Genomic DNA, 144,179 nt, shown 5'->3' with positions numbered 1-144,179 from the left:
ATTAGGTTAAGGGTAGGGTGTATATTTCATATTCAAAGCTCCAAATTGAGACATCTGGTCAAGGGCGGAAGGTATCTAACATTATGTTTGTGTTAGGATGTTCTCAAATAAAGACTTGTAATGTAAAGAAATGGTCATGTTATTAACATAGTTTAAGCCTATGTTGATCAGACTCTTCAAAATTAATATTATCGAGTACGAATAGGATACTCTAAAGATGGCACATTTCTGAAGGATTCAATATAATACTATAATTTTTGAAGAATTCGAGTAACATATATGTATCCTTTATTGTCTTAAAGTTATTACACAAATATATAAGCAATACAAATGTGTTTGAGCACTCGAAGAAGTTCTATTTAATTGCTGAAAATCATATGCCTCAAGAGATAAACATACAAACACTAGAAACTTTGGGTAATTGGACTGTTAATGGAGCTTGGAGTCAATCATTCACAGCCCATCTAAAGGTAATAACTCATCACAAAACTTATATTGGGTCCTAAAAAATATAGTGTTTATGAAGGATTTGACATGTGCGCATCTGTCAGCATTTTTGAAAAGTCTGAACAATAAATCTTTTAGAACGAATATTTTATTGCAAAAATTCTTAGAGTGTGTGATTGTTTAATCTAGAAAGTTTAGACTATTAGAAAAGATATATTTTTTGTTACTTAATTACATTGTACATTATGTATTTAATGTATGGTATACCCAATCGGAACATTTTGTACGTATTTTATAAATTAGTTGACCGAAATGTTTAGAGTCGTAATTAATAATTATCCCTTCTTTTTGTAGATCAAATGAATGATTTTTTTTTAATGTTTTTTTCTTTGAATTTGAACAAAATTTAATTATATTATGTGTCAACAGAGAATATCAGATACGGGTGAACTTGTTATAATAGGAATTAATCCATTAAAGCCTTATCTTGAGCTAGGAATCATTTCAGGTATGTTATTTTCCATTTTGAAAGTTTATTTAGTTTCCTAATTTATTTTTAAATTCACTTAATACCTATTTTCAGCTGATGGAAAACAAATGCTTCAAAAGGTGGATGTCAAATTTAATAGGTGTATTATTTGCCATGAAATTGGAGTTACAAAGAGGTAATTATTATGCATTTAAGTTTTATGTACTGACTAATAATATATGTCAAATAAAATGGACTACACTAATAGGTAATTTTTTCTATAAAAGTTTATATGATAGCTTGAAAAATAAAGTGAAAATTCGTTATAACCAATTACATTGTACTGATAGTGTAAATATTTATAGTTTAGTATATATGTATGAACTTAAATCCAATTATTATATATATATGCTAATGTTATTCTAATATTTTACAATTAATTATGTGTAGGTACAATGTGATTTTGGATTTTCCGCTAACTATTGACCTAAGTAGACTTATTATTGGAGAGCAGTAAGTATTTCAAACAAGTTATATTATGAAAAAAAATATTTGTGATAACTAAATTTAATGAAATACTTTTTTTATTAAATCCTTAATTAATGCATATTTATACTTCTGATTTTTGCAGATTAATAAAATATGATAAAGATGGATATGCAAGAATTGGAATAATGCCTCATTTTGGTGATGCTAATTCCATTAAATGGTTTGAAATTGAACCATGCTGTGTATTTCACATTATAAATTGTTTTGAAGATAATGATGAGGTATTTTAACATGTTTTTAAAAAACCTGATTTAATTTCAAATTTATATGATCATGAAACTAGTAAAATTGTTTAATTAATTTGATTCCTTTTTTTTTGTGTGTGTGTAAAAGGTGGTGGTGAGGGCATGTAGAGCTCGTAGATCGATTATATCAAGACCGGATCTCATAGTAGTTGAATTTGGGTGACGGATTAAACGATAAATATTTATTATTTAGCAATAAAATAAATATTTTCATGTTACTAACTAGACCTCATGACCTTGTATTTAGCAAAGAATTTATCAGGAGGATTTGCTAAATTTGGAGGGCTAGCCAAACTTCATTTTGAAGAAAGAAGAGTTGAAATTTCTAAGGTAATTGCTACTTATAAATTTGTGACAATAATATTATGTTGAATTTTTCTAAAAGTGTAATATTTATTTATCTAATTAATATTCATTTTAAATTTTGATTAAATTATTAGGATAACAAAGAAGATGAAGATGATTTAATTAAGGTTGAGTATCACATTTTCCCAAAAAACATTTTTTGTAGTGGATAGGGCTGTACAGGGCAAACCGATAAACCGCACCAAACCGACAAACCGAACCAAACCGAAAAAAAACCCGACTAGTGGTTTGGTTTGATTTGGTTTGGTGTTCGGAAAAAAAACCCGACCATTATAGGGTTGGTTTGGTTTTAACTAAAAAAAGTCAAACCGAACCCAAACCGACCCGAGTATAGATATATTATTTTTAAATTATATTATACATAAAAATATTTATTAAAATATAATTTATAAATATTATTTTTAAGTTTCTTTCATAATTTCTGTCTAGATTTGGACTTGAGCCCAACTAATTAATATGTAAAACAGGCCCAAAAAAAAAGGTGAAGCCCAAAATATTTTCAAAAGACCAAAAGGTCCAAAAACCAAAACAATCAGATAAGTCATAAGAGAGGAGAGGCTCCTCTTTCACAAATCAGAACCCTAGCTTCCTTTCCATTTTTCTTTCCTCTCTCAACAATTTTCGCCGCCGACCCTCTCTTGCTTTCCTCTCAAGAGATCTTGTTGTCTCTTTTATGAATGTAGCCTGTAGGTATATATCTCTTCATCTTTTGTCTGCTAAGTTCTTTTGGTTCTTCGTTTAATCGGTCGAATTTATTTCCTTTTTTGTGCATCTTCTGTATGTTTTCATATTTGAGTGAACTGAATTTGGATGATTTTTGGTTCTTTGGAGGCGCTTATTTATTGGGGCCTAAAGCCACTGCTGATTGGAAGCTAGGGTTGTAGATCGTTCAGTCTCAAATCTCAGAAGCAAAAATGTTTTATGGAATATTCATGCATAAGCCTCTTTTTTCAGTTTATCTCGATGAATGGAAGAGGAGCAAATACTTCTTGCTTGTCCTTTCATTACCATATATGTCCGTGCTTTGAAATTTGTTGACATATATTTGGAGAATGGTCCCTTGTTGTTTGAGATGAAACTCACAGTTACTGTGGTGTTGTTATTGCTAAGTTGTTTGCAATCTGGCATGATGAAACCTGCAGCATTCCTTCTATACGTTACACAACATTTTTTATATCAACATTGTAAATTGTATTGCAGCATGATATTGGTTTATAGCCACTCATTGTGTCAGCGACTCAGCGTGTGTGCTCTTTGGGATAAAAATAATGATTGTTGAGTTCACTCCCTTCACCATTTTCCCTGTTCTAAAGAATTCTAGTACCCCTGCCACTAGGTCAGTGTTAATCGTGTCCCAAGCATCCTTAAAGAACTGGCTATTATACCTATCTGGACCTAGTGACTTATTCCCTTCAATATTCCAGTGCTTGTTTCACCTCGTGTATAGTAAATTCCTGGACTAATATTTTTCTATTCTCTACATTTACCAATATTCCCATGTTGATAATGTGACTATTTACAGGTGTTCTTCCTTTTGTTTTTCTCCAAGCAGGCTTGTATAATACTTGGTAAAATTTGTTTCTATTCGCTGCATGTCAGTTTGTTGCTGGCCTGAGGTATCTTTGATCAAAAAATCCAATTGAAATTCCTCCGGGCCCTCATCACACTATGAAAAAACTTCGTGTGTAAATCTCCATCCCTCAGCCATTTAGTTTTGCATTTTTGTCTTAAAAACACTTCACTTGTTTTCTTTTTTTGATAGTCTTCTGCTAGCACTTTTTCAGCCTCGACCAGCATAGTATTATGAGGATCTACCTGAATTTGATTTTGACATTGAATAAGTAAATCCCATGCTTTCTGTGTTTGGACTTCCACATCCAGGTTGCGTTGTTTAACACTCTGTCTGCACCCATTTTTTTATTGTTCCATGTGTAGAATGCCCCTAAATACTTCAAGTCCTTCATCCCACAAGTTTTCTTACACACTTTGAAATCTCTTATTTCAGTCATTTTTACTTTACTGCCAATCCTTTCAGTGGTGTGAAACATACAGTTAAAGTCTTCTATAATTGCCCATGTTTCATTCAGCTCAAGTATGATGTGTTGCCTTATTATCTGTTGTAATATCTTAGAAATAGTTCCATTCACCTATGTTAGTTGTATCTTAAACATCTATTACAAATTATAACCTTTTTTTGTTATATACAGAAATTGTCTTTCTCGATGGAAGGTACAACTTCTGGAACTAAATCAGTAGTGATTGACAACCACCATCCAATTGTGCCAACAAAATCTCAACAGCAAGAAGGTAAGAACATTCCTCATCTACGCACTCCTAAAAAGCAAAAAAGAATCACAACTGAAGAACCTTCTAAATCTGGGAATAGTGGTAGAGAGACTTCCGAGATTTGGGATCACTTTTCCAAGTTTAAAGATAAAGAAGGTAAAATTAGGGCAAAATGCAATTACTGTCCAAAAACATTTGCTGCCGAAAGCAAGAATGGGACTACTACATTATGGTCACATCTAACAGTTAAATGTAACAAATCTCCCTTTAGAATCGTTGATAAGAGACAAACAATGTTAAAACCTATTAAAGAAGGGTGGACAGAAGGTCTTTTGGATTCTAATAAAAGGGTAGTGTATAATGTGGATGAAATTAGAAGGGCCATTGCTGAATTTGTAATTATTGATGAGCAGCCATTTAGAGTTGTAGAGGGAGAAGGCTTTAGGAAATTAATGACTAAAGCCTTACCAAATTTTGAACTACCTTCTTGTGTTACTGTTGCAAGACATTGCTTGAGGATTTATCAAGAAGAAAAAGATAAGCTTAAATGTCTTATCAAGGACCAACGTATTTGCCTTACTAGTGACACGTGGACATCACTCCAAAATTTGAGTTATATGGTTGTCACTGCACATTGGATTGATGACCAATGGAATTTACAAAAGAAAATTCTGAATTTCTTTACAACACCAGATCACAAAGGGGAGACTATTGCTAAGGGAATTGAGGAATGCTTATTGGGTTGGGGCATTGATAACTTGTTTACAGTAACCTTAGACAATGCGACTGCCAATGATGCTGCCATTAAGCATTTGAAGGTGCTAATGGATGATTGGAATGGGGTAGTACTTGGAAATGAATTTTTACATGTTAGGTGTAGTGCTCACATTTTGAACTTGATTGTAAAAGAAGGGTTAGATGAACAAATTGAACCCATTTCTCGTGTAAGAAATGCGGTAAAATATGTTAGATCTTCTCCTTCAAGGTTTGCTTCTTTTAAGTCATTTGTTGAAAAAACTAAGATAGATACTCATGGTCTTGTGAGTCTTGATGTTGAAACTAGATGGAACTCGACATATACAATGTTAGATACAGCTTTAAAATTTGAAAAAGCCTTTACAAGAATGTATCTGGATGACCATAAATACCAAAAGTATTGTCGGGAAATAAGTGCATTAAGAGGAAATCCATCAGCAACTGACTGGAAGAATGTGAGAGTTTTTGTCAAGTTTCTTGATCTTTTCTACCAAACCACTTAAAAATTTTCAAGGACTTCGTATGTTACTTCCAACTGTTTCTTTCGTGAATTTTTTAGTCTTCGAAGTTCTATTAAAAAGTATTCTAAATGTGAAGATCTTATTTTGGTTGATATGGCCGATAGGATGAAAAGTAAATTTGAGAAGTATTGGGGAAATTTTGAGAATATGAATATGTTATTGCTTGTTGCTGTTGTGTTAGACCCCAGATTTAAGATGAAGTATGTAAACTTCACTCTTTCCAAAGCATATGGTCCTTTGTTAGGAAGATTAAAGTCGGAAGATGTGGCAAGTGTTTTAACGCGTTTGTATGATTCTTACAAAAACTCTACCGTTGATGCTTCTTTTAATGACAATATTGGAGGTGATACTAGCATGCATGAAACCGATGATTTATTGGAATCTGAGTGGGAGAAACATTTGGCAAACGAGGGAAATATTTCCAACAAATCTGATCTTCAGATATACTTGATGGATGATGTGGTGAAGAATAAAGATTTTGATATCTTGTCTTGGTGGAAAGTTTCGTCTAGTAAATATCCAGTTGTTTCAAAAATTGCGAGAGATGTTCTTGCTATTCCTGTTTCTACTGTTGCATCTGAGTCGGCATTTAGCACAAGTGGTCGAATTCTTGATTCTTACCGGAGTTCTTTACTGCCAAAAACAGTAGAAGCTCTAATTTGTACTCAACAATGGCTACGATCACCTTCTAAAGAATACAATTTTCACGACAGTTTAGAAGAAGTCCAGAACATCGAGCAAGTTGATGAAGGTATTGTTAATTGGTTTATTGTTTATTCTATAACTTTGACATTGCTTAGTATTTATTGATTTATTCAAATCATAGTTTATTTGCATCTCTTGTACATAGATGCATCATAAGGAAAGCAGACAAATAGTTCCATACTGGTATAACTTTGCTACTGCCTTAGTGCTACTGCAGATAATTCCATACTTTGCTACTGCCTTAGTGCTACTGCAAATAGTTCCATACTGACACTACTTCATGATATTAGACTCTTGTTTTTCTGCACAATGACCAAACCTTGTTATTATTCTGAAGCTAAATTCATCAAATAATCAGCAGATTACTAAATAGGCTCCTACATGCTGCAGGCACCATACAGTTTTTGATAAGTAAATTGCTTTTTCCCTGTAAGTTGGTCCTTTTAAACTTGAGAAATTTTGACAAAATATTGCACTGTCTACAATATATTCCTGTACCTAGTCAATCAATTAACTAATAAGAATTTTCAGTTTGCCTTGTACTTTAGACCTTAATGTGTTATTAAAGTGTTACAGATTTGTTTTTTTTCTTCTTATTTTTGTTATTAATTTATTCATTTTTCTTGCAGAGTATCGAGACTCACCTAATTAATTAGCCAATTTCATTCACGATGCACCATCTGTGTGAGAATTGGTATGTTAATTGATTACACTATTCTTTTACAAAAGTTAAAGACTTCTTCTACAAAAAGTTGTTTTGTAAAGCTCATTTTTTTTTAGTTATGAATTGGCTGGCATTTATTCATGATGCACCTTTGGAAACCTTTATATCTCCTCTAGAGCTATATTTGACTTAACTTTTTATTTTGCAGATAAGAAAATAGAACCAGATATGCAGATTGCTTCCAATATTATGTTTGTTGAGTTTAATTGAGAGATGAAGCAACTTCAGTTGTAATAGTTTAGATGATTTAGAGTATACTCAAACTCTAAGGTGAATTTTTGTTTTTGTGACATCTAACATATCATTTTGTCTAAAGCTGTAGTTGCTTAATTTTATGGAAGAAACTATATTAGTTTTTATTTATGTGTGATTAAGTTAATTGGCAGAAGTGGTGAACATTTGGGTTCATTATGGCTATTTGACATTTTAGTTATATTATAAAGTTAAAATTTTGTTTTGCCTCCGTCTATAAAAAAACCCGAAAAACCCGAAAAATCCGAGAAAAATTAATATTGAAAAACCCGACTTGTATTGGTTTGGTTTGGTTTATAGATTTAATAATCCGACACAAATGGTTTGGTTTGGTTTGTAATAAATCCGAACCAACCCGGTATATGTACACCCCTAGTAGTGGAGCTACATTTGTTCCAAAACTTAATGGTGTTGATGAAGATGATGGTTGGATAGTAGCAATCATACACAATAAAAATACAAATCAATCTCAAGTAAGTTCATCGTAGTATAACTATCATTTTTTTCTCGATTTGTGTGTCATCTTAATCTTTTATATGTATTTGTTATAATTATATGAGATGCTTACAAAGGCCGTACAATGAACCCCATAATAGACTTTCTACATAAAACATGAATTTAAATTAGTCAAGCAAGTGAGTTTTGAAATAATACTTTTTTTTGTTATGTCGATTTTAAAATTTGAGGGTTGATTGATTAATTTGGAATTTAAGTTTATTCTGATATGCATAAAATTTCAATCTTGCAGGTTTATATAGTTGATACAAAAAAATTTGAAAGTGAGGCTGTTGCTATAATTATTTTACCAAGTAGAGTGCCATATGGATTTCATGGAGCATTTATGTGATTCAATTAATTATAAATACACTACTAAAAAAACGCTGAAGACCAAAAAAAAGAAGGAAAAGTTATTTGGGTGAGTAATTTTTAATAAATAATTATTGATTATCATTTATAGCAATATATAACAATACTATGATAAATCTTTTATGTATTAAAAGTGAATTATATATGTTGACATCCAATTTTGACCCTCCACAACGCAAATTAACTATCGAGTTTCTTTAAATTTCGAACATTTTTTAAATAACTAGCTTTTATAAAAACAAATATATTTTCATGTTATTCTTAACTATTTTTATCTTTTATAAATTTTAATATAATATACATATTTCTATACAACTATATCTTTGATTACTATTTATGTGGTTATTCAAAAATCATCAAAAAATTTTATTTTTTACTAAATACAATGTTAGTTAGGTTAGTTTAATTATAATTTGTATTTTTAAAATTTTTAGTTTTTTCTAAAAAACAAACAAACTCCCATATCGAAAATTGATGAAGAATTTGGGGTTTTTGGAGCCTATATAAAGGCTCATATTCTCATTACGAAGAAAAAAGAAGTGGGAGGTTTTTTAGCCACCCAAAGTTAGAAATTTTCTTAATTTGACTAGGATTTTGGACTTCTGTCCCCAGCCTAAGAGTTGTGAAAATTTATAGCGCTTTCAATATATATTTTTCTTCAAGGAAAATAAGAGTTGAAGTCGAAATTTAGGCTAAGAACAGTGTTCTTATAACATCGAACCCACGAAGGTTCGAGTCTAAATTTTTAATTTTTCTTTTTGTAGATTGGAGTTTCATCAAGCTCTTGGGTGGTAGTGAAGTTGTCTTCCGCTCGTCGTCTTCAGTCTCGCTGCTCGAAAAAAGGTAAAATCTTTTCTCAGCTTTATTTTATTTAATTATTTCATGTTTTATATTTAGTTGATTCGTAGTCTTGTTTTTTTTAGTTAGCATGTATTAAGAATAATTAGATTAATGATAGAAATTTCTTATAGTTAACATGTGTTAGGATTAATTAGTTATCATGTGTTAGGATTATTTTATGAAAGCTCTTAGTTTTGTTCATTATTTTTCCAAGTAGTTTTCTTTGACAATATAGATTTTCATGTTTTCAATTTCTTCTTTTAACATGATTTAGATAACAAAAATATGCTTAAAGTTATTATTTAATTAGAACTTTCATGGCCGAATTGATTTAATTCTTTCTTTAAAATTTGAGCTAGTATAACATATATATTAAATCTGTGTTCTTTAGTTACTTGAATATATTTCTTCTTTCATTTCCTTTGTCTACATATATGCATGTTGTTAGTCACTTCTAGGATGCCCATCAATTTGATAACTTAAAATATCATGATATATTCCTTGGTTTAGCTTAAAATAAGTAAATACTTATCTAATTTTATTTTGGTGCATGTGATATCAATTTGAGTCCATCTTTGGACTTCATCCTTGTATATCATTGAGTTTTGAGTCTCCCATCATCTTGCTCGAATTGCTGAAAAGTTGATACATGGAAAGGAAGTTAATATACATGGTTTGAATATTGATATTGGGTTGTATACACGGAATAGAGGTGGAAAACAGTGTCGTATACACTGATGTACAATATCTATACAGTCCGATATGTAAGAAAATAATATTGTATACACTGATATACATTGTATATATAGTCTGATATATAGTAGATACATGGAACAAACAGGTGGTATACTGCGTGTGTACAGTTTGATATACAGAAATAATGTTGTATACACTGTATACATCATATATACAGTGTATATACAGCTGCGATATATAGTGGAATTTTGCTTAAGGCCCAAAACGCAGATAGCCCAACAATTTAGTCCAGACGTACAAAAATTAAGTGTCGGGCCATATTTTCATGTGTTATTTATTGTTTATTTATATTGATTTGGGATGTAATAATTTATTTACTTATGTTATTTATGTTTGCTTATATATTAATTTTTAAATTTGTTTTAACTTAATTAGATTCCCCTAAAGATAAACCAATTCATGTTAGTTTACTTTTTAAATGATTTTCTATCTTTACTTAGTCATTTGATAAACTTTTACTTTTTTTTATACACCTGTATATTATTTTCAATGTTTAAGTTTGATCATTTTTTCTAAAAAAATAATAATTTTAAAGTCTTCGTTCCTTTTAAATTAATATTTTCAAAAGTTAGTCAAATAATTTTTCAAATAGTCGGATAACCACGCGTTAGCGGCCACTTTGAATGCTTAACACCTTCTCAAAGTGGAAATAAGAACCTCGTACCTTTTTTTCTTTTCTAAAATTGATTTTTTTCCTCTAAAAAGTTGAATTAATTTTAAACCGTCTTTTTCCGACATAACAGTATAAATGTATTATAAATGTTTTAAAATATATTATGAATGTTTAGTAAGAAATTGACAAGATGTATTATATGCATGTTTGGTAAGAAATTGACACGATGTATTATGAGTGTGTTAAAGTGTGTGATAAATATATTATTAATGAAAAACAAACTTGTATTATATGTGTTTTATAAATTATTCTCGGTATTATAAGAAAATATTTACTATTTATAGCAATAATATTTTTTTACTGAACCTTTAAACTTTGGTATTCAGATGATCAGTTTGGTCCTCGATTTTTGATTCCGAGTTCATTAAAGTATCAAAATTTTATTGCTTAAATAGGATATTAATTAGGAGATTAATAACAACCAAAATAGGGTCCAACTAAATAGAGAAAATAAAGGATTGATATATATGGTCATTTATTAAACATTATATTTAAGAAAAAATATATTGTTATTTAATTATTTAATAAAATATAATCAACTAATTTATAAATTAAAATTGATCTATTAATACTTGTAATTTAAACTTTATAAGTAGTAATTTTTTTAAAAAAAAATTACAAATATATGTTGTAATATTAACCCTTAAATAGATGTGTGGGGTGATTTTTCCTATAAAGAAATACACCTTATTGGACATCCTAGGAACCCAAACAGAGCAGACCAATTTAATACATGAATAATTGGGTTATTCATGTATTAATTTTATATATTGATTTGGTTTAATATATTAATTTTATACAATGTTTGGTTGGTAAGTTTTAAATATTGTATAAAAGTTATTTATGTATTAATTTATACGGTATTTGGTTTAGCAATTCTACATAATTAATACACATATAATTTATGAGAAAATTTATATATAATTTTATATGGGGTAGAAGGTGAAAATATTAATTATACATGGATTAAAATAATAAAATTACATATTTACCCTTATCAATGCACTTTCAAAATTATTTTTTTATCATGTGTACTTTAAGAAAATAATTATACTATTAATTTATAAAAAGACCACGAGTTCACATGCACCATAATTGTCTACCAAAGTTGCCCTAATTTGTGTCATATTAGCTTTTGTTGCCTTTCTATGGGCGATTATACAACAACAACGCATCCAAGAAATATGCAATTATATAACGCATAACAATTAGCAGCAAGTCTATAACATCTAATTCTGACAAAGGAAGTTTACTTATTTCCTAGAACTTCTTTAAATTCAAATAAATATATTATGGGAATTTATCATAAATAGATAAAAGGGAAAAGGTTCAACTTTGTTATTTAGAGCTGATATACCCGTTATAAAAGTGACTCATATATACCCCTACTGCTACACAAATGACTCACACATACCCCCACTGTTATAAAAATTGTTCACATATGCCTCCACCATTATAAAAATAGCTCACATATACCATTTTCAACTTAAGGAAGTGAAAAAAATAATTTTTAAATTTTTTATTTAAAAAAAAAATCATGTATGGAGATTTTTTTTTGAGTAATTAAAAAAATATATATCCATACATGTGAATTTTTTTTAGCAAATTTTAGGGGTATATATAATCTTTTTCACGCATGAATTATTTTTTGACTTCTTTGATTATCATTATTTGAGTTTCTAATTCATATGTTATTTTTATTTTTTCATTCTTTAGTGTAAATATATGAGAAATAAAAAAAGTGTGAACCCTAGACCACTACCATGTAGTTAGGTAGGGACAATAAGTCCGTAGTGACGGGAATGACGGAATGAATAAAAAATAAGAAAAAAATTTAAAACTATTTTTTGCAGCTATATTGTAATTTAGTTTTTTTAGCTATAACTAAATTCAGGTTCTAGGTTTTAAGGAAAAATACAACACAATTACAATAAAGATAAATCAGGTTCAGATAATTTTAAAATTTTTTAAAGGAAAAGAATTTACAAAAACGCAAAGTGAAGTAAGCAAAAATAAAAAGCTTATGATGGAAAAGAATTAGAGCCCGTTTGGATAGGCTTAAAAAAGTAACTTTTATGTATAAAGTGCTTTTAGAACTTTGAAGTGCTGAAAGTTATTTTTATAAATAAGCAGTTGAGTGTTTGGATAAAAGTGCTTATGATGTGAATTTTAGGGTTAAAAGAATAAAAAAAGGTAGTTTGAGAATTTAGTTAAAATATAAATGATATAAAAGTAATTTCCATGGTCAAAGAAAATGACTTTAAGCACTTTGGAAAAAAAAGTTAGAAATCCTAACTTTTCATTTCTGACTGACTTTAAGAACTTTATGGCTTAAAGTCAGCATTAGGCAAACACGTCCAAAAACTAAAAAGGGGTTTTAAGTTGGTTTTGACCAACTTAAAGCCAATCCAAACGGGCTCTAACTTACATCTGTTGGAGAGCCATTCATTTTAATCATAACATGTATTCCCAATCGGCCCCCTTATTATGATGGGAATTTGAGCAATATTTGGCCAGTATTCCCCCTTTTCATATTCTAGTAGTGGTTTGAGCAATGGGCAGTTGTGAATACATATTTTAGAGAGGGAAGAGGGCATCCCTTTTACTGGAACGGATTGGAGATTAGGGAAACCATGGATGGTCAGCTAAGAGAGGGAAGAGGGCAGTGTTGATTCAGAAAGTGATTGGAGATTAGGGCAACCATAGATGGTCAGCTGAGAGAGGGAGAAGGGCAGTGCTGATTCGAAAAGTGATTGGAGATTAGGGCAATCCCCAATGGTCAGCTGAGAGAGGGACGAAGGCAGTGCTAATTCGGAAAGTGACTGGAAACTTTGAAGCAAAGTGAGGTGCGGGGAATGAATACATAGATATTCAAGAGAGGTGAGGCTTTTGAGAACTTGGATGCTAAATGTTTTCAGATTGCGTATGGTAAGTCTTTGAATAGAGGAAGGCAACTCCCAATTCTCACCAGCAAGAATCTCTTCGTCACTGCCATCATGTGCGAGCCATAACTCTCTGAGACAGGGGAGTCTCTGTAAACGCCACTCCTTTCGTCTGTTCACCAGTTTCTTGCATTTGTCGATTATAAGAAATTTTAAATTGCAGGGCAATCCTCCTTCAGGAAAGGACTCTATTTCTGGACAATCCAACAGCTACAATGTTTTAAGAGATGGGAGGAGTTCCTGCATACGTTCTGGCAGCCACTTCAGCTTTGAACAATCCTTAATAATCAAAGACGTCATCTGGGTCCCCCCACATGCCACCGAAAGTATTTCAACATTCTTACAATCGACAATACTCAGAGTTTCAGTCGCAGTAGGAATCAAAAACCTAGTAAGGCTCTAGCAACAATCTACACTCAATTCGCGTGCTCTTGGGAGCAACTCAGGTGATATATCATCTGTTAGTAAACTGTATTGTAAATATTAAAATCAGTAACAACAAGTAAAGGTAATAAAACACAGAATCTAAAAAATTAATGCAGAAACAGAATCGAGCCCACTGAATGCACAGTGTGTCCTTAAGGAAATTATTCCCCTCAAAGTACCCGTGATTTTAGAATTTTTCCTCCCAGGATAGAACGATTTACTCACCAAAGTAGAGGTACTGCAAATCTTTGATGACAGCGAACCACTTGAAGGATGTATATCACACGATTTTAGGAAGTGCAGAAAGAAGAAGAAGAAGATGGTATGTTCAGAATTTCGTATGGAACATTCTGAAGATTTACAGATATATATATAGACTGTTTACACCTTTTCAGAAAAGGCACTTGTTGGGAAAAGGTTTGCCTGTTGAGAAGGTTTGCAACTTTTCGGACAAGGTTGCAACCATTCAAAAATCCGTTGGAAAAAATGGAGGGAAATTTTAAATTAATCCGGAAAGAAATGGGTCGCGGGTCGCGGGTCAGGATTTTTTCCACTTAATTAATTAATTAAATAAATAATATTAATTAATTAAAAATTTAAAGAAAATTTGGTCCAAAAAGATTATCAATCAATCATATCAATTGACCAAATCCAAATCCAAATCCAAATCCAAATCCGTAGCCGTAGCCATAGCTGAAGCCGAAGCCGAGCCGAGCCGAGCGAGCGACGACGACGACGGCGCGAGGGGAGACCCTCTTCTTGACCCTTTAGCAACATGAAGGAGTGCTTCTACTTTTAAGTAGGAGACTTTTCATTTCCACCACCTATGTGGGACCAAAGCTTATTTAATAAATCAAGAGAGAACATATCATTTCCTCTCCACTTCTTTTTCCCTCAATTTCCCATTCAACCTATCAATTAAACCCAACAATCCCCCACATGAATGGGGAATGTCTACAAGATAAAGGAATGCACGGATAAGTGTGTGATATACAAGCGAAGATTAATTGCATCTGGATAAGTATGTTTCCCTTTGAACTTTCCATAGTGAACTTATATAGGATATACTCGATCAATCGGTAGATGCGATATCTTTGAACCGTCGAAATTTGTTGTATAACTAGACAACATAAGTCACACAATCAATCATCAACCATCTATGGTTCTCACGGTTGTGTTCGTTTCAGCCATGAACACCGCCTGGTTTCGTGAATGCATAGAGAATGGGCCTTTACTGTCATTCCCCTTAAAGCGGCTTATACTTCACATTCACATAGGTGATTTCTAAACGTGTAGTCCTATAGACACACACTATCTAGTTATTTTCCGTCAGATTTAGATAATCATTAAAAAACCTTTAAAGCTTTATTAACTCATTAAAAGCCTTAAGGTTTTATCCTTTGTTTCTGAACATTGTCATCATCACGAGAATGGGTTGAGTTATTTGACAATGTTGAACCGTCAATCATAACTTTGTTTGATCTCTTTGAACCTAGTTCTTGGGATCTCCAGTCTACTAGGTAGAGTTACCGCCATGTTGACTTGTCCTAGGCCTTAACCCCATTCCCCTCGATGATCTTTCAACAGCCTCTCTAGATAAGCCTTTTGTTAGTGGATCCGATATATTATCTCTTGACTTTACATAGTCAATAGTGATAACACCACTAGAGAGTAGTTGTCTAACAGTATTGTGTCGCCGTCGAATGTGACGCGATTTTCCATTATACATAACATTTCCTGCCCTCCCTATTGCTGCTTGGCTATCACAATGTATACATATGGGTGCCAAAGGTTTGGGCCAAAATGGAATATCTTCCAAAAAATTTCGAAGCCATTCAGCTTCTTCACCAGCCTTGTCTAAAGCTATAAATTCAGACTCCATGTAGAGCGGGCGATGCATGTCTGTTTTGATGATTTCCAAGACACTGCTCCTCCACCAACGGTGAAAACATATCCACTTGTGGATTTAACTTCAGATGATCCGGTGATCCAGTTTGCATCACTATATCCCTTAATTACTGCGGGATATTTATTATAATGCAAAGCATAGTTTTGGGTGTGTTTCAAATACCCCAAGACTCGTTTCATTGCCATCCAATGAGTTTGATTAGGATTATTCGTGAATCGACTCAACTTGCTAATAGCACATGCTATATCTGGTCGTGTACAATTCATAATATACATCAAACTTCCCAAAACTCGTGCATAGTCCAATTGTGAGTCACTTTTACCTTCATTCTTTTGAAGTGCAAAACTTACATCAATTGGAGTGTTTGCAACATTGAAATTTAAATATTTAAACTTATCAAGTATATTTTCAATATAATGTGATTGTGATAATGCTTGACCTTGTGGAGTTTTATGGATCCTAATTCCTAAGATTAAGTCAGCAACCCCTAAGTCTTTCATGCCAAATTTGCTAGCAAGCATATGCTTCGTAGCATTTACATCGGCAATGTCTTTACTCATTATCAACATGTCATCAACATATAAACAAACAATGACTTCATCATCATCAAACTTTGAGAAAATGATCATTTATGTCATCCGTTAAAAGTTTGGCTCACCTATCAATTTCGACTACTATCACTACTACATAACTACATAATACATCAAATAAACCACTATCACTACTGCATAACTATATAACATCTGATCCATCATCATCATATATTACTAAAAGTGGGAACAAAAAAAGTTGAAAGTTGAAATACTAAAATAACCCTATAAAGTTGAGTTACTATAATAATACCATTAATTAATTAATGTATATATACATATGATTATTATTATTATATTGTTAAATAGTAAATTTAAGCTGTTGTCTATATTTTAATATGTATAATAAAAGTAAAATAATTGTTAATCCAAAACTCTTGATATGACTATATAGTGAATCTGCGTCTAACATAATGACAAAAAATGAATAATGAATTGATCATATTCCTATTTAATATTTAACCGTTTTATGATAAAAACAAAATACCTATATTCATGATACGAATCTCTTTCTATTCCCCACTAATTGCCATTAAATATTTTTATTTATGATGGAAAGATTAAGAGAGCTTAGCTTTATAAGTTTGAGATCCACCGTGAGTGAGCAAACAAAAATTGTACATGAATGTATTTTCTTGGCTTCCCTTTTCCCCTTTCATATGTACTTAGATCGGGTGTCACGTTCCATGTCACACCCCGGGAGGGTACCCTAGACGTAACCGGCACCCGAAGGCCATTTCTGACCTCCGAGCGAACCACCTGGTCCAGTCACTCATTCGTTCATTCATATTCTCTTAGCGGAACTCAATTAATGAAATACTTTTCATACTATAAGGGCCGAAGGCTAAACATTTACAACCCAACAAGAATAGTAAGTTAAGACTCCTCAGGATAACAGTTTAATCCTCCCCACACTCCAGTCTACGAAGCCTCTATTCAAGTCAAAAAGGTGCCAATGACAAGCCCATGGCTACCAACAATCTAAATAAAAGAAGAGACAACAAAACTGTACGAGAAGGCCCAATATCCTCCGGGAACTAGGAGGACTCACCGACTGGCTGGAAGTGTATGTGGATCTTCAACGGAGCGCCGGTTGATGATCTCTAGTACCTGTTTCTGCATCATGAAACGATGTAGGCCAAATGGCGTCAGTACATGAAATGTACGAGTATGTAAAATGGCCGGATGAAACCACATTAAGAAAACATCAATATCAACTCAGGACCTCAACTCATACATGTATACATCATAACTCACTCAATGTCCTAAGTCCAACAAGAATAGTTTAGACGGGACTAACTCATAAGCCACTTAACTCAACTGACTCGGAGCACTAACAAGGCCTAAATGGGAGTTTCTCTTAACCGACAATCATCACCTATGAGCCGGTGATAGTACAATAATCTGACGTTGTTGCCACGTCCGTCCATACCTTGCCAGGGTATGAACGCCTCTCTAATCATGAGCACCATCGATTAGTCAAGTCCTATCATTTCAGGACAATACAAATGGGAAACATCCGACTTTAACGGTTCGATCCCACGGGAAGCATCCGACATTAACAGTTCCAATCCCTCGGGAAGCATCCGACTTTAACGGTTCCATCCCTACCTACGTTGGCGGCATAGTTTCTGGGGTTCGAGTATGGACTATACTCTCACCCGCTTCGGTGCTCGATACTCCTCCCATGACTCTATGCTCATAAGACTCCTCGAATCATCTCAAACAAGCCCTCACGGCCAGTTTCATGTGGTACAATACCACCTCATCAAGCCTCCTCTATATGAACATTTATGACATCTCCTCAAGATTTAACACAACTCTATGACTTCAACTCAACCATTCAAATAGAATAGCGCATTTAAGGAAATTGACTTAAACAACATATTTACATGGCTAAAGAGGTCAACAAAACATAACAACAATTCATCTCCATCAATTCATACTAATCATGAAGGAATTTAAGGACTTCTTGGCTCAACAACATCAACACATATAGCATTATATAAATAGCAGAGAAAGTTCATATAGACATACACCATACCAAGAACTCTATTTTTCATGAATATCTAACCTCAAGCAAGAATAGGGCACATGGGTGAACTTAACCCATGTTTTGGATAGCCTTACATACCTTGTTTGAAGACTTTGAAGAAACCTTGATGTTGGTCTTTAATGGGGGACTCAAATCTTGAAGTTCTTGGACTCTTTTTGTTGGAAATGGAGAAGATGAAGAAGAGAGAGAGAGAAGCTCCTAGGGCTTTTTAGAGAGAGAGTGGGGGCTGTCAAATGGGTTCCCAAAAGACCAAGGGTTACATATATATAATTTGGGTAAGTTCCCAAATTGCCCCTCCTCAGAAGTTCCGAAAATAGGCTAAAACGCCCTTGGCGCGATAGTGGCGCGTCGCGCCCTTACAGCGCCAAGGCCAATTACGCCTAAAACCTGCACAACTTTTAGTGGCGCATTGCGCCAAGGACCAAACTACTGAGGCATGTTTCTAGCGCGATAGTGGCGCATCGCGCCCTTACAGCGCCAAACCCATTGTTCTGAATTCTGGGAATTTAGCCTGAAAAACCCTGCACAACTTTTAGTGGCGCGTCGCGCCAGGGACTAAACTACTGAGGCATGTTTCTGGCGCGATAGTGGCGCGTCGCGCCCTTACAGCGCCAAGGCCATTTTCCCAGCAATTGCAATCCAGGCCAAAAAATGAAATTCCTATCGTGCTAGTTCATCTTTGGATCGTCATATCTTTTGACTCCGAACTTCAAAATTTACGTTTTTGGTGGCGTTGGAAAGAAGAATCGACGACCTTTAATTTGATAGGTTGCGGGCCACCCGGATTGACGTCTTTCAAAAGATAGGGTCGTTAAAAGTCGACCCTTACATACTCGTCCTAAACTTAACCACGACGGATCTTTTGGACTTAGCTCGGTCCTAGGGGTCCTCAATGACCCCACATCACCTCCAACGCTCTTAAACTCCTCAGGGACTCACCTTAACTCAAGCACATACTTCGAAATAAATACGATGGGCCCCATACATATACAAAGAAGGCCCGAATCTTAGGGAAAATTTTTGAGGGGTGTTACATTATCTCCCCCTTGGGATCATTCGTCCTCGAATGACGAGCAACCAAGAATGGACTCGGGGTACAAATCACAATCAAAACTCAATCATTCAATCAATCAAATTCTCAATCAAATATCAATCAAAACTCAAAAAGGCACAAATGAATTCGAGTCAAGGAAATGGTCATTACCTTCAATATTCTCCTCGGTAGGCACGAATAGATGTGGATATTTAGATTTCATGGCTTCCTCCGCTTCCCACGTAGCTTCCTCAACAAGTTGATTCCTCCACAGAACTTTGACTGAGACGACTTCCTTGTTCCTCAATTTGCGAATTTGGCGATCAAGAATTTGGACTGGGACCTCTTCATAAGACAAGCTATCCTTAATTCCAACGCTGTCAATAGGGACTACCAACGAGGGATCGCTCAAGCACTTTTTCAACATGGAAACGTGGAATACCGGATGAATAGAAGCTAGCTCTGAGGGTAAGTCCAACTCATAAGCAACACTCCCGATCCGCCTCGAAATTTAGTACGGACCAATGTATCGGGGACTAAGTTTCCCCTTCTTTCCAAACCTCATGACCCCCTTCATGGGTGACACTTTGAAATACACCCAATCATCCACCTCAAACTCTAAGTCTCTTCTCCTCACATCGGTGTAAGATTTTTGGCAACTTTGGGCTGTCTTTAGCCTCTCTCGGATAACTCGTACCTTTTCCATGGCTTGATGAACGAGGTCAGGCCCAATCAACTCGGCTTCACCAACTTCAAACCACCCAATGGGCGATCTACACCTCCTCCCATACAAGGCTTCATAAGGAGCCATTTGAATGCTTGCCTGATAGCTATTGTTATATGCAAACTCTATGAGAGGCAAGTGATCATCCCAATTTCCCTTGAAGTTAAGCACACACACCCTCAACATATCTTCCAATGTCTGAATTGTGCGCTCTGCTTGGCCATCTGTCTGGGGATGGAAGGTTGTACTCAAGTTCACCCTCGAACCTAATCCCTTCTGAAAGGATTTCCAAAATTGGGAAGTGAATTGAGCTCTTCTATCTTAGATAATAGACAAAGGAACCCCATGCAATCTGACGATCTCTTGGATGTACAACTTTGCATAATCTTCTGCGGTATCAGTAGTTTTAACCGCCAAGAAGTGAGCTGATTTCGTCATTCTATCCACAATCACCCAAATGGAATCATGTTGCTTTCGGGACTTCGGCAAGCCTGTAATAAAGTCCATGTTGATCATCTCCCAATTCCATTCTAGAATTTCTATGTTTTGGGCTAAACCACATGGCCTTTGATGCTCAACCTTCACCTGTTGGCAATTCGGTCACTTGGAAACAATTTCCGCAATATCCTTCTTCATCCCACTCCACCAATAGATTTCCTTCAAATCATGATATATTTTCGTGGAGCCTAGATGAATGGAGTACCTGGAATTATGCACTTCGGCCCTAATCCTCTCTCGAACATCATCGATATCAGGTACACACAATCTACCTTGGTACCTTAACACACCATCTCCCCCTTTGATAAAAACCATCACCCCTTGTTTGTGAACCACTTCTTTCAATCGAAAGAGGACGAGGTCCTGATCTTGTTTCTCCTTTACCTCTGCTACAAGTGAGAACGTAGCCCCATCTCGAAAATTTACTCCACCTTCATTGTTCTCTTCCAGATGAACTCCCAATCGGGCTAATCTGTGTACCTCTTTCGCCAATTCTCCCCTTCCTTCCTCCACGTGGGCCGTGCTACCCATAGACAACCTGCTAAGAGCATCAGCAACAACATTAGCTTTACCTAGATGGTAGAGGATGCTCATATCATAGTCCTTGAGTAGCTCAAGCCATCTCTTTTGCCTTAGGTTGAGTTCCTTCTGGCCAAAGACGTATTGCAAGCTCTTGTGATTGGTGAATACATCGATATGCACTCCATACAGGTAGTGGCACCAGATTTTAAGCGCAAACACCACAGCCGCCAGCTCAAGGTCATGAGTTGGGTAATTCCTCTCGTGAACCTTAAACTGTCTTGAAGCATAGGCTATCACCTTCCCCATTTGCATCAACACACAACCCAAACCAATTCTGGATGCATCACAATAGATCATAAAACCTTCTGTAACATCGGGCAAGGTTAGAATAGGAGCAATAGTTAGCTTGGTCTTCAATTTCTGAAAACTCTCCTCACAAGTATCGGACTATTGGAACTTAGCCTTTTTTGAGTCAGCTTAGTCAGTGGTGATGATATGGATGAGAATCCCTCTACAAACCTTCGATAATAGCCAGCCAAACCCAAGAAGATCCTTATCTCTGTTGGGGATGTGGGTCTAGGCCAATTCTTCACAGCCTCAATTTTCTGAGCATCAACCTGAATACCATATCCAGATATAATGTGGCCTAAGAAAACCACTGATGCAAGCCAAAATTTGCATTTAGAGAACTTTGCATACAGTACCCGGTCCCTCAAAGTTTGTAGAACAACTCTAAGATGATAGGCGTGCTCCTCTTCATTCTTGGAGTAAACCAGAATATCATCTATGAATACAATCACAAGCATATCAAGATACGGTTTGAATACTCGGTTCATGAGATCCATAAAAGCGGCGGGGGCATTAGTCAACCCAAAGGACATGACCAAAAATTCAAAGTGGCCATAACGAGTCCGGAAAGCAGTCTTCGGAATATCACACTCTCTCACCTTCAACTGATGGTAGCTGGATCTCAAGTCTATCTTTGAGAAACAAGCGGCACCTTGAAATTAATTGAATAAATCATCTATTCTGGGGAGAGGGTATTTGTTCTTTATAGTGACTCTATTCAGCTGCCTGTAGTTGATGCACATTCTAAGGGACCCATCCTTCTTCCGCACAAATAGGACCGGAGCACCCCATGGTGAGACACTCGGCCTAATGAATCCCTTATCTAATAAGTCTTTCAGCTGCTCCTTCAACTCCTTCAACTCAGCCGGAGCCATTCTATATGGAGGAATTGAGATAGGTTGGGTATCAGGAAGGACATCAATCCTGAAGTCGATCTCCCTGTCAGGAGGGACTCCAGGTAGATCTTCAGGAAAGACATCCGGAAACTCATTGACAATCGGCACTGACTCAAGGGATGAAGACTCAATGCTGTCATCTCTCACTCGGACAATGTGATAAACACACCCTTTTGAGATTAGATTCTTGGCCCTAAGGTATGAAATAAACTTACCCTTAGGCGCAATAGGACTACCCTTCCACTCTATGACAGCCTTATTCGGGAATTTGAATGTGACAATTTGAGTCCTACAATCAATAGAGGCATAACAGAAATAAAGCCAGTCCATGCCAAAGATCACGTCGAAATCAATCATGTCTAACTCAACCAAGTCAGCCAAGGTATCCCTGTGATGAATTGACACAGTGCAATCTCTATAGACTCTCTCAGCTACGACAGAATCACCGACAGGAGTGGCCACACTAAAAGGCTTAAGAAGACGTTCAGGGATTTTATTGAATTTACTAGCCACATAAGGAGTCACAAAGGATAGGGTGGCACCTGGATCCACCAATACATAACAATCAAAAGAAGAAACTCGAATCATACCCGTCACGACGTTTGGAGAGTTCTCCTGATCTTGGCGACTACCCATGGCATATAGGTGGTTGGTACCTCCGCTGGTGCCTGAAGTAGTGCCCCTCTGATTACCTCTAGCCGGCGGTGCAGTGGCAGAATACTGGACTCTATTTCCCCCTGTTGGACACTCCCTCTGAAAATAGCCCATTTGGCCGCATTTATAACAACCAACCCTTCCCGCTCGACATTCTCCAAAGTGGAGCCTACCACACTTACTGCACGATGGCTTCTCCCTCGCACCTTGACTTGCACTGACCTGGGATTGAGAACCCTGGGGTCTGAAATTCTGACGACTCTGTCCCTGCCTATCATACCTGTTCTGCGGCATCGGTGCACTGGCGGTAGATGAGGTATAGTTGGAAGGCCTCTTCTGGAAGAAGGACCTGCTGCTTTTTCTTTGCCTCTGCTCATTCTCATGCCCAGATGACCTTGCCTTTTTGCTCAGGTGCTCTTCTCTGTCCTTTCTTTTCTCCTCCTCTACCTGTTGAGCATACACCATTAATCTGGAAAGATCCATATCCGAGATCAACAATGCTGCCTTGTACTCCTTTTTCACACGTCTCCCTAATCCGGAGACGAACTTTCTCATCTTTGTTCTCATATCAGGAATCATTTCTGGAGCATACCTGGATAGATGGATGAACTTTAGGCTATACTCCTTAACCGACATACCTTCATATTTCAGATTAACAAATTCCTCCACCTTCGCTTCCCTCAATTCTCGGGGAAAGAAGTGGTCAAGAAAAGCTCCCTCAAATTCATCCCACCTAGCAGGTTCAGCATCCTCACCCCTACCTTATTCCCATTGATTATACCAAATGTTTGCCACATCTTTGAGTTGATAAGACACCAACTCGACCCCCTCAATTTCTGTAGCATGCAGAGCTTTTAGAATCTTCCATATTTCATCAATGAAGTTCTAGGGATCTTCATCAACCTTAGAACCCGTAAATGCCGGTGGATTCATCCTCAGAAAGTCTCTAATTCTAATGGCAGTAGATGGCTCCTGGGAACTAGAGCTGAGAGTCGGCGAACTCTGATTACCGTTTCGGGCAGCCATTAGTTGAGTGAGCATTGCAATTGCCCCTCGAAATTCAGCTTCTGATGTGGGTGCAGGTGGGGTAAATGGCACTTGAGGTGCCTCCGCATACCTCGCGGGTCGGCCTCTAGCCCTTGCTGGGCGTGCCTCTGACTGTGGCATCCCCGCATTATCAATATTCCTTTGGCTAGCGGTACGTTTAGGAGGCATTATCTGTAACGTATAAATGCACGAATTAGAAAGGAAGTTTTCATGGAGTTTAACTCCATCGCACAAATTCAGAGTATGAAAGAAGTGAAACAATTCCTAATGTCCTATAGCCTCCTGCTCATAAGTGTGGTGCACAACACACCCATAAGCAAGACTCTAATACACACGGCTTCATAGACTCCCTAGGACACTTGAACTCTGGGCTCTGATACCATGTTTGTCATGCCCCGGAAGGGTACCTTAGACGTAACCGGCACCCAAAGGCCATTTCTGACCTCCGAGCGAACCACCTGGTCCAGTCACTCATTCGTTCATTCACATTCTCTTAGCGGAACTCAATTAATGAAATACTTTTCATACTATAAGGGCCGAAGGCTAAACATTTACAACCCAACAAGAATAGTAAGTTAAGACTCCTCAAGATAACAGTTTAATCCTTCCCACACTTCAGTCTACGAAGCCTCTATTCAAGTCAAAAAGGTGCCAATGACAAGCCCATGGCTACCAACAATCTAAATAAAAGAAGAGACAACAAAATTGTACGAGAAGGCCCAATATCCTCTGGGAACTAGGAGGACTCACCGACTGGCTGGAAGTGTATGTGGATCTTCAACGGAGCGCCGGTTGATGATCTCTAGTACCTGTCTCTGCATCATGAAACGATGCAGGCCAAATGGCGTCAGTACATGGAATGTACGAGTATGTAAAATGGCCGGATGAAACCACATTAAGAAAACATCAATATCAACTCAGGACCTCAACTCATACATGTATACATCACAACTCACTCAATGTCCTAAGTCCAACAAGAATAGTTTAGACGGGACTAACTCATAAGCCACTTAACTCAACTGACTCGGAGCACTAACAAGGCCTAAATGGGAGTTTCTCTTAACCGACAACCATCACCTATGAGCCGGTGATAGTATAATAATCCGATGTTGTTGCCCATTTCAGGACAATACAAATAGGAAACATCCGACTTTAACGGTTCGATCCCATGGGAAACATCTGACTTTAACGGTTTCAATCCCTCGGGAATCATCCGACTTTAATGGTTCCATACCTACCTACGTTGGCGGCGTAGTTTCTGGGGTTCGAGTACGGACTATACTCTCACCCACTTCGGTGCTCGATACTCCTCCCATGACTCTATGCTCATAAGACTCCTCGAATCATCTCAAACAAGCCCTCACGGCTAGTTTCATGTGGTACAATACCACCTCATCAACTCGGTTCTCATTTGCAATTCAATTGAGGCACAATGACAAGTCTCATTTAGGACCTTGTCCACTTGCCAATTCCTTCATCATATCAACTCAATCAAGCTTCCTCTATATGAACATTTATGACATCTCCTCAAGATTTAACACAACTTTATGACTTCAACTCAACAATTCAAATAGAATAACGCATTTAAGGAAATTGACTTAAACAACATATTCACATGGCTAAAGAGGTCAACAAAACATAACAACAATTCATCTCCATCAATTCATACTAATCATGAAGGAATTTAAGGACTTATTGGCTCAACAACATCAACACATATAGCATTATATAAATAGGAGACAAAGTTTATATAGACATACACCATACCAAGAACTCTATTTTTCATGAATATCTAACCTCAAGCAAGAATAGGGCACATGGGTGAACTTAGCCCATGTTTTGGATAGCCTTACATACCTTGTTTGAAGACTTTGAAGAAACCTTGATGTTGGTCTTCAATGGGGGACTCAAATCTTGAAGCTCTTGAACTCTTTTTGTTGGAAATGGAGAAGATGAAGAAGAGAGAGAAGCTCCTAGGGCTTTTTAGAGAGAAAGTGGGGGCTGCCAAATGGGTTCCCAAAAGACCAAGTGTTACATATATATAATTTGGGTAAGTTCCCAAATTGCCCCTCCTCAAAAGTTCCGAAAATAGGCTAAAACGCCCTTGGCATGATAGTGGCGCGTCGCGCCCTTACAGCGCCAAGGCCAATTACGCCTAAAACCTGCACAACTTTTAGTGGCACATTGCGCCAAGGACCAAACTATTGAGGCATGTTTCTGGCCCGATAGTGGCGCATCGCGCCCTTACAGCGCCAAGCCCATTGTTCTGAATTCTGGGAATTTGGCCTGAAAAACCCTGCACAACTTTTAGTGACGCGTCGCGCTAGGGACCAAACTACTGAGGCATGTTTCTGGCGCGATAGTGGCGCGTCGCGCCCTTACAGCGCCAAGGCCATTTCCCCAGCAGTTGCAATCCAGGCCAAAAAATGAAATTCCTATCGTGCTAGTTCATCTTTGGATCGTCATATCTTTTGACTCCGAACTCCAAAATTTATGTTCTTGGTGGCGTTGGAAAGAAGACTCGACGACCTTTAATTTGATAGGTCGTGGGCCACCCAGATTGACGTCTTTCAAAAGATAGGGTCGTTAAAAGTCGACCCTTACATACTCGTCCTAAACTTAACCACGACGGATCTTTTGGACTTAGCTCGGTCCTAGGGGTCCTCAATGACCCCACATCACCTCCAATGCTCTTAAACTCCTCAAGGACTCACCTTAACTCAAGCACATACTTCGAAATAAATACGATGAGCCCTACACGTATACAAAAAAGGCCCGAATCTTAGGGAAAATTTTTGAGGGGTGTTATATTCCAACACAAGTTAAGTGGTTGTAGGTTCCATGAAAGGACCTTTATGTGAAGTTATATGATTTTGAGATTGTTGAACTGTGATCTTGGTGAACATTGTTTGAGATGACACTAGTTAAGTTATTCTATATACATGTGCTTATTATGTCGAGTTTACTTGTCCATGGTCCGCTTACTGTCTAGCCGCGTGATCCTACCAATACACGATTGATTTTGTGTACTAATACTACACTTGCTCTGTTTTTGTTGAGTGCAGGGTACATTCAGCCGGCTGCGGAGAGACCTCGCCTAGAGGAGTAATCTTGTTCGAGTCCAAGGGTGAGCCATTCTTTCACGTTGTCGTGGACTCTCTCATTTATCATAGTCCTTCGTTCGGGAATTGGGAATTCAAACATTTGTTAACTTTTAATAATTTCTTTGAGGATTGCACTCCATTTTCTAGACTTATTAGTTTTAGAGTTTTGGTACGGTGACTTTCAGTTCCTAGGATATTTCCGTATGTTAAGTTTGATGACTAGATTATTTTTCTGAGTTTATGGGAACTCAAAACTTTTATTTAACATGCTTCTGCATCTTCTTAAGTTTTTCCAAAACCTTTTCACATTCTTCACTGATCTATATAAATGTCTCCAATAGCATGTCTTTATCCCATTAATCTATTTTCATTCCCTCTGCCTCCGACAAAGACATCGTTGACAGGTTATTTTGTTTCCTTCTGTTTATCATGATTCGCTCTGTTTTTCATATTTGTTTTCTTCTCTTTATCAGGAGTGGCTCTGTTTTTCATGTTTATATTTTTGTTATCTTCTGGTTACTTAGTCAAGCAAATATGTGCCTATATATATATATTTGAATACCTTATTGATTGCATACTTAGGAAGTGTTTGAAGCTAAACATGGGCTATTCAGTTGTGCTCTTACTTGTCTTTCTCTATGATGCAGTATTTACTGTTTCTTCAATATCAATATTACCTCACCTCTCTCAGGAACATCATACCATTTCCCTTCTGAAATTCAAGCAGACCTTTACTATAGATCCGTCATGCTTATATTATTGTAAGGCGCCTTATCCAAAAATGAGTTCATGGAACATGGGCAGAGATTACTTCTAATGGGATGGAGTCGTATGCGATGACATGACTGGTCATGTCATTGAACTTGACCTCGGCTGCAGCGGCCTTGTAGGAAAGATTGATTCCAATAGCAGCGTTTTCCAACTCTCTCATCTCCAAAGGCTTGATCTTTCTGTAAAGAGCTTCTCCAATTCTCATATCTCCCCTGCATCAAACTCCTTTCCGCTAATTCATCCCTATAGATATGCCCAACTCTCGCTTCCCCTGTATTCAATTCCTTAAATGGAGTTAATCAAGTTGGCTGTAATTGTTGGAGAGGAAGCACCACAATTAAAGTTTGATATGATAATAAATAATAAAAATAAATTGGACACGAGAATTTTACGTGAAAACCCCTCAAACAGATAGAGGGGAAAAACCACGGGTAGAAGGATTTTACTATTCAAATATGGGAGTATGCTGCTCTCAAATACAAGGAGAAAATAACAATTAACACTCCTCTCTTGTAAAAGAAACAACTACTAAAGAGGACACTGAAGAATACAATATTTATCTTGGTGTATAACTCTCTTTGTATTCTTACTCTTTTTTTTCTGAATGAATAAAATAAAGGCAAGAGGCCCTCTATTTATAGGAAGATGAAAACGCGTAAAAGGATAGTATACGCGTTTTCAACGCGTAAACACACCTACCATACCTACCAAAACGCGTTTTTCCTTTTTTACTTTTTCCTTGAAGACTTTTTTTTGCAGCCTTTTATGACTTTTCTTTCAGTAATGACGAGAGACTATTTGCCAGCTTTCGTGCACCTTTGGTTGTTATGTTTCCCAATTCATGATGAATTGAACCACTCAAACCATTCGCTCCAATGCTTAACCACACGAAATTACACAACTTACTGATTACAAAAGGAATTTGACATGTTCTGCCGTTTACAGAGGCTTGCGAATTGTAGTTGTTTATTTGCAAAGTTTCATTACAAAATAATAAATACAATCAATTTCGTTTAGGAATTATAAGTTTTGTCTATTTGTTTTTCGTTTATATGCTACTGAAGTACTTGCACTTTATTATTCCAAAGTGATAGTTTCTAGATCTATTATTGAGGTATTTTAAAGATGTTACCCTTGGCATTTTGTTGACATATTCAAAAATGCCAAAAAGAATGCATTCTTGAACAAGGTCAGGTAGTTGACATAATATGAAATTATAAAGGAATCACGAGAATTCATACGGCTTGGCATGAAAGTTTTTTACTATATTTGCAACTAATTTCTTGGTCATGAGTTTAAAAATAGTGTATTTGTAAGAAATTGTCAGGGGTTGAGCATCACCCCCAAGCCTTAACATAAAATAAAACAGAAAAATACAAGGAGGGGGACATAAACCTTACCTCCGATCCTATGTTGGTTCATAAGTCGGCTAACCTATTAAGGTCGGCTAACTCATCCCCGTAGCAAAAGGAGTTATCTATAACTAGAAAGCAGTAACCTATGAGAGGACTCCTCCCGATACAAGTCGACTAAGAAAGCATAAATGAGGGAGACTCTCCCCTTCCATGAAAAGACAAGAAAGTAACCTACACTAGTCCTATTCAACTATGCTACGTACCATACATAGCTAAATTGAAGAAGAACAAGTATATGAACCTTCTATCTTGCATGGGGTGAAGAAGCTCTTTTCATCTTTGCCCTTTTTCGTCTTGTCGTACCAAGTAAGTCCAAGGGAAGTATGCAACAGCATCGCAATCATGATTATCAGCTAAGGAGGATAAAACAAGAATTTTGCAACTTCTGATGTTCCAGCAGCCTTGGATATTGGAGGGTTCTTGTGTGCCTGCACAGAATCCAGGAGGGCTGTTGCAGGTGTTGTATCATGGTATCTGTTGGCTGCATCTACAAGTGTACACTTTGTAATCCCTGCATCTGCAAAGAAAAACAACCCTTTTGCCACTGCTGTTGCTGCAGCTGTAGCCCATCTGTTGCAGGTCTGTCTTGATGTTGCTTTATGTTCTAGTGAGTGGTTGTATGCTGAAGTACTTGTTCTTTGGGATTGTAGTTATGTATTGTACCTGCACAAGTAAAAGAACAAGAAGAAAAATACCTCCAATACTTCTGCACAGCAAACACTGTGCTGTGGTTCTGCAGGTCCATTATGGACTTGTAGTTTGTCCTTGTATGCTGCATGTTGTTGGATTTTTTGTGTGTTGTGGCTTGTAAACATGTCCCCAACTGTAACATGCTTTAATGTATCTCCAGATACCTGCAAATGCATAGAGACAAGCCAACAAGACCAAAAACAAATAGACACCAACCTCCTCATTATGCTTACGTTGGTTAACTTGTTCAAGGTCGCTCGACTAACATTTCCAATTATCCATTTGAGGTGGAACTTCTTGAGCCTTGTAGTTACTGTATTTTCTGTGTTCTTGCAACATTTGGAAGCCTTTTGGACAAGCTGGAATCTCCAAGTAGTGAATTGCTCCATTTGAAGACTTAAGTCGGCTAACTTTTTCAAGGTCGCTCGACTAACGTCTCCAATTATCCGTTTGGGATGAAACTTTTTGGGATTTGTAATTACAGTATTTTCTATGTTCTGGCAACATTTGGAGGCCTTTTGGACAAGCTGGAAGCTCCAAGTAGTGAAGTGCTTCATTTGGAGAGTTAAGACGGCTAACTTTTTTAAAGTCGCTCGACTAACGTCTCCAATTATCCGTTTGAGGTAAAACTTCTTGGGCTTTGCAAATACTGTATTTTCTGTGTTCTTGCAACATTTGGAGGCCTTTTGGACAAGCTGGAAGCTCCAAGTAGTGAAGTGTTCCATTTGGAGATTTAATTCGGCTAACCTTTTCAAGGTCGCTCGACTAACGTCTCCAAATTTCCGTTTGAGCTGAAACTTCTTGGGCTTTGCAACTACTGTATTTTCTGTATTCCTGCCTAGTTTGGAGTCAATTTGATGTTGCATGATGCTTTTGTTGGGGGCTGCAGCTGTGGCCTGTGCTGGTTTGATGGCTGTTGCTGCAGCTGTAGTCCATCTATTGTAGGTATGTCTTGATGTTGCTTTATGTTCTAATGATTTGTTGTATGCTGAAGAACTTGTTCTTGGAGGATGCAGTTGTGTATTGTACCTGCACAAGTAAAAGAACAAGAAAAATTCTGCACAGCAAAAACTGTGCTGTAGTTTCTCCTTGTATGCTGCAATTTGTTGGAATTCCAAGCTCAGTTACTGACACTCCAGCACCAGCCCCTTGATGTAAGTTCTGGTTGTATGGAGGAATTCCACAAGCTGCAAGCTCCAAATGGTGAAGTGCTCCATCCTGCCACTGCTGTAATATGCAGCACACATAGCTGGCCCTCCAACTGTGGATTGATATGTTGCATGTGTACAAGTTCCTGCATAGTCAAAAAGTAGAAGGAAAGGAAATAAAAAGAAAAAGGCTACTCTAATCCTAGGTAGGTAAGATGCAGGGGAGACTCTCCCCTTTACAATGGTCCTAACTGTAGAACCTTCAAAGTGGTTATCACTAGTCATATTGATATCCAATTTGAAGAGTAAGTTAGAACATTGAAGATAAAAATAGTTCAAGGAGGTTGTTTGATCCTTTTTAATCTTTTTCTCCTGAAGCTTGCCATCCCTATCTTGTCCAGCTTGATGTAGCCCTTGGTTTCTTGTGGAAGTTGTTGAATATTATAGAATTGTTGAGTATTGTCAAGCTTATGGCTGTGCTTAGAAAGAGTATCTGTAACAAAATTGGCTTCTCTGAATACATGTTTGCAATGAAAGTAGTCTAGTAACTGGACTAAATTCTGAAGTTCTTCCATGTATTTGTGTATGCTCCATGGAGGCTTGATATCTTGCTTCAACCACATAGTCAAAAGTTCTGAGTCCACCTCCAGTACCACTCTACTATAACCATGTTGAAGACACCAAAGGATGCCCATAGTAGCTGCCTGTACCTCAGCTTGATTGTTGGTTCCATGTCCTAATGGAGTTGCAAATGCATATATCAAGTTACCCTTGTGGTCTCTCAATATTCCCCCTGCTCCAATCTTCCCAGGGTTGTCCAATGCACTCCCATCAGTATTCAACTTTACTATTGAAGGTAGAGGTCTGATCCACACAACTTTGATCACTTTAGTGTCATGTTGGCAATTTTCTACCATCAGAACCAGATCATTCCAACTCTTAGGCCACTTAATGTAAGGATAGACAGTGCTTATCAGCATGTACAGGTCCTTAGTAATGGAGAACTTAACTCTAGTAGAACTAGATTTCTTTCCTCCATATTTGCTTGCACATCTATTCTTCCATATATGCCAGCAAACAAAAATAAGAGTTGCCTGCAACATGAGCTTATGGACTGCATTATTGGGCTTAGAAGTCCACCACTTCATTAGGATGTTTCTCAGAGGCCAGTTGTCTTGCAGGATTCCCCAAGATCTGGAAAATTGATGCCAAATATGTTTTGCTAAATTTCCAGAGGCAAATATATGGTCAACAGTATCCAATCCAGGCCTATAGCAATAAGAGCATTCTACTGGTTCAGCTCCAAATTAAACTAGTTTTTCATTGGTTGGAAGTTTCAATCTGAGTGCTCTCCATAGTAAAAAGGACACCTTGAAAGGGATGTTAGTGTGCCAAGTGCAACTATCAGTCAAGCTCTTACATTTGTGCTTTCTAACTTGTTCCCAAGCAGATTTGGAAGTGAAATTACCATGAGATGTTAGTTTCCAGCATGCTTTATCAGCTATGTTGGGATGATAATATACCTTAGTGTTAAGGATCTGAAACACAAGCTGAGGAGGGGCATATTTTCTGATTTTCTGCACATTCTATTCCCCATTCATAAGGTATTAAGAGACTGTAGTATTATTGAGCCTAGGTAGATAGTTATTATGATAAGCAAGGGGTCCAATACCCATCCAATCATCCCACCAAAAGCTGCATGTACCTGAATTGATATGCCAATGTATATGAGGCTCAATATTAATTTTATTTGCCATCATATGCTTCCACATAAGAGATTGACCTGTGTTCCATTTTTTTATCACCGGATGTGCTCTTTGGCAATACTTAGCCTTTAAGAATTCTCCCCATAAAGTCTTCTTGGATCTAAAAGTCCACCACTATTTGTATTGTAAGGCCAGACACACATCTTGTATGTTTTTCATACCAATACCCCCTTCCTCCACAGGGTAGCTGAGTGTCTCCCAAGAAGCCCAGTGGTACTTCCTCTTTTCTTTGTCCCATCCCCAGAAAAAATCTGCCATAAGGGCTTTAATTTGTTTGAGGGTAGTGACTGTAGGGATGATTGCTGAAATCAGGTGAATTGGAAGTGATTGCAACACTGATTTGACAAGAGTAGCTCTTCCCCCATAGCTCAATATTTTAGCCTGCCATCCTCTAATCTTGGAGATCACTTTGGATACCATACTAGTAAAGTAAATGATCCTTTGACGCCCAATATATAAGGGACATCCTAAATATGTAATAGGGCCATGAGTTGATTTGAAACCAGTGATAGAAGTGACCCTCTCATTAGTAGCTGGATCAGTATTCAAAGGGATCATACATTGACTCTTGTCTTTGTTAACAAGCTGTCCTGATGTATGTTCATACAACTGCAGAGTCTTCATGATCAACTTGAGAGAATACTTAGAGGTTGAGGTGAAAATAATTACATCATCAGCAAAGCTCAAGTGATTAATTAGAGGACCCTTCTTTTCCATGTGAAAACCTTTGTACAAATAGTATTGATGAAGGTTGTTGAGAAGTCTTGACAGCACCTCAGCACCTAAAATAAATAGGACTGGAGATAAAGGATCTCCCTGTTTGAGGCCTCTTGTAGAATGAAAGAAACCATGCCTACCTCCATTCACAATAACTGAGTACCAATTGTTAGCCATTAACCTCCAAACCATGTCAATGAATACTTCTCCAAAACCCATTCTTCTCATCACTAGACATATAAATGACCAAGACACCCTGTCATAGGCTTTGGCCATGTCTAACTTGATAACAACATTGTCTCCAATCTTTGGTTGTTTTATTCCATGAATGATCTCTTGTGCCAACATAATATTCTCAGAGATGCTTCTTCCCTTTACAAAACCTGATTGATTTTCAGAGATTACTTGAGAGAGAATTGGGGCTATTCTGAGGCAAAGGACCTTAGAAATGACTTTATTGGTGAAGTTGCTGAGTGATATAGGCCTGAAATCAGATAGTTTATTAGGATGTTCTACTTTTGGGAGTAGAACCAAACAGACATGTGTGATGAACTTGGGAATAGACTGTCCACAACAAAAGTACTTCACTAAGTTTAACAAGTCTTCACTAATAATATCCCAGCAGGTATGGAAGAATTTGCCATTAAATCCATTAGGACCTGCTGCAGACACATCACTAAGAGAAAATACAGCAGCTTTCAACTCCTCATTGGTAGGCATAACATTAAGAATCTGATTTTTCTGATTTGTGATGGAACAGGGAATGCATTTTAGGATATCTTCATTGATCAAATCCTCTTTTCCAGTAAATATCTTCTCAAAGTAATCACAGGCAGCAGTTGCTATGTTCTGATCACCTTGAATAGTGTTTCCTTGGTCATCAGTGATTTTATGAATGAGTAACCTCCTCCTCCTTCCTCTGATGATAGCATGAAAGTATTTGGAGTTGGCATCTCCATCCTTAAACCACTGAATCTGAGTTTTTTGTTTAAGGATAGAATGCTCAATCTTCAAATATCTAATGTACTCTGCATTCACTTGATGAAGCTTGTTTCTATTTTCCTCAGAATTATCAAGGATGGTATCTTCTTCTGCCTGCTGTACTTTCTCTTCAAACTCTTTAACTGTGGTATATATGTCTCCATATTGTTGTCTTGACCACTTGCTAAGAGTGTTAGCTACCCTCTTAAGCTTCTGGTGGAAAATTCTCATAGGATTTCCTTCCATATGCCTATCCCAATAGGTTTTAACAGTATCCAGGAAAGTATCATTCTCTGTCCAGCAGTGAAGAAACTTGAAGTATTTGATGGGATTACTATGATTATCTTGACATTCAACTAAAAAAGGACAGTGATCTGAACCTGTAGAGGCTAGATGAGTCACAGTAGTCATAGGCATTATCTTTAACCACCTATCATTCACCATGGCCCTGTCCAACCTCTTCCATATTCTAGCATCATTGTCCCTGTTGTTGCACCAGGTGAAGTTTTGGCCATGAAAACCCAAGTCTGTAAGGCCACATGCTTCAATGACACTTATGAATTCAAGGCTTTTGTTCATATTGTAAGGCAGCCCTCCAAGCTTTTCCTCCACTTCAGTGATTACATTAAAGTCTCCAACAATACACCAAGGCTTATCTATATCAGCCACCTGCAACATTTTTTCCCAAAGACTTCTTCTCAAGTAATCTTTACACTTGGCATAGACAAATGTAATAGTGTGAGAATTGGGGCTAGACACATGTTTAATATCACAAGTGACCTGTTGTTCATCCTGGTCTCTAATGTGACAGTCCACATCCTGATTCCAGAATAGCCAAATCTTGTTATTAGGATTATGACAGGCATTATTCATTCTAAGCTGATTTTTGTATTGGTTGATCTGTGATTGATGAGCAAATGGTTCAAGAATTGCCAACATAGAGAGACTATGATAATCCTTGAGTTTTTGGAGTCTATCCAAAGCACCTTGAGTATCAATACTCCTTGCATTCCAGCATATTGTATTCATCATCAAGGTTTCATGGATTTGGACCTTGTTTTGATACCACTCTTACAAGTAGCATTATCTGAACTGGTGGAGATGTCTTGTTTCTTTTTCTTCTTGTTCTGATCTTGCTGACCCCTGGGTGATAGACCCTTCTCCTCAGTGACCTGCAGCACCTCCTCCTGTATTGTAGTATCTGTGATATCCTCCAATGCTCTAAATGGAGAGGCACTAGTTTCCTCATCTTGAGATTGTTCTCTTTGGTCCAGATCCTCTTCATCTTCAGATTGAATAGGTCTGTATTCATCCTCATTGTCATATGATATGGCTTTCTTATCAAGAACACACACTTTAGTAGAACTGGATTGAATTTGAAGAGGTGTCACATGAATCCCTGCTTGTTCATCAACCAACACATAGTTCACTCTGTGTTGTGTTTTTCCAGATAGAGATTTTTTTGTTTCTGAGCTAACTTTTTCTTCATTGCATCCCTCTTCTTCTTACTCAGAGATAGAGTATATTTATTATTCAGGAGCTTAGTAACTGCACCCATATTTCCTTCACATCTATTTGGAGATTCTGCACCTTCCTTATCCATTTCAGTGAGCTGTAACCTGTCTTCTGGAACTTGTTGAATATCATCTTGTTGCCAATGCATAGAGTACCTTATTTCTGCTGGAAGAGTGTTGATAGGGGTTCTAGGATCTTTTCTATGTTCAGCCAAATTTTCCTTCCCCTTGGTTTCCTCTTCCTGCAGATTAGTGGTTTTCTCTTGTATTCCCCCATCCTCACCTCCACAGACTTCATCAACCACAACAGTAATACCATTTAAGACATTAAAGTAATTAGGGGAGCCATGGGGGTGTGGGAGCATTGAGTCAATACCTGGGATTTTTCCATAGGCATTGTTGCATTCCACATTGTTCACAGCAGTACTTGGTGTACAAATAGCTGTAATATTTTGCTCTTTTTGTTTGTCTGCAGGTCTGCTACTTCCAGTACCATGTAGAACCTGTTGTATAGGCTTATGGGGGATGGGATCTAATGTTGTATGGGGAGTAGGGAGTAAGATCTGGACTCCAGAGTCTACATTATAAGTTTGGTTAGTACAAGTATTAAATTTAGAGCTATTAACCATACCTGCCTGCTGTGGATTTTTCCCTTCTCTGCTGCTGCTGATATTATGCTGGTGGGGTGCTGAAGTTTCCCCTTTTGTCATGTATACTTGTGTTTTATGTTGTTGTGGTTGTTGTTGGTGGTGTTGTTCTTCTTTTTTACCTTTCCTCCTTTGAATTTGCCAACCTGCATGTTCTTGGTCTCTTTTTTCAGCTGCAGCCCTGCTAGTATTTTGTTGTTCCTTACTTTGTTTGTCTTCTTGGTGCTTTAGCTCATTTTTCTGTTGTTCCTTATTCTTGTCAGTGTTGTCCTTATATTTGTGTCTTGCTTCTTCTTCTTGAACTTGCTTTTTCTGCTTATCCTCATCCCTTTTTTAATAGTACAAACATAAATGGTGTGACCTTGATGTTTGCAGTGTTGACAGTAATCTGGCACCCTTTCATATTGAATAGACTGCCACCTTCCTGCTCCATTTTCATCTTCACCATAGCCCATCCATACATGCTGTGGTCTTTCTTTTGTAAGGTCAATTTGTACTTTGACTTTGGCAACACTACCCCTTGTTTTCTTGTAGGTTGCCAAATCCAAGAACAACACCTTTCCAATTGGGGACAGTAAAGGGGTTACCACTTCAAGACGATAATAGTGCCAAGGTAATTCTGATAATATAGCCCATATAGGAACTAGAGAGGTTTCTTCTTCAGGCTTGAAGGTGGGGGTCCATAGCTAGAGTCTCATAAGCTATCCATTTATGTACATTTTTCCTTTGGACCATACAGTAGAGTGATCATATTCATTGTCCAAGTCTATGTACAGATGCCTAGAGTTAAAATGAGTAATTTTCACTCCTCCTCTGAGCTCTGTTTGCAAGATGAATTCCTTTCTAATGGTTTCTATCTTAGGCATAGTATTAGTGAATTTTCCTATTAGAGTATACTTACAATCACTAGCCAATTTCACCAAGAAATCTTCTTCTGTAAATACTATAGCTGGATAGCCTTGTTTTGTAGCAATTTTGGGGGGTGTAATATCAATAATGGCTGTTTTAATGGCTTCTTGGGCTCTCAACTTAGTAGCCAAGGTCTGATGGATGACAGGATTTGGAGGGGTTGGAATATTAGTATTGGGATAGTTGTTTTGTTTGACATGTAACTGATTAGTAGGGGACACCACATGATTAGTAGAAATAGAAGTATTAAAAGTTGGAGCTCTAAGTTGGTTTGGATATTTGGGACCTAAATTGCTTCCAGTATTCATAGTAGCAGATTTATTATTGGATTTGAAAGCATCAAAGTTATTAGACACTTTCATTGGGTTACTATTAGGAACATAAGGTTTTTGGACATGTTGAAATTTCACATTGAGACCCCTGTTCAACTGGGTAGTTTGTTTGGTTTTTTCAACATTTCCAGGTAATATGTTCCCCTGCTCCTTGTGTTTATCAACAAGATCAACATCAACATTGTGAGTAGAAGTCTTCAGTACTTCATTATTTTTGGACATAACAAGATGCAGATCAGTAGACTTAACAGTAGCTGCATTAGCTACATTTTCTTTTTGAGTATTATTATCAGTTAGACTAACTTCATGAAATTTGATAGTATCAATATGCATTTGATCAACATTGTGATTATGACTAGTATGTTCTATTATATATTGATTGAAATAGTTGAAGGACTTACCTGGAGGAACCACTGTATGGGGCACTGTTCCTTTGCTCAACAAAGAAATTCCCCTTCGAATTTTCTTTGGGGACTTGATCATACTCTTCAATGCCTTCCAATGTTCCTATTCTATTTTTTTGTTGGTCATATGTATCATGATCCACCGCACCAGTTACAAATTCAGATTGAAGAACACTGTCACAGTGTTCTTCATTAAGATGAGTGTCTTTGCGACTTTTTGAGTTTGAGCTTGTTGGTTGTGATTCGAGGCACTCTACATAGCTTGGGAACCTCCTAACACCTTGATGGACCTTTTGGAATTGGTCTTGTGCCAATTGGTTCACCGGAGCTCCGGCACCCCCAAAGTCGTCTTGACGACTTTTTGAATTTGAACTTGTTTGTGGAGATTCGAGACATGTTTTATTGTTAGAATGCCTCTCCACACTGTTACTCACCTTTTGGTATTGGTCTTGGATGAATTCAGTCGCCGGATCTCCGGCGACTCCATTGTTGTCAGAACTCAAATGTGAATTTGAAACAATTGGAGTATATTCAAGTTGTCTCTCATGGTTGGGAAGATGGGCAATAGCTTGAGGATCATTTTGGTATTCATCTTGTTCAGTTTTGTTCGCCGGAGCTCCGCCGCCGACGCTGAATTGTTCGCCGGCGATGATTTCGCCGGAGATTTTTATTCCCTGAGGGGCGCCATATCCTTGAGAACAAAGCCCAGGTGGTGCGATGGCTCGAATATCGCCGGAACTTGGTCGAATTTCAAGGCGCACCTCCGGCGACTGTGCATTTTCCAGCGCACTAATTGCAGGATCAGTGCTCACGATTTGTGTAGTATTTTGATCCAATTTTTGGACTATAGGTAGTCCAAATGATAAGGAATCAGATGATACAGGTCTTGTGACTCGAATCAAACCATTGTTCTTCAAATCAATGATTCTTTGAGCACGGCGCAGCTCCTCCTCAGAAATATCTACAGTGTTCGCAGGTGTATTTTGCAGATTGGAGGAGCTGTGGGTTTGATTTTGTGATGTTGCAACTTGAATCAATCCTGCCTTACTTGAAATTGCGACTGGTTTGTTAGTATTTTTTTGCAGATTCAAAGTACTCTTAGCTGGATTAAAGGTTGATGCTTCTTCAGATATGTTCTTATTATGGTCCGGTGGTATGTGAAGCTCCACCGGCGGTGGTGAAGCCATTCTGGCAGTCTTCTGCCGATGAAGATGATGAACAGTAGTGTTAGTTACCGTTAGTAGATTTCTCATGGACCTACAAACATATGTTAGTGTGTTGGAACGTGACACCCGATTTCAGCATACACAATCAACCACAAATACAGTGAATAATTCAACAGTCATATCTACCAAGAACGGTTCATTGCAAGCCATAGACTATATTTAGTCATTTTGCATGGTCCATTACATGTCTCCCTATTCATATACATACATGCATAGTGTGTAGCAATTAGCAAGCACATATAACACATACGGGAAGACAAAATCATCACCTACCTCAAAATCAAGTGTTTGACAACTCTAATCTGCTGGAGCTTTTCCTTTTCGGGTTCGTTCGGCTTGTTCTTGGTCTAAAACAATCACATACATATGGCCTAATTCATATGAATTATAACAAAATTCCCCACTTAGGCCAAACTCATGATCTTAACCCCCCATCTAGAGCTACTTCCCACCATTAGTTTCAAGCCAAAATCCTCTCCCAATGATCACCAATCAGCATTCTAGGTTCTAGTAATCGAAACACGAATTAGGGGAGTAATAATCTTACCTTTGGAGCGAGAATTCGTGGGAAAATGACCAAAATTGCCCTGGGTCGTCTCCTAACTTCCTAAGAACTATTTTTATGCAGAATACCATTTTTGGGGGTGTTATGCCCTATTTTTATCGAGGTTAAATAAAACACAACATATGAACTCTAAAAGGATTAATTATTGTATAGAGTCGCCACCTAATTTATTAAGGAAAACCTATTTGATGCATGACCTATATGACTCACGTTTCAATCTATGAAAAAACCAATTTAGATTCTAGGAAAGGGTTTACATTATTCCAAAGGAAAGGTATTAGGCACCCTTCATAATTCACAAAATATGATACCCGGCTAAACTTAATTTATCAATAAGGGAGAGATAAAATTATTATTTGCAAGTATAACAAATATATATGTAAAAATATATATTAAAATTATATAAAAACATATGTATAAAAAGAATATGAAATAAGTAAATAATGTATGTTATTGTCAACTATATGTATAAAAATATGAGAAAAATAATGTAAATGTATAGAAGAAAAAAGTAGCTTTTATGTAATATTAAAAGACTTACTCTTTAAAAAAAAGAACTCTTTCACCATATGAAAAGAAAAACACTTTTGAATATTATTTTCGAAAGATATCTCTGAATACTTATACAAACGCTTGACAAAATATTAGTAGAGAATAATTAAAATAATTTAAAAATATATGTGTCTCTATATATACTATAAAAATAGAATTCTATTATATGGTGGGCTTAAATGCGTAACTATAATAAGTGTTATATCCCTATTTTGGCAAATAAGGAGCAACGTCGTGGTGATTCGTAAAAATATTAGTTCAATTGTTCAAAATTATTTTTTAAAAGAAAATAGTTTAATTTAAGGAGTCACCATAATTTAGGATAATTAGAAACCAAATAATTATTTAAAAATGTCTATGAAATCAATGGATCCTAATTAAGGGGTTCAAGTTATTCCGAAGGAAAGGTATTAGCATCCTTCAGAATCCACAACTGTGGTCCTAGCTGAACTCATTTTTTAAATTGAGAAGATGAAAATATTGCACAAATATATAATGAAATATACATAAAGAGTAAATTAAAGCAATAATATAAGGAACGACCTAATATTTGCCTAACGTCAATAATATACACAATAATAAATTAAAAATATTATTCGAACTTAATTCGAATAGCTTCCTCGGGAAGTAGTTCTGAGTACCTGTAAAAGACTTGATAAAAGTGTTAGTAAGGAATAAATATGAATAATGATGATGATAATAATAATAATAATAATAATAATAATAATAATAACAATAATAATAATAATAATAATAATAATAATAATAACTAAAAATAAAATCCGTCTTATAAACATGAAAGACCTTGGAAATCGACGATAATTTCTTCATCGACAATTTAGGTGTAATCTCTATTTAATATGATGAATTACAATAACAATTAAAAAATAATAAAATTATTTCAATAAAATAGCGTGAAAACCATGACAACCAATAATTGATGAAACAATCGACATAATAGAGACAACATATAAGATATTTGAGAAGTGAAACAATAATGGCGTAATTAATAACATAATAAGAAATACACTAGATAAAAGATGTAAAATCCAAACCAACAACAATAATTCAACAAAAATAGTAACATAAACAAAATAACAAAAAAAATAAAAAACTAGTGAACATTTACATCACCAAGCACCAACACCCACAAAAATAAAGGTACAATATGACAAAAAAAACTAAGTGAGAAGATTTTATCAATTAACTTAAACACATGATAATATAAAAAATAAAATAGTAATACTAAAGTTAATGTCAAGTGAATCAACCTAGTTTTAGCATATCCTACATAGTCAAAAAGAGTAAAAATAATAATATCAACATCCATTAACTAAGAAATCATGTATTAAAGAAAATAAATTATTACTAATCATCAATTATAATCCACCAACAAACCAAAGTGATGAATAAATATAATCAAAACAAATGAAGTTAAACTATTAGCAAAAGTAGTCAAACAAAGTTAAAAATAGATACAAGATAACTATAAATAAATAAAGTATACACTAATCATCAATTATAATCCACCAACAAACAAAAATGATGAATAAATATAGCCAAAACAAATGAAGTTAAACTATTAGCAAAAGTAGTCAAACAAAAATAAAGTAATGATTTCCACTCATCATTCATAAACAGTGTAATGTAAAATATAAACTTAAACTAAAATTTCTGTCTTTTTTAAAATGGGGAGGCCTCAAAAACCGACGGAGAGATTTTTTTATCGGCCAATTACAATTTGTACTATATCATATATAAATTTAAAGTAATATTTCATATTATCACTTAAGGCTATACAACAACAACAACAAACAACAACACCTAAGGCTATCAAAACAGTAAATCCGGCCAAAAACGTACCTCATGTTGTACCTAAAATTTGAAACTCCAAACGGCAAACCTGGACTTTATGTCCTTCATGAAAGTTGTAGATATATGTCTTAATCTTGCAAAAAGAAAAGAATCACCACAAAATACATTTTGTACAAAAAGATATAATCAAAACACTAACAGTTGTACATGCGGGAGTTTTAAATAAAAAATCTGGACAAAACTTGTCCTATGTTGCGTCCTATTTTTTGACCTAATAACAGCAGATCTAGGCTCTAATATAAATATAAGAGTTGTAGATATGTGTTTTAATCTTATAAAAAAAAAGAATCACCACAAAATACATTTTGTACAAAAAGATATGGTCAAAAAACTAACAGTTGTACATATGGGAGTTTTAAATAAAAAATCTGGACTGAACTTGTCCTATGTTGCGCTCTCTTTTTTGACCCAATAACAACATATCTAGGCTCCAACATAAACATAAAAGTTGTAGGTACGTGTTTCATCTTTCAAAACATATTTATTTATTAAAATCAAATGTCTACACAATAAAATATGTAAGAATCACTACTGGCTACATAATTCCAAAAACGGATTTGACCACTTACCACAAAAGGGGGCTGCTTTGAGTTCCAATTGAAAGGAGAAGTTTTTCTTGGTGAATTTTGGTGAGGGACTATGCTGGAGAGAGGGATGTGTTTATGAGGGAGAAAAAGAGAAGAGAATGGAGAGAGTAGTTTGTTTATGAGAGAGAAAAAGAGAAGAGAATGGAGAGAGTAGTTTGTTTATGAGGGAGAAAAAGAAAAGAGAATGGAGAGAATGGTTTTGAAAGAATTTTGTTTTAAAATTTTAATTTTTAGCTTGGATGAGATCTTTTATCTTAGACTCCCTAAACAAGTTGTTTGAACAATTAATCAACCAAAAATCAAAAGTTCTTTGGCTGCTTGTATTGATTTTTAAAAAAGCTCTTTGGCTTCTTATGCTAATTAAAAGAAAAGTTAATTGGCTTCTTGTATTAATTAAAAGAAAAGTTATTTGATTTCCTGTGTTAAAAAAAAGAAGTTATTTTGTTTCTTGTGTTGATTAAAGTGTTGAACATGAGTGAGAAATCATTCTCAAAATGACTTAACTAGTCATTACAAAAAAAATTTATGTATCGATATGTAACACAAATAATAAAAAATGTAATCGTTATTTTGGAAGATATATTGTGTTGTAAAGAATAAATTACAGCGTTATGTTGCGTACGTTTGAAGATGACTGTAAAAATAGTGTCTATTAAATTTACAATGACAATAAATTAATAAGAATCTTATTATTTACGAAATTAAGAATGTTTATCCATAAATTATTTAAAGGGGAAAAAATCATGAAAATCCTAAAAATAAGGATAATTATTAATAAAAATAATAATTTAAAACTAAAAAATGTGTAAAATATTATATTTTATGTTCTTTAACAATCAAGACGTCTTAAGACGTTAATTTTGAGTACAGAGAGCCAAAATTGGGTGTGAACAGGGGGTTTTACCCCAATTTAATCTGCGACTGTCCCGCCACAGCGGGACCATCCTGCTCTAGCGGAATATGCGGAGATAAAGATCTTGTAAGGATTCTCCAAGCCTTCCATATCACATCATATCCTCATCTCATGATGTCTTACCATATACCCATCACGACAAGTTCAAATTCAAAAGTTTTCTCGCCTAAATACAATTTCGTAAAGCCGTACAAGCTTCATATCGTTTTGGCTATCAACTAAATCGATGAAAAATAGGTTCAATCCCTCATCCATTTCCAGATCTCCCTAGGCTCAAAATTTTCTAAGTCACTACCCGAAGTTTTCTGGCCCGGATTCCTTCTCCATTGGCTTATCTGTGACAACGGGGACGGGTCGTTACAAGATGAGCTAAACTTTTAACAAATGATATAAATAAGGTTTTTCTCAAAGTTCGGTGACATATTTGAGCCTTTTCAAAAAAAAATTAAAAAAAAGATAGCGACTCACCATAAAATCTTGACCTGATTATTATTATTTTTGTCATTTCTTTTATAATTTTATTAGAAGAGAAAATTTAATAAATGACGTATTTAAGAGTGAATATTACTAGTTCTAACATGACTTTCTAGTTTTCAATATATAACATTAGATTTCTAACAATATCTAACAAATTATAAATTAACTACAAAATGGAAAATGAATTAAAACAATGCTTAATCAATTAATTAACATTATCTTTTCCTTAAAATATTTCAATCCCATGATTTTCTCTTAATTAGTTGGTTGTTATCAATCTCCTAATTAATATTATCAATCTTCTATTTTGGTTCTTCCTTTATCCTTTTATTTGTTAATTCTTTTTTTTTTAAATCATTAGGTAGTTGGGATTCTACAGGGAAAAAATTTATTACTTAAAAACTGATAGCATTTTTAGTTTTTTTTTTAATTCGAAAATTATTTTTTTAAAAAATAAGTATTTTTATTTCTGAAATCTGTTTTGTTTTTGAAATATGTATTTTCTTGTAATATTTTTTAGATGAATGATTTTTTGTATGAATATGCATAAATTGACAATGAATTTCTATTTGAAAATACTACATAATTTACCATTAGCATCTTATATATACAAATTTTATAAATTAAATTCTTTTCAAAATCATTAAAATAAATCAAATTTGCTAGTTTGTATATAATTTTTATACTGAATGAAATGAGTATATCTTGTTTAATATTAATTGACAAGTGTCATGTAATGTATGTAATGTACTATTTTTTAGGACTAACTTTAATTAATACCATTGAAACCTGTTTATATATCAACATTAGATAAAAAAAAAATTAAAATAGATTGACTTCAATTTAGATGACATATCATTAAAATATTTGAAACGCGTAAATAAAGTAGTTGGAAGGATCAAATTAATTTTATATAAACTTACTAATGCATATCAACTTTTATACACTTTCTAAACACTTATTAAAAGTAGAGATAAGTGTCAAAAACACACCTAAACTATCCCATTTTTTTGAGTTTTATACCTAAAATATTGAAAGTGTAAGTTTCATACCTAAACTATCACTTATTAGTTTGATAAAACACACTTCAATGGTGTGTATAATATACTCTCTCTACTCTCTCTATTTTTTGGAAAAACTTTGCCACATGGCATTCCACATGGATAAAATATTACACCTTGACAAAAATTAAATAAACTATTAATATTAATTAAAAGTTAAAGAGTAAAGTATTTTATCTCCAAAAAAAGAAATTATTTAAAAAAAATAAATTTAAAATATTTTTCTCACCCACTCCACCACCTCCACCCTCCCCTTCCCTCCCCACCCCCGACAATTCTCGCCCTTTTATTTTTTAAGATTTCTTATATAAAATATTTTAAAGAAAATTCAAACTTCACCTCTCACCCACTGCTTTCTAAAAAAATGTTATTATTTTTAATTTTTAAAATAATAAAATTATACCACCCCATCTAACCCTCCGCTCTTAATTCATTTTTATTTTTTAAAAATATTTTTCTCATTTTGAGTCAGATATGTACATATATTTTTAGAAAAATATTTTTTTGTACTTGCGTGCCAAATATAACAGAAATACAAATTGTATTTTTAAAAAAGTCTTGCGGCAAGTATAAAATATTTTTCTAAAATCATATGTATATATCTAACACAAAATGAGAAATTTTTTTGGAAGCGGAGGGTTAGGTAGAATGTGATGTGATAAATTCACCTCTCTCTGGTAATTTATTTAATTTTTGTCAAGGTGGAATGATTTGTCTATATGGAGTGTGATATGATAAATTTATAAAATGAAAGAGAGAGTAGTACACACACTATGATGAGAGTGGAATAAAAGAGAGATGTGCGTTTCTCAAACTAATAAGGGATAGTTTATGTATTAAACTCACACTCACAATAATTTAGGTATGAAACTCAAAAAAGGGAATAGTTTAGCAGTGTTTTTGACACTTACATGATAGTTCACAAATTTGTTAGAGAATCAAACTTCATTCCTATTTCATAAACAGTAAAATGTTTATACTTACTAATGGATATCAAATTTAGACACTTTCTAAATACTAATAAAAAATATAACAGACCGCAAGTTTGTTTGGACATCAAATTTTATACCTATTTCACACAATAAAATTCTTATACAAACTAAATTTACTAATTGATACCAACTTTTATACATTTTCTATACACCAATATTATTAAAAATTATCTAGAGTTGACTACTTATCACGATCCCGACCCGCCGTGATTGACACACACATTAACCCTCCAATGGGAGAACCATCATTTCAGCCTAACTAACAAAACTCACAATGTACACAAAAGTTTAAACATGCGGAAGCAGGTTTAAATCAAGAAATAACTACTGAGTTCCCATAAACTCAAAAACCATCTAGTTATCAACCCTAAACATGCGGAAGTAAAAACACCCTAGAATCTGAAAGTTATCGTACCAAAACTCTAAAAGCAAACAGGTCTAGAAAGGGAAATGCAATTCCCAAAAGAAATCATTAAGAGTTAACAAAATGTCTGAACATCTAAGCCCCAAAAGAAGTACTAGAATAGATGAGAGAGTCCATGGCAGTATGACAGAATAACTCACCCTTGGACTCGAACAAGATCACTACTCCTCTAGGCGAGGTCTCTCCACAACCAGCTTAATATGCCATATACTCAACAAAGACATAAAAAGTGTAGTATCAGTACACTAAATCAACAGTGTAATGGTAGGATCACGCGGTTAGTCAATAAGCGGATCATAGACAAGTAAACCCAACACAATAAGCACATGTATACAGAATAAGTTAACCATTTCCATCCAATTCAATACTCAACAAGATCATAGTTCAATAACCTCAACTTATATAATTTCACATAAAGGTCATATCATGGGACCTACAAATATTCCACTTTGTGTCGGAATATGACACCCGATCCAAGGTTTGTGTCGAAATGTGACACCCGATCCCAATATATGTATCGGAACGTGAAATCCAATCCCAATATATATGTCAGAATGTGACACCCGATCCAATATATGTGTCATAATGTGACACCCGATCCCAGCATACAACAACCACAATTTCATTAGTATTCAACATTATGTTACTAAGAACAGGTTCATCACACTGCAAGGCAGCAAGTGATCATTTCACATATAATCTAGCATGTCTCTCTATTCATATACACATATGCATATCATAAAGCAATTTAACAAGTATTGAAACACATAAGGAAAACATAACCATCACTTACCTCGAATTCAAGCTTCAACAACTCTAAGATGCAAGAGCTTTCTATTTCTGGGTTCTTTCTACTAGTTCTTGGTCTAAAAATAAGTCACATATACACAATGATAAAAAAATAGCCTAATTCACAAGAATTATAACTCAATTCTTACATAAGGCCATTGATCCTAACCCCACCCTAGGGCTATTTCCCACTATTAGTTTTAGTTCAAATCCTCCCCAAATGATTACCAACCATAGTTTCTAGGTTCTAGGAATTAAATAATGAGTTTGAGGAGTAAAATACTAACCTTAAGCGTGGAAATCCATGGGAATTTGATGAAAATCGCCCTAGGTCACCTCATGTCATTCTAGAAACAATTTTTGTAGAAAAAGACCATTTCTTGGGGTTTTTCTAACTTAAGTCGCGACTACACCACTCTGGTGGGACCCATTCCTCTCTGGAAGCCTCGCTCTGGCAGGATATACGAAAACAGTGAGCTTGGAGTTTGAGCTCCAAGCTCCCATTTTGGAACACACCCCCTTCCAAAGATGTACTAAAACATACTCTTCATGCCAAATCCAATTTTGGGAGTTTTACTCGCCCGAATGCAATTCCGCGAAGCCGTAAATGCTCCGTATCGTCTTGGATATCAGATTACCCACTCAAATTAGAGATTTTATCCCCCATAATTCACATGATCATCCTAGACCTCACCTGACTCATAATTCGTCCAAGTCTAGAGTAGGCTAAGTTTTTCTAAAGTTACTACCTAAAGTTTTTGGCCCGAAATCCTCCCCCATTGGCCTATTCATAATGATGGAGAATAGGTCATTACAATAGAAACCAATTTACCTATCACTCATCCCCGAGTGACTAACCAAGGAAACATGGCTAAAGTAGAGATAGATTTGTACCTATTTCGTCGAACAATTGAGGATACTTGTCTTGCATGTCCTTCTCAGTCTCCCAAGTAGATTTCTTTGTCGAACTATATTTCCATTTCACTTTAACCATGTTGATCTCTTTAGTCCTCAACCACCAGACATCACGATCAAGAATTACAACTAGCTCTTCCTCATACTGAAGATCCTTGTCTAACAACCCCAAGTACCATTTAATGATGTATTCCCCATCCCCATAGTACTTCTTTAGCATTGATACATGGAAAACCGGGTGTACCCTAGACAAGCTAGGTGGTAAGGCCAATTTGTACGCTACTGGCCCTACACAATCTAGAATCTCAAAAGAGCCAATATAGCGAGGACTGAGTTTGCCCTTCTTACCAAACCTAATTATCCCTTTAATGAGTGTCACTTTTAGAAGTACTTGCTCACTAGCCTCGAATGTCGTATCCCTTATTTTATGGTCAACACCCGTCCTCTAATTTAATTTAAGTTAACATTCTCAAACTTCTTGGTCTTGTTCTCTTCTATGAAAGTGGGCCTTAGATCAACTCCGATCATTATCCCACCTTTCTCTGAGATGCCTACCCTCATGAACCTGGCCTCCAAGGCCTGAATTTCTCTAGCCAGGGGCCGCTTAAGGGCTCCTAAATAAGTTGGACTGTCCATGCTAATCGGTTTTTGGCTCAATGCATCTGCTACCACATTAGCCTTACCTGAATGATACTATATAGTGACATCATAGTCTTTGACCAACTCCATCCACCTGTGCAGTCTCAAGTTTAAGTCTTTCTGGGTGAACATAATGTTATAAGCTACGGTAATCAGTAAACACCTCGCACTTGACGATATACAGATAATGCCTCCATATTTTCAATGTAAATACTATCGCTGCCAACTCTAAATCATGAGTCAGGTAATTCCTCTCATGCACCTTCTAGGATACCTCAAATTTTCTATGCTAAGATTCGGACCATTTTTCGTATGCGTATAGGCTTGAACTCGAAGGCTTCAAATTGTATATATGATCTATGATTGATTCATAAGTATTTAAAGTATATTATATGTGATTTAGGGTCATAAGGGATCCCTAAAATCAAGCCAAGTCCAAAGAATTCGTCTTGGCTAAGTTTTCGAATTAGTTCGTATAAGGGTCAACTTCCAACGACCATATCTTCTAGAATATAACAAACTGGTGTCCCATAACCTATCAAATTAAAGGTCTTTGAGTCTTCTTTCAACGCCACAAAGATTATATTTTTTCGAGTTCGGAGTCAAAAGTTATGCTTGGTCGAATAGAGAGGACCTGCAGCGAATTTTGGCCAGTTTTCCAGATTTTATAGCAATATTTTGGTAAAATTACCTAATATCTATATACACAACTGGATGCATTTTGGATCATAATTTCAGTCTTTTGCCTCTCCAAACAATCCTAATCTTCATCCCCTTCTCTCTCAAATTATCTCCAATAAAATCCTCTCAAACTCAAGGATTCAAGCTTCCCCTTTGAAGACCTAGCATCAAGGTTTCTTTAAAATCTATACTAAGGTATGTAAGGCTACTAAAAATATGGATTGAATCCACCATGTGCCCTACATCTTCTTTGAGATTGAATTTTCATAGGAATTAGGTTTTCTTGATAGATTTATGTCCTAATGAGTTCATACATCTATTAACTTGATTTTGTTATGTTGATATTGATAAGTTGAGAAATTGATAAATACTTCATGTTTGATATGAGTTGATTGATATGAGTTGTTATACATATTTTGTTATGTCTACGAGTTAATTGATATGAATTGTTAAACATATTTTTGTTATATTAGCAATAGAGAATTAGCCTGCATTAACTTGAAATCCGTTGGTACATTACAGTTAACTCAATTATCAAATTATAGAGCATAGAAAGAATACTGAAATGTTGGTTAGGATGTTTTCATTAATTTAACACCTTCACAGATCCAAATTGCTAGAAACAAGATAGGGATAATATTTGATTAAATCTTTTAGTTATACAACATGAACCCAATTTCTGTGAGTTGATGCCTCAATGGAATTCTATTAGCATTATGAAATTAATTTATATTTAAGAAAAAGTTATATTCCTATTAGTATATTCATATAATACTTCCACTTTGATATACTCTAATAATATAGAAAAAGCTAAATTTTATCATTTATTTCCTAATTTCACGTGAAGTGTTTGGTTTGGTTTGGGACAACTTGGATCATTATTAAATAATAATGTTTGGCAAAAGAACTTTATGGAAAGACATTCTTTCTAGTCAAAAATGATGACAGAAAGTAAAGTAAGCAAGCACATGACATATGAATTGACAAGGGTCCAAAAGAGACTGGTCAATATGATTAGATTAAATTAATTGGATAGAGTTTTATGAGCATTGAGTCTTGGGAGTAGTATCGAGCACCAAATTGGGTAAGAGTAAGTAATAACTCGAATCCAATAACTATGCCGCCAAATATAGGAAGGGATTGGACCGTTAAAGTCGGATGTTTCCCAAACTATTGTCCTGATATAATAAGACTTGATTGGTTATGGATCCATAATTTATTGATTCGTTCTTACCCTGGAAAGGTATGAAGGGATGTGGCAACAACGTCGGCTTGTTATACTATCACTGGTTCATAAGTGATGGTTGTCGGATAAGAGAAACTCTCATATAGGTCTTGATAGTATTCTGAGTCGGATTGGGATGGATTGGGTTGGATTGTTTGTAATTGGTCTTGTCTAAATCATATTTTGTTTAGACTCAGGACATCTTGATTGAGTTATACCTTCTTCTGAGTTGAGATTCTGAGTTGATTCGATCCTACCTTGATGCATGTTTCATTTGGCCATTTCCATACTTGTATATTCTACGTACTGACGCCATTTGGCCTGCATCATTTCATGAAACAGAGACAGGTACTAAAGGTCATCAACAGGCGCACCGTTGAAGATCCATTCACTTCCAGCTAGTTGGTGAGTCCTCCTTGTTTTCGGAGGATACCGTAGTCATTTTTTTAGCTTCGAGTTAATTTTACTTTATTTTGATTTGTGGTAGTCATGAACCTGTCATGGGCCCATCTTATATTGTTGATAGAGGCTTTATAGACTAGAGTGTGGATGATGCTGAATTATTTCGTTGTGACTAGTTTTATTTTTACTAGTTGTTGAATGGAGATGTGGTTGGCCTTTGGCCTTATTATGAATAGTATTCTTATGATTTGAGTCTTCCGCTGATAGAATGTGACTGAATGAAAGTGTGATTGGACTAAGTGGTTCGCTTGAAAGCCAGAAATCGTTTTTGAGTGCCACCCACGTCTAGGGTACCCTCCCAGGGCGTGACACCTTCAACTGCCCCAAAGCATAAGCTACAATGTTCTTATCCTGCATCATCACAGCACCCAAACCTGAATGTGAAGCATCACAATAAATAATGAAGTCTTTACCTTCTACCGGTGAGGTCAAAATTGGTGTTGTGGTCAGAAGAGTCATTAGCTTTTGGAAGCTCTCTTTGCACTTTTCAGTCCACTCGAATGACACATCCTTTTTAGTTAGCCTGGTCAAGTGAGTATCAATAGTAGAAAAGTTCTTCACGAACCGGCGATAATAGCTTGCCAGTCCCACAAAACTTCTAACCTTTAATATTTTACGGGTCGACCATTACTCTTTCCTTCGAAACTACATGGCCTAAGAAGGAAACTGGAGGCAACCAGAATTCATACTTAGATAATTTTGCATACAACTTTTGTCTTTCCAAAATACCTAAAATAATTCGGAGATGGTCTGCATGTTCCTGTTTACTCTTTGAATAAACCAATATATCATCTATAAATACTACCACAAACGAATCCAGGAACAACTTGAACACCCCATTCATCAAACTTATAAAGGCTGCAGGGGCATTGGTCAACCAAACAATATCACCAAAAATTTATAGTGCCCGTACATGGTTCTAAAAGATGTTTTGGGCACATCCTCATGCCTAATTTTCAACTGATGATACCCAGACCTGAGATCAATATTTAAAAAGACTGTTGTACCTTGAAACTGATCAAAAAGGTTATTAATACGAGGCAAAGGGTATTTATTTTAGATGGTAATCTTATTCAGTTATTGGTAGTCATTTCATATCCTCATACTACCATCATTTTTCTTGAAAAACAACACCAGAGCACCCCAAAGGGAAGCACTGGGACGAATGAACCCCTTATCTAGAAGCTCTTAGATTTGAGGCCTAAGCTCTCTCAACTCTTCCGGAGCCATACGGTAGGGAGGAATGTAAATTGGATGAGTTCTCAGTTCTAAAACTTTCAGAAATTCACACACAATTGGAATAGACTCAATGGAAGGAGACTCTACATCCAAACAACCCTGCCTACCATTTTTCTAGCCTGGACAAAAGATATGACCTTAGTTGGCTTAGGCTTGTACACCTTTCCCTCCCCAGGATCTCTAGAGCCACAGGTTTGCACTACAATTAAGCACAGCAAAATAGGGAGACAACCAAGTCATGCTTAAGATCACATCAAAATCTGTCATGTCTAAAATCACTAAGTCAACCCAAGTCTGATATCTCATAAACACAAAAGAACAAGCATGATACACATGACTGACTTTTCAACAGAGGTAGAAACATGAATAGGGGCATCTAGTATATCACATAGTGCATTAAAACCAAAGATATATTTCACAGAGATATAAAAATAAGTAGAACCCGAATCAAACAAAATAGTAGCCATCCGATCACAGACAAGAATAGTACTTGCGATCACTGCGTCAGACGCCTCTACCTTGATCTTGCTCGGAAATGCATAAAACTGAGCCCAGTCATCTTGACGGGCTACCTCCCAGCCTGGTTAGGATATTCCTCAACCTGCACTACCATTACCTCGGCCCCCACAACCTCTCGAACTTCCTCCTCGCCCACCCTATGGACGTCCTCTACTATTGCTCCCCCCAACAGTTGGTACTACTGCTCGAGCCTGCTGGGTACTGAAACTGTCCCGTGGAGTGAGGGCACTCCCTCCGTATATATCCCGACTCTTTATAATTAAGACAACAACGATCAAAAGGTGACCTACTACCTAGAAATGATGTTCCCTGACCCTCATAGGCCGGATGATGCTGTAGAGTACTTGAAAAACTGCCAATAGAAGCGGGCAGAGCTAACTGAATCACCCGAGCTGCAATTATCGACCTGTCTAACCCTCTAGAATAGGATCCCTGGAAATTACCTACGCTTTTGATCTTCTCACAACTTTCACATTTTCATAAAGTAAGTGACTTCGTTGAAACTCCTGCCTGATGAAGTCATATGGACGGACAACACCTGTAACTTGGGGTTCAACCCCTTCATAAACAACATGATCTTCTCTTCCTTTGTAGTGAATAGCTAAGTAGCATACCTGGACAACGCATGAAACTTGGCCTCAGAAGCAGCCACTGATAACCCTCCTTGCTCCAGTGCTATAAAATCATCCTTCTTTTTGTCCCTCAAAGTATGGGACACATACTTTTCTAAGACCAGGGCATGAAACTGAACCCAAGTGAGTGGGGGCAACACTGGCGAATCACATTCTACATAAGTGTCATGACCCAAAAATCGAGGTCATGATGGCACACATCCCAAAACCCAACCTGATGTGTAAACCTAAAAGTAAAACTCATACGAGACTCCCAAAGAGAAAGTCATACCACGATTTAAATAAAAAGAAAAAAATTAAAGAAATTATCTCAAAACTTGGTATCATAAGTATAAAGAGAATTTAATATAATGTTCGAGTCTGAAAATACAACATAAGTCTCTGAATGATACAAAAGACTGAGAAATAAAGATAGATCAGTCACGATCCGAATTACGGGACCTCACCACTAATCTGAGAATACATAATCTCCTAGAATATCAGCTTATATGTGAGGTACCCTAACTAGTATCTGCATCAAAAAGGGACATAGAAGTAGGGGTGAATACAATTCACATGTACTCAGTAGGTTTTAGCCGACTAAGTATAAGGAATTAATCAAACGTATGAAATAAACTAAGGAACGCTTCCACCTGCATATAGAAAAGTCCCACTTCAGCATCGGTGCTGCCAATTTATATATATAATGGCACGAATAAAGTAAACCCATAATAACAACTCATAATCACAATCAACCAGATAATTCAAGCAGCACAAATATCAATGCAATGTAATGCAATATGATGATGCAATAATGTGGTGGTACGGTAGAATTAAGACTATTGCATAGCCTGTCATATACACCTGCTGAGCTGTGCTACCAAGCAGGACCCATGGGGGTCTCGCAGACCATATACCTCAATCACAATATCTTATTATCCTTGTCAACTCCTCGTGGTCAAGAGATCACAATGCATCCACTACCCTATCGGAAAACTGCCTCGGTCAAGGACTCAAGATACAAAGGTTGGTATCACAATGCATCCACTACCTTGCCAGAAAACTGCCTCGGTCAGGGACTCAAGATACAAAGGTTGGGATCACAATACATCCACTGCCCTGCCGGAAAACTGCCTCGGTTAGGGACTCAAGATACAAAGGTTTAAAGGTGTTTCATTTTCTTTCTCAAAAAGAATTTCCATATTTCTCAACTTCCCATGTTTCATGATATGATGAATGAGGATGAATGCATCAAAACACATATGGCATGAAAGTAATATTCAACTCACATGTGGTATAAGGTTCAAAGTTCTCAAAACTTAACCTACACATGATATTCACCCTCAATAAATAGAAACGGGAAGGAAACACTTTTATTTAAATATTCACCCCTTTCTCAACAATATTTCAATACTCAAGTATGCTCAAAACCTCCAACTCAATCTCTCAGGTGGCATCACAAGTCAAATAATATACTCAAGCCTCTCTCTTAGGCAAATGACAAATCACATGCTCTCAAAGCAAATAAGATAACAAATAAGGCCCCCACACGGGCTATGTAATATGAATAAACCCCCACACGGCAACACATTAATAAATAAGCCCCCATACGGGCATCACAATATATATAAAATTCTTAACTCATACTACAACCCCATCCCAAAGTCTATAACATATGAATGACTAATTACCCCATCTCAGTCTCAAAGAAAAATAGTCAAACCTACCTCGATTGCCGAAACCGCACTCGAATACCTTCACCGGACAAGTAACTCTCAAATTCAGCGCCCAGAATGACAACCCACTATCAACAATGAAACATATATATCACAAGAATTCCAATGATATCCATATTGATAGGTTTCGGAACAGGGGGTAAAATGGTCTAAAAATTAACTATTTTTGAAAAGGGTCAAATCCAAAAATTTATTGAACAATCCCATTCTATTGGTAATAAGGAATTCATGGTTGAAAACCGATAAAAATAGAGCTCAAAATGAGTTGGAAATCATAATTTTCCTTAAATTCGAATTAGGGAAGAAACAAAGATTTTGGGGGTTTGAAACTAAACTTTAAGGGTTAAAATCATCAAAAACTTAATGAAAAAGGAAGGTTTTAAGTCAAAAATTACTTACCCAACACTTTGCCTCGAAAATCTCTTCTCAAATCAGCTCAAGGAGTTCAAGAACTCAAACAAATGATGAAAAATATTAAAATGGGAAGAAAGAGGCATTTTCTGCCCAAAAGGTTACTGTTCACGCGTGTTACTATTCACATGTGTTACTTTTCACGCGTGTTTTATACAAATTTTTGAAAATCAACCTCAAGGTTATTATAATATCCACCACTAAAAAATATGTTCGTCCTCGAACATAAGATAAAATAAAGTACCTGGGGTCTCAAAAAGCTGAGGGTACCGAACCTGCATATCAGACTCTAACTCCCAAGTTGCCTCCTCAGTAGGCCGATGCTGCCAATGCACCTTGATCGAAGCGACCTCCTTGGTCCTGAGTCTATGAAGCCGCCTATCTAGAATAATTATCGGCTCCTCCTCATAAGTCAAATTCGGACTCAACTCTACCGCATCATAAGAAATCACATGAGACTCATCCGGTATGTACTTGCGAAGCATGGAAACATGAAACACTGGATGGACAGCTGATAATTTAGGGGGTAAGGCCAACTTATATGCCATTCCACCTACTCTCCTCAGGATTTCAAACGGGCCAACAAACATCGGGCTAAGATTGCCCTTCTTTCCAAACCTCATCACACCCTTTATGGGCAATATTTTAAGCCACACACAATCACCCACCATGAACTCTAAGGGACGAACCCTTCTGTCAGCATAACTCTTCTGACGACTTTGAGTTGTCAATAGTCGACCTTGAATCAAACGTACCCGCTCCACAGCATCCCTAAGTAGGTCAGTATCCAATGCATCAACCGCAACAGAATCAAACCATCCAATGGGTGATCGACACCTACGACCATACAATGCCTCAAATGGTGCCATCTAAATGCTGGAGTGATAACTGTTATTATAGCCAAACTCTGCTAAGGGCAAGTGTTGGTCCCATCGGGCACCAAAATCAATCACACAGGCCCTAAGCATATCTTCCAACACCTGAATAGTCCGCTCGGACTGGCCATCGGCTTGGGGATAAAATGCTGAACTCATCTCTAGCCGTGTACCCAAACCATGCTATAATGCCTCCCAAAAGTGAGAGGTGAACACTGAACCTCGATCCGACACAATAGAGATAGGCACCCCATGCAGCCTAACAATCTCACGAAGATAGATCCTAGCTAACTGATCCGCATTGTAGCTAGTCTTTACCGGAAATGGGCTGATTTGGTCAATCGATCCACAATCACCCAGATAGAGTCATACTTACCCAATGCCATGGGTAATCCAGACACGAAGCCTATAGTGGTACGTTTCCTTTTGCACTCAGGAATGGGCATCCTTTGCATAGGACCACCTGGTTTCTGATGCTCATACTTCACTTATTGGCAATTTAGACACTTAGCCACAAAATCAATAATGTCTCTCTTCATGCCACACCACCAATAGTGTTGTTTTAAGTCATGAAACATCTTTGCCACTCCCGGGTGAATCGAATACTTGGAATAATGACCCTCCACCAATATCATACGTACCCATTCACTAACCTTGGGCACACAAATGCGACCATTAATCCTCAAAACTCCTTCCGGATCAAGAGAGGCTGATTTTGCTTCACCACTCAACATTTTGTATCGAATGGCCCTTAACTTATCATCTTCAAACTGGTGTGTACGAATCTGGTCCATCAAAGTAGACCTAGCCTCCATAAAGGCCAAAATACCATGATATGTAGAAATATCAAGTCGGACCAACTGTCTAGCCAATGACTGAACCTCCAACGCCAAAGGCCTCTCAGTAGCCTTAAGGAAGGCCAAACTACCCATGCTAGATGCTTTGCGACTCAGGGCATCCGCTACCACATTAGCTTTGCTCGAATGGTAAAGTATGGTGATGTCATAGTCTTTCAATAACTCTAACCACCTACGCTGCCGCATGTTCAGATTCGGCTGAGAAACGATATACTTAAGGCTACGGTGGTCAGTATAGACCTCGTAATGCACTCCATAGAGATAATGCCTCCACAACTTCAGAAAAAACACCACCGCTGCTAACTCTAATTCATGGGTAGGATAGTTCTTCTCATGTACCTTCAATTGTCGAGAAGCATAATCTATAACTCTACCTTTTTGCATCAATACACCACCCAAGCCGACTCCCAAAGCATCACAAAACATAATAAATGCTACGCCCTTCTCGGGTAAGGCTAGAATAGGTGCTGAAGTCAATAATTCCTTGAGCTTTTGAAAGCTCGCCTCACACTTATCAGTCTACTGAAATGCCACGGTCTTTTGAGTTAGCCTAGTCAATGTGGCTGCAATAGAAGAAAATCCTTGAACAAACCGATGATAGTAGCCTGCCAACCTAATAAAACTCTGAATCTCGGTAACCGAAGTAGGCCTAACTCAATCACAAACTACTGCAACTTTGTATGGATCAACCATAATACCATCATTGGTCACTATATAACCCAAGAATGTCACAGACTCAAGCCAAAACTCACATTTAGAGAATTTTGCATACAACTTCTCCTCTCTCAATCTCTGAAGGACTGTCCTCGGGTGCCTAATATGATCTGCCTTATTCTTGGAATAAACTAAGATGTCATCAATAAATACGATCATAAATGAATCCAAATAAGGTCAAAATACTCTGTTCATCAACTCCATAAAAGCAGTCGGGGCATTAGTCAACCCGAAGGACATAACCACAAACTCATAATGCCAATAATGAGTCCTGAATGTAGTATTCGGGATATCAGATTCCCGAGCTCTCAACTGATGGTAACCCGACCTCAAATTAATCTTTAAGAACACCGATGCACCCTGAAGCTGGTCAAATAAATCATTAATATGAGGGAGAGTATACTTGTTCTTGCGGTGACTTTGTTCAACTGTTAATGGTCAATACACATCCTCATAATACCATTTTTCTTCTTCACAAATAAAACCGGTGCACCCCACGGTGATACACTAGGTCTAATAAATCTATTTTTCAATAAATCTTCCAATTGTTCTTTCATTTTCTTCAATTCTGCTGGAGCCATCCGATAAAGAGAAATAGCTATGGGCTTGGTGCCCAACTCCAAATCAATCACAAAATCGATATCACGATCAGAAGGAAGACTTAGCAAGTCTATAGGAAATATATCCATAAACTCTCTCACCACCCTCGTAGTCTCTATAGAAGATGACTCCGTAGTGAGATCACGACATGAGCCAAATAAGACAAACAACCCTTATCTATCAAGTGACGAGCACGAATATAAGATATCACCCATTTAGGATACAAACTCGGATTACCCTTCCAGACCAAGCTAGGTAAACTGGGATAAGCTAAGGTCACGGTCTTTGTATAACAATCTAATATAGCAGAATAAGAAGATAAATAGTCCATACCAGTATCACATCAAAATCAAGCATGTCTAATAAAATCAAGTCTGCATGGGTCTCTCTACCTGAAAATATCACTAAACATCCCTTGTATACCCGATCCACCACTAAAAATTCACCTACTGGGTAGAAATAGTAACAGTAAGTGACTCACTCACATAATCAATACCCATATCAAAATAAGTCGACACATAAAAATAGGTAGACCCTAGGTCAAATAATACTGAAGCAGAACGATGGCAAACTGGAATAATACCTTTAATAACTGTATCAGAGGCTTCTACTTCATATCTACCCGGAATAGCATAACATAACTGACGGTCACCCTTAGCCTGCGAACCACCTCATGCTCCACCCTTAGCACTACGGGTGCCACTTCTAGTATTCTGCGAAGAACCTCGAATAATTAGAGCAACTGTAGAACGAACAACTGGTGCCCCAGGCCATCCAATAGAAGGAGCACGTTTGGGGCAATCTTGGGCCTTATGCCCAAACTCATCACACACATAACAACCTCGAGGACCTGAACTCCGTGGGGGATAACTAGAAGTGTTAAAACGGCTTCTGGAGCCTGAAGAACCCTGAATAGCTGCCTGGACTAGTCTGCCTTGATAACCATGGGTTCCTGAACCCAAATATTCTCTACACTTGAAGGAATGACCGCTGAACTGACCCTACCGACGGAACCTCTTGGCCCCGCCCTATCTAGCATGGCGGATACTCTCAATCATCCTGACATGATCAAAAATACTCTGAAACGTACCCCTAGACAGTACAAGAGAAGTTGTAGCCTTCTGGAGATAACCGGCAAATCCTTTCACTAGTTTGCGAATCCACTCGAACTCAGTGGGAATACTCGACATCGCATAATGAGATAACTCATGGAAGTGAGTCTCGTACTCAGATACAGATAGAGAGCCCTGCTCCAGTCTGTCAAACTCATCCCTGCGCTGATCACGAAGGCTATAAGGCACAAATCTCTCAAGGAACACCTCAGTAAACTATTCCCAACTTATCATAGGAGACCAATAGGTCTATGAGCAAGAACCGACCTCCACCACTCTTTGGCCACTCCCTCAAATTGATATGAAGTGTAAGCTACTCCATGTGCCTCTAAAATGCCTAGGTTGAACAACCTGTCTTGGCACTCAGTCAAAAAGTCATAGGCTTTCTCTCCGGTTGTACCATTAAACCTTGGAGGCACTAATCGAACAAACCTCTTGAAACTCTTCTGCTCAGCTACCGACATGGCAGCACTAGCAGAAACTAGAGGAGCTGCAAATCTCGGAGGTGCAATAGAAGGCACTAAAGAAGAACCAGGAGTCTGAAATCCTACACTATGCCCCTGAACTGGCGGTGTAGCACCAACTATGATAGGAGAACCTACAGTACCTGAATGAATACCAGAGGTAGGAGCACCATCCAGTCTAGTCAATAATCGAACTAGTAGCTCCTGAAGCATCGGAGAACTATTGGGAACCACAGGAGGCTGGGATAGCCTCTGCTCTTCAGTCTTCTACTCCAAGTCATCCTCATGCTCATACATTGGCTCAGGTGATGGCTCTCTAGCTCATCAACGAGCAGGTGCCACTCTCCTTGCTCGACCTCATCCCCTAACTCCACCACGTCCTCTGCCCCGCCCGCGTACTGAGGCTCGGGCAGCAGGTGCAGCCTCACCCTCAGTAATTGTGGCTCTGGTCCTTACCATCTGCGCAGAAGGAATAGATCAGAGGTATACAACACTTGATATGAATAAATCGCACGAAGGGAGTAAAAAGAAAGAAATCCTCCTATTAAGTATCTTGTAGCCTCTCAAAGATAAGTACGGATGTCTACGTAACGATCCGCAAGACTTTACTAGACATCCTGCTCTTTAACTTATGAGACCGATGAACTTAGTGCTCTGATACCAATTATCATTACCTAAAAATCAAGGTCATGATGTCACATATCCCAAAATCCAACCTGATGTGTAAACCTAAAAGTAAAACTCATACGAGACTCCCAAAGGGAAAGTCATGTCACGATTTAAATAAAAAGAAAGAAAATGAAAAAATTATCCCAAAATCTGGTATCATAAGTATAAAGAGCATTTAATACAAGGTTCGAGTCTGAAAATACAATATAAGTCTCTAAATGATACAAAAAACTAAGAAATAAAGATAGACTAGTCATGATCCGAATTCCGAAACCTCACCACTAATCTGAGAATACACAATCTGTTAGAATATCAGCTTCTACGTGAGGCACCCTGACTAGTATCTGCATAAAAAAGGACACAAAAGTAGGGGTGAGTACAATTCACATGTACTCAATAGGTTTTAGTCGGCTGAGCATAAGGAATTAATCAAACCTATGAAATAAACTAAGGAACGCTTCCACCTGCATAAAGAAAAGTCCCACTTCAGCATCGGTGCTGCCAATTTATATATATAATGGCACGAATAAAGTAAACCCATAATAACAACTCATAATCACAATCAACCAGATAATTCAAGCAGCACAAATATCAATGCAATGCAATGCAATATGATAATGCAATAATGTGGTGGTACGGTAGAATTAAGACTGTCGCATAGCCTGTCGTATACATCTGCTGAGCTGTGCTACCAAGCAGGACCCATGGGGGTCTCGCAGACCATATACCTCAATCACAATATCTTATTATCCTTGTCACCTCCTCATGGTCAAGAGATCACAATGCATCCACTACCCTATCGGAAAACTGCCTCGGTCAAGGACTCAAGATATAAATATTGGTATCACAATGCATCCACTACCCTGCCGGAAAACTGCCTCGGTCAGGGACTCAAGATACAAAGGTTGGGATCACAATACATCCACTGCCCTGCCGGAAAACTGCCTCGGTCAGAGACTCAAGATACAAAGGTTTAAAGGTGTTTCATTTTCTTTCTCAAAAAGAATTTCCATATTTCTCAACTTCCCATGTTTCATGATATGATGAATGAGGATGAATGCATCAAAACACATATGGCATGGAAGTAATATTCAACTCACATGTGATATAAGGTTCAAAGTTCTCAAAACTTAACCTACACATGATATTCACCCTCAATAAATAGAAATGGGAAGGAAACACTTTCATTTAAGTATTCACCCCTTTCTCAACAATATTTTAATACTCAAGTATGCTCAAAACCACCAACTCAATCTCTCAGGCGGCATCACAAGTCAAATAATATACTCAAGCCTCTCTCTTAGGCAAATCACAAATCACATGCTCTCAAAGCAAATAAGATAACAAATAAGACCCTCACACGGGCTATGTAATACGAATAAACCCCCATACGACAACACATTAATAAATAAGCCCCCACAGGGGCATCACAATATATATAACATTCTCAACTCATACTACAACCCCATCCTAAAGTCTATAACATATGAATGACTAATTACCCCATCTCAGTCTCAAAGAAAGATAGCCAAACCTACCTCGATTGCCGAAACTGCACTCGAATACCTTCACCGGACAAGCAACTCTCAAATTCAGCGCTCAGAATGACAACCCACTATCAATAATGAAACATACATGTCACAAGGAGTCCAATGACACCTATATTGATAGGTTTTAGAACCGGGGGTAAAATAGTCCAAATATTAACTATTTTTGAAAAGGGTCAAATCTGGAAATTTATTGAACAATCCCATTCTATTGGTAATAAAGAACTCATAATTGAAAAACCCATAAAAATAGAGCTCAAAACGAGTTGGAAATCACAATTTTCCTTAAATTTGGATTAGGGAAAAAACAAAGATTTTTGGAATTTGAAACTAAACTTTAGGGATTAAAATCATCAAAAACTTAATGAAAAAGGAAGGTTTTAGGTCAAAAATTACTTACCCAACACTTTGCCTCAAAAATCTCTTCTCAAATCACCTTAAGGAGTTCAAGAACTCAAACAAATGATGAAAAATATTGAAATGGGAAGAAAGGGGCATTTTCTGCCCAAAAGGTTACTATTCACACGTGTTATTGTTCACGCGTGTTACTTTTCACTCGTGTTTTGTACAAATTATTGAAAATCACCCTCAAGGTCATTACAATAAGCCCTCCACCACTATTGAGCCTCACCCTATAGCTGAAATATCACAAACTCCACTCCATGATAATGAACTATACCCAGCTTGTGCAACCTTTTGTAGCAATCAAGGATAAACTCATAAGCATTTTCATTCTTAGTGCCATGGAAGACTGGAGGTTTGACCTTTAGGAACTTGGTGAGCATGTCATGCTCAGTACCTGTTATCATTGGACCCATTAGTGGTCTGAAAAAGGTATATGTCCTACCACCTCGTCTGCTAGCGGAGTCGCATTAGCAAACAGACGAGCAACAGGAGTTGGTGCTGCAGGCATGGAAGGAATAACTCCATTGCCAGCCAACCCACTCAAGAAAGCCATGATCTGCTGGGTTAGTATGTCTTCCAGAGAGGGAATATCAGCAGCCCCGGTCTGGGTGTCTTCCTCCAGCTCAGCATTCTCCAGTTCCTCTCCAACCTTTACATCTCCCTCTAACTCATTCTGGGGAGCACGAGGGGCCTCGCCTACCGGCACCTCCTCAATCAAAACCTCAAATATGGTAGGTGTTGCTCTCCCCCTACCCCTGCTGCATCTCCTTCTCCTACCTCTACCCCGGCCTCTCCCCCGAACAACGAGCTCTTTCTCTGGCTCCACTAGAGCTACGAGCCGTACGCTGTTATAGCGTGTGTTAACCATCTGCAGACAAGAGAGTACCATCTGCGGACAAGAGAGTGAAAGGAGTTACATACCTATTTGGATCACCAGCTACCAATTGGAATAAAGTTATAGCACAAAGAAAAGAAGATAACGAAACTTTTCCTAAAATCATGTAGCCTCTCGAAAAAAATACATACGTCTCTGTACCATTCCATAAGACTCTACTAGACTCATTTTGGTACGACGAAATCAACAAACGTAGGCTCTAATACCAACTTTTATCACAAACCCGACCCGCCGTAACTGTTACCCATATTAACCCTCTAGTGGGAGAACCATCATTTCAGCCTAACTAACAAAACTAGCAATGTACACAAAAGTTTAAACATGCAGAAGTAGGTTTAAATCAAGAAATAACTATTGAGTTCCCATAAACTCAGAAACCATCTAGATATCAACTCCAAACATTTGGAAGTAAAAACACCCTAGGATCTGAAAGTCATCGCACCAAAACTCTAAAAGTAAACAAGTCTAGAAATGGAAATGCAATTCCCAAAAGAAATCATTAAGAGTTAACAAAATGTCTGAACATCTAAGCCCCAAAAGAAGGACTAGAATAGAGGAGAGAGAGTCCACGACAGCATGATAGAATAGCTCATTCTTAGACTCGAACAAGATCACTACTCTTCTAGGCGAGGTCTCTCTGTAGCCTACTGAATATGCCCTGTACTCAATAAAGACAGCGCAAGTGTAGTATCAATGAACAAAATCAAAAGTGTACTGGTAGGATCACGTGTTTAGTCAATAAGCAGATCATAGACAAGTAAACCCAACACAATAAGCACATGTATACAACAATTCAATACTCAACAAGATCACAGTTAAATAACCTCAACTCATATAATTTCATATTAGAGTCCTCTCATATGACCTACAAACATTCCACTTTGTGTCAGAACGTGACACCTAATCCAAGATTTATGTCGGAATGTGACACCCAATCCCAGCATACAACAACCTTAATTTCATTCAGTATTCAATATTATGTCACCAAGAACAGGTTCATCGCACAACAAGCCAGCAAGTGATCATTTCATATATAATCTAGCATGTTTTCCTATTCATATACACATATGCATATCATGAAGCAATTTAACAAGTATATGAAATACGTACGGAAAATATAACCATCATATACCTCGAATTCAAGCTTCAACAACTCTAAGATGCAAGAACTTTCCCTTTTTCGGGTTCTTTCTACTAGTTTTTGGTCTAAAAACAAGTCATATATACACAAACATCAATAAAATAGCCTAATTCACAAGAATTATAATTCAATTCTTACCCAAGGCCAAAACCCATGATCCTACCCGCCATTAGTTACAATTCAAACCCTCCCCCAATGATTACCAACCATAGTTTCTAGGTTCTAGGAATCAAAGGATGAGTTTGGGGAGTAAAATCCTAACCTTAAGCATGAAAATCTGTGGAAAATTGATGAAAATTGCCCTAGGTCACCTCCTATCATTCTAGAAAGTGTTTATGTAGAAAAGGACCTTTTCGGGGGGTTTTCCCTACATAAGTCGTGACTGCCCCACTCTGACGGGCCCATCTCGCTCTGGCATCCCCACTTTGGCGGGATATATATAGAAATAACGAGCTCGGAGTTTGAGTTCCAAGCTCCAATTTTGCAAAACATACCCTTCCAAAGACGTACTAAAATATACCCTTCACGCCAAATCCAATTTCGAGAGTTTTACTTGCCCGAATGCGATTCCGCGAAGCCATAAATGCTCTGTATCGTCTTGGCTATCAGCTTAACCACTCAAATTAGAGATTCAATCCCCCACCATTCACATGATCATCCTAGACATCATTTGACTCAGAATTCGTCTAAGTCTAGCCTAGACTAAATTTTTCCGAAGTTACAACCGAAGTTTTCTGACCTGAAATTCTTCTCCATTGGCCTATTCATAACGACGGGGAACAGGTCATTACACTACTAAATATTTTGTACACAAAAAATATAACTGCATACCTAATGTGGATATAAAAATACAAACTGCATACCATATTCATAACAACATATTTTGTGTATATAATTTGTATTCAATTAGTATATAAATAAAATTTCAATCTGTAACTAATTTGAATAGATTAATGCAAATTTCATCAAACTCATACAATATATTTTGTGTATACAGTTAGAATGTAATTGGATTTTAATGGTACGAGTTGATTACTTAGATTATATAGATTATATGCTAAGATTATACTCAGAAAATTATAATTTTGAATTTCATAAATCATGATAAAAAAATATGAAATCATATTTAATAAAGCATAGTACCACTAATAAAACTAGTTAATGTTGTATCAAATTGATATCCATCTTGGAAGCTTAAGTGTAACAAATGCATGCAATTGGTATCTAAATAGAATTTTAAAATATTTAATTCATACTATTTCGTGTATGCTGTATTTTTCAAAACTAAAATTCCAATCTAGATATCAGTTTTAATTAAGATTTCATATTAGTATCTCCCTATTGAATCAAGATTGAATGACCATTACCATATTTCATACTGGAAAAAAAATTATGTTACTTTACAAATTTTATGCAAAAACTAAGTTAATTAAAAATCATAGATGAAAGCATAATACTTGTATTGAAGATAAATAGGGAAGAAAAAAAAAACGTGAAAAGTTAAAGAAAAATAAATAAAGTGGGTAGATTAAGCAAGAAAATTGTGTGAGAATATTAAGGAGAGATTTTAAAAAATAAAACAGATTTAAGAAATAAGAATATTAAAATTAAAAAAATGATTTTCAAAATAAAAAATAAAAAATGATATCAATTTTTAAAATAATAAAAAAATCGTAGAAAGAATGAGGAAAGAGAAACTAAATTAGGATATTAATTAGGAGAATGATAACACCAAAATAGTGTTCAGCTAAATGGAGAAAATCAAGAATTGATATATCTGGCCATTTATAAAATACTATATTTAAAAAAAATATTTTTATTTAATGACTTAATAAAATATAATCAACTAATTTATAAATTAAAATTGATTTGTTAATACTTGTAATTAAAATTTTATAAGTAGTAATTAAAAAAACTACATATATAGACTATAATATTAACCCTGAAATAGATGTATGGGTGATTTTTCCTAAAACTAATCTGATCCCAAATATCAAGCCCATATTTTCCTAGTTAAGTGACTTTTAATGGGAGAGACTGCTTTATTAGACATACATCCATATCATATATATTAATTCTATTTATATTTTTAAATAATTACGTATCTTACCACTAATTAAGAGTTTCCTATCATATAATGAGGAAAATACACCTAAATATATGTATTTTTTCTATTAGATACACTGAAAATAGGGGGAGGCCAATCAAGAAAAGGAGGGAGGTGAGCGAGATAGTCATGTATTCTAAATACATGTGAATCATATTAGATACATGTATATATATGTATCTGGTGTGATGGATAAAAGATACATAGGAGAGTGGCGAGCGAGATTGGTCTATGTATTCCAAATACATACGAATTCACGTAGATATAATGTATCTAGAATAAATTATACTTAACTTTGACCCCATGTATCTCGAGATACATGTATCTAGACGTATCTAAACGTATCTGGACACACCAAAATTTAATAAAATTCTTAATATTATAAATTAAAATGTATCTAAGTAATTAGCTTCTAAATTAATGGATTTCGTAAGTTTCCCCTTTTAATTTGATAAACTAAAAATACGACAAAAAGAAAATTTATAATACATTGCCTGGTTGTTAGTGTTAAAACGTGATACACCACTGTCAATGTAAATTATAAGTACATATATAAAATATATTATAATAAATATAGTATATGACCTTCCTCTCTTATTATGAAACCAAACTTCCACTTGTCTTGGTTAGCAATAAATATGGCTGCAAAATATTGCTTCTGGTCCAACATATTAGTTATAATATAAAGACATTATATATCAATTAATTGATTATACATTTAAAATTTATCTTTTTAAAAAATATATATATTTAAAGATCAAGTTTAAATGTACTTTAATTTTGTGCACAGACTTAAATGTCTTGGACGGGAATTAAGGGATAAAATGATCATTCAATTTTTATTGGCCATTCTAGTATATTTCAACTTTATTTTTTGAGCTTTCTACTTTCATATAAAGTGATTTTGCTTCAAATTAAATTCTTCATCTCGATATTGTTTTTGTGAATACATCAAAATATAATATTAAGCACAACACAAATATAATAATAATTTAAAATATGCTGAAAATATTAAAATTTGAAGCAAATAATAACTACATATAAGCATTTTTTACCCAACATCACAATTCACAGTGTATGCCTAGTAGCAATTCAAAGGACATTTTTTCTTGGTCCACGATTTATGTGTTTCTATTTTTATTTTAGTGAGTTTGGAATTAAAATTTTATTTTATATTAATTTTTATATACATCTTATCTTAACTGTTTTTAGAAAAAACTAAAATTTCATGATTTTCTGTTCCTATAGTTTTAAAAACTGAAGATATAAAGCTTCACTGCTTATTAAGTCTTGAGTAATAACAAAAGTTTGGCCCAATGCCTAACCTTCACCAAGCTATATATGATATACTTTTAACCTCAAAAAATAACAATTCAAATAAAACATCAATTAATTGGACTTAATGGCTTATTAAGTAATGACACATTTTTATATTTTAAACAATTTGATTTTAAAATGTTAATTTTGTCTTTATTAATGAAATGATTTATAGTTACACAAACATCTATGACTTGTTTTTGTTGGGAATAAACTCGTCACAGAAATAATATTTGCGGTAATTCAAGCAACAAAAGTGGAACACAATAATCGATTAATCAACAAGAATAAAAAGAGCAATAATGACACCAAGATATTTACGCGAAAACCCTTTTGAATAAGAGAAAAAACCACGGGATGTGAAAAACAACAACTGATATCATTATAACAAATAATTATATTCTAGTAGGTCTGAGTAAATACTCAAAAAACCACTATAAATTCAAAAAAAATATCCCTCTTTTAATTTTTCTACCTCATTACAACATCGCCCCCATTCTATTTTTTCTTACATATTATTTCTCTCTATGATATTTTACTCTTCTTTTCTCTCTTTTGTATTTTGTGTGATTTAAATGAGGAACTAAAAAACTCCTTTTATAGGTGTAATTTGTATTTTGTATTCCACCGTCTACTATTAGTTAAAAAAATTGTGCCACCAAATTTTGCAATCATGTGCTAGTCAACCTACAAATTACCAACTTTTGACATTAAGAAGAAGACAAACGAGCCAAGTAAAATGGCATATGAGGATTGGAATTTTATACCAGAATCTTTTTTTTAAAAAAAAAGGAATCTTTTAAATTTAGTGTTAAATTAAAAATATCATATAAATTAAAATTGACGGAGAAAGCAATGCTTTGTGGTCACAATCTAACTATAAACAAAACCTTCTTGTTCATTTCTACTTCTTCACAATACTAGAAAAATTGTGCAAAGAAAACCAATGGCTGTTTATATTTATGCATGTCAAGTTAATTATTGCTGTTTGAAAAAGCCTCTTATACCCAAATTTAAAGACTTGAGAGCTTCTATCTCATCTACTTTCAAGGTAAAACATTTTTTTCCTCAAGAATTATTATGAGCCCGTTTGGATTGGCTTTAAGTTGGTCAAAACCAACTTAAAGTCCCTTTTTAACTTTTGGACGTGTTTGTCTAATGCTGACTTTAAACCATAAAGTTCTTAAAGTCAGTCAAAAATAAAAAGTTAGGATTTCTAACTTTTTTTTCAAAGTGCTTAAAGTCATTTTCTTTGACCATGGAAATTACTTTTATATCCTTTATATTTTAATTAAATTCTCAAACTAGCTTTTTTTATTCTTTTAACCCTAAAATTCACATCATAAGCACTTTTATCCAAACACTCAACTGCTTATTTATAAAATATCTTTCAGCATTTCAAAGTTCTAAAAGCACTTTATACATAAAAGTTACTTTTTTAAGCCCATCCAAACGGGCTCTATGTTTCCAATTGTATATAATATTTGTTATCTCTCGATAGACTGATTGTCGACGTAAAACAATTGTCAGAATATATATGTATGTTGTTTCCATATGTCATGAGGAGATCGAATCGAGATTATTATTGAGTTGGTTATTCAAAGCTAGCAATTAGCTGATCAATATCATCCCAAATATTAATTTTGAATTTTAAGCTAATTAAAACTTGTTTTTTTTTAATTGTGGAACAGCCATTTTTGACAAATTTGGAACATTTTCCCTTGATAATGGATGTTCCAAAAGTTATAAAGGAAAATTCTTTCAAATTATTGGACAAATTTGTTGATTTGACCTTTGAATTTGTGGACCAACCTTTGCTCCCATCTCAGGTACATATATATATACATATAATTATATATTTCCATTATCACACTTTTTAAATTTATACATATTGTAGTAACTTTTTAAACTCCTTTTCCCCCTACAAATATATATAATGGACAGAGTAATTTTGCACCTGTTGAAGAGATTGGAGAAGCTGTGAGAGTCACTATAATTCAAGGGAAAATTCCAAATGATTTTCCAGAGGGTGTTTACGTAAGAAACGGTAGGTAAAAAAATGTCAATTTTTTTCTTACACTATCATGTCATCTAGAAGTTAACGGTAAGAAACTTTGCAAACATGTTGAATTATATTATTTCAATAATAATAATTTAAAGGTTGAACTTGTCAAATTTAAATTCTGAATTTGTCTCCGAATTCAGGAGCAAATCCTCTCTTTGGAGGATTAAAATCAACCAAGTCAATATTTGGAAAATCAAGTCATATATGGGTTGAAGGCGAAGGAATGCTTCATGCTTTGTACTTGACAAAAGAAAAAGGAAAAGGCAACAAATGGAATGTATTGTACAAGAACAAATATGTACAGACAGACACATTTAATATGGAAAAGCATAGAATTAAACCAAGTTTTCTTCCTAACATGGAAGGGGATGCTCTTGCTGTTTTCATGGCTTCCCTTTTAAATCTGGTATGTCATGTACTATATCTAGCTCTTTCATCCAACTTTTATTCATCTAACCTTTTTTTTTTGGACTTCTCGCTTGGTGTCTCGTATCCATATTAATTAAGATCTCAATTAATTTGCATTTGTGTCGCACAAGACTCAGTAAAAAGTGAAGTTCCTATCAAAAATATTTTCATATCCAAGGCACGAGCTCTTACTTTGTCTATCCTTATTATTCTGGTGTCATAGAAAGATACGAACTGCCAAGTCGAGTTATAAAAAGGACATTGGGTTTGTTGGCATTATAGGCAGCTTTGTTGGCGAAGGGGTCAATAATCATTTCGACCATCTCACTTGGTGATGGAAATTCACCCAAATTGTGGTGCCACAACCTTCGAACTAGGCGTGTTGCCACATGAGAATTCACAACTAAATGGGTCTCTTGGTTCCAATAGTCGTGTAAGCCTTATACAGAGGATAGGCTAGTTCTCTTAAAGAGAATCTTTTCTATAATTCGAATAATGTTGTGCGTGAGCAGGTTCCGTGAGATCTAGTACTATAAGTGAACTAGATAAAACGGAATCTTGCAACTAGTAGTCCTATCTATCCACATCTCCGGACACAATATCTTGAGTGCCTATGATGGTGACCACATCTGCAGGCATGTGATGTTTGGACATAAGATCGCCACTTCTTTTGCTGACCCTATCCACCACCTTTGTGAAATACCAGAAAAAAATATGAATTAGCGGATCATAAGGCTAAGTCAAAGCATGTCTGAACCTTCTTAGTCGGAGACTGAGTTCATATACAATTCCACTTTTCCCTCCCCAAAAGAGGGATAGTCATTTGGTCATGAATGGAATGCGAAGAAGTGAGATAAGCAGTTGGCGAACTATTAAGTATCACATCCCGCACATATTCTACATTATAGCCTACCTACAACGGGAATGGACTTGAGTTATGAACTTATATCGGATGATCTAGTCGAACTGGATCAGGCTGGAATAAGGTTATACTATCATAATAAGAAGGGGTCATTAAAGAATACAAAAGAAGGATTTCAAATTTATAAAATACGATCAGAATTTCAAATTTACAAGATGCGATTTATCTAGATCTAAAGTGTCAATTCCAAAAAATATTAACCTAAAAAAATTTGACAGCCAATCAGAAATGTCACAAAATCCCCCGTCGATGCCCTCAGCCTCGAGGAACATGTACTAGGGTGTATGTGCGACTCGTTTAGATCATGAGCTGGCACAAAAGCAAGAAAACGACTTTTATAGTGTCAACAATCGTGATTTTATTGTTAATTATTGGGAAGCAAGTAAATTCTCTAGCTCTAAATTAAAGGAGCAAGCCAAGTTCATTCAGCTTGAGGGAATATAATTATATAGATCGATGGTTGCTATCAGTCTATCAAATATCGTAGTTTATCTTTAAGAGCGGAAAGTTCCTTAGGTGAAACTTACATAATGATCGCACACATGCACCTAACTCAAAAACTCTGATTATCGATGAAGAATATCTAGTATATCAATGTGGATGTCCCGAAATATTTGACATCATTCCATATAACACTAAAATTTAAATTATATATATACACTAATTTTTAAAATTTTGTTTTCGTTTAGATGAAATACACGAGTAACACACGCACTCACACTAGCTAGTAATGTTTTGAATACTATGTGTATCCTTCTTGTCTTGCAGTTGAGATTTGGTGTATTTCACAAATATCTAAGCAACACAAATGTGTTTGAGCACTCAAAGAAGTACTATTCAATTGCTGAAAATCATATGCCTCAAGAGATAAACATACAAACACTAGAAACTTTGGGTAATTGGACTGTTAATGGAGCTTGGAGTCAATCATTCACAGCCCATCCAAAGGTAATTTTTCATAAACAAACACCATTTTAATTATTTAATTGGTGTCACATCTTCCTCACGTGTGGGCTCTTTTTTTTTTTTTCATGAGTTAAGCACGTAAAAATTTATGTTATTTTTTGGTTGGTGGCATTGGAGAGTTCTATAGTCTTTGGATACTAAAGAGTATATTTAGATAATCAGTTGAATACCCTTCGTCAAAAGTAATAATATGTGTACAAGTAATCCTCTAATTCTAAAATTTAAGTTGTTATAGAAATAGATTATATATTACTTAATTACACATTGTGTCTCTCACACGCCTCACACGTGTAGTGAATTTGATTTTTTTATGAATCAAACACGTTAAAAGATTTATATTATGCATGTCATCATTTTATTTAAAAATTCAAACTGCTAAAAAATATATATTTAAAATTATTTAATTATATTATATCTCAACAGAAAGTCCCATGTACGGGTGAACTTGTTATAATGGGAACATATCCACTAAAGCCTTATTTTGAGCTAGGAGTCATTTCAGGTATGTTATTTTTCTATTTTGAAGTTAAATTAAGAGACTTTTATTTTAGTTTTCTAATTTATTTATAAGTTTCCTTCTAAGTTTCAGCTGATGGAAAACAAATGGTTCACAAGGTGGATCTCAAATTCAATAGGTGTATTCTTTGCCATGAAATTGGAGTTACAAAGAGGTAAATATTACACATGAGTTTATCTTCTATGCACCAATGCGTCGCGCCTTGTATAAATAAAATGAATTCATAATAATAGGTCATAAGCCTGATATTAATTTGAAAAATAAATTTAAAATAGTCAGTTACATTGCAATATTAATAATGTATTTTTTTGATAGTTTAGTGTATATGAACTTAAATCCAATTATTATATATGATAATGTTGCTTTAATATGGTTATTTCAATTATGGTTAGGTATAATGTGATTTTGGATTTTCCATTAACTATGGACCTAAGCAGACTTATTATTGGAGAGCAGTAAGTATTTCAATATATATATAATTAATTAAATACATTTTATTTAACCATTTAATTAATTAATATATATATACTTATGATTTTACAGATTAATAAAATACGATGAAGATGGATATGCAAGAATTGGAATAATGCCACGTTATGGTGATACTAATTCCATTAAATGGTTTGAAGTTGAACCATGTTATGTATTTCACCTAATAAATTGTTTTGAAGATAATGATGAGGTATTTGACCTTTTTTTATATAAAAAAATTTTTTTACTTGATTTAATTTCAAATTTCTTTTATCATGAAACTATCAAAATTGTTTAATTAATTTGATTTTATTTAAAAATTTTTTTGTGTGTGTAAAAGGTTGTGGTGAGGGCATGTAGAGCTCGTCGATGGATTATGCCAGGACCGTTGAGTTTGGACACACTGAACAAAACAAGTTTTAATAAAGAAAATGTTGAATCGTCAAAAGATTTATTTTCATTTTTTGGTGTTTGTGAATGGAGATTAAATATGAGAACAGGCAAAGTAGAGATGAAAAATCTAACTACAACTGATCATCAGTTTATTATGGAATTCCCAATGATCAATGAACACTTCATTGGTCTTAAAAACAAATTTGGTTATCTACAACTTATTGGTTCAGAAGCTTTCTCTAAATCTGGTTAGTACTCCATTTTTAATTTGAAATGAGATATTTTTAGTATCCATTGTTACATAAAATTAATAAACAACGAAATTTGTTATTTTGCGATAAAAGTAATTCGTTGCTAAATATATATTTTTTTATAGTGAAATAGTAAATAAATATTTTCATGTTACTAACTAGACCTCATGATATTGGATTTAGCAAATAATTTATCAGGAGGATTTGCTAAATTTGGAGGGCTAGCAAAACTTTATTTTGAAGAAAAACAAGTTGAAATTTCTAAGGTAATTGCTACTTATAAATTTGTGACAGTAATATTATGTTGACATTTTCTAAAAGGGTAATATTTATTTATCTAATTAATATTCATTTTTAAATTTTGATTAATTATTAGGATGATAAAGAAGATCAAGAGGATTTGATTAAGGTTGAATATCACATTTTCCCAAAATATACTTTTTGTAGTGGAGCTACATTTGTTCCAAAACTTGACGGTGTTGATGAGGATGACGGTTGGATAGTGTCATTCACACACGATGAAAATACAAATCAATCTCAAGTAAGTTTATTATAGTATTAAAAAAAATTCAAAAAAACGTTATTATAGAAATATCTGACTATATATTAGTAAATGTCTTTGCAGGAATAGATATAAGTTGTTTTCCCTTATTTTTTTTTAGTTGTAAATCTATCTTGATATGCATATAACTTCTATGTTGCAGGTTTATATAGTTGATGCAAAAAAATTTGAAAGTGATCCAGTTGCCATAATCCTATTACCTAATAGAGTGCCATATGGATTTCATGGAGCTTTTATGCCATTCAACTTATAGATGGTGTGTTATGCAGTAACGGATCAGAATCTTTATTAAGGGGGTTCAAAATATGAAAAATAAACACACGAATTATCGAAGTTGGTTCAACATCTATTATATACCTAAGAAATAATTTTAATCATATATAAATAGTTCATCTGACCCTCTAGCCCCATGTTGGCTCCAGCATTGTGTGTATGTCACTAATTCCATTATTGTGACTCAGTTATTATTATATATTAACTTGAGGTCGATGTAAGAAATTTAACCCATAAACTTCAAGTCGTGGCTCCCACCGATACTGCAAGAGGCAAAAATAAAAATAAATAAAAAAGGCGTCGACAGCAGGATTCGAACCTGCGCAGGCAAAGCCCAACAGATTTCGAGTCTGTCTCCTTAACCACTCGGACATATCGACTAACAATGTTGCTTATCTTGCAAATAATTGATTTAATAAATCTTTACAATTTTGGGACAATATTGGTAAGTGTTTCTCTCATATTACAATTTATCCTGTGTTTTTGGAAACAGTAAAAGTCCTTATGCTGTGTACAAAAGTGTTCTAGACACATGATTTTATCAAGTAATGCCGGCTTATGGTCACAATTCAATTAATACCACGTTAGATTTGAGGTTGTAGAGTTTTTAGTAAGACTTCACGTTTTGTTCCAAAATGAAGTTTTGAAGCGATGTCAGATGACACTAGCTACTTGAAGGATAACATCTATCGATCACTAAATTGGATAGTTCAAGAAAAAATGTCCTTGCATCTCAATGCTTGTATTTCACTCCCACAACCCCATTTTCATGGATTAGGTTGTTCCCATTTCACTCCCACAACCCCATTTTCACGCATTAGGTTGTTTTCATTTCACTCCAACGTCACTGTATTTCAGTATAATTTTAAGGGTAAATGTATTGAATGAGTTATCTTAAATAAGTTTCAGGATTCAATAGTCAAATAGTGACAATTTAACATTCATTTACTAATCTTTTTGGTTCTTTTTCAACAGAACAAGAGCTATTAACCAGAACTTTCACAAGCAAATGACATGAACAACAATATATGTAGTGTAATCTCACAAGTGGGGTCTGGAAAGGATGGGATGTCTGCAAACATAACACAAAAAGAATGAAATTTTACTTGCATCATCAACTGAATTGGTTCATAGAGTATTCTGTATTACAATCAAGAAAACCTCTTCTCTTTGCTCTTGAAAATATCAGCCATAAAGATGATACCTTTAGTACACAATTTACTTTCAAGAAAACATAAAACCTTACAACCAATCTTGTAAAGGTAAGTAAAACATCGATACATGCACAAGACTAGCAACTAATCTGCAAGCTCAATGAGGTTGAATCCTCTATTGAACCATTAAGTTGGTTGTATAGTGAAAACCTTTAGTCTAAAAGAATTGGCTGGATACTTGAAACTCTACATTTGTGTAGATGGCCATGAATTCTCACCAATCAGTTTGCAAACCACCTGGCTAATTGTGGCTTTCCACTAGGTAGACAGACGTGTAAAGTGGGATAAACTCAGCAACTGAACATAATTGTTTCTGTAAAACAAGATACTTCAACATGGATTCAAGACAGAGAAAATAGTCCTGTAATTAACCCTTAGCTGATGGTGGGATAAAGTTTTGCAGCAGATGCTCATTATCATAACTAGTTCTCCCTGCAATTAAGAGCATGGTATATACATATATCAGAAAAAACAAAAACCAAAACTTATTGAGAAGTGAACGAGAACTAATCAATGTAGTAGTAAACTTAGATGCAATTTATGTACTATGATCTTTAAAGTATTTAAAATGAGGTAATTCTCCTATTACCTCGTGTCGCTGATATAACCAAGGATTTCAATAGTGCTAGTTCTGGTAAGTTCTCTCGTTTTCCTACGGGGTAGGATAGGTGGTAGTATTGGTACCCACTCTCTTAGCAGTAGTATTAGCACTATTCTTGTTCAGCGATTGTTGTTATCATCTGTGTTTCTTGTGCTTCGGTTATTGCACTAGTTCGTTGTTGTTATTGTTCTTTCTCTGTATGCTATGTATTGCTTTACATCGCGCTCTATTTCAATGGTGTTACTGCTTTCATTTCCATATTCTCTTTTTCAAAGTCAAATTGCTTTGAGATGCTTTACTTGAGTCGAAGGTCTATCTAAAACAACCTTTCTATCTTTACGAGGTAGGGGTAAGGTCTGCATATACTCTACCCTCCAGAACCCCCACTTATGGGATTACACCTGGATATGTTTTTGTTGTATTTTTGTTCTGAGGCTGACAGTGCAGCAGAAGTTATCACTTGTTAGCACCTTAGACTTAAGGCATGGGTTTATTGTTGTCTATGTAATCGAGAACATGAATATTTAGATCACTTATTTTTTTCAATATCCCTTGTGCTAGAGTAATGTATAGTTACAAGGGAAGATAGTCTTATTTAGGTGGAAGGTTACTGCTGTTTCAGCCTTTAAGGTAACAAAGGAAGGAGCAGTTTAATCTTAGGCTGTTCGAAATTCACCTTTGTTCTGTTTGAACATTATGTAGCAGGAAAGTAATCAGTCTTCCAAGAAAATGCAGAAACAAGGAGGTTCTACTACCTTGGCATTCGTGTCCAAGTCCAAAAAGTTAGTCGGCATGAGCTGTCATATATCTCCTAGCTTTAAACTTGTAGATTCAGGGGTATGCATCTTGTTAAAGAATATTGTAAATGATATTATCTATCAATTAGGATTAGTCATAATTAGTTAGATACACCATTTAAACTCTGTAGCTTGGGGGATTAATGAAGTAGTATTTTCTCTCAATTTCTCTTCTTTTGCACAACCTAATATGTTATCCCCTTGCTATGATTGCAACAAAAAAATTTAGCAAAGAAAAAAAAGTGAAATTAGATTAAAAGAAGCAAAATGAGGCTTCCCATATATTCTGGTAGCTTTTGAACAATCACGACGGACAGAAAGAAGTGGAGTTATGTTCCTATTATGACAAGTAGACACTTCAAACAAAAGTTGCAATCTGGATAAGTAATAAATTTCCAAAACATTGAAATAGATTGTGTATTGTGTGATCTGTTTCTATCATAAAAAACTAAAAATTGCAAAATAAAGAATGTTAAGAAACTCCTTAGATAAAATTCACATGATATTTCTTAAAAAGAAAAGAATACTAATAAGCTCCTACTGAAAACTTATGGACATAATTTGCTAACCTTGTTTACGCCGTAGAAGCACTCTCTATGTCAGCATCTTCACATGCTAGAAGCAATAGTGCCTGGATAATTCTTTGACCACCACTCATGAGGGTATGGATACAACAGCTCCGTATTGAATTGCCAAACCATAATTCTTGAGCAGTGCATTGGAAAGCCTTCCATTTGGCTTTCATCTCCCACAACTTGTTCAATAAATGTTCTCACCTATAATATATGATCATTGAGAATCATTTTATTAGATTAATAATCATGTAATTTGTGCTGAATACAGATGATCCCACGAATAAAATAATTGTTTACACAACTATCAGAGTTACAGTAGTAACGGTGAAACTCACTTGGAAGCCACTTTCAACCATATCAAGATGCCTGATGGGCTCTAGAGTTGGTCGGTTCCACGTCTTTGGATCCCAAAGTACTGTACTATTGAATGCAAATCCTGATATTTCAGCATAGAATGTCTGGAATCTTTTCGCCATTCCATCTGTATGCCAACCTACAACCTGAGAGCCATTACATATTGGACCCTGCAAGATAACTTTCCTATTATTTTCAGCTAGTCTTGCCACAATCCATGTCCCGAAGCGGCTGCATACAACAATTTTCTATCAAGAAAGCTGATACACAGACTGGTAAGTCAGAAAATTAAGTATATGAGCAAAATGCATCATCTTTGTCAATGAGAGCCAGTAAATGCTTGCAGTTTTGTCAAAGGCGCGCTTTAAGCGCTATTCAGCCCTTATCGACGCTCAAAATGTGTTATGTGCTTCACCTCGCTTTATACGCTTCAGTGTGGTCATCAAGGTTCGAAGGCAAACTTTTCCTTGCCAATGAGCCTCCTTTGAAGAAGTGACACTAAACAATTGATATTTCACTTTATCATACTTTTTTTTTCAATTTCTTTGGTTATATATTTGTCATTCATGTTTATAATTATTGGTCTTGGACTAAACATATATATTTGTATCTTTTTCTCCCTCTGCGTCTTTTTTCATTAAAGTTCACACATTATTTGCGCTCTGCGCTTAAAGCCCCAATGGACCTTAGAGCTTTTTTTCGCTTTTCGCTTTTGATAACACTGAATGCTTGAAAGCAATAGCAACCCGAGACAGATCAAAGACCAAAAAAGGAATGATTTTTGTTTTTAAAATGCAACTTAAAATGAAGATACAGAATTAAGAAACATAAGCGAGTAGGCCAAGTTTTCATTCTTTTGTTCTGGAAACCTTTAGAGTATAAAAAGTGTAAAAGTGGGACAAGCAAATGTTCTTTTACTTAATATATTTCACATAGTTGTATTTCTTCAATTCCTCAGTTTATATGATTGTTGTTTGTGTTATATTTATTTCTTCTACAGTTGTATAAATAATATATTATTTTCCAATCATCAAAATGTGAACTTCGGTTGTACTTTTCAGTTAATTTCCCAGCAATTCTTGGTGTTTTTCGCCTTTGACAATACTATAAGATCATAGACATGACAAAATATTTCTGATCACTCTCACATATGAGAAGATTTTCAAGTGATTGGAAGCTAGAAAACAAAAGAATGAATATTCATGTGAAGATTGGACTCATCAAAGGAATGGCACATTTCCCACTAGATCTGCTTTGTGACATATTAGCCATGTTATTAGTCATACTCCCTCCGTTTCAATTTTTTGTATGGATTTGAATTGGCATGGAGTATAAGAAAGTAAAGAAGACTTTTGAATGGTCTTAAATTAAAGATATGTAGAATTACCAAAATGTCATTTAATCTTGTGGTCTTAAACATGCCATGTGGAAAGTTAGAAGTAAATAATTGCCAAAAAAGGAAAGAAACATTCTTTTTAAAACGGACTAAAAAGGACAGTAAGACAAACAAATTGAAACGGAGGGAGCAATATACAACTATGACAAAATCAACCAATCCTAAACTATTGTAGGTCGACTATATTAATCATATATATATTCGTTATGCTCCAATGCATATTCCTATCCACTACTAACTTGAATCCTGCTTGTTTCTTCTTCTATGTACAATCATCAATCAATCAACCATGGCTCAATAATCAAATTAGATGGGTCGGAGATATGATCCTTTATATCAGTTCTGCTCTAATGTACAGAGTTCAGGACAAGTATAATATCGAGCTGCTGTTTGCTTTCTTGATCCTTCATTTCACTAGTATACACTTATGAATTTAGCTTGAAGCAAAACATATAAAAAGGGAACAAGCGCTGTTACCAATTAGAGAATACAGATAATAACAACATCACAAGAATCAAAAGTAAAGAGATTATGCAAACACCAATAGAACTGAGCAAGCTCAACATTCCCTTCTGACATATCTGCTGCGAGAATTGCTTAAACGTATATCACAATCTAAAAATCAAAAGATTACTAGTGTGCAGGCTATTCACTGGAAAAAAGAAACAAAGAAAGATTACTAGCACACAGTTATACACAAAACGAATAAGTACATTACCTGATCTGTCTCATTTGTTCAAAGACATCTAGGGAGTATATGTTGGAATAATCTGCAAAGTAAATAATCCCATCAAGACGATGTGTTTCAATGTGTGTTAGTGCCATATTCCTTAGATGCACATTGTTATTTTTCACTTCAGTTGTGTTCTTCTTGCATACCAGATGCCTGTACATAACTCCAGTTCTCCTCAATATATCAGCTGTCGCGATTGATTGAGAGTCCATCTCCACAACTATCCACAACAAAGGAGGTGGGACTAATTTTAATGAGTGGGCCAAACGGTTAAGATAGTACGCTTGAAATGAACGGGCTTCTGTTGGTGTCACAATGATCAAAAGTTTTCTGGACACTATCAATTCTTGATCAAGTGATTGGTTAACAGAGGCATTGACAGCAATATCATCTTTCACTTCATCGTATACTAAGTTAGGCTCTGACATAGCATTATCCAGGAAAGCCGAACTGTTTAAAGTTGATGTCATATTTCTAGAGTCCACATCATCAAATAAGCGGTCATTTTCATAAGGGTGGAAGACCTCAAAGGATAAATCTTGATGTTTAGACATTGTATTTGGTGACAAATTTAGAGAAACAAATGAAGTGAGGCCAATAAAAACTCCACCAACAAAGCATATAAAGAATTGGAGAAATGCTTTCCTCCAAATTTGACCCTTTAACTTTGACTTCTCCAGGGGCCTAGATGATCTTCGCGACAAAAGAACAAGTAGAAATGTCCGAACTTTGTAAAATGCATAATCCAAGGAACCATAATAAGAAGACATCAACCCTTCAGGCGGTGTATAACTTTGATTACAGGACGATGACATTGACAATGGCGAGGAAACAAAACATGCTTCCCCATTAGTTCTATCCCCCGGACGAGGCACTGGGGACAATGCTCTTCTAATGGAAACCATTACAACAACTCAAATAGACCTTTGGTCTCTTTATGATACACCCTCTTGCCAGAATTATCCAATTTTACCTTCAGTCCTCCAACTGGCAAGCACAACTAATCCTACAGGTCCTTTCCAATTTAAATCAAAGGAAAAGGGGCAAATATACCCCCTCAACTCTGTGATTCAGAGCACATATACCTCTCGTTAAAAAGTAGCGCATATGTATCCCGCCACCTAACAAATGATGCATATTTAGACCATATCAACACAACTTCTAAAAGTATACATAGCTAAAACTAATATCAGCTAATAAATACTCCAAACTAGTTCATGAACTCAGTAATGACATTCAATATAAGTTCAAGCAACCTCAAAACCACATAAAAACCAATTCTTTTGGAGGATTTTGCAGCCAATCACAGCAGAATCTCAATTTCTGACCATTCCAAACATTCTTGGGAGCAAATATTAATCAAAACTCAACTAATGACACACTATGTTAATTAAAAATCAAAACTTTAAGAGAGAAAGAGCAAGACACTACCAACTAAATCTTAAATAAAAGTCAAGAAAACAAATACCCAGTATTAAAACTACAAGAAACACCAGATTTCAACTTCAGATGAGCAAATCTTGAGCTGAAACAAAAAGGGTCATCTCATTTTTGTTCAATATGAAATGGGGTTTTGAAATCTTGACGCGAGCAAAGAACAAGAAGATGCAATTGTCACTTCGCGTGGCTCTGTAAATAATCTCTTTTTTTAAAACAATTTATTATTAAAAAAAAAAAAAAAAAGAGGAAGACTTATCAGTTATCACATGACAGAGATAGGTTTATTAATTATTTATTACTATTTGAAAGAGTTTTATTGGACTTTTAATAAAATTCTATTTTGTATCAAATTAAGAATACAAAGGATGAGCTAAGCAAAAATACCCCCCACAAAGTCAAAGTACAATGGTATTTGATTTAATGAGTTTATGGGGTTGTGTTTGGTCGGGTGTATAAGGTAGAATAATGTTTGTACCAAATTTTAGTATAATTTTATTGTAAATTTAAGTTTAATATAATTAATATTGATATTAGGTATACGATATAATAACAAGCACAAAGTAAAAGTTTACAAGTAGGGTCAGGAGAAGGTGATGTGTACGTACACTTATTTGATTATTTTTATTGTATGAAGATATATGAAGCTTGTTTTCGATAGATTCTCGATTCAAATATATAAAGCATAACAAAAAAAGAAGAAAAAAAATAATATAATAAAGAAAACTAGTAGCACTAATAAATAACATGATAATAAAGGAAAAAAACAGATAATAATAATAATAATAAGAAGTCTAAGAAAGCCAGGGGAAAAAAGACTAATACCACTAAACTAAATATTATTTTTAATTATAGTTAATTGTCATAGTATTAACAATAGCAATACTATTTTTATACTTATATACACTCTGATTAGTATTATTTAGAAATCATTACATGTTATTTTTATATAACAAGCCAAATATTCGATTAAAAATGCTATTAACATAAAAAATCTAAACATTATTAATTTCAGTATTATTTGTCTTCGAATCAAACAATCCCTAAATTATATATATTTTAATGAAAAGTTACTTTTATATCATCTGATCATTTAAAAATATTTACAGAGTCTTTTGAATTCATAAAATTTGTAACTTTTAAAATAAGACATATTATTTGTTGAAATAATTAAGTGATGGTTTATGATGAAAAAAATATTTACACTAACAACATATAACTTAAACTCTCTATTTACACATATTTAAGATATTCATTTTTCTTTGATTAATGACCTTCTCTTTGGATTTTGGACTAAAAGTGATGACTATATTTATTGGGGTTTATATTTGTAAATAGCAGTATATTTATGAAAACTATGTTTAATTAAATCTATGTTTAGAATAATTAGATATGGTAAAACATTCTCACATCTTAAATAAGGTGCATATGGATAATAATAGAAATTAGCATAGATGTACTGTCTATCATTAAATCTTCTAATCATGTGTCCATTCATTTTAATAAAAAGAAAGGAAAAAAGGGGCAAATATATATTCTTCAATTTTATGATTTAGATCGAATGTATCGTTTATTAAAAAGTAATACATATATATTTTTATTATTTAATAAATATAATATAAATATTAAATTCAACATTGAGTTCCCCCTGCAATTGTTCACGTTCTCAATTCTGCCTTTATATCTTTTCTTATCTGTCCACATTAATACATGATTTGTCCCCATTTTTATTTTATTTTGCAGGCTATAAACAGTACTGCATACTTTTTGAATTTTCAATTTTAACTCATAATAAATGTGGATCGTGACGGAATAGTTAATGAAAGATCTTGGAGTCCAGTTCTTACTCCTTATTTTTTTTTATTGAAAGCGTTGTTTTTAGAATAGATTTTGTAATCCGCAAATTTAAATTTAATCGGACATAATTATAAATATCAAATACTAAACAAAAAAATTAATTAAAAAGAAATTCAATTGAGGGCTAAGCTAGCTAGCATGGAAAGTACGAATTAATTCAAATTATGTATATAATTCACTGAATATATACCTATAACAAAAATTAAAATACATAAAATTTAAATTTTGAATTTACTAGTTAATCTAACTTAATAATATACATACTATCATATACACGATCAATATAAAGAAATATTACATTTTTAATTCACCTGAAAATATCTAATAAATTTTCTCAAAATATGATTATTATTTTTTTGAAAACAAAACGAATGATATGACCCAATATCATAAACTTTTACATGTTGTTTTCGTTTTTGTTGGATTTTCATATTATTTTGTTGTTACTATTGTTTGGTTTTTTTAATTTTATCATCGATTTTTTCACTACTCTATTTTGTTTTTCATACTTCATTATTAATATGCTTTACTTGAATTGAATTGAGAATTTCTCAACAAATAACTTCTTTATTTTCATAAAATTAAAAATAAAACTTCATACACATATCTACTAAATCCAAACTTCAATTATACTGAATATATTATTGTCATATATTTTTTTCCCACCAAATAAGCTTTTATATTGAAGGATGAACTATCTCATTCCACACAATTATTGTACCATCTTTTTTATTTTACTCTTTCTCTCTCTTCATTTTTTTTTCTCTCTCATCATCACCATGAAAACCCATCACCACCACTCAAAGCTCAAAACCTCATTTTCCTGCGGCTTCTTCCGCCGCTGTACTCAGTCCGTTCTCAGCCCTACTACCACCACCCCACCCACACTACCCATTACACTTTCCGACCAAACTCCGTCGCCTTTGCCGGTGGCGCCGCCGGCGGCTCCGGCGAGTTCGTCGGAATCTTCATCTTCATCTAACACGAATTCACAGAGTTTTACTCAATGGAGATTTCCATTACCAAGTTCACCCCCAATTTCACAAACTAATATTTACCCTCGAGAAACCATGCAAATTACTAAAATTGCCCCTCCTGTTTTGTACACTAATTTGGAGGAACTTTTCCACGTGGCGGAATTACAGCTCACTACTTGTTCTGATTTGGACAAGGTTTGTTTAAATACTCTCTTAGCTTCAATTTTATGGTACTTAGTTTGATTAAGTACGAAATTTAAAATATAAAAATATTTTTTTACGGTCTAAAATAAGTCATACACTATAAATTATCTTATTAAGCATTTTAAAGGTGTATTGTTTCTAAACATATCAATTTTTTTTCAAACTAAAAAGAAAAAGCGTGTCATATCAATTGAAATAAGGAGTATATAATTCTTCAAACTTGTGACCTAAATAGAGTAGGATTTAATATTTAAATTTGATGAATTTTTAATTCATTTAAATAAGTTTTTGAAAAATTAAAAGCACTTTTTTAAAAAAAATATTTATTTTAGAGAATTGAAGTTGTTAGGTTTAAGTTTTAGGGGGGAAAAAGATATTATTGTTCAGAAGTTAAAAAAAAATTATTTATTTATTTTTGAAGCCGAACATTTAAAATGTTGATTAAGCATAAATTGTTGCTCTAATATAATAAAAAACTAGCAAATTTTGAAAGTTTAATAAAATATATTATATATTGACTTTTTAAGCTCTTATCGTTGAACACATTATATTTTTAAAATTACCAGTTTAAAAATCTAATATATGTTAAGATTTTTAGTGATTGACGCTAAAATATCCATGCATGTGTCCTGTCGAAAATGTCGCGTTCAGTAGAATCTTGTTTATTATATTCTCTATTGTTGATTTTGTATTTAAAATTTTCAACAAGGTTAAAGCAATGTACTTATTGGAGCATTCACTTGTTCCGAATCCGGTGGCAGCGATTGACGGTAGTGAAAATTCAGTGGCTTGCCCGGAGACAGTGTTAAGAGGGGTAGTGGGGTGTCTGAAAGACAGGAGAGTAGCAAAATCAGCAAGTAAAGTTTTATTAGCACTTTGTCTGTCGGAGAATAACCGACATGTGGCGGTTGAGGTGGGAGCTGTCGGGGCAGTGGTGGACATTTTGGCGGATTTGGATGTCGCAGCGGCGGAGAGATCATTAGCGGCGTTGGAATTGTTGTGTACGGTGGCGGAAGGGGCGGAGGAGGTGAGGGCCCACGCATTAGCGGTGCCGATGATGGTGGAGGTTATGGGGAGGATGGATGGGAGTCGAGGGAAGGAATACGCGATAAGCGTTTTGGCGGTGATATATGGTGGCGCGTGTGATGGTGCACCATTGGCGGCTCCGCCTGAAGAGGTGGCGCGTGCGGTGATGTTGGCTTTGCAAGGTGATTGTAGTGCTAGAGGGAGGAGAAAAGGGGCACAACTTCTTAAGATCCTTCAAAATCACGGGCGACCCAACCCGACCCGGGAGGAGGATGAAGCGGAGCCCCGAGTGGTTTGATTATGAAACTTTTTATTTTTATTTTTAATCAATAAGTAATGCTTTATTGTAGTAATTTTATTTCAGTTTTTCGTTTGTTGTAATTAGATTTAGAGTTTTATGTAAATAAACGTAAGAATATGAAATTAATGTTTATTTCTAGGAAATTTACTTTCTCCAGGAATACATTTTAACCTCAATACTATTATATTGTTCGAATTTTTCAGAAATAATATTACATTCATGTTGAATTACATTTTGATGAATTTAACAATTTTTTAATGAGTCCGAATAATATAGCATCAATATATATCTAATAGAAACCTTGATTTTATATATAATATGTGTTTATTTTCTCCATATTTTGCTAGTACATTCTTTCTGCTTTTTTTGTTTATTTCCTTTTAGTTTTGTCTATTTAAATTGGAGGTCGATTTTATAATTCATTATAAATATATATTTTTAATTATATAATATTTTCATGGAAGATCGGCAAAACGCAATTGCTAACACATGAAATGAAATTGCTAAACAAAACATAAGAGCTTTATACAATTTTCCCCCAAGAAGGTCTATGGAGGAGTTTAGGTCAAATTCATAATCTATTTATTTATCAAAAATAATAATTATATGAAGGAGGACATAAATCTTAACTTCAGAACATTGTTAAGATTGGTAAAATCAACCTTTAAAGACATTTGAATACAATAAAAAAGAGCAGATGAGTATCCAGCACGAGACAAATTAACTATTTACTCAATAATCTGCTTGATTTGCCAAGATGGTTCAAGTTTCTCCTTGAGTATGTTATTATTTTTTTTTGCGTAAAATGTTAACTCTTTATACGATCATTTTTATCTATTCAAATTATAATTGAAAATATTATTTTATCTGTACTTTAACTTTCTTTAAGAATATAATATAAATATTAAATTAACAATATAGTGACAATAGGTTTAAATATTATAATAAAAATATTTAATGATAATTAAGTTAATGTCAATGTATTCAGAGTTATTAAAAAATTTTTAATAATATTTATAAAAAATAGTGATTATAAATAATAATTTTATTATCGTTAAATAATTATGTAAAATTTATTTATTCAATTAACTGGAGGGAAACTTACAATAGATTTGCTGAAAAAGATGTTGGATTTTTGTGACAGTTTCACGTGGGAGGGTGGGTTGATAAAAACTGCAGGCAGTCAGTACTACTGAACATATTATTTTGTGTGTTTTGTAGTTATCCATCACCACTTTTTTTCCAAAAATTGTTATAAAAAGAGTCAAATTCAAGATCTAAAATTAATAGATTTCATTTAAATGGAATTTATAATTTTCAATCTTCATAGATAGTAATTTTATCCTAAAGATAAAGATAAAAAGTAAGATCTACTTATATTTTATTTTATTTATTTAAATTTATTTATAAAATTATATTGAATATATTATTAAAATATTTTATGTTTATTGCGAAAATTCCGTGCATTGTAATGAGTTATGTGTTTGCTTTCTATCTCCAAAAAAAAACGTTCTGATCTTTATGGATTCGGAATAAATTTTGAAGTCTTTATCCGAATCATATACATGCGGGAGAGTCGCACATACAATAACAAGGGGGGTTTGCCTACCCACCCTATTTGTTCCTTATTAATCTATATATGAATCTACTGAAACTATCCACTTCGATCAATTAGCCATCTTCTAAAAAAATAAAAATAAAAATCTCAATTCCAGTTACATAGATCTCCACTAGATAAAATTAATCATGAGTACGACTGGTGGATTGGTGGGAGAGGGGCAAATGAGGGTACACACAAATTAAATTAAATAAATATTTATCCGATTGATTAAGCTAAAAATAGTCGACATATGTATAATATACATATAATTCATATATAATATATGTATGATCGATATAATGAGTTTATAATTAATTAATCTATGTATATCGGCTAAAAAAAGAGTAAATATATGTCCGATTATACGTGTAAAAATTCGATCCCTAGTATAATAACTTAACCTTAAAATTTCCATTTGACTATTAATGAAATGATTTATATCCACATACATAATCAAAGAAAGTTATTTTAGACCACAAATTGCAAAAGTCTTTTTTGAATTTCTTTTCAAATTTTGTGTCAAGTCATATGATAATATATAAATTGAGACGAAGGGACAAGTATATGCTTTCACGATGTGAATTTTGTTATTATATCTAGCAGTATATATATTAATTTTCATATTACTAATATCATGATTATAAATGGTTACCTATATTATCTTTTATATGACAGGTTTGATACAATAATTTTTTCTTGTATATGTTATCAGTGTATATATTTTGTTTAAACTCTTGTTAGAAACCTTAAGATCGACCCAATAATAAAACCATGGAGAGTACACTTAGGTCTGGACAATATATATTTAGTTCTTACAAAATCTGTAATCTCTCCTCATTTCAATATTTTATTTTTCGATAGGCTAGTTTGATCCAATTCAAATTGGGCGTGAAATTGCATTTGCTACTGAAGCTTTCTAGGGTCACACCCTAGAAGAGTGCAAATGACAAGTAGAATGGTCTGATTTTACTTAGTAGCCTAAATCCGCGTATTCCTTTTAAAATCAAGTGTGCTTTAGTTATTATTAGCTTCGGAACAACCCATAGGCTTAATTACTTCGAATTAGGGCTTGAACTCAATTATTAAAATGAGTCTTCTTAGGTTTTTCTGGGAGATAGGCTTTCCCCAACCCTCGTGAATCTTGCCTTGCTTTGAACTAGAACTCTAAAATTAGTACACATACTATAAGAGAGTGGTAATTAAAATACCCCTCATCTTGTATGTTGACCGAAGTTACAATAGTAACATTAATGAACCCTCGAATATGTTCAAAAGATCTCAAAATGATCTTGTAATAATTTGGGGAAGCTAGAATTCACAAAATTCTATTTCCATCGAGAATTGAATTAATCTTTCCTTATTTAACAGAGATGTTAAGGTGGATATTCTGATCAAAAAATTAGGCATGACTATATATATTGCCGAAAATTAGGTTTGGGCAAATGGCAATTGTGAGATATTAACATTTTGATTATTGCGATAGAACAAACAGTACCATTTGCGAGGGAAAAAAATGCACATTATAAAGCATGGAATCAATAAATGCACAAATAATAACACTTTGATTATATGGATTATATATATATATAGCATGGAATCAATGAAACGTAACTGGGAGGGAGTTTGCACTTATAGTTATAGTACGTGTCTTTCCAGTATAGAGGAACAACAATTTTTTCACTTACTATATACATCTTTAATTTAACATTTTAACTATTTGAATTTTGAATCCAACTCGAACCTATATGACATGTCCGATCGATATGCGTGATTTATCAGACGTAGATCTAAAGTTTAGATCATTCTATGCAGGGGAGGAGTTAGGCGGGAATAAGAGCGGAGTTCTGAATTCTTTTTAGTGAAAAATTACACTGTATATTCAAGGTTAATATTATCTTCTTATATATATATATATATTATAGATGTTGACCTCCCTTGATTTATTCGTACGTTTACTTCATATATTTTGAACTCTCTTAGTGAAAGTTAGATATGGCTCTGCCTGATTCTTTGAGTTCAATATTTGAGTTTCTTAGATTGGACAAACCCATATATTAAAGTTATGAGTTCATATTTATTATTTATTGTAATTTTAATAAATTTTATATAAATTAAATTTATGTTATGAATCTGATACTATAATGTTCGATCCGCCTATGAAATTCGTCTTTCGCATATATCATATGAGTATGTATATACAATTCACTTTTAAGATGCTTTGATTGTGAAATATTCCTAATAAACATGCCAATATCGCATGAGACTCGAAATCTCACACTAGAAAGCATGATAATTAATTTTTTTCAAAACATAGTATTAAAAATATATTTTTTATGAATCTTTCGCGATATAAATTTCAAATATCGAATAATTAAAAAAAAATTGTAAGTGAATGGAATTTAGCAAGTACGTTGCTCAGTTGCTTTATTCGTGACCTCGTACGTTTGCCCTAACCTGAGGTTGTCTTTTAACCAACAAAAAAAGAAAAAGAAAAAAGAAAAGAAAAATTAAATTCATTAACCCACTCGCAGATGAAAGAGCGTAGGAGTACGCTTTTTTAATCTTTCACGCGCTTAGAATGAACATCGACGTGGATGTCCACCCATACGTTTGAGTTGTCCAACACTAAACTATGAAGTTTCAGTATTTCCAAATTTACCCTTTAGGAAATATTGAACGATTAATTCAGATTTGCATCGAATCTTAAGGAACGGAACTAGTAGATCAGCTATGATTTGTACAAGCCGGAACTTTGGCTCAAACGTTATATATATATATATCAATAATGGATTGAGGTACATTTCGATCGAACTCAAACACATGAAATTTAAATCTCGAATCTATCTCTGTGAACTAGAGACATTTAGTCAATAGAGGGTGACCACGAAAGTTAGAGTACTCGTCTAAAATTTCAGTTCTTTTGTTTAACCAAAAAATCGAAATTTTAAAATCGAGAATTGAACTGAATATCTAAGTTTTAGAAAAAATAGAATTGAAACTGAACTAAAGAATTGAATTAATTTGGTTCAATTTTTTTAGTATTGATACCCACCCCTAGCGAAGAAAGGAGGGAGAACTCATTATCTATTTCACCATAATTCTTGACGGTTGTTCTATTTTTGTATAACATTATATAATGAGATATTAGATATTAACTTTATTAGTATTATATATATTCGTTATAATTGAAGAAAAATATTAAAGTAATGATTGAGAAGTCAGTTAATTAGAGAGATGAAAGTTTATACTAATCAAATAGTATAATGAATTAAATACTTTGAATTACAAATCTCAATGGATCTTTTTAATCTTACGCTAGATTCGTGCATCCCTAAGGAAAAAAAAAGGCTACTCCTTTATTTCAATTTATATGGTGGATTGATGAGCACAAAATTTAAGAAAAGAAAGAACCGAAACTTATGACCATAAATATATTATCAGATTTATGTGGCTATAAAAGTATGTCAATAACGATAAAATAAAAAATTTAACGTTAAATTGTTGCAAAATGCAGATTTATATCAGTCTTTCTTAAACAGACTAAAAAGGAAAAACAAACAAATGGAGTACAAGTTTAGATTCAAAATTGAAGTATAATCAACTATACATCAATTTCAAACTAGTTGGAACCAATTAAACAATGACATACCCAATGTAGGTTCTGAGGAGGGAAGATTGTAAGTAGATCTTACCCCCCACCTTAGAGGGAGAGAGACTGTTCCTGATATGCTATCAACTCAAGGAAAATAATTCAAAGTAGTCCAAAAAAAGAAGTAATAGAAGTACAAGATACAACAACAAATAATAACAAAAGAACAACAGATAGTAACAGAACAGAAGCTGCAACAATTCAATATGATAATTGAGGTATAAAAAGCGATCGAAAGTAACAGAAATTGAAAGAGAAGAAACTACCAAAATAAGCTATGACTTCTAATATGAACTTACATATAAAAGACAACACATTTCAAGCTTATTCTTCTTTTACAACAAAAGCACAACAACTACACACAAGCTATGGAATCAGTTTCAAGTTTGTGTCCAGAGTATAACAACTCTATTCAAATTTTCTGAACATTTTGATACATTTCTTATTATCACAGATAAAGTAATTTGCCCTCAAAAGTACTCTAACTGGTATACTAAATGAAATTGTCATGCTGGGAAAACCAACCAACATTAACCGCATCTCACGAATCTCTGGAACCATACAAAAAGATGATATAACCAAGTATAAGTTAGGAGGTATGCTTTCAGCAGAACTGAGTCTCCACAACAACAACAATGATATACGATTCATGGACTTCACAATGCACGGCCTAATGGTGGTAATCGCCCAGCGCTTTCCTTTACAATTCTCCGCTGCTTTCGCTTATTATTCAAGTCAATATTGTGAGATCCCTCTCTTGTTGAGCTCTTCTTGACGATTCTGGTATCCTTTATGGTCCTAGTGTAGGGGTTCCCCTCTTCTGGTACGCTAAAGTCAGCAGGGTTTTGATTAAGGCTGCAAATAAAAGTTTCAGAATTGCTTTTGACAGGTACAGCTCTAGCAGTGGTGTGGCCTTCCAAGTCGAGGAATTTTGAAGTATTACGATCCTGCTGTGGAAGCACCCGAGAACTTGATGTGCCTTGGTTTCTTTTTTGCTCGTCCTTGTCAGGACAAGAATCTCGAGTCATGCTCAGCAGGCCATTTGAAGGCACAAATCTCTGCAATTTGCTTCCGCCACATTGCGAAGGCGCATAAGATTTTCTTGATTTCTCTTGTCCTCTAGGCTTGAAAGATATTTGATCTGTAAACTCAGCTTATTAAAGTTTGCTTCATTCATACATGGAATAACATATAGACTGATTTAAGTACAGGAAGTGAATGAAAATATTCTAGAAAATTGACACTTGCTGAAAAAGGAACAAAAATATTATTTTGAGCTCTAACCTGCACAATAACCACCAGGGTGTACCCCAGGGGACTCCTTCAAGGGGTGATGTGATAAATATGAGCCATTGAGAATACTCTGCTTTCCATCGATATGAAACCTCGGGTGATAGCTGCAGGGTGAAAAAGGTTTCTCCAGGAGCTTGTTTGCATCAAGATTGAAAGGAGGAGTTGATGGCATCCTTCTGTCCATAAGGCTGAGTAACTGCATAGCTGGGATTGTCTCATTACAATAAGGATCTAAAGACCCCATACCTTTCTCATTCAAATCAGATTTGGGAAAACGAAGATGATGGTCATTCTGCATTCTCACATCACCACACTTTATGTCACTTATAGTCCTTCCCTTCTGAAGTGAGGCAGGTGCCTGTCCACGAATCATTTTATTATTTGGCTGACCGATGGATTTCTGTGGAATTCCAAGTCCCAATGGCGGCATGTTCTGCACAGTTGGAAACCATACAGGCTTTGCTCCTTCACCAGGTCTGATGTGCATGGAAGCAGAACCTTGCCCTCCACTGGAAAATTTCTGCTGAGTTTGTGGAAAAGTACCAAAGAGTTTGGTCGGTGGTCTTTCCATCCCGAGGTGGTTCCTCTTGAAATGAGAGATTTGGAGAGAAGTTCCTCTGCTTGCTGCAACATCAATCTTCTTATTCGCATTGGTTGGATGGAAACTAGTTACACCAGCACGTGACAATGCCACTGCTTCACTCTCATGTATTTTAGTATATGGCCTTGCAAAACCATCAGTCCTTTCAATCATTGATTTGGTTCTGGTCTCAGTAAGACCTCTCTCATACTGGTTCTTAGCCATTAACTCCACAATTTCCATTGGTATATCATCTGACAACCCTCGTTCTAAAGTCTTCTCAGAATGTTGATATCTGTGATGCTTAATTGCATCTGAATGCTCCAGAAATTCATTAAGATTTTCTTTGTTATGCTGACGAGGCGTTTCCTGCAAAGGGAATGAAATCTCCATTAATTCACTGAATACAAGCAGTTACCTTAAAGCTTGCGCTAGTAAAGTTGCCTTGACTAACTCTACAACACTCATGAAACAACTCCAAAGAACAAGTGACACAAGCACTGAGTGAAATTCATTTCACCCAAAACACATATACAGCAGTATTAAGCAAATATAACAAGAACCAAGCAAACTCAGACTTGAAATAATAAGCACAACCACACCAGTAAATGTAATGGTATTGTCTCTCAACATCCAGACTCGAAATTCAGCTAGTTGATTCAGTAGCTTCTTTTGTTTTAAGAACATAAAAGAAGTGAAAGGAAAAACGGGATGTGGCTGTCTAAAGTGAATATCATTTCTTACCTTTTTCATACTATAGCGATCTATGAAACTCAACTTCTCACATAAAGATGTTCTATAATGGAATCAGCAGTCCTCTAAGATGTATCAAAGAAGTTTTCGAAACAGAAAACAGATCTAAGTTATCCTGTTGCCTTTTCCCAAAAATCTATCAATCTCCCTCAATCCCATTTGTCAGATCAACACAATCAATCTGAACTGTAAGGTATAGCTCTTTCTGAAAATTAAGAGACAAAGGACAGTCTTGTTTCTTTTTTCTTTTTTGCTAATAAAGGACATTGTCTTTCTACAATATCTATTTCGACAAGTGAGGATTGCTCAGTTCTATTCAATATATCAGTGCAAATTTATTAGCAATATTTTATCTTTTCCATCATATAGACCTGAACAAAAGTAGTATAGGTATGTGAAAGGTAAAAGTTTCTGCAATGTGATTTTGAAGGCAATTTCAAATATCTCTGCAGGTCCCCTCACATGTAAAGAAAAACTACAATCGCGAACTATAAAAAATTTCAGTTTTACTTTATAGTCTGAGAAACCGAAGAAAAGAAATGTTTCTAAATCAACTCTACTTAATATGCATTTTTAGCCATTCCACATAGATCCTTTGACCTCAGTGGAAATAATTGAGGGTAAGGGGAGGAAACCAAATCATCACAAACGAAAGGGAGGCTCAAAGTAAAACAAGGAAATAAACCAGTACCATTATCTCAGAAACTTGAAGGTTTCCCTTCTGAAGTAGAACTGGAGAGTTTTGGATCTCTTTCCACATTGATGCTGTCTGCGGAACTCCCTGGTTGAGGTCATAAATCACTTCTTTCCGTGATGATTGACCTGATTCAGGCACATTTGACTGTCTGATAAGAGTATTATCTTTCCTTCGAGGATCACTACTCTTATTGCCATTCTGGAGAATGAGTGGCCAGTTTGTCATATTTTTGCTTTGGGTAATATCATTCTCCGTACGTTTGTCAGAATCTCTGAAGCTGTTCAAAGATAGGTCTAGCCTCACTTTAGCAGATAATTCACGCACTGGCTGAAAGGACACCTTTCCGATATCAGTGGTCACTGGTATGAGATTATTCCTCCTGGTCGAACTTTCCCCTGGGAAATTATTGTGAGGATGCATAAGAGTTGAGGGAACACACCCAACTTCAGGAAACTTACTACTTTTCCAACACAAATCAGAGTCTCTATCTGTTCCTACCAATGACTGATATCTACTTAAATGAGGTTCAAATTTCCCACCCATGGAAGAATGTTGCACTGAATGAACGAGGCTATTAACAGCACCATATCCCTGTTGCACTGAATGAACCAGGCTATTAACAGCACCATATCCCTTTAAACCTCCATTTCCCATGGTTGTATCCTGCCAGCGCATTTCAGGGGAATATCCATCAACAGGTCGAAGCTGCTTATTTTTCTTTTTATTTATTCCATTTCTATGCCTGATTCGCAGAGTTCTGTTACCATTAGGTGTACCTTCGTCATCAGATTCCTTCTCATCTGAACGTGAATCAGCAGTTTCAACTGCCACGGAACTCCTCTCAACTCCTCCATTAGATGAACGGACCCTTTTAGCAATGTTGCATTGTATTCCCATCTCCGACAGATTGCTGTCAACTTCTTGAGGCATCTTCCTCTTTTTCTGAAAGTATCTCTTATCCTTAGGAGTACCAACTGGTTCTAGCTCAGGAGGCACCACAGTCGTGGTACTCGATGAATTACGATCTGCTTTGGCAGGACGAGTCTCTAAATTGACTTGTCCACCCAATATATCAGTCAACAGACGCACCTTTCGAGTTTTCCGACGAGGCAGATCATTTGGAACATCATTGTGTGAATCACACTGTCTATTTTTAGCCAAAATTGTGTCACTTCCTGGAGATGTTCCATTGTAGTCTCTCAATTCAATGGAAGGTAACCTGCTCAGTTTTGTTTTACTGGTTTCAAGAGCCTTATCATTAGTATCCGGTACATCAGATTGCTTAAAAGCTGTTGAGGCTGTCCTCTGACCGTCATTTGGAAAACCCATTGTTGTCTCTGCACCAATACCAGCACTTACATCATCAGCACTTATGTAGAGATTTCCATGGGGAACAATTTTACCCCCTGACAGATTTGAGTCAGAGCTTGCAACTCGTATGATGTTGTTTGACAGATTAGCAGCTGTTTTGGAAACCAAAAGAGTTCTGGTTAATTTAAAGCAATACAACGCGTGTATATTGAAAATCATAGGATATTGACACAGCCAAAAAAATTGCAATTGAATTACCAGGGCTGTTTCTGTCTATTTCTTTGCTTGAGCAATGTTTAGATATTGCTACCTCAATAGTTGGATATCTGATCTCCTCGTTTCTAACATTTCCTGAACCAGTTCTGTTACCTGAAAAGTAATGTGGATTATAAACACAGGCAGAAATTATTATCATTCTAAATGAAAAGAAACACCCAAAATATGTAACATAGAACATGAATTATAAAAGAAAATACCATCTGTGACAGCTTTGTCTTCAACCACACTAGTGCACCTTCCTTTGAAAGGTTTACATAAGAAGCCATAGCCACTGGTATTGGCAGAATCATCGATAATAGCGTTGTTTTTGTCAACTTTTCGTGAGGCTGAATCATGCTTCATCTCTGGCAATGCATTTGTCATAGCACGGCTAGTAGGAGCCATGTTTGTAGAGATCAATCTTCTTCTGCAGCTTGGAGAAAGGATCTCAATCTCTTCTCCTGCACTTTCTGTGTCAATCTCGTGAATGCAATTTTTGCATAGCCACCACCTAAATTTGGGAGCATTTAGAGGAGGAAGTTCCTCAGAAATACTACGGTCACTGGCTGATGTAAAAGGTGAACAGCTTTTCTGGTCCTCTTTTCTTTTCTCAGCAACATATCCACTGTGTCCAACGTAAGAAATGGGGTCAAGAAGATATCAAACCAAAAGAGATCAAAAAAGTCTTATGATAAGCCATGGAGGACATAGGATTTTGGTTATAAAGACTTGGCAGCATATATATACACCGAAAAACATCTCAATTTATTGCTTGGTTTTACTCGATCCTCACAAGGCTTAATAAGACTGTAACTAATGGTAAAAATTTTCGATGGAAACATAAAATTTATCTGGAGAAGAATTTCTGAAGGAGATTTTAACCACAAAGCAAAAGTTTTACATACGTGACAATTAAAGTGACGTGCCACGATTCATCCAGCTAAAAGTGTGAACTTAGTAAAGCCAGCTATACATCATCTCTAAACTCTCTACACTCTCCTTTGATACAACATATGAGTATGCAATATTATCAACCACATATTGTTATTGGTGTGGCATTTTTTGAGCTTTTAAGTCACTTTTCTATGCAAAAGGAAAAAGGATCTTGTATGAATTCTGAGTATAGAATTCATGTTCTCTTTTATTGAACCAATATCTGCCATCAGATGCATAGTCTATTTGTCTATCCAATACTATAAGGTGACCATCAATAACCAACAATCAAGTGTCAAGACAAAACAATCAGCCTCTAAACCGAGTGAATCGAAGATAGCATAAAGGAAAGGAGTATATATAACAGCAACAGAAACTTAGGTAAGCAACATCAAAAGACAAATTATAGAGATTGGAGACTCACCGTATAGAAAAATGTTGACAACTTCCTTCCTCTTTCTTCTGCATAGGAATATCAAGGTCTATAGATATTGATTCAATTTGTATGAACGATCCCAAGGATTTAGACACAGGAGTATCAGTATCACTTGTGTGAGTATTTTCTTCCACTGCTATGTTACCTTTCTCCATGTAAAAAGGAGAATCACTAAAATTCTACACAAGCAAAATTCAGTTCAGAAACTCAAAGAAAAAGCAGCACTGCAAACACATATATTATTTAGATCAAGATACTTATCAATTAGTAGACAAAATATGTCCTTATGTGTTTCTGTACACTAAAAAAATTGGAACTTTATCATCAAACCATGCTTAAGGTACTTAAGGGTCGATATACACGGCAAGGCTCCAGTCCAGACACCAGAACATGATTACCAAATGTATATACACTGACCGACAATGTTATACCACCATGTCATCTTAAAGATAACTGTAGGTAACCATTCACAAAAGGCGTGGCGGGGGGGGGGGGGGGCGGGGGGCATACGGGATATCACCTACTATATGGCAGTTTAAAATTCAGCATAAAAATTCTTTAATTATCAGTGTATACAACAACAACATACCCACTATAATCCCACAAGTGGGATTTGGGGAGGATAGTGTATACAGAGACCTTATCCCTACCCCGTAGAGGTAGAGAGACTGTTTCCGAAAGACCCTAGGCTCTAAATGCTCTAAACCCTAGTCTCAATAACAGCAAAAATTTAATCTTTTACCATCAAAATGCATTACAGTAACAGACACATATATACCTAAGCTAAATTAAAATAACACACCAACAGTAACCATATAATAAAGTTAGAATCATTTTGTATCCACTCTATAGTTTTATCAAAATGCTTACCTCACTACCAACAAATAAACTTAATCCAAAAGCTATAAAGACAAAGCCTTTATCAATAATTCCACAATTCACATGAAATACACAAATTAGGGTTTTGTCCAAATGCTAACCTCACACCCAACTCAATGAACTTAATCAAAACTCCATAAAGATCAAATCTTTATCATTAAATCCACAAATCAAATAAAATTACACATAAAAATTAACAAATCAAGAACACATAAGCAAAATTAGGGTTTCATCGGCGTCGATACCTAGGTAACATAAACCTCAAACAAATCAAACCCCACAACCTTAATCACACTAAAATCAATAATTAAAGAAACAAAAAACCCAACAACCACACAGAAATGAACAAAAAAAAAAAACTAAATCTTGAAAAACGTTACATCTGAACAAAGTGAAAACACAAGAATCAGCTAAAAAGTAAAAAGAATCAATTAAATTCAAAACCCACATAGCAAATCAGCTCAAATAAAAAACCCAACAATTAAAATCTAAAGATTTGAAAAAATTGTTTACCTTTTTGCCCAAATTCGATGAGAAAAACCAGTTTTTCAACTTCAACGGATGATGAAAAAAAAGCTATCTTTGTAAAGAAGAAACTGAAATGAGTCCAGATTTGCAAGAATCTTGAAGTGATTTTAAGTATAAAGTGATGAATTTGGACTGTGAAAATGAAAGAGAAACCCTTAGGTTTGGGATGAAAACATTTTTTGAGAGAGAAAATGATAGAGAGAGAAAGGGATGAAGAGGAGTGAGAGAGTGAGTGAGGGCTTTATGTTTTTTTTCACTACAATTTATTTCTTGTTATTATCTATCTATACACACACATTGCGTGTATCTAGCATTTTTATTTTTATTTTTAAATTTTTTTGCATGTGTAATAGAAAGAGAAAATTGATAAACCCTAGCCAACGCGTGTAATGCACGTGCTGGAAATGAGGGTGGGATTGATAGTGGAAGTCAGTGTCGGAAGACAGGTGGCACGCACTATTGGGTGATTTGAGTGGTGCGTGCTGACGCGATTATGTTTGGCGCGTGATTGATGATGAGATCGAGGAAAGAAAGAAACCCTAAATATTTTTGTGGGGATAACCCTAATTTTTTTTAATTTATATTTTTGGAAGATGATATAATAGTAATAATAATGATAATAATAATAATAATGAATTGAATAGGAAAGGGAACAACTTGTTATAAACGTAAGGCACAAAATAGAACATGAAAGATGTGGGGACCCCATATAAAAAAGGTGATTTTTTAAAAAGTTTTTGGAAATATTATTTTTATCCTATTATATATGTTTAGTGAATCTTCTGTTTAATTTGTTTAGAGTATGTTAATTTGTCGTCAAAGTTACTCTCTCACACAGCGGCGAAACTAGAATTTAAAGTTTATAGGTTTATGATTTTAATTATTTTAGGTTATTGTTTTTAAACTAAATAATTTGTATATTTAATAAATTTCTTTAAAAAGATATAAGATTTAAACTAATATCATTTGGTTCGATCGAACCTGCACACTCTACACTAGCAAGAGCTAAGAGATCGAGATAGCGAAGAAATAGAGTTTAGTTCATTGCGTTAGAAATTCACACGCTTTACACTAGCTCCGCCCCTACTTACACATGCGAGAGCGCGCTAAGAGATCGAGGTAGCGAAGAAATAGAGTTTAATTAATTCATCGCGATAGAAATTTATCAAGTCTAAGAAATAACCAATCATCCAACGAAAAAGGATAAATTGTCCGGATCTAATATTTCAATTTGATGGATTAATTAGACGTTTAAAGTTTTAGCATTGTATCCATTAAGTTCGTTAATATTATATGGAGGACTTCTTTAGAGTATATTGAATCAATATAAGTATATATATCCTTCTTAGTATAAATTTCATGAGACTTTGTTTGAGAAATTATTCGATTATTTAAGATGTTCTGTTATTAGTGTGGGTTAATCTTCACTTTCATTACATCGATGTGGACCTCATAAAATAGCAATAGAATTTTTTCATACATTTATAATTCATGGTCTAATTAATTAGACAACATCTTTCTTCGAACACAGAAGTTACTAAGAGAAAACTTTGAAAAACAAAGTCGATAGTGTGGAAAATCCTTCAAAAAGTTATGCAGGGACATCCTGTATTGGTAAATAGAGCATCCTCTCTGCATAAATTAGGTATACATGCATTCCAATTTGTTTTAATGGAAAGATGCGCTATTTGTTTACATCTATTAATTAATTTATAAGGAATTCAATATCGATTTTGGTAGAGATCAAATAATTGTTCTTCATGTACCGTTATCCTTAGAGGCTCAAGTAGGGGTCCATTTGCTTATATTTTTTCGTACGAATCTTTTGTCTCTGGCTAACACAATTTGAAATAAAATTTATATGTTTAAATAAAATGTATTTTTACATGTATAATAACTACGCTTGGCATAGGTTTGGATGAACTCGTATATAATCAACGGATAATAAAAGGAATTATTAAACTTTTTGTTTAACAACTCTATAAAATTAAATAAGTTTGTATATATTTTGTGGGGATAACCCTAATTTTTTTTTAATTTTTTTTTTGAAGATGATATAATAATAATGAATTGAATAGGAAAGGGAACAACTTTTTTGTAAACGTAAGGCACAAAATAGAACATGACAAATGTGGGACCCCCATATTAAAAAAAGTGATTTTTTTAAGTTTTTGGAAATATTATTTTTATCATATAGTATATATATTTCGTGAGTCTTCTGTTTAATTTGTTTAGCATATGGTAATTTTGGTCGTGAAAGTTACTCTCACGCATGCAAGAGCTAAGAGATCGATGTAGCGAAGAAACGCAGTTTAATATTTAAATTTGACGGATTAATTAAACGTTTAAAGTATTGAAATTGTATCCATTAAGTTCGTTTGTATGGAGGACTTCTTTAGAGTATATTGAATAAATATAACTATATAATTATATATATCCTTCTTTTTATACGATTTTATAAGACTCTGTTTTAGCAAATGAATAGACTATTTAGGATGTTCTATTATTGTCGTGGGTTCTTCACATTCATTATATCTATATGGATTGCCTTGTGAAATAGAAATAGAAAATTTTCAGATATTTGTATTTTGTGGTCTAATTAATTAGACAACATATCTTGCTTCGAACAAAAGAGTAATTGCTAAGAGTAAAAATAGAAAAACAGAGTCGATTGTGCGATAAACCTTAAAATTAGAAAAACAGAGTCGATTGTGCGACAAACCTTAAAATTAGAAAAACAGAGTTGATTGTGCGGCAAACCTTAAAATTAGAAAAACAGAGTCGATTGTGCGAAAAACTTTCAAGAAGTTATGAAACAGGGTGTATTGCTAAACAGAGCACTCACGTCTCACTCTGCATAGATTAGATATTTCACCCTATTTTAGTGATGAATTGCGCTATTTATTCCTGCATTGCTAAACAAAGCACCAACTCTGCATAGATTAGGTATACATGCATTTCACTTTGTTTTAGTGAAGAGATGCGCTATTTGTTTATATATATTCATTAGTTTGCAAGAAATTCAATATTGTTGATTTTGATTAAGATCAAATGGTTGTTATTCATCATGTACCTTTTTCCTTAGAGGCTCACCGTTTACTTAGATTTTCTTGTATGAATCTTTTGTCTCCGACTACCGCAATTTGAATAAAATGTATAAGTTCAAATAAAATATAGTTTTTATATGTATAGTATTTATGGTTTGTGTAGGTTTGGATGAACTCGTATAAAAGGAAGTATTAAACTTTATGTTAACAACTGAATAAAATAAATTTGTATATATTTTGTTGTCACTTTGACTTAATATATTTCCTTTCGAAAAAACTATAGAAATATTAGTGGTAAATAAAAACATGAAGCGTCAATATATATAGGAAAGATGATCTTTTGAACATTAACATAAAAATTCAATACCAGTTGTAATTAAAAAATTGTTAGATTTTCCATTCGATGTTTGGTATTTCATGTCTGAATTAGAGTCTGATTAAGTTTGGATTCTTCGCGTCTGAAAGTCACATATTGAGGGAGATCTCTCCAATAAAAGCGACTTCGTATCAGGGGATTCGAACTCACGACATTTTATTAAGGATAAAAAAGGACCCATTGAAATAAATCATACTTCCCTTTCTTGTTCTTGGTTCTTATTTACGGAAACTTAATTTTATTATTATTATATATTAACTTAAGATCGTTCATAAACATGAAATTTTGACTATGCGTCTGCCTAAATATTGTTTTGTGTGCATGTAATTAAGTGTAGTAATTGAAAAAACAAATATTAATTTTCCACTCGATGTTCGATATTCTGTGTCTTTATTGAGTGTAGATTCTTCGCGTCAGAAAATTCCACGTTGAAGTAAAACGCTCTCAACAAAGGCGACTTCGATTTGTACTCAAAAAGATTCGAACCCGAAATCTATATTATGGATAAAAAAGGACCCGTTGTAATAAATCATTCCATTTTTTTTCTTGGTTCTTATTTATGAAACCTTAATTATTATTATATATTAAGTTAAGATCGTTCATAAACACGAAATTTTAAATATGCTTTTGTCTGAATATTGTTTTGTGTGCATGTAAGTCTAGTGTACGCGTATGTTAGGTTTTGGAACATATAATTTTCCCTTTTTTTCGTTATTTTATTTCCTATGATGAAATTAATATCCTTTATTACATTAGCCAATTGTTTCTAAATTAGATAATAATAAAGTGATTAATAATATACATTTTTTATTCATGAATAAGAATCAGATTCTATATAAAGTAACTATTTTAAAGCCTTATCTACATATGCTCGTAGTCTTTGACCTAATTTTTAATTATATGAAGTGACATACTATATTACTAAAATTAATTAATCATCAAATTACAAGATAATTATTTTTTTCCATATATTATGAAAAGACAATTAATTTTTTCCATGTTTTATCCTTAGCATTAATTACTTATTACTCAAATTATTTTATTCCAAAATCTAATATTAAACATCAATTAATAGGGATAACCCCTTAATTAGGGTTATCTTGCACTTGAAAGAAGAAGTAGAGAAAAAAGGAACAAATGTAGTGATAATTTGATTCTTAGTCGCCATAATAAATAAGAGAGAACATCAAATTTAATTCTTCGTTTTTATAAAAACTTTACAAAAAAAAAATAGGAGTAAACTTGTGACATGTTCACTAAAAAAATTTATTTGTAACCATTATTTATTAATCTATCTAATATCTATTATTTATGAATTATGGGCGAACGACAGGAATCGAACCCGCGCATGGTTGATTCACAATCTACTGCCTTGATCCATTTGGTTATATCCGCCCCTCACCTACTTACATTTTATCTTTATATTATTTAAATTCTAAAATAAAAGGTTATCAAATGGTCATGTCAATTATTATTTTCATAAATGGACGTATCAAATTCAAATATGACAAGTAAAAGTGAACGGAAAGAATATTACAAAACCCCTAAAAGGGTCCCAATATAATGATGTAAGAGTACTATTCTTTTACTCTGGACAAAAAAAAGCCAATGATGTATGGAAAACTAGACTACTATTCTTTGTTGAAAACAAAAAAAATTCAGCACGAATTCAGATTTTATCAAGACTTAATGGAGAAACGCGATATCGAGTGGGAAACCAAAGAACAAAAAATTATAAGGATTAGCCAGTACTAATGTAACTATACTCCATCTGATTCAATTGTTATTTCAATATCAATAAACTTTTTAGAACAAGCTTTTCTCACATATCAATATAATTGCTAACATTGGATTATTTTATCTTTTTTTTAATTAAAAAAAAGTTAATCAGGTACGGAGTTCAAGAAAAATGAACATCTTGAGGTCTAAAATAAGCTTAAAAAATCTTGTGATTTTAAATCATCCAATAGTTTAAAGTGATGAAATATTGTTATTATTATAGTACCGCTTATAGTATTAATTAATATAGAAAGATATCATTATTTTGAAATTAACTAAAAAAGAAATATAGTCGATGGGATAGAACATATCGATCGATGAGTACTAAACAATTGAAACTTTATTCAAAAAATAAATTAAAGTTCTTAAATGAGATTCCAATTAGTTATATTTTTCTTCTTGTCATAATTAATTACCATTTTCTTTTACATCTTTTAATTATAAATAATCATGAATTAGGTCAAATATAAACAATCGTACACGATAGAAACAGCTAGATCATAAAGACAACATGCCACATTAGGTTGCACGTGATCATAAACTAAATTTGGAAAATAATATAATATTTTTTTTACCAAGTTTCAACAATGTAATATACCATCTTGATTTATACCTAACAATTTCTAACATTCGACTACGTATTAACTAAATATATGTACCACTTTCCTTATGCATGAGAATTTGGCGAATTACGACTTTTTATTTAGATATCCCAAGTAAATTTTATACATTTTAAATATATATAGTAGACTCTCGCTATGTCATTTTAATACTTTTTACTAACATAGTAAATGATTGTGATACACTCATTAATGACGCGTGTACATAATGATGTAATACTTGGGTTTTCAGGCAGCTACTATAACTTCTCAAATTTCACATCCGCACTTCTAAACACCAAATCAAATAAATAAATGGGAGAGGGTCGCGGAGAAGAAGATAATCAAATCGGATGGATATGGCGGAGAAGATGACTGTGTGGGTGTGGAGGGGGAGTGGGAGGAGTCTTCAAAGTATTTTTTTAATTAATTACTCAAAACCCATTTCTGTAATTATTTGGGTAAAAAAATCACATGTCATCTATTCATTGGTGTGTGTATAATAATATGACGATTTAAAATGAGTTGGCACGATTCAATTGGCCATTTAATCAAAGCCATTGTCACACACACTTGAGACTTTTAAAAGTTGGTGCGAAAAGTATTAAAATGACGGAGCAGCCTACTACGGGTGTTTAAAATACACAATTTATTTAAGGTGTCTAAGTAAAAACTCCTCCAAACTTAATTTTAGGTGTCTGTAGATGAATTCCACATGAGAATTTTAGAGGTTTATATTAATGTAATGGATGGGTTGTTTATTGATTCTAAAGGTAAACTCTATCTGTGAAGCTTCAAATATAATCCATCGGATTTTTTAATATTAATTAATGATCAGTTTGTTTGAATGAACGTATTTCGTTGTTTACTTCATTTTTAATTTTACAATTTCAATAGATCATTCAAACTTCAACAACCAAAGTAGCTGCTAATATTTTCCACTGTGACCACTTTATAATTACCAATGAAAGAAGTGAGAGAAACATACTGCCACGTGGATTTTTAAAAAAAAATAAAATAAATATATTTCTTACTGTTTAAAATTCACAATAATCATCTTTGTATGGTGGAAACCTTCATACCTATTTTTCTTTGCTTTATGGGAAATTATTTTGTCAAAGTCTTGTAACAAACTCCCGTTAAAGGTGTATCCAAGTAATAGGGACAAAATACATTTTTTTGCTTGTGGCACATCTCAGATTAATTTCACCAAGTACCTGCTATCTTCCAGTAACACATAAACCGCATAACTCCCACTAGGCTTATGCAAATTAAAAAAAATCACCTAATATAATTACAAGCACAAGACAGAATATTATCCAGAAGAAAGTTGACAAATAGTCTGATTACAACTAACCTGAATCAGATACTCATGCAGTATTAGTTGAAGAAACTTTGCAAGGTACAAAAATCAAGATGATTTTATACAAAATTCCATCTTATACTAAAAACACACAAAAAAAAAGTGATGAGTTGTATCAGAAGTACACAGTAGTTTCATGCAAAGCTGCTACAGAACAACAAGCAGATGTTTAACAATTGGAATTTGTGTTTAATGCCATTATTACAACTAGTGTGAATATGGCTGTAGTTCCTTGTTTTTAGCCCTTCTTGGGCATTGCTGCAAGCCTAGTGTACATCCTTGCCATTGACTGGAATCCTCTGATATCACCGGATCGAAGAAGATTGCCTGTGTGATAAAATAAATCGATCAAATTAGGCTATTAGATGATTTCAAAAGGGGAGAGGAGGACGAAAAAGATGTAAGGAAAGAAGCACTATCATCAACCTTGAATCTAAACAAAATTTCGAGCACACCAAAAACCTATATACCAACCGGTTCCCAAGTCACACTTGAGTGTGTGTCCCCCTTCCTCCACATCCTTTTTACGCTCATCATTCAATATTTTTTAGCCCCAGAAAACATTCAAAAGACAGGCCTAGGTCTGGTTCCGGAAAGGGATAGAAGAGAATGTAGTTCATTCAAGGCTTAGACATAATTAGTTAGAAGCACCTATTTTACTGATATTGATTTGATGTGATGCTCTCTTCTCTCGCCCGTAAACCATAGGAAACATCCGCAACAGATTTTGCCAACATCAGAATTACTTCTTTAACTTACTTCTCCCCACCGTAGAAGCAATTTTTCTTTCACTTAGATGATACTTCTGGGATGACACTGGGTATGTTGTTGTTGTATTTGCATTATGTTGTTGTATTTGCATTTACTTCTCTCTCCTTGCTGACATTTTGCTCGCTCTCTCAATCTTTGGTTTGGATCTCTACTGTACGCTGCACATCCCGTCTAGTGGGATCGAAGTCTTTGCAAATATAGTTTAAATCTCTAATATAAGTTTTCAGACACCTAGATAGTCCTAATGTTCTCATATTTTCTTGAATATTAACAAGGAATTGTCAAGGGGAGAACTAAGAGCTTGGAACGAAAATGGATGCATCCACAGTCATCAAATTGAAGACATCACAGCCTCCAAAAACATCACATAATACCTGAGTCACAGTTTAGCGGGCTATCAGCTTCAGGATGTGCCATCAAAGCAATTATAGCTCGACAAACAGACTGGAGTGTCCATGCTGGACTCCATGCATTCTTCAAAATATCAAGGCAAATCTCTCCGGTCTGAGTACAAAAAAAAGAAAGAGTTAAATGAAAATGAAAAGAAAGATTAATAAGTAACAACTCATTTTTGATTAGTAAGTAACAATTAAGTGCGCAACAATTTGGGAGATTCGGTGTGTCTCATTTGAAATTTGAGTTCTAACACCTTTAAAGAGAGCGAAAGACACAGATTGGAGTGTCTCATTTGAAAATTTTCCCGTCCTAGTTTTGGATCCCAGATAATTACAATATTTCCAATCAAAAGATTAGCCTTTACATATACTCCACTAGAAGTCCACACAATTACTAATGACATGAATTCATGAGCTTTAACGTAAAGAACATGCTTCCTACATTCAGTACTATAATTGCATATAATATTGTAACTAATGCAATTTACAAATAGTAAACAACTAATCTCAAACTTAATCAGTTATAACACAAAAAACTAATCTCAAACTTAATCAGTTATAACACAAAAAACTAATCTCAAACTTAATCAGTTATAACACAAAAAACTAATCTCAAACTCAACTTATGCACAAACTATAGGAGGTCCCAGCCTATAAGACAGGAAGGTTGCAATAGGTTGACATTTGTAGTATGATGGATACACTGAATGCTAAGCTAGGATGGAGTGAAATGGACATAGAAGACTCAAAAGCTGACCTAAAGAGTTTAGAATTAGCGCATAACTAATCAGTTGGCTGGTTGTTTGGTGGTCGGGAAACTAATTCCACAATACAATGGCCAAATTAATGTTGCATGTGAAGCTAAAATATATGTCTCGACGAAGCATGGGGGTAAAGGAAAGAGAAGTGGGAGAGGTTTGACATTGCCCCAAACAATTAAGCGGAAAAACAGCATTTCGTTGTGATTAAATTTGCTCCCTAACTAGGAGTTTATAGAGAGAGAGTGACACACACACCAGCGGCATTAACAAAATTTTGCTTTATCGAAGGGCAAAGCAGGAATAGCAATTTCCACTAGTGTCTAGCGGCACTTCAGGATATCAGACTCTAAGCAAAGTTTAATCTCATTAAAGAAACCAAGGAGTAACACAAAAGGATAGTTTAGAAGATACCTTAAAATGAACGTTTGGGTGAAATATTTTGGTCAGGAACCGCACTTGAGGAGGTTGCAATGGATACTGCTCTGGAACTGAGAAAGCGAGCTGGAAAACTCCACCATCATAAGGAGTTTCAGATGGCCCCTGTGCACACCAGATTGAGCAGTCAATTAGATCATTAACCAAAGGTTTTTCTTTGGAAGGGGGGCGTTTAATGGAGCATATTATAGCGGAGATTACTTTTATAAGAGCCGTCCATTTAAAGATATTAGAATCATCACAAACTAATTGAATATCAGGATCAGCTGTTTTCTCTCTCTGTACTTCTTTGTACTCCTTGAAAAGCCTTGCCCTTGAAGCCTGCATCATCATAGAATAAGGATTAATTTTTCCAAAAGGTATACGACAATAGATTATTTGTCAAATTAATTAGTACGGTTAATTATGTAGCACCCTACTATTTACCTGGTCTACCTTTCCTTTCTTGCTTTACCCGACCCTTGAATTTTTCCCTTGTATATTTTAGGGAACTCATAATCCCTATTGGTTTAGGAGACCCTTTATCCTAATAGATTTGAGAAAGGAATATATTGTCCTTATAGGATTGGAAAAACCTTTTCCTTATAGGTTTAGGACTACTTGAGATCTATCATTAGTCGTGTCAATAACAATTGCGAGAAAGATAATTTTAATATTCCACGTTCAACGTGTGAGTAGGCAAATAATCGAACACCACTGCATGCCAAATTTCTTTAAAGTTTTCACACAAATCTTGGCAAGGTACTCTTCCTAATATCTCAACAACTACTTTTTTGGTATAGAAATATTGATATGTTGTCTTTGAGAAGTGCATTCTTTCTTCCTTTCTATCTAAAGTCCCCTACTAATCAAGAAACGAAACATTGAAATCAATATTCATAATAGAGTGAATTTTGAAGATGTTTTCCTTCTCCACCTCTCATTCTGAACCAGTATAGTAGCGCCTCTTTCTCACAATGGATCGATTAGAAGGACCCACTGGTTCAGACACTGCAAGAAGGAGATAAAAAATAATTAGAGTGAAATCATGAAATTAAAATACGTTCATTCATAAACTAAAAAGAAATATATACATACCTTCCTCATTGATGGTAATAAAAAGCTTGTACTTCGAGCCAAACACTTTCCATTGAAAAGATAGGTCAATAATTGCATGAGTCAGAAATTTGCACTCCAACGTTGGCCAATATAGCAATAATCTGATTCCTTGCCCAGTGGCAATCAACAAACTTGGGCAAGTAGTCATATTACCAAGTCCAAGCAACTTTGAACTCGTCAAAGTCACTGACATGCCTACACGATAGAACTCTGGTGAGTTTAAAAAGCTCTTAGGAGGACTATTTTGCTTTAAGGTGGAAGTATGTCCACCATTAATTTCTAGCATGTGACCTTTTGCGGATTTAGTCAGCATTGTGGTAAACCAAGGGATGGGAAGATGGGTCACCGGAAAAAAACGGTGCTCATCAGATGGGTCCCATAAATACATCCATCTGTAATCATCACCCACCTGGGCTGCTTGTGGAAACACTGACACCTGCTGACCATCAGCTACATGGGCTGCTTGTTGAAGTCTTGGCGCTGCTTGTTGAAGCGGAGGAGCATATGTTCGGGCTGGTTGTTGAAAGCGAGGAGCATACATTGGGGTTGGTTGTTGAAGTCTTGGCGCTGCTTGTTGAAGCGGAGGAGCATATGTTGGGGCTGGTTGTTGAAAGCGAGGAGCATACATTGGGGTTGGTTGTTGAAGCCGAGGAGCATACATTGGGGTTGGTTGTTGAAGCCTTAGGGCTGGTTGTTGAAACCGAGGAGCATATACTGGGCCTGCTTGTTGAAAATCAGTAGGAAGGCCCAGTATATGCTCCTCGGTTTCAACAACCAGCCCCAAGGCTTCAACAACCAACCCCAATGTATGCTCCTCGGCTTCAACAACCAACCCCAATGTATGCTCCTCGCTTTCAACAACCAGCCCCAACATATGCTCCTCCGCTTCAACAAGCGGCGCCAAGACTTCAACAACCAACCCCAATGTATGCTCCTCGCTTTCAACAACCAGCCCGAACATATGCTCCTCCGCTTCAACAAGCAGCGCCAAGACTTCAACAAGCAGCCCATGTAGCTGATGGTCAGCAGGTGTCAGTGTTTCCACAAGCAGCCCAGGTGGGTGATGATTACAGATGGATGTATTTATGGGACCCATCTGATGAGCACCGTTTTTTTCCGGTGACCCATCTTCCCATCCCTTGGTTTACCACAATGCTGACTAAATCCGCAAAAGGTCACATGCTAGAAATTAATGGTGGACATACTTCCACCTTAAAGCAAAATAGTCCTCCTAAGAGCTTTTTAAACTCACCAGAGTTCTATCGTGTAGGCATGTCAGTGACTTTGACGAGTTCAAAGTTGCTTGGACTTGGTAATATGACTACTTGCCCAAGTTTGTTGATTGCCACTGGGCAAGGAATCAGATTATTGCTATATTGGCCAACGTTGGAGTGCAAATTTCTGACTCATGCAATTATTGGCCTATCTTTTCAATGGAAAGTGTTTGGCTCGAAGTACAAGCTTTTTATTACCATCAATGAGGAAGGTATGTATATATTTCTTTTTAGTTTATGAATGAACGTATTTTAATTTCATGATTTCACTCTAATTATTTTTTATCTCCTTCTTGCAGTGTCTGAACCAGTGGGTCCTTCTAATCGATCCATTGTGAGAAAGAGGCGCTACTATACTGGTTCAGAATGAGAGGTGGAGAAGGAAAACATCTTCAAAATTCACTTTATTATGAATATTGATTTCAATGTTTCGTTTCTTGATTAGTAGGGGACTTTAGATAGAAAGGAAGAAAGAATGCACTTCTCAAAGACAACATATCAATATTTCTATACCAAAAAAGTAGTTGTTGAGATATTAGGAAGAGTACCTTGCCAAGATTTGTGTGAAAACTTTTAAAGAAATTTGGCATGCAGTGGTGTTCGATTATTTGCCTACTCACACGTTGAACGTGGAATATTAAAATTATCTTTCTCGCAATTGTTATTGACACGACTAATGATAGATCTCAAGTAGTCCTAAACCTATAAGGAAAAGGTTTTTCCAATCTTATAAGGACAATATATTCCTTTCTCAAATCTATTAGGATAAAGGGTCTCCTAAACTAATAGGAATTATGAGTTTCCTAAAATATACAAGGGAAAAATTCAAGACATAATTAACCGTACTAATTAATTTGACAAATAATCTATTGTTGTATACCTTTTGGAAAAATGTTAATCACCAGATTAGGCATTGTACGTTAATCACAGCATTGTACTGTACTGTCAGAGCAGAATTCATTCATTCTCACATCACTAACTTACTGCTATAGCTATTTATTTATTTTAATCAAATAAATGTAGTGAAGGGGAGCCTTGGAGTAACTGGTAAAGTTGCTGCCATGTGACCAGGAGGTCATGAGTCAAGCCCAGGAAACAACCTCTAGCAGAAATGCAAGGTAAGGCTCCGTACAATAAACTCTTGTGGTCGGGCCCTTCCCCGGACCCTACGCATTGCGGGAGTTTTAGTGCACCGGACTGCCCTTTTTATACAGCCATAATTGCCAAGAGGAGGGACCTAAAGTCAAGAGTATTAATTTCTGCACTCTAACATCTTTACCCTTACCAGTTTACACGGTCAATAAAAACTGCATCCCTCCAATAAATTCAAATGACAAATGAAACTTCTTTTTTTCAATTGTTCTTAACTTCTTCTTCAGAAAGATCTGATTTTAAATTGTATATCATTTATCCATTCTAATGTCAAGTTGTACTCATATTGCTTGCATGGTGCTAGTTTGCAACATAGAAACCATATAATTGGTAAGAGTATGAAATTGAATGTGTGCAATTATAAGAAAGTAATAACAAGGAATGACACATACCACCCCCTCTTCCTCCCAGGATTGACAAAAAAATAATCAAAAATGTGATTGCCAACAAAAATAAAAATTAACTAATGTTTGAGCTGTAAAGGTATTTGTTCATCACTTGAAAACTTATAGTTACATTTTTTTATAAGGTTTTTAAATAATTTTTTAATGATGCCCTTATACAAAATAGTAGAGAACCTACACCTTCTTCACAAAAGAAACCCAATCTTCTATACAAATGGGACCATATGGGTACGCCAAAAAGACACTAAAAGCAAGAGACTACTCTGCAATTTTACAATATTTTGGCCTACCCTTCAAATGCTCTCCTATTTCTCTCTTTCCTTTTAGCCCACATAATGGCTAATATTTCTCTTCCCCTCCTAAAGGTCCAACAATGTATCACTTCCTTTATTGTGCCCTACATCACCCATTGCGTTTCAAATTAACTAAGGACCACCGAGCACAATAGTATAACCACCTGACAATGCAACAGGAGATGATCTACTTTTTTCACCAAAACATCAGCACATGAAGCACCAACTAATATAGGTGATCGATCCTCTTCTTAATTATCCACAATCAATATCACATCCCTAAATGCCAACCATATAAAGAAAATACACCTTACTGGGCACCCTACGAACCCAAATAGAACGGAGCAGAAATGTAAATTCCTCTCTCAATAGTGAGCTGTAGTAACAAGCCTTAAATGTGAACAACACCGTCCCTATGCTCTTGCCATTTTCATAAATTGGATGTAGTGAGCGGTGCGCTTTGCCCATACTGTTCAATCAGGTCATGAATTTGCCATACTCCCAATCCTAGAGTCCTCCTAAATCTCAAATGCCAATGAACTTCCCCCGCATATGACCTATGAATCCATTGGACTATCAGCTCCTTCTAGTATGAGACTCTATCTATGTTAGGGAAAGCTTCCCTAAACTCTCTCTCTCTCTTTTGTAACCTAATAAAATGTCTTTCAAAAATTCTGTGAGTTACATATTGGGATTACTTCTTAATTCTTATTTGATTCATGGCTTCCAAACCTACAATGTTTAATGAATCCTGTAACCACTCCTTCATCGAGACAATTCCTTAATTAACTAAGCATTGATTCTCACCACAACTCAAAAGTTACCTGATCATTTTGAACTACCAAATTTCATGCAAGCTATCGCAAACCACGTGATATAATGATCACAAATTCAACAAAAACTATATCCTATTATACATTAAACTAATCACTGACTAAAGCTCCTATTGCACAATAATCAACTGCCAATTTGCCAGTGATAAAGAGAGAGAGAGAAAAAAATGATAGCAGTTATGGTCTCAAGTCATTGATGAATAAACATAAGAACCTAAACTCGAAAGCCCAAAACTTCCTTAATAAACACAAATGGAAAACTAGGTAATATCAAGATCTTCAACCATGAACAGAACAAGAGGAATAGATTCGTAGATCAAGCAAAGAAACTTTTCTTTGTTTGATAACCGTGGTATCCGGTCTAGCGCATGCACCTCGACTAATTCCACAAAATACCTGTCACCCCGCATCAGGAACCCCACATCAGGAACAGGTATCTGGAATCGTATAATTGTCAAAAGTGAGCGGTTGTTCATCGGAACTGTTATAGTCCGAATACTCATAAGGTAGGGTCAACGCCCGCCTCCCCCCAAACAGTACTTGACGCACCTCGACTAATTCCAATGAATACCTACCACCTCCCACCAGCAACAAGTACAATGTAAATCTATCCACCAAAACTAGGACATATAGGAAGAAATTACCTAGCATTTTGAGAAGGAAAGTAATACAAAATGATAATAGTTGTGGTCATAACCCATTAATATGAAACTTAAGAACCTAAACCCACAAACCCAAAACCTACTTAACAAACAAAAAAAGGGACAATTGGGTGATATCAAGATCCTCAACTATGAGCAGAACAAAGAGAGACAGATTTATAGATCAAGCAAAATAATAACAGAACCCATTGATATGAAACTTAAGAACCCAAAACCAATTTAACAAACAAAAAATGGAAAATTGGGTTCTGGGTAATATCAAGAACAAAAAAAGAAATCTTTTTTCAAGCTAAGAAATAACAGAAACAAGATTCAAAAATCAATTCTTGAATAAAAAGAGAAATTTTTTAAGGGTTACGAACCTGCATCCTTTATTGACTCCTCTACAATCACCACTTCAAAGCTTAAGAAGAACCTAAAATACAAAAATATATATAATAAACTCAATTTTAAAAAAAAAGAAAAAAAAAACTACAAAATTCCAACAGTAAGCTCAAAAAAATTTCACCTTTTTGCAGAAATTACAGAAAATCTTCGAGAGCAATTAGTATTGTTGTTAAGTTTTGAATGGAAAAATACGGCCTCGTGAGGCTTTAGAAACGTCAAAGTTAGTCTCCCAAGTTTAAAATATTTATGAATTTGACCACTTTATTTAGTTTCTCTTGTGTTTGTATCCCAAAAAAATCTTCAACTAAATTCAAAAACGAGTAATTTTTTGTGAAAAAAACCAAACGATAAAAATTAATTTCCAAATTGTTAAGTAGTTTGGTTATATTAAGAGGCGATTGATCATGAAAATTATACTAGTTGTAGTATTGTAAGTTTTGTTTTTGATATTTATCATTGTTTATTATTGTTTTCAATAATCTATCCTGATATATTGTTTATTGTGTTTCGATTATCACACTATTTTGTTGTTGATGTTCTTCCTTTTGGTAGACTTAACATTATTTCTTATTACTTGCTATATTTTCTTCACTGTCTCCTTCTTCTTTGTACTTGAATTTGCTGCACTTGAGTCGAGGGTCTTTCGGAAACAATCTCTCTAACTCCACGAGGTAGTGATACAGTCTAGATACATTATACCCTTCCCAAACGCCACTTGTGGGATTTCACCGGGTATGTTGGTGTTGTTTTGGGAGTTGAAAAACAACAAAAATGTCTTTTCACTCCAAATTACTTATACAAAGTCAAAATCAACCACAATTTTTATTCATGGCCAAGCACCAATTTTCAAATATTATTTTCACGTTGAAAACAAAAATTACTTAACAATGAAACATGGTCAAACGCTTGCTAAATAAAGTCTCACTCTTTGATATTATGATCTTAATTTCATGGGGATTTTTTTCTAATTGAAATCTTAAGCCTTAACCATCAAAGAATGAGATGCAATGAATGGAATTACTACTTCTTTAATAAGAAATCTTGAGTTTGAACCCTAGTTATGGAATCCTAGGTAGGGAAGAATTGGACCCTATACATCGCAAATCCAAAATAATCGAACTCCAATGTGAGTACCAAACACTCGAGTGGAAAACCAAAAAAAAACAAAAACTTATGCCTTGGGTCTTTTTAGTTTTGTATCATATTAGCTTGTTACAATATGTTTGTATAGGAAAGCTGCCAAAATTGTATCGTCTTCTTACATTTTTTGACTTTATCTTTAGCCAATATCTTAAATCAATTACCTCTTGGTGATTCACTTAAATGACCAACTTATAATACAATCTTGTATAACAAGTTGACAACAGTCTAAAGAAAAAAGGTTACTGAGAAGAACCTCTGAACTTTGATTCAATCAACTGAATCACTCATTCCCCCAAAGAAGTACGTTCGTCTGTTCTATTATATAAACATTGACCTAAATTAGAAAACTCACCAAATGAGAAATGCACTGAATTAAACATATCAAAAAATCTTCTAAAAAATAATAAATGAATATATCCTATACATATTCAAGGTAGCAAAACGAGAGGTTCCTCGAGTTTCTTTCTTCCCGATCTAATTATTCTCTCTACAAGAAATGTGCACAACTCTCATCATCTCGTGAAGAACCATCAAATGCATATTGATGTGTAGATTTGAAAATGAAGAAGAAGCAACAGAAGCTTATGAATCAAATAGAACGCTAATATCGGAAGAAAAGAAAAAAAAAGGTGCAAAACTAGTCACTGTCACGTGCTACCAGCACTTCGAGGAGCACCATTTGCTGATTTGAATTTTGAAAGGTCAACTAGGTCCCCAAACAGTTTGTCTTGTGGCTTTGAGGGCTTTCCAGGTGGCACATACGAAGGAGTGGAAACTTGATAAGAAGAACTATTGAGGACACCATTGTTGTCCCTTATAAAGAGCCCAGACATTCCTCGGTTTAGGAACTGAGTATTTTGTTGTTGAGCATTACCATAACCGTAGCTAGCCATTTGGTTGCCATACATTTGCTGGGAATACATATAAGCCATGTGCCCAGATGGCATCTGTTGTGGAAACAAACCCGCTGGCTGTCCACCTTGGAATTGTTGTTGAGGATGCAAGCCTCCCATCTGATTGCTTTGCATGGCCTGATTGTTCATCATACCTGGCTGTCCACCTTGGAATTGTTGAGGATGCAAGCCGTTCATCTGATTGCTTTGCATAGCCTGATTGTTCATCATACCTGGCTGTCCACCTTGGAATTGTTGAGGATGCAAGCCTTCCATCTGGTTACTTTGCATGGCCTGATTGTTAATCATACCAGGCTGTCCAGCAGTGTTTGGCAGAGCATACATGCTGTGGAGGTATGTACCGCCGGCTAGTTGCTGGCCGTTGGCTGCTACCAGCTGATTATTTTGCATTGACATATCATGTGAACTGCCAGGCATCACCTGATTATTGTGCATTACTAGAGCTTGTGAACTACCTGGCATCGATGGATTATTTAGCACAGGCTGAGCATGAGGGCTACCCATTATTTGATTGTCTTCTGCCTCAGTTTCCCACGGAGGAAGGGCAAAAGGATTAGTGCTTTGAGTTCCTATTCAGAAATTGAATGAGCAAGGGTCTTAAAACATGGGTAATTCATAGCACCACATAAATTGAACAAGGAGAGGATCTTAAGCTTTAAAAAGGTATTTAAACATCAAGCAATGAAGAAGCATATATTCTTAATGTCTTCCCTAATACGACTTTTATCTACTAGGTCTCTCAATGAACCAGACAGACAAAGCTCAAAAGGACAAAATTCAAACTAGGCTTTAACACAACAAACCGATTCTTTTTAAATTGGGAGTGTTGGCTTGTTGGGTCAGCTTATGTGCACCTCAACTAATCCACCAGGCAGCAGTATCCAGCCCACAAGCACAGGTTACCAAGGTACACAACAGGCATATTTCCAAGATACTTCATTTTTGTTTTTTATCAGGTCCTTAATACTGTAATTCAAGTGGAAAGCATGCAAGATAAAATAGGAATCACCGTAGACTGGAGAAGCAGGCTGTTGTTGCTGCGACATCTGCTCATTCCAGGCAGGAGTGGAGCCTTGAGCGTAGCTCATACCAGGGACACTTCCATTTGGGTACAAAGATGGTTGTACAGAATGAAAATTCGGTTGCTGCTGAAATTGAGGGGATGAAGGATGTGCCTGACCAACTGAATTTGTAGAGGGTGTGGTGCTTGGCTGTGAAAACATGTCGAGAATAGCAACGGCATTCTGCTGTGAAGGACTTGCTGGCTGAGGTTCTCCAACAGGAACAAGCGCAAGAGCATCCTCAGCTGTTGGTGAGCCAAAGTCAATTCCACTCAGAAGATCTATCATAGGGACAACTTTTGTTGGAGTCGTTGATTGACCATTAGCCGATGGAGGAGCAGGAAGAAGCAACTGTGTCCCTAAGGCACTTGATGCAGATCTGGATAGCACAACATACATGTTTAAGCAACAACAACAACAACGAACCTAGTATAACCCCACAAAGTGGGGTCTGGGGATGGTAGACTGTACACAGACCTTTGAGCCGAGGGTCTATCGGAAACAACTTCTCTACCTCAAGGTAGGTAGAGAGGTAGAGATTTATTTATTTTTGTAAGAAATATTAACTGTCCGACAAATATTTGATTATCTAGGGAATTCATGTCTACTGATTGTAGGTATGAGAATCTGATATCCAAATTTCTCAGATCCTTCTTGAAACCAATACATCAACTCACAGTGTATTGAGAAAAGGCTACAAAAAGTACATTAGATTGGTAAGAAGAAATAAGAGAGAATTAAAGTACCCTTGGTCTGACTTGTTGCTGGTTCCAGTATCAATAAGAGGACTATCAACATCTACAAGGGATCCAACAGGTTCAGATTTTGATGCTTCACCTTTAACAGAAGTTCCCGATGCAATAGCTTCATGTTTGGCCAATAGACGCTGTAAGTCATCATTCAGTGCTAGTCCTTGGCATAGCAGTGACTCATCCCTGGATCAGGTAAATGTAAGGTTCACAGGAACCACATATGTGGTGCGTGACAAAGATGGGAGAAGAGAGATGACAGATAAAACGTCCATCTTAAATTCAAAATTGTTTTTAAGTTCAATATTTTATAGTAAATATGGCCAGTCTCTGCAATTTATAAGAAGTTAATGAAAAACACATCTGAGAGAAAAAATTAACTCAAACTACTTGAACTTTACAATACATATAACAACAATAGATGGAGAAAGAATATTTGGCCATCAACTTTTATTCCTAGCAAAGAACAAACCCAGGTGAAACATGTAAGAAGCTTCAGCTTTCAAATAAATATTTAGACTGACCCTTCCACTAGAAATAGGAACATTCTGTAATTACAGGAGTTTAAGGTTAATTTTAGAAATAAGAAGCATATCAAGATATCTAGAAAAAGTCACGAGAAATGGTCAAGTAAGACAAGGCCTTACGTAGTCGAGTTCACAAGGTGTACCAATCTCTGCTTGTAGGTACGGCATTGTTCCACCAAATCAACAATGACATCCTGTCTGAGTCCCTGTAACCCCACATGCAAATATATTGCATCAAATAAAGAAAAGACATAGTTCAACAAAAGTTAACTGAACAAGAATGAAGATATCTTAGAGGTGAACATTCCCTTGTTTCATTTTTTTCTGCTCCATAGTCCAATTAGCATCTAAATCCAAACATCTAACTTGTTGAATCAAAACATTTGGTCTCAATACTTCAATACACTAGCAATGGAGCAATTCAGTTTAGACATACTATGCATATGGACTTTTACCTCTTTGTTTTCAGGACCTAATGCATTCAGCATTTCAACAAGGACATCCATAATACCACGTGCATTCTGGATCTCCGTCAAGCTAACAATTGAAACATGAAGAAAAGAATCAAAGAAAATTAATTAACATAGCAATAAACATGCATACATTATCCTTATGGTGTATTGTTATTCATACTTGTTCATGAAGTAAATTTTTCTTACCATTTTTAATACAACTGGATACCAACAAGAAACCTAAGAGAAAAACTCATAAAACTTAAAATGGTAGAAGGATCACTAGGTTGTTATCATACATCTTAAACCTTTTGAAGTCTAATTATACTGCTTTCTGCTTCTTAAGGAAATTCATAAATGTGGCTCAAAAGAGAAATTTCCCATACAAATCCATTTTTTTAAATCCACATGAAGCACATTTCACGAGCAGCAGAAAAACAAAAGCAATAAACACGCATGTGTTATCCTTAGGGTATATTTTTCTCACACTTGTTTATGAAGTAAATTGTTCTTACAATTTGTAACATAACTGAATGGCAACAAAAAACTTTAGAGAAAATTCATGAAATTGGAAATAGTAATCGGATTGATAGGTTTTATTGTACACCCAAAACCTGTCCAAGTCTAGTTCTACTGTTTTTTGCTTCTTAAAAATATTCATATAACTACCAAGCACTCAGATCAAGATCCAATAATACAGGTCACAATTCAATGGACATTGCATGCTAGGAAGATCGATGATTTAATAGCAATCAAACTCGGAGGCTATTTGATTTTAATCACCTTTTGAGGGAAAAGGTAGTACTAGCAATAATTGAAGAAATTAATGTAGCCCTAAACCTCCATAAGTTCAAACTTTCCAGATGCTAGTCAGTAATAAATTCAGATATTATGCTTGTCCATGAGAAACTGTCAAGGTATGCATTATAAACTACTAATCAATCAAGTGAATGCAAGGACAACGGGAGCATTTCCTATACTGATCCTCCATTCTCATATTTTTCTCACCAACTAAACTAGCTACCCATATTGAATGCTGACAGCTGGGTAACAGGATTAAAGAAACAGAAAGAATGTTGGAAATTCCTCAGTAAACACAAATGACCTGATAATATTTAAAAGTAAAACAGTCACCTCAAGGTGGGATACTCAGCATCTGCTGAAGACTCAGCTGCATCCTTTCCAGATTCAGGCTTCTGAAGATTATGTGGATCAGATGCCTGTGGATGTGTTTTGGGAGATGCCAACACAGGTGCTGATCTCTGAGGGAATACTGCTCCAAGGTGCTGAAACTCAAGCAATACATTTCAAAACATTTTCTATGAAGTGAGGTGTCAAACAAGCATATAGAAAGTACATATCATAGCAGCTGGGCATGGACAAAATCCAAGTTCAGCAAGTAAAACCAAGCATTTGGTTTTGGAATTTTAGCAACCAACACCAACCAATTATCAATAGGTATATACATATACCATTACTATTGGTTGGACAGGTACTTGGTTCTCTTCACAAAATGATTCATAAAAGGCCCAGAATAACTTACTTCAGTAAAAGAGAATGTTTACCCTAAAAGTAGTCCCTATTGATTATTTAGTTACTGCTTAACTTATTCTCCAAAGAACTTTCACTGCTCCAATGCGCTGAAAGTCCAGCAATACATTTGCAAAACATTTTCTATAAATTGAGGTGTCAAACAAGCCCTCTTTCAAAAAACAAATTGAGGTGTCAAACAAGCATATAGAAGTTACTATAATAACTGGGCATGGACAAACTCCAGGTACTGGTACAAGTTAAGTCAGTACAATCAAGCATTTAGTTTTAGAATTTTAGCAACCAACACATGACCATCAACTGGTATAAACTAGTACTATTGTTTGGATAGGTTTTCAGTTCTCTTTAAAAAATGATTCATATAAGGTTCCAGAATAACTTACTTAAGGAAAAGAGAACTTTGACTCTCCAAGTAAACCCTATTGCTTATATAGTTTCTGCTTAGGTGATAAGTTAGGAAACTGAACTTCTATGACTGGAGCCAGGTGATTTGTCACATAAACCCAAATAATACCAACCCCTAATAGTGATGAAAAATGACTTCAAATAGACACATAATAGAAGAGTAAAAAACGGCATTTCACTCTCACCAACAACTCTTGGTAGGCTCCATAATATTGGGGGTATCTCGCCCTGGGTCCTCCAAAAGCTTCTTGCCAAGTGTCTATCGAAATTAATATCTTTTCCTTGACATGAAAGTCGGGCTGCACTTGCAAAACAGTACAAGATTGATGCCTGTCTTTATGAAGGGGAAGGATTCCAAAATTACATAAGGGAGGTTCAGAGTCTTCAATCACCTTCTTCTTTACCATTTTCACCATCTGATGAAGAAGACCTTTCTCAGCAACATGCATATGCACAATGTCTCCACAATTCTTCACAATTGCTTCCAACAGCTGAAGAATGGTAACATTGAGGTTAGGCGTGTGGCAAGTCAATTTTTTATTTGGTAAGCCAAGCAAGGAAAATAATAGAATTCTCAAGGAACAGCATGAACCCTTACAAAATAGAAATGATATAAACAAAGTAATACATATCCAAGCACCCATTTTTCATTGCAGATACACCAAGGTAATTTTGATCTGATATTGTGGCTCGACCACGATCATCCAAACGAACCCCAACTACCTAAAATAAATAGGATCTTTTGATCTTGTTACATCATTCTCATTATTTGACATGTTCCCTATTGCTTTCTTTTCAAATAAGACAGTAGAGACATAATATCTTCTTTAGTATCCAACTCAACATTTCTTCATTCAGCATTCTTGTTAATGTCCAAACATTATTCTTGGTGTCCATGTGATTGGGAGGAGATGGTATCAGCTGTGTTGCAAGTTCAATTGCCCAGGTTGACCTCAGATCATTCACCGATTATGCTAGATGGAAGTAGAATGAAAAGCTTGCGGATTCAGTTCAGGTTCGAGAACATGTAGCTCAAAGCACCATGTTTTGAAGATAGAGTGTATGCTTGGTGGAACGGGTACAAAATTACCGGCACACGAAAATGTTAAGAGGAGACATAAGAAAGTGGATAAGGAGGTGTTTGGGAGGGTGGAAGTTAAATGTGGTTGGACAGATTGAGCATGTGGAAGGGATGAGGGAGTTAGAAGAGAGGGAGAGAGTTAGGAAGGGGGATGCTGCTTTTGCGGCTGCTCAAGAGACTAGTTGGAGGCAAGAAATTGAGGGTTTTGTATTGAAGGAGGGGGAGTCGAACACAAAATTCTTCATAGGTTGGCAGTAGAAAATGGGAGAAGGAACTCAATTGAGTCATTAGAGGTAAATGGAGAAGTGTTTGAGGGGGAGGAGGAAGTGAATAGTCAAATAGGGGAGGGAATGAGGGAGTGGTTGGAAATGGCTATAGAAGAAGAAGAGGTGAGAGAAAAGGTGGCAAGATGTGTGGGGACAAGGCCCTGACACCGGATGGATTCGCTTTAGCTTTTTTTCCAACAATGTTGGAGTATAGTCAATGGTGAGTTGTTGCAGACTATTGCGGAATTCCAAGAAACAACGGAGTTTGAGAGAAGTTTTAATGCATCCTTTGTTACTATTGTGCCAAAGAAGGAAGGTGTGACAAGCATAAAAGACCTTACGCTTACTAGTCTGGCTAGAATCATTTACAAGATTATATATAAGGTGCTTTCTTATAGACTAAAAAAGGTTCTGGATGAGACAGTGTCCACTTCTGAGAATGCTTTTGTGCAAGGAAAACAGATATTGGATGCAGCTTTGGTGGCAAATGAAATGGTTGATTCTAGAAAGAAAAAAGGTGAGCTGGGAATTTTATGTAAGTTGGATCTTGAGAAACCTTACAATCATGTGAATAAGGATTTCCTGGATTCTATGATGTTGATGATGGGCTTTAAGGACAAGTGGAGGATATGGATCAATTTTGCGTTTCCACGGCTAGATTTTGTGTTGATGAATGGGAGTCCTTGTAGCTTCTTTGGGAGCTCAAGGGGCTTAAGACATGGGATATTTATCCCCTATTCTTTTTATCTTGATGATGGAAGCTTTGAACAATATGATGGATAGGGCGGTCAGCGGAGGGCTATTGAAGGGTTTTGATGCGGCTATCAGAGGGCATAACAATGTGAAAGTTATTTATTATTTGCAGATGAAATGTTGGTTTTTTTTATGCAGATGTATCCCAGCTAGCTCATTCGAGACATTTTTATTTGGTTCTAGGTTGTGTAAGGCCTTAAGATCAACCTCAGAAAATGTGAGATCACACCGATGAAAGTAGTGGATAATAATGAGGAGATGGCACAAGTGTTGAATTGCAAGGTGGGTGCTCTACCTACTACCTATCTAGGCTTACCTTTGGATGCTTCAAGTAGAATCCTCTTTCAAAAGGTAACCTAAAATAAACAAGACCAATCCAAAGGAAACTCTTTAACCAGAATTTAACTACCAGATTTTTGTCAACCATTCATCAAATAAATCCCTCGTTCCCATCATTCTATCAAATCTCCCACTTGGAAATTCTTTTGTAATCTCAATTCGTTTTCAATTTCCTTGAATGAAACACAAAGAGTCATAATATCTTCCCATATTCTTGATCTGCAGTTCGAAGTTCATCTTCCTTCTTTCTTTGATATGGTAAAATATACCTTGGCGTATAAGATGAGGGAAGCAAATTGAGATGGTTAGGGCATGTGAAGAGGAGATGCCCAGACGTCTTAGTAAGGAGGTGTGAGAGGTTGGATATAGAGGTACGAGGAGAGAGAGGTGGGAAAAAAATTGGGGAGAGGTGATTAGACAGGACATAGTGCAACTTCATATTACCGGGACATGACTTTAGATAGTAAGATGTGGAGTTCACATATTAGGGTAGAAGATTATTCGACAGTGGAGTGTCGTCTTGCTTTTCGAAGGCTTAGGCTTGTTGGTGTTTGCCATAGTACTAGTCGTATTCTTGTAGTTGTTGTTTTTGATATCTATCATCATATGTTGTTTATTGTGTTTCAATTATCTTGTTGTTGTTATTGTTCCTTTCTAGTAGACACTGCATCCCTTTCCTTATTAATTGATACGCTTCTTTTCACTGCTTTCTTCTTCTTTTACTTGAATTTGTTGCACTTGAGCTAAGGGTCTTTCGAAAATAGCCTATCTACCTCCACGAGGTAGTGGTAAGATTTGCGTACACTCTACCCTCCCTAACCACGACTTGTGGGATTTCACTAGGTATGTCGTTGTTCTTGTTTCGAAGTTCATCTCTGCAATTTTGTTTTGTCTTTGTACAACTTTGATTGCTGTGCCATCTCACGCATGAAAACAAGTAGAGAATAAGACCTGTGGGGGATTAACTTCTCTTGGGACACCACAGATTAGGAAAGATTGCCACAAAAGACACAAGATAAAAACTTGATCTGAGAACTTTGGGAATTAAAAGAAGTATAAGAAAAGAACACTTTAAGCTGGGAATTTCTTTTAGTTTACAATTTGAGTGGACCAATGCGTAAACTGTGTTCAAAAGTTAGAGAAAGAAAGAAACTAGAAGGAAAATGTTTTATCATCTACTAGCTTTTCTTTGTAAGAAGCACCATATTTTGTACCAAAATATGAATATCTTAAACAGTTTTAAATGATTGTTGCCATTTGAACATCCTTTTTTCTTTTTATTTCTTTTTTTCAAAAATAAATAAATAAAAGTTGCCATTTGAACATCCATATCTTCATGCAGTTTTTTCTTCTAATAAGTAATTTCATGAAGATTCCCTAGTCACCAGAAATATCAGGAAAGAAATAAGCAAATATATAACTAATAAACAAGAAATTTGTATCTAAGAATGCATTGACATAGGTCACTTGAGAGAGTAACAATTTAACACATATATAATTGACTAGAATCAGTTGTGCAGTTGATGCATATGCATATTTTGCAAAAAGTTCTTACTGTAACTCCCTCCTCATTCTCCGTGATGCTATTTTTAAAAAACAAAGACTTTTGACACAGGCTAAATATGCAAAAGTACCAAATTATACAGCAAACAATCGAATCTGGCAAGAGTTCTACACGTCCCTTCATCTTTTTCAATAAGATACATGCTCCTTCATCTTTATCTCTCCGAATTAAAATTCAGCTCTTATATCAAGTGGTATTCCAACAAGTTATGTCAGTAAGGTTGAAATGTGAATGTTAAGATTGAATAGTTTCCAAATACATGAAGAAATCAATCTCTTCGGACGGATTTAAAAGGAATGAATATCACATAATGAAACGTTCAAAATAAATAGTATGTTAAGAATCTCTTAATCAAAATGAAAAGACATAGGAACATTGGTACAACCATGATACTATACGTTGAAGAGAAACCAATACTCGATGCTGTTAGAGCTTTATTAGTAGCATTGACGGCATATTGCTTCAAGTATTTCATTATCAGTACTTTAATAGTCCTCCATTATATTTTTTATTGCTAATAGTATAGGAGAAATAGTGAACATAAAAGAAGGACAAGAGATAGCACATTGTACAAAAATGACTGTAGACGAAATCTTTGCTCAAGACTCTCATTAAAAAAAAAAAAAGGAAAACCAACAAAAAAGATGGAAGGAGGGACTTGATAATCCATTCAGTTCAAGCAAGTATTGAATTGTAGAACTTAATTATTTTGATAAAGTAAAAGCGTCGACAGAAATAGTTAAGGTATTGTGCAAGGTATTATGGAATTTAATATTTTCAAAAGCTTACTGTCAGGGCGAGTAGCTGGACTTTCGATTTCCTACTCCCAAGACGCTTTTTTATTCCTTTCACAACATCTTTCGCTTGCCTGGGGAACCAAAATTAAACAAATAATAAGAACTACCTTAACCAATCTTCAGTCCAAACAAAAGCAAATGCCCCAATGATTATGCCAAATATTTGAAATTAGAAAAACAAAAGAAAAAGGGGAAACTACGTTGAGGCTAGAAGAACCTCAGTTCTTAATTTTACTTAAATAAAAGACTCATATAATTAGTTCAGATCATCAACAAAAAGCATTGACTTGCTGGAGAGACTCGATGGCAATTTATTGTTAGTAACGCATATAATCTGACCCACTTCACTAATAAAAATCTGCCCACAGATATTGAATACCCTGTTTTCCTGGACCAGCGCCATTGTTTCCTTTTGGTCAAACATCTCAACAAAAAGACCAACATGAAATGGCCTCAGGGATTGGCTCCTTCCACAGGAAATGCGAAGTTTGCATGTTCAAGATGACTATAGCTCGATAAATGATGAATCTAGGTATCAAACAAATATAACAGTTCCAGTATTTACATGTATATTTTCACCACCAAAAAGAGAGGAGATATCTTCTCTTCCTTAACAACTTTTTAATCCCAAAAGAAAGGCTCTCTTCATGACAGTGTTATACTCCCTCTGTTCCAATGTATGTCTTTCTTTCCTTTTTAGCTATTTAAATTTATAGGTCTTACTATTCCCTTTTAGTCTAAGAATGCCACTTTCTATATTTAGTACCTCTTAATTCCAACACCTCACATGGCATGTTTAAGACTGCAATTTCAAAAGGCATTATGGTGGCATAATAGACATCTTTAGTTTAAGACCACAAGAATCAAAAATCTTCCTTACTCTCTGAATCACCGTACCTAATCAAACTAAGATACATAAAATGAAAAGGAGGGAGTAATATACAAGTCTCTCACAATAGCCTAGTGAGTAATTAAAAGTAGACAGATTTCATACAATAACCAGCAGCACCAGAAACATGACGGCACTCTAACTAGGAAACATAAAAAGTTGCTGCTATAACAACAAAGTTAGATGCCAATAGCAGCCAAAGGACAAAAGATAACAACGAAAAAATATAAAACAATAAATAAAAGATAAAAACAGCATATAAATAAAGAAGGAACAACTGTACTCCTCTAGAGCCTATATGGACAATTTGGAGAATAGGAAATAGGAGAAGTTTTGAAAGGATGAGAAACTCCTTTGCATGAACTAGGAGGTCTTTCTTGTTTCTTGTTACAATTCTCTGCACCTATGAGATTCAATGTAGCATTGATCATCGGGTGCTTTTTGTAAATAATCACACGTTTGTTTAGATTCTTTTCTTTTGCCAACCACTTGTGGCAAATTAGTAAACTATTACTTCATAAAAAAAAGGCACTAAGACTTGTCATTCTGCTCTCTAATGACACAGTTACTGTTCAAATACATTTTGCCCACATGAGGTGAAACACAAAGAAAAGCAGCACCTTAAACTAGTCTTATATTACCCAATGAATTATCCGTCCTAGTCATAACAAGCATGAAGCTGAAACACACTTGAAAGAACTTTAAAGATATGCATTAGCAAGAATAAATAAGGAAAACTCACTTGCTTAATTCTCATTAAGCTAGGACCCTTCAAGCAACACTCAGAAAACATCATTGTTAATCAGTATCAATAAGGTTCTGCAATGATAGCTCAGCTATTTCCCTTTTAGTTTCTTCTCATTTAAAGAAAAACTACTTTTACCAACTTATTCATGAATTCTAATTCCTTCTAAATCCTACCTTCCAGTTTCCACAAAACAGTGTGTAATGGGCATGGCCCAACAATGACCTCAAGTGTAGTACTCCCTCCCTTTCAATTTATGTCACATATTTTCTTTGTTCATCTGTTTCAAAAAGAATGTCACATTTCTATATTTAGTAGTCTTTAATTCCAACATTCTCACTTTTACCCTTATGACACTCTTTTGGTGGCCAGAGTAACGCAGTACCTGTGTTGGTGGGAGGTAGCAGGTATTCGATGGAATTAGTCGAGGTGAATGCAAGTTGTCCCGGACACCACCCATAAAAAAAGAAGATTTGAAAACCTCCTTCACATTATTAAAATCATGCTCACTTAAACCAGCACACAAAATGAAACAAAGGGAGTGGTATATGAAGATGCAAACCTAGTTTTTGAACTCAATCTATATAGTCCAGCAGAGTCCCATAATCACAAGAAGATAATATTACCATCAATCAATCAACTATGCATCAATCCATAATTAGTAGGGTAAACTTTATCAATCCTATATATACTCCGGTTTTGAGGTCAGTTTATTCCAATACTAACAAGAAATTCTCGCAAGCCAGAGGTTTTCTATAATTCACCCCCAATTCAAACTAGCTGGAATAGACTATATAAACCGTATCCATTCCACTCTATTTCAACCCCATTCCTTTGCCATAGTGGCAACTAATTTGTCTTCTAATACATCCTTTATCACCCCTTTTTAATGGTTTTGTACAAACCAGTTTACATGTATCTCGATTATTTCACAACTATGTGCTTCCTCCTGCAAGTACAAGTACCAAAGGGCTCTGTCCACTCAGACTTTGGCAAATGTGAAGAAATCACCTACTACTACCAAGAATCAAATCTTTTTCTCTCATGATTTTCATTTCATCTTCATCAAAAGTAGGGTAAGTTTTTCTTCTTGGGATAACCAAGAAATCTCTTGTTCTTTCAGACCCTTTTTTTTTGGACAAGGTGAATATTTTTATCTCTTGTTCTTCCCAACTCTTCTCGACCTTGAGATCAAGTGTTAGACTAATTAAGGGTTCCCTAAAACCAGAAGTTCTCTAAATCTCACACTTAAAACTACATTGACATACAAGCCTCCACTGTAAGTTAAAAAATTACAAATTACATTTGCATTTGTTCAAACAACTCACAAAAACGAAATAATATACCCCTATCCGACTAAAAACTACTACTATCAAAAGTTCAAACTTTTCAATTACACATAAACTAAACAGAAAGCCGAATCACTTCATTCCAAATAGCAAAATCTTAGATACAAAAATAGAGAAAAGATATTTCTTTTAAAACTAAAAGGTCTTTAAACTCACATCTATTTCTACACTGACATCTAAGTCTCTACTAATACTATAGAAATCTTACAACTTTTTTCACTTACAAATATTCAACAAAAGCAGCTCATAATCGAAAACGATAAAAGCAAAATTCTACATAGCAAAATTCTACATGCAAAAACAGAGGAAAAAAATTACTTTTCAAGACTAAAATTGACCTACTGATTCCAATACATAACCAGATACTACTACTACTACTGAAATTTACAGCTTTTTCAGTCAAAAATATTCAAAAAACAGATATTTCCATGCAAAGGGGGAAAGAATAAAAAGGAAAATGGAGAAGCATACGCTGGATCGCGACTGCATATATCGCAGATCTCGACATTCATTGCCCAATCAGGACCCATGAGCATATCGCTCGTCGCTCGTTCCACCAAAAAATTCACCATCCTATTACCGTCAGAAAAAAAATCCGTCTCCGATCAAACAAAAATTGATCGCCGGCGAACTCGAAATCTCCGGCGTCAAAAATTTACCGGCGAGATTCCGAAAACCGAATCAAATAATCGTCTCAAACTATATGATTCTCTCTTTCTCTCTCTCTATAGATTGCATTTTCCTTATGTTCTGTTATGATGATGATTAGTTTATTTTCCATAAATTAAATTAAAAACCTGGAAAAATGAACCAATGGAAAGAGAACACGTGTATGTCTAACTACGTCAAGTTTTCAAGTTTTGTATTTAACTTTTAAGCCCCTAAGGTTTGTAGAAGTCAGAGAAAGACCATAAAGTTGAATTTGCAATGCACTTACTATTAATGTTGAGATAAAATAAACATTTTCTTAAAGTTTAGGTTCCATCTAAAATAAGAAATAAAATTATTAGTTGAGGAGAACTTTTCAAAACTAGCACTCTGTTTTCAAAAGTTTTTGTTGTATCGGCTTTTATTTTAATTTATTATGAACCAATTCATATATCAATAATCAAGTTTTTTGTTATTTTAAATCTCAAATAGATTTATATTTAATCGAAGTTTTGATCTAGTAGCAAGATAATTTATACACTAGCTAGATTTTATTTTAAAAAAACATGTTTAGTTTCTATATAGTCTTGAATTTTATTTTTTGTTTTGTTTTGTTTCTACTGCTCAAGGCTTCTAGCATTCAAAATTCAATTACTCACAACCACGAGGTTCGTTGTTCATTTCTAAAGCTCTATCGTGAGAGTTTTGATTAAAAACCAAGAAATCTCAATCATCGTGCTACCAGGGGCAGAGCTACACTTGCTAGAAGGGGATGAAGCAACACCCCTTTGCCGAAAAATTATATTGTATAAATAGATCAAATTTTAATTTTATAGGTAAATATATCAGTATTGACACTTCTTGAAACAAGTTAAAGATTTGCACAGTGGTTAAGGTGTTACGAAACTTTCTTAAGGTTGTATGTTCAATCTTAGCTAGTGACAAAATTAAATTTTTTGACATCCCTTAATAAATATTCTAACTCCGTCACTACCCGCCACACATCCTGGTGGTGATCTTTAACATTTTTACTAAAAGAATCAGTAAGCTTTGATATGCATATTTATGATTTGTACAAGTTATACATTTCATTGATAGCTACATCATATTTTAACAAATGCAGAGAACAAGGGTGGAATGTGAGAAAAATCAGAGTTTTTGACATTTGGCCATAATACAATTTTCATTCATATGAAGAGCATTAGAAAGCTTATTTCCTAATTCCTATAAGACTTGATGAGTGATATTGTTCAATCTTTAACCTCCAATCACCATTCCAAGGAATTGTGTGTTTATGGATATACTGTTTGAGCAAAAGCTACTGAGTTTGGCCTCCGCCCATCAATAGGGAACGGGAACTCGCACCGTAGGAGGCCCTGACTTCATATCCTCCAATAGAAGATTTAGCAGAGCTTGTGTCACAGGACCTTCTCTACCTACATAAATTTGAAGGAAGAAACAGAAAGGAGATGAGAATACAATCAAGTAAAGTAGCCAAAATTTCATTTGCAACTTCTCGAATGATCGTAAATCTATATCACCCTTGCATAATTATATGAAAACTAGCTCCAACAGAACAAGGTTTAGATAGGACATGTGTGTTTAGAAAGAGTGAACATATGTTGGTATCTAACATCTGTCTAGTCTCAGTTTGTCAAGCAGTACTTACGTTGGATCGATAAATCAAGAAAAGATTATTTTGTGCTCAAATTTTAAAATATCATACTTTAAGCAACATAGGAAACCAAAGCAAATGGAACAAGGGGGAAACTGTAACACCCCACAAATTCTATCCTAAGAATCCAAACTATTCGTCGTAAGTGTATAAGCTTAGACTGGGTGATGTCCTACTTGCTCATATGTGATAAGGTCCTTTACCAAGTGTAGGAAGTATATCGGATGTGGTCTAGGGTCATAAGAGACCTCTAGCACTAAGTTGAGTTCATAGTTTTTTCTATCGGGTAAGTTTTCGCATTAGTTCATATAAAGGTCAACTTCAAACGACCATATCTCTCAGCATATAAAGAGTTAGGTGGCCCATGACCTATCAAATGAAAGGTCTTTGAGTCTTCTTTCCAACGCCACCAAATTTGTGTCAATCCGAGTTCGGAGTAAAAAGTTATGACCATTTTACCAGAGACGCTGCAAGCTGTCAATGTCCGACGGCCAAAGTGACGGCCGTCAGACTTGGCTGTCACACTTAGGCAGAATGGTCAATTTTTGGGTCAGTTATGACGGTTTGAGTGACAGTCCGTCACTCAGATGACAGCAGAACGGTGATTTTGGCAGATTTTTAGTTTTTAAGAGGGTAATTTAGTCATAAAACCTTAGGGAAGTTATCAAAAAGGTCTTAAACACGTAGAAAATCAGCTTTTCATCATTTAACCCTCTCATTCACTCTCAAATTTCTACGCTCAAGAACTTCAAGAAAACACCAAGGCTAGGGTTCATCTCTCAAGATTCTCCATCAAGATTCTTCATTAAGGTATGCAAGGTTTCAATGAGAGTATTCCTTTCACTCTCATGCCTAAAAATGTTTTAAATCTTCAAAAAACATCGATATATTGCTAAAATAAAGCTAGGGTTCTTTATGAAATTATGAGTTTTCTTCTTTATGAAATTATGAGTTTTCTTCTTTATGAAATTATGAGCTTTCTACTTTATGAATTTATGGATTTTCTCCAATAAGATAAGTTTTCATTGTTCACTTTGATTTTAAACCTCATGGTACTAATTTAGCATGATTTCATTTATGGTCCTTCAAACCCTTTATGGTATATTAAGTATGAGAAAAAGCATGACACAAATTGCAGCTTTATGTATGTTTTATGATATGACTTATGAGTTTAGCCTCAGATATGATTCAAACGATAAGTGGTTTTTAATACCTATGAGCACTATATGTATATGTTGTTTTGGGAGGACTATTTAGTACCGAGAGGATACGGGTTTTAGAAAAACCTAAGTCCCATAACTATGCGCCAACGTAGGACTTGAGTGTACCACTTTGTCGGGCAACTCCATATGGCCCTGAGAGGCACACACTAGTGGATACCCCAGCAAGGTATAGGACAGCCTGCCCAACTGGATTAGCTGTTGGACATCATGAGCTCACATGATGTATGTCGGTTAGAAGAAACTCCCCAGTTTTATGAATTTTTTTATGATATGATTTAAGTACGCTATTTTATATATATGTTTATGCAAGATTAATGAGAGACTCATCTATATATATGCTTTTGAAAGAAGATTTTGAATGGTATTTAGACATGAACTCCAACAGTTTTATCTGCAAGTACTCTTACTATGTATATGATTTTTGAAAACCTTGTTCCACTGTTCCCTTTATGATATGTTATACTAGTATGTTGGTGCTCTTTTCATACTCAGTACATTGGAAGTATTGAAGGATATTTTCTCTGTACTGCATCCTTTATGATGTAGATTCTGGTGCCCGTTCCCAGACTCGTGGCTAAGTGATTGCAGCAGTTCCAGCCAGCAGTTGGTGCGTCCTCCTCATTTGGGGGTTTCCTGGATTAGTTAGTCAAATTTTAGGAGTTTATTGGTTTGAGGTAACTGGGGGCCATGTCCCGGTAAACTTATCTCCTTCAATCTAAATGTTAGAGGCTTATTTCAGACATTAGTTGTTCATTTATCATCGATTTATTGACATCTGATTAAGAATTATTAAGGATATGTTTTAGTTTTCACATTAGTTTCATACAATATGCTTTGATATGTTATGCCAAGGGTTAGCTCAGGGCCACTCGTGGTTTCGAGTACTGTGTCTCGGCTAGGGTGTAGACTCGGGTAGTGACAGAAACAGTGCATAGTTCAATATTGTTTCGATGGAAGAAGAGAAAGGCTTACCATTACCGATGACTTCTTCATCCCACTGCACAACTGAGCGTACAAGAACACCACTTCCAATTAGCATCATCTCATCTGCTCTTTTCCCGTCCTCTACCGACACATTTTCTACTCTAATGCCCCGAAGTTTACCTTCCTTTACTAGATTTTCTGCAAGAACCACAACTCTTTTAGCTGTACAGCCACTGAGAATTTTGTCAAAATGAGGCATGAGAAGTTCCTTTTCCTTTGTAACAAAAGCCACATTCATGTTCGGCCCTTCTGCAACAAAGCCATCGTCATCCAACCAAATTGCTGCATATGCATCATTTTCTTCTGCTTCCATCTTGGAAAGTGCATTCGGAAGATAATTAACACTTTTCATGACAGCAAACTGTGGAGGTTTTATCGGGATGGATGAAGTTACAACTCTAATACCTCTGTGATCAGGAGGTGATTGATCTTTAATTACAATGGCATAAAGAGTCGCTTGATGACAGCCGGATGAAGATAGTTGAAAATCACCAGGTCCTGCCGAAAGCCAGTATCTTAAAGAACCTTCTCTGCACTTGGAAACACTTACCGTACGGATGAGAATTTGTCTAATGCATTCCCTATCAAAAGGAACTTGTATTTTGGCCATGGTTGCAGATCCCAGGAAACGATCAAGGTGCTGATCTAACTCATAAAGGTATCTGAGGGTAGATAAGAAATAAGACCAATAAAGCAAAATTCAAGAATCTCAACTATCTTTAGCTTCTCATTCTTGTTCACATTCATGTCGATTACAATTAATCCCACATTTAAGAGTTGCTCATCTAATTTACTGCTAGAAATCAACGTTTTCCCAACATAGAACGTAAGAGAAATATAATTAGTTCGACATTAGAGTTGCTCACAATCCTATAAACGGAGGTTTACCCTTCATAGAACGTAAGAGGAGGGTTCAAGAGTAACTAGAAGAGGTAATTGAACACAAAGGACAGGAATTTGGCCAAGTTAGAGAGACAACCAAGTAATAGTGTGTTTTATCTGCAAGAAAATCAGACCTCATTATCTCAACTTATGAGTATGAAACACCACCAATGCAAAGGGGTTTATATCATAATTTACATGTTGACAAATCGGAAATTCCCAAACAGCATATTTCTATGAAACACTGCAGGATAATAAATTGACTAGTCGAACTTCGCATGAATTCATAGGAAGACAAACTCTATCAAGGAGATGCATGAGCATGGTCACTTGGATATGTGTTTGATGTAATAAAGTACAGCTAAATCTATAGGAACGATAGGCCATTTTTAGGCTTAATCTATGTTACATACAGGAATAAATTTCGACTTCACAAATCAACTTTGGTTGAAATGAAAAGATAAAGAACTGAAATTATAGTTAGAAATGCTAACCCATCCATAATGGCAGCAGTATCAAAGACACCGTGCCCTCTATGAACCATGTGATCATCCATGGGGATCACCATGGCAGCTGTATCGGTTGTGATTCCACCAAAAACGCTAGAGTACATTGCCAAATAAAGCTGCTTGGTCTTGTGACTTTCTCGACTTGTTCTCATCCTCTCAATAACCTTTACAGGGAAAACAAAGACCATTTACTTTTGAGAAGCCCCTTTTATCGATATCAGCTACAAGGTTTATGTACTCTATGAAGTATCCCTGGTAATTTATCGATTATTCATTGATACTTATCATCTTTTAGCAATACACAATGCAGAAACCGGGTTTTTCTTTTCTTTTTACTTTCTTTATTTCTAGTGAAAACCAGGACTTGTAAGAGTTTCAGATAATCCGTTATGAAGAAGGTGATAAGAAATAGAAATGGAGATTATCAAGACAGACAACAAAGTAGATGATGTAAAAGGGCAGCTCAGTAGATTAAGCTCTTGCTATGTACGGAGTCGGGAAGGGCCGGGCCACAAAGGTCTATTGTTAGCATGCCTTATCCTGCATTTTTGTAAGAGGTTGTTTGCACGGTACGAACCCGTGATCCCCCCGATCACATCACAACAACTTTATCAGTAGATCGTGTACAACAACAACTACAACAAAATATCCAGTGTAGTCCCACAAAGTGGGGTCTGGGGAGGGTAGATTATACGCAGACCTTATCCCTACCTCAGAGGTAGAGAGTTTGTTTCCGATAGACCCTCAGCTCAAGAAAAACAGTCCAAAGCAGTCCAGAAAAAGATATAATGGAAGTACAAGAAACAACAAATAGTAATAAAACTAATAGAAAGCAACAAAACAGTACTACAACAAAACAACATGATAGTAGAAGCACACGAAACAACAGATAGTAATAGAAATCGAAGGAGAAGAAACTACAAGAATAATCCATGTATCTGCATAAATCCCAAATTACTAGTTTTTGACTGTTGACGCAGCTTGAATTAACCATAAATCAGAAGAATTACTGGTGAAAGGATGAACAGAACAGACCACCTTTCGAAAAACTGCCTTAGCTGCCTTGAGCAAGCTGAATTTTGCAAAAAGCTAATCTTTCTTGGTTTTAAAACCAATGTTGTCAAAGGTGTGCTTAAAGCACGCTTAAGCCCTAAAATGAGGCTCAAAACGTGTTGAGCGTTTCGCCTCACCTAGTGTATACTTCAGTGTCGTCATCAAGGTTCTAAGGCATATTTTTCCTTGAGCATCTTCTAAAGAGGCGACACTAAGAAATTGATATTTCACTTCATCATAATTTTTCTTCAATTTCTTTCTGCATATACTTGTCATTCATGCTTATAAATATAATATAAATTTATATTTTTTCCCCCTTTGCGCCTTTTTTCATTAAAGTCCACACTTTATTTGCGCTAGAAGCCCCAACAAACCTTAAGAGTTTTTTTGTGCTTTTTTGCTATTGATAACACTGTTTAAAACAAGATGGAAAGGTGAAATTTAGCACCAGTGGCTCGATTCTCTTATTAGTAGTACTTGCCCTTGTATAACTAGAATACAAACCACATAAAGGAAATGATTTCTAACAACTCTATTCTCCATTATCCATTATATTGACCCTTTCACACTGTTGTCAGGTAATATATACTCCCTACTTAAAGAAAGAACCTATCTTTCCTTTTTAGCAATTCTTTAATTCTTACTTTACGCACAACATGTTCACAATCACAAGATGAAAAGACATTTTAGCATATTCTACATATCTTTAGTCTAAAACCACAAAATTTAAAACCCTTTCTTTACTTTCTTAAATTTCACATCAAAGTCAAAATCAAACAAAACAAATAGTGGAGCTTTCAAGCTCTGAATCAACATGTGATAGGAAAAAATTAAGTCTTTACACAAACATTTAAGATTGGGAAAAAGAAAGACAAACCTCTGAGCAAGAAAGAAGTGGAACATCAAAGGTTGGACAACATTGTCCATCTGCCCCCACCAAACAGCAAGTCATGTTAGTATTATAAATCCCCATTTAGCAAAATAAAAAAGTAATTCAATAATAATAAAAGAATTTCAAGATTTACCAGAAGAAAGACTTGAGTTCTTGAAAACATTGGATCTGGTGAAAGGTCTGATCTTTGATGTTGAAAATTCCAAATTGCTTGATTTTTGTAGAAACAAAGAAATTTCTGAGATGGGTTTTGTGAGAGTTGATAAAGAAGCCATTGAAGCGTAGCTAATTCTATACGAGTTTTGTGGGAAAGGTGGCATAAATAATCACAACTTCTTGAAATAATCAAATGGTTTTTGCCAAACAAAACAAAACAGAATCTTCATAAAAATAGTACTTAGTGGACTGCAATTGTTGTTTAGTGTCTCCCTTTTTTGTTATATGTTGTAGAAAATATTATTATTTTAATCCTCCAAAACTATTACTTTTTCTATTTCATATTAATTGAATTTCTAAGATAATGCACACATATTAAAAAAAGCTTTCAAGGATAAAATTTGAACCATATTTTTTTTATTATTCTTTTGTTTAATCAACATATAAATATAAATAGTTCTTTATTGGAATATAACTTTGTAAATAGTCTAGTTTATTCCTAGAAAATTACAAAACTTCATTAATGGAAAGGATAAACATGAAAAAAGTTTCAAACATTTCTCTTGAACTTTGAACAATTCAATTATTTTGAACAATGAAAAAAACTTTAGAAACTCAGTTAATATGGAATAGAGGGAGTATATATAACCTTGGTGTTAAGGTCTGTTTGCGCACACTTCAATTAGTTTTACAAAATATCTGTAAGCTCTCACCAGCAAGGCAGCAACAAGTATGAGGTAACCTTGTCTACTAGAGATTTTCTGAATAAAAATTGATTCAAACCGAAAAAATAAATTAAATAAATTGATTTTATATGATTTTATTTTAAAAAATGATCTAAATCGAATTAAATCTATCAAATAAATTAATCATTTAGATCTTCATTATTAAGTTTATTTACTTTTTTACATTTTTGAATTTTAATCATTAAGTAGATTTGAAAGATGAAAATATATAACAGAATTTTAATATCATTAACATGTATATTTTAAAAACTCTACAAAAATGATCATTTGTTTTAATTTCATCCATTTAATTCATTGTTATAGTTATTGTCCACTGTTATTAATTTTCGCCATTGTAATCCATAATTATCAATTACGTACCATCACTTACAATCAAGAGCGGATCTATATGTAAAGGAGAGAGTGTCACGACACATAGTGTACTCAGTTGAAACTTTTTATATATATATATATATATATATATATAATATACATTAAATTAGCCACCTGTAGAACCAAGTTGGCACATGGTGCTAGTGGTCAAATATCGAGTTTTTTGTCTTCATTTTCTAAAAGTTCTAAACTTGAATTTTGCACATCTTTTTGGTTATATAATTTTTACTGATTTTCTTTTTCTTCCTTTTCTTTTTTAAGCATAATATTACTTTTTTTATTTAAATTTGTGTGAAATATTTTTCTATTTAGTCTTATCTTTTGAAAATGTTATTTTTTTATAATTAAAGTTTTGATAAAATAATTTATAATTACATATATATTTAAAATTTATTTTAGACTATAAATTTCAAAGAATGTAATTAGGATGAGGGAGTACTACTTTTCTTCTTCTAACTAATTCTTTCTAGCTTCTCTCTTTTTGTCCAAATTTTAGAAACTCGACATTGAGTTTCTTTTACTCTTTGTTCTATTATCTAAATCATTTGGATGCATATGAGAAAAATAATTTAGGCTATGATAATTTAAATACTTTTGAAAATTTTAATTTATAAAATAAAATACATGTTGTATTAAAGGACAACGTGAAAATCATACTAAATCATATTTGATTTTTGTTTGGCCTTTTTAGATTGTAGTTGGTGTGAGCTAATATTTTGTCTCTGTTATTGAAATTATGTATATGAAATTCTTCGGCCTCTTCATATTTAGTTTTTGTTGCATAAAGCGTGAAATATTTATAAATATAAATAATTATGTCATCATTGAGTATTTTTAGAATAAGAAAACTCGTCGAGTACAGTTATAAATGAATGTAATATTTATTTATTTTATGTAAATACTAATATTATTGGGGGGGGGGGGAATTCTTTACACCAAATTATCATAACTTTTTTGTTGAATTCATTTATCATCATAAACTGAAAGGATGAATAACTGAACAAATTTGTCCCAAGTTGTTATTTATAAGGCCGAAAATATATTATATATTTGATCGATTTGATGAATATAGCGATATGACATTTATAACCTCTAAATTCTAAATTTGCCTCTGCTTACAACCAATAACCACCATCCTAAGTTACAAATATTATTATTGTCAATCACTATAATCAATTGACACTATCACTCGTCATCATTTATAATCAAGATCACCAATCACAATTACCACAATAATCATCAATTGTCATTGTTGTTCACTACATGCATGCCAACCATTATCATTATTAATTAGTACTATCATTCACCATAATTATAAACTGCAATTTTACAGCTATCGCATATTGTTACTCCTTCTGTTGTATGACATTATAACTGTAAATATTCAAGAATTTGGAGGATCTGTTGTATGTTAAACTGATCAATATATTAGTACGACGATCCTTCATCGTAGGCTATTTGATTTTGTAGTTCTTTATAATTTTATTTTTTTTAGTTTCTAAACATTTTAGAAATAAATTCTTATTTTTTTTTATCCAATTTGTAAGTGTCACGTCTGTCCCTGGTTCAGAATTTTTGTTTGACTGCTACTTTGTCTTATGCCATTTAAATAGTTTTCAACTTTTCACGTATATGAATTTTATTTTTTTTAAAAAAAAAAACATGAAGATTCTATCTTGGTAAGGAAAAAAAAGTAACTGTCGAAATCCAAATTGCATAGTTTTCACATATATAAATTTTATTTATTTATTTTAAAAAATAAAAATCTCATTCTAATTCAAAAAAGTGACTATTGAAATTCAAATTATATTAAATAAATTGAGATGGAGGGAATACTATTTTTCTTTCGGAATTTAACTGCTTCAAAATTAGCGCTTTGAACTAATGATTTTAATTAGGCGCTTGTGCATCAATTTTTGAAATCATGAGATGAAATCTCAAATTCTCTGATGACATTTTTCAAATACAAAAATTGACAAACAAATTTATGTTTTATAGAAAAAATATTTTATATCTATCAGCCATTTATTTTATATGTAAATAAAATTTATACTAGTTGATATTATTACTCTTACGAATCTTTATACCACTTATATCAGATATAATTATTACTTCACCAACTTGAATTTATAGTTGATACTATTACTTTGATCAACCTTTAAACCATTAAACCTTTAAACACAATTTATGTGCTCAATGCACTACAATAAAAATTATCGTTAGCGTCAATTAATTGACGACAATAGCTTAATTGCCGCTAAATATATTTTTAGAGATAATTACTAGTGTCATAAAGACACTAGCATTTTGTATTAATATGCATATTTATTATCGATATTGAATTTAATAACAATTGATTAATAATAAAGATTTATGCACTTTATATTATTGTGCATATTTATTGTTGATATTGGATTTAATGAGAATTAATTAATGTCAATAAAAATTTAAGCACTTTATATTAATGTTCATATTTATTATCGCTAAAAATATTTTTTATTATAAAAAATTGTCCATTAAGAGAGTATTTGAAGGATACCATTATCCAACTTTTTTTCCCTACATTAATAAGGATGGTTTATACTTAGAGGAATAATGATGAGACTTTACCTAGGAGAATGTCCAAATTGAAAGTCAGGAAGGTCCAATCTAATGTTGGATGGCACATCAAGAATTGATGTCCATTCTGATGTGCCATTCACGGAGGACAAGTAGTAACTAACAATAATAAAAATACTGGTGAGACTGTTTCATCTTTGATGTTGAATTTCGAATGAAGAATATTTTGTTGGGAGCGTCACCTCAAATAGGTCTTACAGTACGCAATTCGGATATAGTCGGAGTTTCAATGCGAGCTTCAGACACTAAATGAAAAACCAAAATAAAAACATATCCAGTGAAATTGCACTAAATGGAGTTTGGGAAAGATAGAGTGTATGCAAACCTTACCATTATCTTGTAAAGGTAGAGAGCCTATTTCCAAAAGATCCTTGACTCAAGTGCATCAAATCCAAATAGACTGAGGACAAGTAATAATATTATATTATTATACCATCGTCGAAACATACAATTATTAATGCCAACAACATGCCACCCTCCTCCTCATCCTCCTTCTTTTCCTCTTGCTCCCTAGCTCCTCCTCCTTCTTCTTTGTTGCTTTCCTTTTTTAAAATCGATGTACAACAAATTTGAATTATTTTGAGATAATTATATATTAAAAGATTTTAAATAGCAAAAAAAATTTATATCTAAAATTTGAAATTGTGTTAGGATATTTTGAGTTGATCGAAATTGAATAGAAAGAAGTAAAATTACTTGCAATAAAATCGTTTTTGCTTCCGGAGACCGGAATCACCTACTTCTTCATAATCAATCTTACCTTTAACTATTTCTCATCCTTTTCCTTCTTCTTTAATTAGTCTAATAAATATTCAAAAAAAAAAACCGACAAATAGTCTATATATATTTCATGTATAGCTAAGTTATATTCAATTTTTTGAGTGTATCATAATATATAGTATGTATAACTCATGTATAGGTTAGCTATATTCAGTTTTTTTAAGTTTATCATAGTGTTAGTCAGTGTATATTTTTTATGACTTTTGACTAGAACTTTCACTATTAACTTGAACTCCTTTCATCGAGATTTTTTTTTTTTTATTTATTATGAAAACAAAACTATAGCAACTAATTAAAGACAAAACAATCTATTTGACCTATAAAATTAGACACTCAATAGGATTTAAAATTCAAATCATTATGTACGTGTTGTGTGATTTCTTTGAGTAACAAATAGGGTTACGTGAATTTTTTAGATATTTAATTAATTAATATTTGTGTGAAGAAAATAATTACATGAATATCGAGTTTTACATGTGTTTACCCTTTTAATTATATTTTCTTCTAATGTTTATTCTTGAAAAAAAAAGGGGAAATAGTCTCTCCGATGGTAGCGTATATTACACTCTATTTTCAGAAATGACAAACATATTTAGCTTCATAATTCCCTATGGGTGTAGTTTCTCTAATTACTCTTCATAGCTATATTTATGATTGCTATGGTTCATTAACGTTTGTATATCTCACTGCATTATACAAATTGAGTTTTTCCGTTTGTATATCTCGCTGCATTATACAAATTGGGCTCTCAAAGAGATTGTATATATTCACTTTCAGAATTGTATATTCGCTTCCAGATTTGTATATTTGCTTCTAAATTTGCTTTAGAGATTTGTATATCCGCTTCCAGATTTGTATATGAGCCCCCAGATTTGTATAATAACAAATTTCATTAAACTATAGCCAATTCGTGTAGTTAATTAAAACTATACTCTTATCACATAATTATAATAGTAATGTTTGTCAATCCACGTAATTTTCCCAAAAAAAAATTAGTTTGAATTGTGGACTTCCAATCACTAAAATATTAATCCTTGGGACACATCGATGTGTGTTTTTCTTACTAACCTTCTATTCGATCTAATACTCAACATTCATATCCTCATAT

General features: G+C 34.8%; 8 protein-coding genes, 1 non-coding gene and 1 pseudogene across 14 annotated transcripts in view; 3 read left to right on the top strand and 7 right to left on the bottom strand.

Moving 5' to 3' along the window:
• The window catches only part of LOC129903782 (carotenoid 9,10(9',10')-cleavage dioxygenase 1-like), a 2,532-nt gene extending 659 nt beyond the window's left edge, over positions 1-1,873 (top strand). Inside the window, exons 3-8 of the mRNA XM_055979307.1 lie at positions 303-470; positions 877-955; positions 1,031-1,112; positions 1,367-1,429; positions 1,548-1,686; positions 1,799-1,873. Coding sequence (XP_055835282.1) covers positions 303-470; positions 877-955; positions 1,031-1,112; positions 1,367-1,429; positions 1,548-1,686; positions 1,799-1,873 — 606 coding nt within the window. The remainder of the gene's footprint in view (positions 1-302; positions 471-876; positions 956-1,030; positions 1,113-1,366; positions 1,430-1,547; positions 1,687-1,798) is intronic.
• An 11,213-nt stretch (positions 1,874-13,086) lies between these two features.
• LOC129903781 (putative disease resistance protein At3g14460) lies at positions 13,087-19,000 on the bottom strand (annotated as a pseudogene).
• A 50,993-nt stretch (positions 19,001-69,993) lies between these two features.
• On the top strand, positions 69,994-76,071 carry LOC129903243 (carotenoid 9,10(9',10')-cleavage dioxygenase 1-like). The gene is made up of 13 exons (XM_055978748.1): positions 69,994-70,152; positions 70,793-70,930; positions 71,046-71,148; positions 71,307-71,572; positions 73,265-73,444; positions 73,886-73,964; positions 74,052-74,133; positions 74,372-74,434; positions 74,523-74,661; positions 74,791-75,091; positions 75,278-75,360; positions 75,471-75,635; positions 75,799-76,071. Exons 1-13 carry the CDS (start codon positions 70,048-70,050, stop codon positions 75,907-75,909), a joined length of 1,815 nt encoding a protein of 604 aa, XP_055834723.1. The 5' UTR covers positions 69,994-70,047; the 3' UTR covers positions 75,910-76,071.
• Positions 76,072-76,227: 156 nt separating this feature from the next.
• TRNAS-CGA (transfer RNA serine (anticodon CGA)) lies at positions 76,228-76,309 on the bottom strand. The gene has a single exon. It is a non-coding gene; the product is annotated as a tRNA-Ser (tRNA).
• Positions 76,310-77,010: 701 nt separating this feature from the next.
• Positions 77,011-83,210, bottom strand: LOC129904234 (probable beta-1,4-xylosyltransferase IRX9H). Of its 2 annotated transcripts, XM_055979776.1 has the most exons (5): positions 83,068-83,210; positions 81,585-82,720; positions 79,452-79,701; positions 79,111-79,317; positions 77,011-77,575 (listed from the first exon to the last, which is right to left on the bottom strand). In XM_055979776.1, the coding sequence occupies exons 2-4, from the start codon at positions 82,502-82,504 to the stop codon at positions 79,150-79,152; spliced, it is 1,338 nt and encodes a 445-aa protein (XP_055835751.1). In that variant the 5' UTR covers positions 82,505-82,720; positions 83,068-83,210; the 3' UTR covers positions 77,011-77,575; positions 79,111-79,149. The 2 variants fall into 2 exon arrangements, with proteins under 2 accessions (XP_055835751.1, XP_055835750.1); XM_055979775.1 differs by lacking the exon at positions 83,068-83,210 and having other exon boundaries at positions 81,585-83,046.
• Positions 83,211-85,593: 2,383 nt separating this feature from the next.
• On the top strand, positions 85,594-87,589 carry LOC129902429 (uncharacterized). The gene is made up of 2 exons (XM_055977663.1): positions 85,594-86,065; positions 86,784-87,589. The coding sequence occupies exons 1-2, from the start codon at positions 85,673-85,675 to the stop codon at positions 87,396-87,398; spliced, it is 1,008 nt and encodes a 335-aa protein (XP_055833638.1). The 5' UTR covers positions 85,594-85,672; the 3' UTR covers positions 87,399-87,589.
• A 5,321-nt stretch (positions 87,590-92,910) lies between these two features.
• On the bottom strand, positions 92,911-100,550 carry LOC129902428 (protein EMBRYONIC FLOWER 1). Its single transcript, XM_055977662.1, has 7 exons — positions 100,304-100,550; positions 98,900-99,090; positions 97,761-98,167; positions 97,543-97,653; positions 95,968-97,436; positions 93,935-94,892; positions 92,911-93,791 (listed from the first exon to the last, which is right to left on the bottom strand). The coding sequence occupies exons 2-7, from the start codon at positions 99,064-99,066 to the stop codon at positions 93,307-93,309; spliced, it is 3,597 nt and encodes a 1,198-aa protein (XP_055833637.1). The 5' UTR covers positions 99,067-99,090; positions 100,304-100,550; the 3' UTR covers positions 92,911-93,306.
• A 6,868-nt stretch (positions 100,551-107,418) lies between these two features.
• On the bottom strand, positions 107,419-116,198 carry LOC129902707 (protein PEROXIN-4). Of its 3 annotated transcripts, XM_055978079.1 has the most exons (6): positions 116,069-116,170; positions 115,923-115,975; positions 110,046-110,165; positions 109,821-109,949; positions 108,628-108,757; positions 107,419-107,809 (listed from the first exon to the last, which is right to left on the bottom strand). In XM_055978079.1, the coding sequence occupies exons 2-6, from the start codon at positions 115,926-115,928 to the stop codon at positions 107,721-107,723; spliced, it is 474 nt and encodes a 157-aa protein (XP_055834054.1). In that variant the 5' UTR covers positions 115,929-115,975; positions 116,069-116,170; the 3' UTR covers positions 107,419-107,720. The 3 variants fall into 3 exon arrangements, 2 of the variants coding, with proteins under 2 accessions (XP_055834054.1, XP_055834053.1); XR_008770145.1 differs by lacking the exons at positions 107,419-107,809; positions 108,628-108,757 and adding an exon at positions 110,271-113,096 and having other exon boundaries at positions 109,938-109,949; positions 116,069-116,198; XM_055978078.1 differs by lacking the exons at positions 115,923-115,975; positions 116,069-116,170 and having other exon boundaries at positions 110,046-110,186.
• A 1,264-nt stretch (positions 116,199-117,462) lies between these two features.
• On the bottom strand, positions 117,463-131,289 carry LOC129902390 (TOM1-like protein 9). The gene is made up of 10 exons (XM_055977615.1): positions 131,004-131,289; positions 127,542-127,620; positions 123,142-123,240; positions 122,935-123,048; positions 121,928-122,079; positions 120,797-120,878; positions 120,462-120,547; positions 119,812-120,000; positions 119,014-119,444; positions 117,463-118,573 (listed from the first exon to the last, which is right to left on the bottom strand). The coding sequence occupies exons 1-10, from the start codon at positions 131,102-131,104 to the stop codon at positions 117,738-117,740; spliced, it is 2,169 nt and encodes a 722-aa protein (XP_055833590.1). The 5' UTR covers positions 131,105-131,289; the 3' UTR covers positions 117,463-117,737.
• Positions 131,290-132,187: 898 nt separating this feature from the next.
• LOC129903092 (D-amino-acid transaminase, chloroplastic) lies at positions 132,188-138,815 on the bottom strand. 3 transcript variants are annotated; one of them, XM_055978580.1, is made up of 5 exons: positions 138,532-138,815; positions 138,384-138,433; positions 136,439-136,617; positions 135,057-135,724; positions 132,188-132,616 (listed from the first exon to the last, which is right to left on the bottom strand). In XM_055978580.1, the coding sequence occupies exons 1-5, from the start codon at positions 138,716-138,718 to the stop codon at positions 132,522-132,524; spliced, it is 1,179 nt and encodes a 392-aa protein (XP_055834555.1). In that variant the 5' UTR covers positions 138,719-138,815; the 3' UTR covers positions 132,188-132,521. The 3 variants fall into 3 exon arrangements, with proteins under 3 accessions (XP_055834555.1, XP_055834554.1, XP_055834556.1); XM_055978579.1 differs by having other exon boundaries at positions 135,051-135,724; positions 138,532-138,813; XM_055978581.1 differs by lacking the exon at positions 138,384-138,433 and having other exon boundaries at positions 135,051-135,724; positions 138,532-138,808.
• Positions 138,816-144,179: the final 5,364 nt, after the last annotated feature.

This window comes from Solanum dulcamara, chromosome 9 (genome assembly GCF_947179165.1).
Source record: "Solanum dulcamara chromosome 9, daSolDulc1.2, whole genome shotgun sequence".
NCBI lineage: Eukaryota > Viridiplantae > Streptophyta > Magnoliopsida > Solanales > Solanaceae > Solanum > Solanum dulcamara.
Note: the sequence above shows the minus strand (reverse complement) of the source record. Positions and strands in the feature narration are given on the sequence as shown.

Excerpts from the sequence above, each read along its gene's own strand:
- LOC129902428 (XM_055977662.1), bottom strand. The coding sequence starts at position 99,066 with ATGGAGAAAGGTAACATAGCAGTGGAAGAAAATACTCACACAAGTGAT. Across the intron at positions 97,654-97,760 it reads AGACAAAGCTGTCACAGATG|GTAACAGAACTGGTTCAGGA; the intron begins GTATTTTCTTTT and ends ATTACTTTTCAG. Across the intron at positions 97,437-97,542 it reads AATAGACAGAAACAGCCCTG|CTGCTAATCTGTCAAACAAC; the intron begins GTAATTCAATTG and ends TTTCCAAAACAG.
- LOC129904234 (XM_055979776.1), bottom strand. The coding sequence starts at position 82,504 with ATGGTTTCCATTAGAAGAGCATTGTCCCCAGTGCCTCGTCCGGGGGAT. Across the intron at positions 79,702-81,584 it reads GAACAAATGAGACAGATCAG|CCGCTTCGGGACATGGATTG; the intron begins GTAATGTACTTA and ends TGTTGTATGCAG. Across the intron at positions 79,318-79,451 it reads TGGTTGAAAGTGGCTTCCAA|GTGAGAACATTTATTGAACA; the intron begins GTGAGTTTCACC and ends CATATATTATAG.
- LOC129902707 (XM_055978078.1), bottom strand. The coding sequence starts at position 110,177 with ATGATGATGCAGGCTTCAAGGGCAAGGCTTTTCAAGGAGTACAAAGAA. Across the intron at positions 109,950-110,045 it reads AATGGACGGCTCTTATAAAA|GGGCCATCTGAAACTCCTTA; the intron begins GTAATCTCCGCT and ends TGGTGTGCACAG. Across the intron at positions 107,810-108,627 it reads CCCGCTAAACTGTGACTCAG|GCAATCTTCTTCGATCCGGT; the intron begins GTATTATGTGAT and ends TTTATCACACAG.
- LOC129902390 (XM_055977615.1), bottom strand. The coding sequence starts at position 131,104 with ATGGTGAATTTTTTGGTGGAACGAGCGACGAGCGATATGCTCATGGGT. Across the intron at positions 122,080-122,934 it reads GAGCCTACCAAGAGTTGTTG|CACCTTGGAGCAGTATTCCC; the intron begins GTGAGAGTGAAA and ends CTTGAGTTTCAG. Across the intron at positions 118,574-119,013 it reads GCCTGCTTCTCCAGTCTACG|GAACTCAAAGCACTAATCCT; the intron begins GTGATTCCTATT and ends ATTTCTGAATAG.
- LOC129903092 (XM_055978579.1), bottom strand. The coding sequence starts at position 138,718 with ATGCCACCTTTCCCACAAAACTCGTATAGAATTAGCTACGCTTCAATG. Across the intron at positions 138,434-138,531 it reads GAACTCAAGTCTTTCTTCTG|ATGGACAATGTTGTCCAACC; the intron begins GTAAATCTTGAA and ends TGGTGGGGGCAG. Across the intron at positions 136,618-138,383 it reads CACTTCTTTCTTGCTCAGAG|GTTATTGAGAGGATGAGAAC; the intron begins GTTTGTCTTTCT and ends TTCCCTGTAAAG.
- LOC129903243 (XM_055978748.1), top strand. The coding sequence starts at position 70,048 with ATGGCTGTTTATATTTATGCATGTCAAGTTAATTATTGCTGTTTGAAA. Across the intron at positions 71,573-73,264 it reads TGGCTTCCCTTTTAAATCTG|TTGAGATTTGGTGTATTTCA; the intron begins GTATGTCATGTA and ends CTTGTCTTGCAG. Across the intron at positions 75,361-75,470 it reads AACAAGTTGAAATTTCTAAG|GATGATAAAGAAGATCAAGA; the intron begins GTAATTGCTACT and ends ATTAATTATTAG.
- LOC129902429 (XM_055977663.1), top strand. The coding sequence starts at position 85,673 with ATGAAAACCCATCACCACCACTCAAAGCTCAAAACCTCATTTTCCTGC. Across the intron at positions 86,066-86,783 it reads CTTGTTCTGATTTGGACAAG|GTTAAAGCAATGTACTTATT; the intron begins GTTTGTTTAAAT and ends ATTTTCAACAAG.